Source organism: Equus quagga, chromosome 20 (genome assembly GCF_021613505.1).
Source record: "Equus quagga isolate Etosha38 chromosome 20, UCLA_HA_Equagga_1.0, whole genome shotgun sequence".
Taxonomy (NCBI): Eukaryota; Metazoa; Chordata; class Mammalia; order Perissodactyla; family Equidae; genus Equus; species Equus quagga.
The window spans coordinates 2265865-2410043 of NC_060286.1; the positions used below are offsets into that span (position 1 = coordinate 2265865).

Here is a 144179-nt window from a genome sequence, read left to right on the forward strand (position 1 = left end):
CTCAGTGGCAATCAGGCAGGCTGAGTGTAAAGACTTTTCTCTGTTCCATACCCCCCAAAGCAGCCCCCAGCTCCCTGTTCTGGTGGTGCTCTCCAAGAAAAGAGTGCCCCACGTTGAGAAATAGGGGTTAAAGTCAGTTTAACTTTGATTTAGAAAAAGAATGTGGCCTTTGCCTCCAGGATTGTGGGATAAAATTCAGAGCCCTGCTACAAGGTGTGATGATCCCCATATATAAATGAAGCTCACATGGCCTAAGGGACTCCCCCACAAGGTCACACGGGTGGCAAGTGACACCCAGCTGGCTCTAACACTGGAAGCCTCGTTGCTCCCATTTGCTCCCAGTTTGCAATATCATGGACATAACAGAGATGTGGTCCTGCCCTCTACACACTTGAAATCTAATTGAGACCCAAAATGTTTTCCCCTAGCATATATGAGGAAAATATGAGAAAAAAATGTTCACTGGCAAACATATATCCAGTCTTCACAAACAGAATCTAATGCCATGTCCAACATCCTTCTAGGTCCACAAAGAAATTTCCTGTTGTTTATTTCATTTTAATATTTTCCTCTGACCACAAAGAAATCATCATTTGGTAGCTATGGCGAAGAGTGCAGGCTGAAGTCTGACAGACCTGGATTCCAAATCCTAACTCTGCCCTTTACTGTGTGACCAAGGGGGAAATACTTGACCTTTCTGGGCTGCAATTTCCTTACTTGAAGAATAGAAAGGTTGTTTTGAAAATGAGAAATAATGTATGCAAAGGACCTTGTAAATGTATCATAAGTAATGATTATTGATGATTATAGCAAATAATTGCTCTTTATTCTTTTTCCTCAAAATCTTCCACCAGTTTTAAAACAAAATAAGACCATGTTCTTCATCTTTCTAAGAAAAAAAAAAGCCTAAATGGTGTCTGTGTGGCTGCACCCGTCTGTTCACTTACTTAGTGTCCCCATTTCCCGGGAATCAATATGATTATTTGCCCCTGGACATAGTTTCCTGGCAACACACATCTTGAACCAATTCAGGTGAATTTCCTCTGTCATTTATGGTCACCTGGCTCCTGCATCAAGTGGCTCTTTGCAACCTTCCATAAATATTAGGATCATGCCTGCTCAAGGGAAATGAGAAAATGTTATGTTTATACACTGTCTTTCTCTTGGATTTTACAATACTGAGCAAAGAGCCATCAGCTGAGGCCACCTCAATCTCTTTGAAGGCAGTTGGGTGGGTATTTCTGTGCCGTGCAAACAGAGCAGAACAGATCTATTCTCAGGGTTTTCTGGCCTGGAGGAAAGGCAGCGATCCCCTAGAGAATCCTCAACGACTATTGTTGATGATCAGGAGAGACCCAGGAAATAACCTGATTTTCCTGCACAAGGGTGTACCCTGATATTTTCTCTTTCTTTCCACCGAGAGCAGGCTAGTAAGTACCTTTAAGGCAAAACAACCGTCAAGTTACTGCCAAACCATTTAGCAAATAGCAAATGAATGTTCCATGTTTTAAGTGTAAATATTCTTCACTTTAAATTCCTTTTATCCTTCCAAGTGTGATTTTTAAAAAAAATTTATCTTGTTTGAATCCCTGCAGGCAGACATTGACTCTGATATCCATTAAGCAGGTTTCCGTGATTGCTAAACAAATATATATTTTTAAGTGATATACAGTTTTTTTATTTGAAAAACAATTATTTTTGATAAAATTATAATCTCCCATTATCTCACCACAATGTTATCAATTTGCTGTATTTCTTTTGAACAGTTTTCCTATGTACAAATTGTTTTTATTTTACATTGTTCTATTTCACTGGCAACCTGCTTTTTCCTTTGACCACTATATTATATGAATTTTTCCATGTCACTACTTCATTTTCATAGGTAGTTTTTTTTTTACTGAGTTAATGATAGGTTACAATCTTGTGAAATTTCAATTGTACATTAATGTTTGTCAGTCATGTTGTAGGTGCACCACTTCACCCTTTGTGCCCACCCCCCACCCCACCTTTCCCCTGGTAGCCACTAAACTGTTCTTGGTCCATAATTTTAAATTGCTCATATGAGTGGAGTCATACACAGATTATCCTTCTCTCGCTGGCTTATTTCACTTAACATAATTCCTCATAGGTAGTTTTTAAAAAATGCCTTACTATACCGTTAATTTGATCTCATTAACAACAGAGTACTTCATCCTTGACTGTCACTCAAGGACAGTCCCTTTAAGATGACCTTCTTCAGGGTCTTCAGTTTGTACCAGGTATAGATAAGTAAATTACTCTGTGCTTTTCAGGTACTTTTCCTAATTCTGTACTTGGATAAAAATCTAAAGCACAGGGGTATTATAAGTGATGTACCTTGCATATGTTATTTAGCCTCTAAACTCAGCCTCTTTATCTGAAAAATGGGGACAATAGAACCTAGTACAAGATGTGAGATCCGTGCCTCTCACGTGCTATGCAGTCAATAAATGCTGTCGATAAATGAAGCGTATGTTTGAAACCAGATTCACTTCCAGTCTGAGTAAATGGAAAAGGAAGCATTGGACTTCTGCTGACAGGTGTCACATCAGGTTACGATCTTGTCCGACGTGCAGGGGCAGCCTCAAGAAATAAGCCGTGTATGGTCAATGGAAAATGGTATCTCCCGAGGTGGTAGCGCCGGAGCCTGCCTTTGTCAGGCATTGCCAGCCTTTCTCTCGGGCAGAGTCGGACCACGACACAGCGACCCAGCGGCTCTCCACACTGGCCAGCTCAGTGCCTCCAGGCAAGCCTCGCTGGCCTGCTCTCTCGGTTGTCAAGCGAGTCTTGAACTTCCACCCAGACAGCACAAGACGCTTTCCTGCGAAGAGCGGGACACGTTATTTTTCTTTAGCTTTCAAATGTCTAGATGTTGTTCCAAACAAATTTATGTAATGGTGCTCACGTTTGGAATTTACTGTAAGCCATTTTTGAAGATTCTGAAATACTTTTATGGAAAAGAGGAAGAAAAATATTAGATTTTTCAGTGGTTCTTTTTTTAACTTTTTAAAAAAATAATTTTAGATTTAAAGAAAATTTACAAAAAAGTACAAAGAATTCCCATATACCCTTCAATGAGATCCCCTAAATGTTAACGTTTTACCACGCTGTCTTCATCATTCTCTCTCTCACTGTTTCGAGGCCCTCAGTACCGTGTATGAGTCAACATGTTTGCTCTGCAGCCACTTCTGTCATGTGAACGGGGATGCCCTCTATGGTTCGTACTTGTTTCCTGTAATTTACTATTTAGCCTGTGCTTTAAAACGTATACATATTTTGTTACATATATTAGTATATGTATATACACATACATACACATTTATAATTAATCAAAGTGACAACACATATGGTCAAAAAGTCAAAAAGAAAAGACCAGCTGATAACGGAGAGCCGCAGCCGCAGCCCCCGCTCTGCTCCTCAGAGGCAGCAGCTTCTAACCAACCCCTTTTGCTTTGGGTTCTTCCAGTGGCAACCTGCACATCTCTAACAACGTGCTTCTACTGCTATTTCTTACTAATCGTCTTGGGACATTTAGTTTTAACGTCTTGCTATGAAAGACAAGAATTTAGCTCATTTACCTGCTCTGTCCCACAGTGATGTCACTATTCTTAGTTTGGCCACAGGTCATCTCTCTACCTTCAGTCAACACACCTGTTTCAACTTCTGTTCCAGCCACCACAGAAAGCGACCTGACCTCCCGCCGTGTGAGCAGAGGATGCTAGCCTTCTAATTCCTTACCCTCTTCTCCTAAAGGCCATCAATGTATAACATTTTCATTCTGTTCTATAACCACCATTCAAATGTCTGTAACTTGTTTATGAGTTCATCTTAAAAAAATGCAAAACTGGGGGGCCAGCCTAGTGGCGCAGTGGTTAAGTGCGCACGTTCTGCTTCAGTGGCCCGGAGTTCGCCGGTTCGGATCCCGGGTGCGGACATGGCACCGCTTGGCAAGCCATGCAGTGGTAGGTATGAAGTAGAGGAAGATGGGCATGGATGTTAGCTCAGGGCCAGTCTTCCTCAGCAAAAAGAGGAGGATTGGCAGCAGTTAGCTCAGGGCTAATCTTCCTAAAAAAAATAAATAAAAGGAAAACCAGTAAGAGTTTACATTTCCATGCAGCTGTGACCCTGGGTCACTGCAGAGCAAGCAGCCAGCTAGGAGTCCTTCTGCACAGGGCCAGGGTCATGCCCCCATCACTCAGTGCAGAACGTTTCCCATGTCAGATTGAAACGGGATTCCACCACTCACCTCCACCAAGTCCCTTAACCCCATCCTCGGGTTTCTCCAAGTTCTCGCTACTACCTGATCGTTGTCCTGCCCGCCGTGTTTTGTCTCTCTGGTTTACTCCTTCCTTCTCAGACTTTGTGAGCAGGCAGGAACCCCTGAAATGCCAGAATGTGCTGCTCTGGCTCTCCCTAGAAAATGTGCTCACTTTCTTTAGAGCAGCATTCCATTTTAATTAGTTACCAAGAATGAAACAAATTCACATTTCAGAGAAATTCTAGATTTCTGTCTTCTGTTGAAAAATTACAAGATTGGGTAACTCTGGATGGGAATTTTATGGCAGCGGGCTCTGGCACTAGCTCTCTTCCTGTGACTGTCTGGACCCTGTGGTAATGGGTTTTCAACACTTGAAGTACAGGCTTGTGCTTAGTATCCTTGGCTTCTGCCAGGTCTGAAGCCTCTCTCAGGTCCCACGGGGCACAGGCACCTTCCCGGGGCAGTGGCACCTCCTCATGTATTCTCTCTTGCTGCTCACTCCACATGTGGCCCACAGACCAGAACAGCCTCAGTGGCAGCACCTGGGAGCTTGTTAGAGCGGTAGAACCTCCTGACCCACCCTGGACCTACTGAATCATAATCTGCAGTTTAACCAGATTCCTTGGTGATTCGTAGGCCAAGGAAGACAAGAACTGGTCTATAGTTTCCTGCCTTGTTTCATTGGGCAGTCCCCCTTTTTTCGGTCTTCCTAAATTCATTGAATGCTCTCATGCACGGGTGTCCCTTACCCCTTTCACTTCATCATCAATTTTGTGAATTTACTTACTTCTTATTTTCATTTCATTTCCATTATTTAAAGGGATCTCTAGAGGCAAAAGAAAAAACGTTTCTGTGGTCCGTCATCCAGCAAGCAATCTAATTTCAGACTGTGTCTGAAAGCACTAGAGTGATAGGAAATTTCACCAGGCCTGGTTTTTGTTTTCTTGTTTGTGTTTCACGGCTCTCCTCCCAGGAGCACAGATGTGAGAGGGAACGGCGTGTCTATGGTTTTGATGGAACGTTCCTCCCGGGGGAGTCTCCTGATGCCCCTGGGTTGCTTACACCTGGAGAACTCAGAGCTGCTGCTGCCTGGAAGGCTGGAGAAGCAACAAGCATTAAAAAAGCAAACTGGAAATTACAGTAAAGACAAAGGGAATGGGAGAGTTTCGCAGAGACGTGCGAAGCCATGTTTCTTTGTTGTTCTGGGTGTATTTTTATTTTTAGCATCACAACTGCTACTGTACATTTGTCCCAGCCAGTCATCCAAGTATTTGTGGAAATTAACTGCAATGTTATGAATGTTTCACAGATGGATGAACCAAAGCTGAGGAGAAAACAAACTGGTTCTGGTCTTTTCACCATTTTGGAAATCTGAGTTTTATTTGGCTAAAAATAAACATGTTTTTAGTCAAAAACTGTACCATGTAGAATTTTTTCCTGCCAGAAACTGAATACCCAACTAAAAGTGGCTTAAACTGGTGGTTCTCAAAATCGGCTGCACGTTGGAATCCCCGGGAAGCCTGGCTCCCCCTGGTGAGACTGGGTTTCACTGGTCTGAAGCGTGGCCTAGGCATTGAGAGTGACTCTCATGTGTGGCCAGGGTTGAGCACAACTGGCTTAACGAATGCAGGCATTTGTTGTTTCACACAAGCAGAAGTCTGGAATGGCATTGCAGGCACGGCTCGGGGGCTCGGCGACGTCAGCAAGGACCCAGGCTCTTCCTAACTTTCTGCTTAGTCATTCTCAGCATGTTGTCAGTGTCTCCACTCTCAGACACACATGGCTGCTGCCGCTTTGAGCATAAAGGATCCAAACAGTCAGGAAGATGAGGTCAAAACCACTTCCTCTTCTCACTTGTCTTTGTCAGCAAGGAAAACTTTCTTGGAATCCCTCCAGGAAACTTCTTCTTATTTTATTGGCTAGAACACGGCCACCCATAGACCAATTGCTGGCAAAGAGGTATGGCTTAAATCAGTTATCTTGTTGCTGTTAACGAACAAAATGAGGGCTTCATTAAATTAAATAAAAAGAGGGGAATGGGTGTTAGGTGGGCAACCAACAGGTGTCTGTCTCTGTAACCGTGTTATCCAAAACAAATTAGCAATAACTCATCATTAACCTGCAATGTGCCATTAGGCTCCATTGAACCAGATATTAGTTTTTTATTTTCTTTTTGGAGCAGTTCTAACTATTGGTAAAGAGTATTATTCTGTGGCTTTGATTCTTTCTTAGAAATCTTCCAAAGAACAAAGAGAAAATTTACTTTAAAATAATTGAATAAAATTCATTCTATCTTGGAGATTACCATATGGGTTCACTGACACTTTTATAAATCTAAAACACATTATGAGATCTTACTCATTTTATTTTTCTGTCTTCAGGTTGTGCTATTTCATCATTTAAGGAATTCTTTTATCATACTCTTCGATTTTTCCCAGATATATTTAAAAAAAGAGTTAAATTACAGGAAACTGGAAAAATAATGGAATCTCCTAAAAGGATGATGCAATGGTAAAGAAAAAATGGCTACCCTTTGTTTTCTTATTGCATTGCCCAAAGTATTGCATTGTTTTTCAAGAAGGTATAAAAGTATCAGACTGGAGGAAGTATCATTACAGTTGGCTTTAAGATTTCACAGAACAAACGGAGAATTCAGAAGTTTTCATTCTCCATCCGCAGTGGCAAAGAGAATTGACTGAGGAAGTTGTTTCAAAATTATTAGATGAATCAGAAGATAAATGCAAAGAGACACATAGCACTCTAGATTCTAAGAATGACGGCAGAATTGATCATACAAATGAAATCTCAAATTATGAGTTTTCACATGGTGATATTGTAGACGAATGTTCTCAAACTCAAGAATCAATAAGCGACCTATGTATTTCTAAGGACAAAAAGGAAATGTGGTGTTTTCATCCAGTTAGTCGCTCATTGCATGTCATCACGCAATTTTTTGTGACAAGAACCTGGACTGTTGTTTTGCTAAAAGGATATATGATGGTATCCTTGAATCTTTTTTTGTTGTTTCTGCACCAATATTTATTTAAAACAAAGATGTTTGCTATATTTGAATTCTTGTTAACATTTCCAATAAACTCTTACTATCCCTTTATTCTTCTGTGAATTAATCACAAAATGACTTCAAAATGGTGATGAATATTTTTCTTAGTATATTGACAAAGATCACTCAGATTACCCAGTTGTGGGTTCAGAATCCTTTATCAGTGTCAACAAGAGAAACGTATGATTCCCTTGCTTAGGAGAGGCACTGTGCCAGTCTCTGAAGATATAAAAAATACATCTGCTCTTGAAGAGTTTCTAATCCTCTTGGGAGTCAGGAATATAAATTCTCTCCCATTAGCTACAAATACCTCATTAGGGGTTTTCATTGCCAGTTGTGAGATATCCTCAGCTATTTTTCCCCCCAGCTTCCCCCAATGTTAACTTCTTACATAACTATAGTAGACTATCAAAACCAAGAAATGGACATTGGAACAATCCATACAATTTCTTCAGATTTTACCAGTAAGACTTATTTGTGTGTATGTGTATAACTCTGTGCAATTTTATCACATGTACAGCCTTGTGAAACCATCACGCTGATCAAGACACTCACCCGTACCGTCACCACAAGGCTTGCTCGTCACCCCCGTACAGCCATATCCCTCCCCTCCCCATCTTTAACCCTGGCAACCGCTAATCTCTTCTCCATCACCATAATTATCTTATTTCATGAATGTTATATAAATGGAATCATGCAGTGGAATGGAATCAATTGGTGCATGTATCAATAGCTTGTTCTTTTTATTGCTGAGTAGTTTTCCGTGGTTCGAATGTATCATAGTTTGTTTAACCTTTTAGCCATTGCAGACACTGGGTAGTTTCCAGTTTGGGACTATTAAGAATAAAGCTGCTATGAACAATCATGTACAAGTTCCTGTGTGAAAATAAGTTTTCATTTCTTTGGGATAAGTGCCTAAGAGGCCAACTGCTGGTCGTATAGTAAGTCCATTTTAGTTTTGAAAGAAAAATGCCCAACTATTTTCTAGAGTGGCTATACCATTTTGTATTCCCACGAGCAATATATGAGTGATCCAGTTTCTCTGCATCCTCCCTTGCATTTGGTGCTGTCACTATTTTTCATTTTAGCTGTTCTGATAGGTATGTAGTGATAGCTCCTTGTAGTTTTAATTTGCATTTCTCTAATGGCTACTCATATTGAACATCTTTTCACGTGTCTATTTGCCATCTGTACGTCTGCTTAGTGAAATGTCTATCTTCTGTTCATTTTCTATTGGATTATATTCTTTGGTTTGTTTTTAATGCTAGGTTTAAGAGTTCTTTATATCTTCTAGATATGCCCAGCTACTATTTTTAATCAGTTGCTATAACATTTAATTTGAGAGACAAGTGATGTCATGAAGAGTCTCTATCTCATTGAACCACATTCATACTCCTCCCTCTTTAGAAGAACCATCTGTATCAATTCCAATCCAGCTGTCCTGGAAAGGAACACTTTGAGGAGGCCAGGATTCAACCCTGGGCAAAACATTTTATTCGTCATTCATCTCCCCCACACTAGTCTTTAACAATTTGAGTGCCAGCTCTTCATAATTCTTTCTCTAGAGTTTTTATCAGAGCCACAAAAGCAGCTGAGATAATGGTGACGTGACAATTTTGGTTTGTTTTTAATTTTCCCCTACGTTTCCACTTTCACTAGATGGGTTTCCTCTGCTCCTTCATTTCTCCACTTCCCCCCAGCTTGAGCCTCCCCCGCTATGGCTACGGCGCTCGCTGCCACATGCCTGTGCAGCTCAGTTCCTCAGACTAACTCATTCTGCTTCTGTGTCCAAACTCCAAATTTTGGGGAGAGAGATTGGACCGCCGAGTAGTGGGGTCAGTTACACACTTCTAGTGCAGCTATGGCCTGGGGAAGTGATGGCAAGTGACATGTGGCTGTCCTTCTGGGGATGTGGCCTATAAGGTTCTCCGAGGAGGTCTGAGCAGAAAATTACCGTCATCTTTATTACAAGGACCATAGGGAACAGAAGGTCAGAGAGGTTGAGTGGTTACCAGAGCCACATAGCTCCAGTAGCAGAGGCAGGATAAAAACCCTAAGTCTGTCAGGCTCCAAACTTCGTACTGTATTGACGATGCCAATCACCCCACCAGCATGGTTTCTGCCCTGGGAAACCTGGGTCTCTGAGGAGATCAATAAGTATCCACAATGACAGCAGAGACACAAACATTCCAACAGAGAAATATACCAGGAGAATACAGAAGACAGAGATCTACTAAATGAAATAGACTTCACAATTAAAAGAACAATAGCATTTTTCTCTTTTTAAACAAGTGGTTTAAATTTATTCTTCCATTATCGTTCTCCTCCTGAAAGTACTTCAGTATGTTTACGAGCACTTGGGTGCACAGGTCAGTGAAACACAAAGTAAATTCCACAAAGTGACAGAAAAAAAATGGAACGGCCCAAATCCCTTTGAACGAGATACACGCTTTTATGCAAGAACACTTTAATTTTGTCCTTTAACCAGCATTAACTGACTTTCTAATGTTAAACCAACCCTGTACTCTTAAGGGTAAGTCAGTGGGGTAACTGATGGTGCCTTTTTTGTACATTGTTAGATCTGAACTACTAAAATGCTTACTTAAGAGTTTTCATCCCAGTCCATGAACGAGACTGGTTTATAATTTTCCTTCTTGAATTAACCATGTCAAGTTTCGATATCAAGATAACGACAGCTGCTGTACTCAATAATTTGCACAAGATTGGACATTTGACTTAACTGTTGATAGAACCTCTCTCTAAATTCATCTAGCCTGGTGCTTTCTTTTCGAGAATTTTAAATATAGACTAATTTTAATAAATTGGTTATAGACTATTCAGATTTTCTAATTTTTCAAGTCAGTTTCTTCCATACCAACTTCATAGAGAAATAATCCACATACGTTCACCCACTTAACCTGTACAATTCAGGGGTTTTTAATAAATTCACAGAGCTGTGCAACCACTGCCGCTATCTAATCCAGAACATTTTCATCACTCCAGAAAGAAACCCTGTACTCATTAGCAGTCACTGACCCCTTCCTCTTAACCCCTGAGTCCTAGGCAACCACCAATCTACTTTCTGTCTCTATGGATCTGCCTATTCTGGACATTTCACATAAATGGAATCATATAATATATGGTCTTTGTGACTGGCTTCTTTCACTTGCCATAAAGTTTTCTTGGTTCAGCCACGTTGTAACATGTATCAGTACTTCATTTATTTTTATTACCAACCAAATAATATTTCATTGTATGGATATACTGCCTTTTGTTTATCCATTCATCACTTGATGGACATTTGGGTTGTTTCTACTTTTTGGCTATTATAAATAATGGTGCTCTGAACACTCATGAACAATTTTTTGTGTGGACATACTTTTTTTACTCTTGGGTTTGTATCTAGTTGTGGAAATGCTGGGTCATATAATAACTCTATGTTTACATTTTTTCCTTAAAGATTGGCACTTGAGCTAACATCAGCTGCCAATGTTTTTTTCTTCTTCTTCTTCTCCCCAAAGCCCCCCAGTACACAGTTGTGTATTCCAGTTGTAGGTCCTTCTGGTTGTGCTATGTGGGACGCCGCCTCAGCATGGCCTGATGGGCGGTGCCGGGCCTGAGCCCAGAATCCGAACTTGTGAAACTCTGGGCCACCTAAGCAGAGCGCGTGAACTTAACCACTTGGCCACAGGGTTAACCTACCAGCAATATCTGAGGGTTCCAATTTCTCTACATCCTCACCAACACTTTGTTATTGTCCATCTTTTTTTTTCATTATAGCAATCCTACTGAGTCTGAGTGCTATCTCTTTGTGGTTTTCATTGCATTTTCCTAATGGCTAAAGATATTGAGCACCTTTTCATGTACTTATTGGCCATCTGGACATCATTTTTGGAAAAATGTCTATTTAAGTTCTTTGCCCATTTTCATATTTATTTTTTTAAAGATTTTATTTTTCCTTTTTTTCCCCAAAGCTCCCCAGTACATAGTTGTATATTTTAGTTGTGGGTCCTTCCAGTTGTGGCATGTGGGATGCCACTTCAGCATGGCCTGATGAGCGGTGCCATGTCCGCGCCCAGGATTCGAACCAGTGAAACCCTGGGCGGCTGAAGCAGAGCGAGTGAACTTCACCACTCGGCCACGGGGCTGGCCCCTGCCCATTTTTAAATTGGGTTATTTGTCCTTTTATTTATTTATTTTTTTGAGGAATATTAGCCCTGAGCTAACTACTGCCAATCCTCCTCTTTTTGCTGAGAAAGACTGGCCCTGAGCTAACATCCATGCCCATCTTCCTCTACTTTATACGTGGGATGCCTACCACAGCATGGCTTTTGCCAAGCCTGCCATGTCCTCACCTGGGATCCGAACCATCAAACCCCAGGCTGCTGAGAAGCGGAACATGCGAACTTAACCGTTGTGCCACCGGGGTGGCCCGTCCTTTTATTTTTGAGTTGTAAGAGTTGTTTATATATTCTAGACACAAGCCGCTTATCAGACATACGATTTGGAGAACATTTTTCCCATTGTGTGGCTTATCTTTTATCACTTTCTGAATGGTATTCTTTGAAGCACACACAAAAATTAATTTTGATGATATTGACTTCATCTATTTTTTCTTTCGTTGCTTGTGCTTCTGGTATTGTATCTAAAAACCATTGCTTAATCCAAGGTCACCAAGAGTTACACCTATGTTTTCTTCTATGAATCTTACAGTTTTAGCTCTTATCTTTAGGTCTTGAGCCATCTGGGATTAATTTTTTTATATGGTGTGAGATAGGGTCCAAGTTCATTCTTGTGCATGTATCCAACTGTCTCAGCACCAGTTGTGAAAAGACTGTCTTTTCCCCATTGAATTGTCCTGGCAACCCTGTCAAAAATCAACTGACTATAAATGTGAGAGTTTATTTCTGAACTCTCAGTTCCATTCCATTTATCTGTAGGTCTATTCTCACGCCAGTACCACTATCTTAATTATTATAGCTCCGTAGTAAGTTTTGAAATTGGAGTGTGGATCCTCCAACTTGTTCTTTTTTTTTCAAGATTGTTTTGGCTATTCTGGGACCTTTGAATTTCCCTATGAATTTTAGGATCAGCTTGTCATTCTCTGCAGAGAAGCCAGCTGGGGTTTCGGTAGGGACTGTATTGAATGCGCAGATCAGTTTGGGTAGTGTCGCCATCTCAACAATAGTAAGTCTTCTGGTTCATAAACATGGGATGGCTTTCCATTTATTTAGGTCTTCTTTTATGTCTTTCAACAATATTTTGTAGTTCGAAGTCTAAGTTTTGCACCTATTTTGTTAAATTTATTCCTCAGCATTTTAGTCTTTTTGATGTCGTCGGTTTTTATAAGCTCTGCTTTTATAGGTACTTGTTCATCAAAATTTTCCAATTTATTTTCATAAAGTTATTTATAATAGTCTTAAGTTAGTCAGTGTTCAACCAGAGAAAGAGAACCAGTAGGAGATATATATCAAGAGATTTGTTGCAAGGAATTGATTCATATGATTGTGGAAGCTGGAAATCTCAGGCACGAGCAAAAGCTGCTTTCCACAGGTGTCATTTCTTCTTCTCCCTCAGGGAAGCCTCAGTTCTGCTCTTAGAGCCTTTCAACTAATTGAATCAGGCCCACACAGATTATCTAGGATAATCTCACTTATTTAAAGTCAACTGATTATAGACTTTAACACAATCTATAATATACCTTCATAGCAACACAGACGTTAGTGATTGAGTGAACAACTGGCGACTGTAGCCTAGCCGGCGGACACATAAAACTGATCACCATAAGCCTCTTATCTTTTTAAAATCTGTACCACTTGTAGTTAATAAATTCCTTTTCATTCCTAATATCATTTATTTGTGCTTTTTTCTTTTTATCCTGATTAATCTTGCCAGATATTTTTCTAATTTATTAGTCTTTCAAAGAACCAACTTTTGGCTTTCTGATTCCATCACGTTTATTTTCTATTCCATCAATTTCAGAGTAGGTATCAACCACAGGACCACTACCAGCAAAAGGCCACACTGTAAGTTTTAGGTTTGAGTTGATTTTTCCTTCTTTCTTATACCTCTGTGGAGCACAAATTTGGACTGCACACCTTTGTGGTAAAAAAAAAAAACATGCACAGAAAAAAGCCTAATGACATACACAAAATGTTAACAGCAGTTACCTCTGGGTGTTAGGATTGGGGTGATGTTCTTTTTCATTCTTCCCTGTACTAAAAAGCATGTACTTCTAATAAATGCAATGCAAGACTTTTTTTTTTTAAAGATTGGCACCTGAGCTAACAACTGTTGCCAACCTTTTTTTTTTTCCTGCTTTTTCTCCCCAAATCCCCCCAGTACATAGTTGTGTATTTTAGTTGTGGGTCCTTCTAGTTGTGGCATGTGGGACACCGTCTGAATGTGGCCTGATGAGCAGTGCCATGTTCGCGCCCAGGATCCAAACCCTGGACCGCCAAGGTAGAGTGTGCGAACTTAACCACTAGGACACGGGGCCGGCCCCAATGCTGGATTCTTAATTGATCCTAGATTGCGGGGTGGCGGGGGGGGGGGGGGGGGGGCTAAAGGGCACCTGTGGGAAATTTTTAACATGAATATATGTTAGGCAATAACATTCTTCTGTTAAATTTCTTTGGTATAATAACATCGTGGTTATGTAGAAGAATGCCTTTATTCTTAGGGGACACGTTGAAGTATTGATGGTTGAAGTGTCATGATGCATATTTCAAATGGTCCAGGAAGTACCCTGTTTATAAAGCATATATGGCAAAATGTCAACACTAAGTCCATCTAGATAAAGGATATTAAGTGTGTTCACTGTCCTATTTGAAATTTTCTGTAGGTTTGAAAATTTTCAAAATAAAAACTTGGGGAAAAATCATATAATTCTATAATAAAACAATTAGAAAACAAAAAGGCCTATAAAACAACCAGTCACTGATTAAGCTGCTTTCTGTATGGATGGGCACCATCCTTTTGTCTAAAGGGATCTGTTCCACGTTAGTGACAGCGGCTCACCAAAGGCTGCTGCACCGACAGGAGAGGCTGTGACCACAGTCTCCAGATTGGCAGGCATAGGCCCGCACTCACTCACTTGCTCTCTGGAATAATCAGATGACACCCTTTCGATGAGAGCAAAGCTATAAAATAAGCTCCGCTTTGAGAAGTTTTTGCCATTGGAGAACAAAATTAAGCATAAGACAATTTTCTGCAGTACATAAGAAACTCAGAATAGGCAATACTATTGGTCTCATGATGGTGTTAATATATTAATTTCTTTCCATTTCCATTTTCCTACCATTAAGTCCCAATTCTTTGAAAAAAATTTTTAAAAAAGAGGTTTAATCTTAGACAGCAAACGAATAAGGCTAATGTTTCTTGGTTTCAAAGTTCTCATTTGTAAGTTAACCCAGGTCAATAAAAACCCCTCCTTAAACCAAATAAAAGTAGGGGAGTAAAAAAACCCTTTGTAAACTTTTTTATTATCAGATTCCTATGGATCTGAAATATAACACTCAAAAATTACATCCCTAAGTATTATATACTAAAGTATTGATACATGTAAGTACGATATCCTTAAGTATTATACACTAAACAATAAGCAAGTTGAGGAAATAAATAAACTTACATCAGGATCTTAAAATCAAAATTAATTCATACAGTATTCAGAATCAAACCTAATGACAAAGCAAGATGAAATAGCCAATAGCATAAGAATAATATATAAAACATTGAAATAAAATATTACTATGTGGGCCGGCCGGTGGCGCAGCGGTTAAGTGCGCACGTTCTGCTTTGGTGGCCTGGGCTTCACCGGTTTGGATCCCGAGTGCAGACACGGCACCGCTTGGCACACCATGCTATGGTAGGCATCCCACATATAAAGTAGAGGAAGATGGGCACGATGTTAGCTCAGGGCCAGTCTTCCTCAGCAAAAAGAAGAGGATTGGCAGCAGTTAGCTCAGGGCTAATCTTTCTCAAAAAAAAAAAAAATTACTATGTGCTAGGAACTAAGTGCTTTTATCTCATTTAATTCTCATAACAACCCTATGTTATATGCTTTTTATAGAGTGGACAAAGGCTAGAACCAAAGGCTAGAAGTTGCTCAAGGTTATTCAGCTGGCAGGTACTGCAGTGGGTCTTCAAACTGGGTAGTCTGGCTTTGAAATCCGTATTCCCAACCACTGTGCTACGTCTCTCACACCAGCTACTCATTAAAAAATCAGACGTGTCCCTGCCTAACCTTAGTCATCTGAGATAAGGAGTATCCTTTGGCTCCTATACTTTGAAATTTTCTACATATTTTGTTTCTTCCAACCTGTAAAATTATCCTCAATTTTGAGCCATGTGATTTTATTTTACTACTAGCCCCAACCCCTGTACTTTGCCTTCATTAAAGTGGCTGCATTTGTATTAAGCTCTGCTTAACCAAAAATAATTAAGCATGAAATACTTAATTAAATCTTGTTTGTTCAAAATAGAAAGGAGTTAAACATTTTCCCTAACTCTTAACTTCTCTCTTATCAAGGCTTCAAAGACTTGCTCAGAAAAGTACTGCTGATGCTGATACCAGATTATCTTACCAGGACCACACTGTGCCCTCGGCTGCAATACTATGGAAACAATATCTCCGATTCTTCTCTTCTGTGTGTACAATGTGTAGCAGGATGGGGGCAGTAGTGGAAATTATGGTAATAAATACTATAAAATAATACAATGTTAAGACCATATCAAGCCAAATATGGAAATGTGAAAATTTTATTTATTTAAATAAAACCAGGCTATATAGACAATCGAAAGTCACATATGAAGAAATTACTAAAACACACAGAAGAAAAAGTCTCATCTACAAAATTATTTACATGTTTAGGGCCCATAGAAGACAACGTGGTCCCCTAGGTCAGGCTAGACGCAGAGAACAGTCTACCGCAGCCACTCGGGAAGAGGCCGACTACGGCGCCTCCCAGCACGGCACAAACCAAACAAGGAGACTCCTACAAGGTACTCCAAAGCTCAGAGGTTTTAAGATCTTGGCTTTGATGATTCTGATGGCAAGAAATGGAATCAAACTGACTTCCATTGGGACATGCCAGTGGCCTCCAGTCAGTGACCACAATCACAGTGCTGAATGTCCCTCCATTTGGGGGCAGAGCAATCTGCAGAGATGACAGTTTTTACACCTGCCCTACACCAATACACTATCTTATAAAGACAAACAGTTGTCTTTAAATTCTTTTAAAAATATATAATGAGTTTCCTAAAGATTAAAAAAACTTAAAGTCCAGATTCCTCAAAGATGAGCAAAAAATCCATTACTTTCCTAAGGTTACTTCTTTATTCCTGCTTAAATGCAAAAGTCGACAGTCTCTGATTCGTAGAAAGATCTAAAGGTTTTTGCTTTTTGGGTGAATTCAGGTTCTCCTTTGCTTTTTCTTTCTGGTTTTCAGTTTCATGACTTTCATCAACGACACGTTTTCGTTTCTTTGCTCCCACTCCATCACTTGCAGCCTCTCCTTTGCCCTTGGTAGCCCATGCCTTTGCAAAAATATTGGAGGAGAAAAGATTTTTAGACAATAACAAAGAAATAGGAAAGAAATGCTTTCTGTACTTTTCCAGGTAACATTCCAGCACAGATGGCAGCATAATTAGCCCTTCAATTGTTAAGCTAATCATTAAGGGTTCTCATTGTTAGCAAATCTCTTATCACCTAATTGCAGAGCACTAAGAAAATTTACATTCTACCTCTATATTTTAATCTAAACTCTGCTTGTATTTAACCATATAAAGTGCAAAATACTGTAACTGCAGGTACTTTTTAAAAATAAAACTTTTTGCTTTGGGATCATTGTAGATTCACATGCAGCTGTAGGAAATAACACAGAAAGATCCTGTGCACCCTTTTCCCAGTGTCTCCCAATGGCAGCATCTTGCAAAACTGAAGTGCAATATCTTAACCAGGATATTGACATCAATACAATCTCCCTTTTTAGTTCTACTCATTTGTGTGTGTCTGTGTATTTAATTCTATTGTAGGTTTTTGTATTTACCACCACATTCAAGATACAGAAGAGCTCCATCACTACAAGGGTCCCTCATGTTGCCCTCCCCCCATACATACACTTTTCATCCAGGCCCCAACTCCTGGCAATCAGTACTCTGCTCTTCATCCCTATCACTTTGTCATTTCAGGATGTTACATACAGCACACACTGTGTTGGGGCCCAGGGCAGGCCACCCCAAAATATCCCACAATAGCTTATTGATTATTTTGAATTAAAATTACTTGAGAAGCAAAAAGGGCATTCTGACCCTCTTGTCTCTCGTCCCCTGAAAAGCAGGGAAGGAATTTCCCATGTAGAAGGCGCTCTCCCTGCATCCTTATCACAGAACTCGGGGTTTGGCACGGAGAAGCCCCCAGAAACGACCCTTGCTAATTTCCTACCTCAAGACTAAACTCCATGTAAATTCCTCACTGATTACGTACCTCAAACCTGTTTCTTTGTCCTGTCAATTCTTTACAAATTTCTGTTTCTTTGTGTAAAAGACATATATCCTGCCTGCTTGTTCACTTTCTGAGCATTTTTCTTTATGATCACTAATATGTACATACTAAACTGGGTTTTTCTCCTGTTAATCTGGTCTTGCATCAATTTTACTACTGGCCCAACCAGAAGAACACAAGAAGGGAAGAAAGGGGATTTTCCTCCCCGACAATATCCTTTTGGAATTGGCTTCTACTCACTCAGCAGGACCCTAACAAGATTCACTGTCTCCATCTCTTAAACCTCAGTAGTTCCTCCTCCTGCTTTATTTCCTTTCCCATGTATTTACTGTAGAAAAAGGATGCTTTGAGCTGTAGAATTTCTCACGTTAACAGACTGAATTTAAGTAAGTGTTTAGGGTCTGCCTTGCAAATATTGGTTACCTTTTGAAGTATTCAAACACAGTTAGGACTTTTGTTAAGTCTCTTCCTCTTTTGCTGCATCAGGCTTAGCCATTCAGATGCCATTTTATCTAATTCTTTAGAATTTGTGTCTTTTTATAAATACTTACAAAAAATGAGCAACACAAAGTTGCTGATGAGATTCTAAATGAGGCTAGAGGTGGTCAGACCAGTTTCTAGCTTCCTCATTTTGCAATACCTTTATAAAACCCAGCTGATCGAGGTAAGTATGTGTGTCACTAGGTGCCCAGGCTGCACCCTGCCACCCCTGGGGAAGTGAAGTGTAAGAACTTAATGCATACACCATACACATTCCTTCCCCTTGCAACAGAAAGCTGCTCCTAGCCTTCCTTCACGCGGCAGGAATTTACATGGGGAACAACAGGTACACGCCCCCTGTCCTAACTTCCCTGTGAAAGGCTGGAACAGAACACCAGCATTTTCCCCCAAAAGTAGTATTCTCATTTAGCATTCAATGTGTAAGTAAACAGCACTTTTAAAAATTTTGCTTACAAGGACCCTAAAGTAGTAATCCAAAAACATGAATTAATTTCATTTTTACTTATTAATTTTATTTGCTTTTGATTTATAAGTAATGTACTTTTTCTTGAAGTAGTCCCCTAACTTACAATATGCAGGAGCTTACACAGATGTAAACAGTATATCTGACACAAAATTAATCATCAGCACTAATAATAATAATTACATATCCAAATGTTCAACGCTGACACTTCAATTATTTAATGTCCTCTTCACCAAGAGTTTACTGAAATGTATTCAATTTTCAAAACCAGAAAAAGGCATTTTCTATAAGAATTTTTAGAACCTGGGAATTCACTGAGATCTCAGTCTTAGAACAATCACCCTTACCTTCCTTTCGTCAGTTGACAACGCTCGAAATCGAATCATTCCTTCTTTTATTATGTCTGCTTCATCAACAAAGTCAGGATTGTCAGACAAAATATTACTTCTGTTTTCTTCCAGCCACATCTGGAACCCAGTCTTTGGCCTAAAATAGCAATTATGTGAAAAAATTTCATGCTTAACACACAGTGTAAAGTGCTTTATGATTTTTCAGGTGAGTAACTAACCATAAGTTTTTGCATACGGATATAAAGTAAGAGAGACACAATTAATTACACTTGTTAACATTCATATTACATATTACTTAAAACTGCCTGGAGACTGCAGGAATAATGAACTGATAAATCCTTTGTAAGGTCAATTCAAAGGGTTTACTCACATTTGTATTTTCCAAGTGTAGCAACTTTGAACTCTGTACTTTCAACTCTCTTATGAATGTTGGCAGGCTCAAGGTCTCCAATCTCACCCAGCCCCTCTGGCCCAGGAAAATTCTTCCACAGATACTTGGTAGGCTCTTTCTCCATTTCCCAAACCAGCTATTTGAAATCCTCACAACATCTCTCAAGCTCCTTATCCGTCCCCTCACCCCTGCTCTCACAGCTGACCTGGGAGTGTGGGTCCCTTCTGATATCATCATTATGTAAAGCATAGACACAGCACACTTGTCAATTTTATGAGATTTCACTTCTGACACAAATTGTCTTCAGGTCACAAGTAAAGGTTTAATGCAAACATTTAATATTTACTGAACACTATTTTTTCCATAGAGCCAGGTGACACTATAAAAAATTGAATCTTCTTAAATAAAATTTTTAATATCGAAATTAAATTCAGAACAAAATAGAAAACATAAAAACCATAGCTACCCCTTCAAATTAAACTGGTTAACATAGATACTGGTAAAATGAAATACACAATGCTAAAAATGAAATGGTGACTTTTTCAATTTAACATTAAAATTTAATGCATTTTAAATAAATCTAGCATAATAGAGATCAAGAAATTTGGTGACATATTACATTCGTGGACAAATAGGATATGGACAAACAGGAACTCTCTTATTGCTAGGGGTGTATGAAATGATATAATATCAATGCAGAAAAATTTGGCAATATCTTTTGGAATTACAAGAATACATTAATTTGAACCATACAGGAATCACCTTATAGCTACATGTATATGTGAGAAACGACATTCATATAAAGTTACTCATTGTAGTACTGTTCGTACTATCAAAAGACCAGCAATCACTTTTTGTCTACCAGTAGAGAACTAAATAAATGGTATATCCATTCAATGGATGTAAAAAGATTAAAGAAACTTTATGTGGTAATATGAAATGATCTGCAAAAGCTCCTAAGTTAAAAAAAGCAAGGTATAGAACAATGTGTATATCACTACTTCTGTAAAACTAAAAAAAGAGGCCAGCGGTTAAGTTCGTGTGCTGTGCTTCGGCGGCCTGGGGTTCGCTGGTTTGAAGCCCAGGTGTGGACCTACGCACCACTTATCAAGCCACACTGTGGCAGGCGTCCCACAAATAAAACAGGAAGGTGGGCACAGAGGTTAGCTCAGGGCCAGTCTTCCTCAGCAAAAAGAGGAAGATTGGCAGCAGATGTTAGCTAAGGGCTAATCTTCCTCAAAAAAAAAAAGAAAACACTAAAAAAATATACAAATATAAGTGCTTGTACTTGAATAGAACAATTGTAGAGGCTATATAAGAATCTTACTGCAGAGGGGTGTCAAGACAGCAGCGTAGGGAGACTCTGAATTCACCTCCTCCCACCAACATAACCAATTCACAACTACTCTTGGAACAGTTACCCCTGAGAGAAAACTTGAAACTGGATAAAAAGAACCCCCGAAACAAGGGACAGTCCTGACTGAGGTGGAAGAGGCAGAAATTCCTTTCTGGAGATTAAAAAAAGCCACCTTTGCAAGCCACGGGGCTTCACGGCTGGCCAGGAGCATTCCTAAGGTACACAGCATTCACTGGAGGAGCAGGGGACCTGAGCAGGGGAGTGTTACCACTGTAAGCATCCTTTGGACTCAGCACAACTGAGACGAGTGTCATACTATGGCTTTGCTGGCTATTAACAACAATGGGCAATATCCATAGAAAAGCTATAGGACATAAGAGAAAATAAAGCTGGTTCTTAAAGGGCCCACACACAGATTCACCCATTTCAGAAAGCAACCTAACATCACCAGAAAGAAAGGTGCACAGTCCTTTGGTGAAAAGATACTCAATTGATAGGCTCTGGGTGCATCTTGGTGAGAGGTGAAACCTCTCCAGGGACAGAGACATTGGTGGCAGCCATTATTGATATGCCATTGGAGTTCTTCCCCTGGTCTGTTAGCCCAGGGGTCTGCCCACCCACTAAGGTACTGATTTAATCCAGCTCAGCAAGGGCAGGCAGCCAGCCCTAGGCTCGGTCCCTGGATCCCTGCAGCCAAGTGGGTCTGCTTCTGAGGGGTAGGGCATGTGTAAGGAGTGGGTGGAGTGTGTGGGGCCTCCGCAGGGGATGATTGGGTCTGCTTCAGGGGGTGAGGACACGCACACAGGGCGGGTCTGTGTTGATGGTGTGTGTGGCTCTGTGGGTTCCAGGAATTCTCAGCTGCAGAAGACTCAAGCTTCTCAAACAGCCCATAGAAGATCAACCCCACCTTCTAAAGCCTGAAACAACTGAGTGCTCCCATGCCTGGGGCCAGCCCCACTCAGCTGCAATCCTGAGAGCTGACAACAGCCTTGAAGGCTGGAGGCCTACAGCAATTGTAAGCCCTTGAGTCTAGCAACCAGTCATGCTGGGGCCTACTCACATAACAGAACAGGAAACTGCAACAGCAATGTGCAATTAGACCTTGCAGCTAACTGTGCTGGGGCTCCCCACACCTGATAAAGTGACTGAAGGGTCCAGAGGAGCCACATGCAGCTGAGAACTACAACCAGCCAGCCAGGGGGACAGTCTAGCCTCCCTGGACACCTGGAGGAAGAGCAACCTTGGTACAACAGAAGGACACACATAGCCCATATAGAGGTCACTCCTGGAACATTTGGAACTGGTGATGAGAGGGAGGCACACTGTTGAGCCTCATAAGGCATCTCTTACATAAGGCCACCTCTCCAAAATCAGAAGATGAAGTTGACCTACTGAATATGTAGATATAAGTACAGAGAAAGAGGCAAAGGAATATGTTCCAAATAAGGGAACGGGACAAAACCCCAGAAAAACAAATAAATGAAAAAGAAAGAAACAACCTACCTGACAAAGAGTTCAAACAAAAAGTCATAGGGATGCTCACTGATCTTGGGAGAAGAATGGATGAACTCAGTGAGAATGTCAACAAAGAATTGGAAAATATAAAAAAGAACCAATCAAAACAGAAGAATACAATACTGGAAATGCAAAATTCACTAGAGGGATTCAATAGCAGAGTAGATGACACAGAAGAATGGATCAGCGAGCTGGATGAAAGACTAGAGGAAATCACCCAAGCTGAACAGATAAAAGAAAAAAAGAATTAAAAACAACGAGAACAGACTAATGGACCTCTGGAACAACATCAAGCACACTAACATGCATATTATAGGTGTCCCAGAAGTAGAAGAGAGAAAGGGGCAGAGAATCTATTTGAAGAAATAATAGCTGAACTCTCCTAACCTAAGGAAGGAAATAGACATCCAAGTACAGGAAGAAGAAAGAGCACCAAATAAGATAAGTTCAAAGAGGCCGACAACAAGACACATTATAATTAAAATGTCCAAAATTAAAGATAAAGAGAGAACCCTAAAACCTGCAAGAGAAAGGCAACAAGTTACACATAGAGGAAACCTATAAAGCTATCAGCTGACTTCTCAGCTGAAATCCTACAGGCTAGAAGAGAGGGGCACGATATATTTAAAGTGCTGAAAGGAAAAAACTTACAGCAAAGAATACTCTACCTGGCAAAGTTGTCAGTGAGAATGGAAGGAGAAATAAAGAGTTTCGCAGATAAGCAATAATTAAAGGAGTTTATCACCAAGAAATCAGTTCTATGAGAAACTGAAGGGACTTATTTAAATGGGAAAGAGAAGACCACAAATAGGAATAAGAAAATTACCAAAAAAAACACCCCAAAACCCAAAAACCAGCAATAAAATCACTGGTAAATGCAAAAATACAGTAAAGGTAGCAGATCAACCACCTAGCAAGATAATAAGACAAAAGTACTAAAATTACCTATTTTGATGATAAGAGGGTAATGGATAGACACACAAAATAAGAGTTTAGATATGATTTCAAAAACAGAAATGTGGGATGGGAGGAAGGGAGTAAAAGAACAGAGCTTTTAGAAAGATATCAAACTGAAGAGACTATCAACTCAATATAGATTGTTATATATGTAGAATATTATACAGGAACCTCATGGTAATCACAAACTGGAAATCTATAATAAATAAATCAGTGAGAGAAAGGAAATCAAACATATTACTAAAGAAAGGCATCAAACCACAAGGGAAGAGAGCAAGACAAGAAGAAATGAACAGAGAAGAGCTACTAAAATACTCAGAAAAAAAGTGACAAAATGGCAATACATATACATTTATCATAACCACAGCTAATATCATTCCCAGCGGAGAAAAACTGAACTCTATTCTTCTAAGAACAGGAACGAGACAAGGATGCCCACTTTCACCACTTTTATTTAACACAGTATTGGAAGTACTAGCGAGAGCAATCAGGCAAGAAAAAGAAGTAAAAGGGATTCAAATTGGAAAAGAAGAAGTGAAACTGTCACTATTTACAGATCACATGATTTTACACAGAGAAAACCCTAAAGAATCCACTAAAAAACTTTTAGAAATAATAAATGAATATGGTAAAGTTGCAGGATACAATATGAACACACAAAAATAAGTTGCATTTTTATACACTAACAACAAAGTAGCAGAAAGAGAAATTAAGAATACGATCCCATTTACAAAGAAATTGAAGACAACACAGAGAAATGGAAAGATAAACCATGCTCTTGGATTGGAAGAATTAATATAGTTAAAATGTTCATACTTCCTAAAGCAATCTGCAGATTCAATGCAATCTCGATCAAAGTTCCAACAACATTTTTCACAGAAATAGAATAAAGAATCCTAAAATTTGGGGCCGGCCTGGTGGCACAGCAGTTAAGTTCGCACGTTCCACTTCGGCAGCCCAGGGCTTGCCGGTTTGGATCCCAGGTGCAGACATGGCACTGCTTGGCAAGCCATGCTGTGGCGGGCATCCCACATATAAAGTAGAGGAAGATAGGCACGGATGTTAGCTCAGGGCTAGTCCTCCTCAGCAAAAAGAGGAGGATTGGCAGCAGATGTTAGCTCATGGTTAATCTTCCTCAAAAAAAAAGAATCCTAAATTTTATACAGAACAAGAAAAGCCCCTGAATAGCCAAAGGAATCCTGAGAAAAAAGAACAAAGCTGGAGGTATCACACTCTCTGATCTCAAACTATACTACAAAGCTATAGTAACCAAAATAGCATGGTACTGGCACAAGAACAGACACACAGATCAATGGAGCAAAATAGAGAGCCCAGAAATAAACCCACACATCTATGGACAACTAATTTTTGACAAGGGAGCCAAGAGCATAGAATGGAGAAAGGAGAGTCTCTTCAATAAATAGTGATGGAAAAACTGGACAGCCACATGCAAAAGAATGAAAGTAGATCATTATCTTACACCATACACAAAAATTAACTCAAAATGGATTAAAGACTTGAATGTAAGGTTGGAAACTATGAAACTTCTGGAAGAAAACACAGGCAGCATGCTCTTCAACACTGGTATTAGCAGCATTTTTTCAAGTACCACGTCTGACCGGGCAAAGGGAAACAACAGAAAAAATAAACAAATGGGACTACATCAAACTAAAAAGCTTCTGCACAGCAAAGGAAACCATCAACAAAACGAAAAGACAACCTAATAATTTGGAGAAGATACTTGCAAACCATATACCTGATAAGAGGTTAATATCCAAAATATATAAAGAACTCATACATGTCAACAACAAAAAGCTAACAACCCAATTGCACAAACATTTCTCCAAAGAAGATGTACAGATGGCCAACAGGAACATGAAAGGACGTTCAACATCATTAACTCTCAGGGAAATGAAAATCAAAACGACAATGAGATATCACCTCACTCCGGTCAGAATGGGTATAATTAACATGACAGGAAACAACAAATGCTGCAGAGTATGTGGCGAGAAGGGAACCCTTGTACACTGCTGGTGGGAGTGCAAACTGGTGCAGCCACTATGGAAAACAGTATGGAGATTCCCCCAAAATTTAAGAATAGAACTACCATACAATGCAGCTATTTCACTGCTGGGTATTTATCCAAAGAACATGAAAACACAAATGTGTAGAGATACACTCCTATGTTCGTTTCAGCATTGTTCACAGTAGCCAAGACTTGGAAGCAACCTAGATGCCCACTAAGGGACAAATAGATAAAGAAGATGTGGTATATATACACAATGGAATACTACTCAGCCATAAGAAATGATGAAATCCGGCCATTTGTGACAACATGGATGGACCTTGAGGGTATTATGCTAAGTGAAGTAAGTCAGAGGGACAAAGCCAAATACTGTATGATCTCACTCATAAGTAGAAGATAAAAACAATGACAAACAAACACAGAGAGAGAGAGATTGGATTGGTAGTTACCAGAGGGGAAGCGGGGAGGGAGGAGGGCAAAAGGGATGATTAGGCATGTGTGTGGTGATGGACTGTAATCAGTCTTTGGGTGGTGAATGTGATGTCATCTACACAGGACTTGAAACATAATGATGTACACCTGAAATTTATTTAATGTTATAATCCAATGTTACTGAGAAAAAATAAAACAAAAAAAGCAACTTATTGCAGTGACTATTTGTGGAGAGTGGAACTGGGTGGATAGGAAAGAGATTTACTCTTCATCACATCTTTTTCTATCTTTGCACTGTGTTTCACCCATGTAGCTCTACTATCTAAAGGCAAACAAAAAAAGTGAACTAATTATGAAATATAATGTCCCAATAAAACGTATCTATAATTTAAAACACATGTACAATTTTCAAAGCCTACTTTAATACGTAATATAAATAGACCTTAGTCAATATTTGTGGGCTCCTTAGAGTTACAGGTGTTCAGAATACCACTACCAGTGCCAACATATTATTTGTAATAATAAATAACATAGTTGCATATTGTATTGCTGCTTCTGTGTGCCTTTTACTGGGATACTGAATCTTGAGAATACTAAACTTCTCTATGTCCTGACCTCTGGTTTTCGGTGTTTTGAGGACACACAGCTGGCGTTTCAGATGATGAACTTTTAGGATTTTGTTCTTTCACTTCCTCAGTCTTATCATCTTGGGAAGTTCTTTTCTGGAAATAGGATGCTGCAGATGCCTATAAAAACACATAATGAATACTGCAACAAAATCTAATGATTTTATATGTTACAAGCAAGTTTTGACAAATGTGGGACAGTATTTATAATTATTTAGAATTCTTATACCCACATGTGAAGTCCTAAGGTTCTCAGTTGAAAATAGACATGCATATACACACTAAACAAAAAAACGATACTTCAAATTCCATGTTTTCTAAATGAATAAAATTATATGAAATGGAAAAGATAAACAATAGATTTACTGATGACAAATTTGTAAAGACAGCTGGGAGGCAAAATCAGAATATAGAAGAAGGCAAGATTAAAACCAGGTACTATACTACTCACCAGCAAAGAGGGATATGCATCAGAACCATCTGGGAAATTAAAAAAAATGCAGATAGATGCCAGAGTCCCTTGGGTCTGGCTACATACATTTTTAAAAAGTGATTCTGAAGCAAAACCAGAATTAAAAACCAACGCCCTCGCAGACAATCACTTACAAACAACTGGAGTCTCCCCCTATACCTGAAAAGTGAACAAAATGAAAGGAAGACTGATCCCGTGCTGCTGAGTGCAGGCGTGGACAGTGGAAACGGTACCTGCTTCGACTTTGGCTTTGGGACCAGAGGCTTTATAACTGGAGACTTTTCATTGTTGGTACCTCGATTAAGCACAAGAGATTTCCTGGATGACTTGTTCATATTGTCTAAAATATTAGCTGAACGTGAATTCACTGAAATGGCTGGCTCTTTGGAATTGGCTGATATCTAAAGAGGAAACGAGTATTAGCACTTTATGTTTAAAGAAGAAAAGAAAAATCCCAAGAGATTTATTTTTCCTTTAAATTTCTGTTAAGTGCGTACAGTAGTCTCACCTTTGGAATTGAATACATTTGGTACCCAAATTAAGACTGATGCACATATTCTCAAATACACATCCCCAAGAAAAAAAGGGAGTGTCTTTCAAAACCATAGGTACTTAGGCGGCCAGCCCGGTGGCACAGCGGTTAAGTCCGCACGTTCCGCTTCTCGGCGGCCCTGGGTTTGCCGGTTTGGATCCCGGGTGCGGACATGGCACTGCTTGGCAAAAGCCATGCTGTGGTAGACGTCCCACATATAAAGCAGAGGAAGATGGGCATGGATGTTAGCTCAGGGCAAGTCTTCCTCAGCAAAAAAGAGGAGGATTGGCAGTAGTTAGCTCAGGGCAAATCTTCCTCAAAAAAAAAAAAAAAACAACCCATAGGTACTTAGAAGATAAGCAGAAAATATAACCCTTATCCCAAGTGTGAAGTAGGGCTGCTTTCGTCTTTGCTTTCACAAAGACCTGCTTCAGTCTTTAATGCCTCCAAGTCTGGGGAGGGTTATCTGATGGTTTGGAAATATTTCTCTATATGGAAATGTGTTTAAATAATAGGAAATATTACTGGAAAGAGTTTACCTTAAAGGGGTTTACTCGTCCTTGGCTGCCAGAGGTAACCGCACCTTTCATAAGAAAGAAACCCTCATTTAATAGTGGTAAAACATAAAAGACTTCTGACTTCTATAACAATAAATGAAATATTTTATCTGTATTACATGAAAATAAATGTACTCTGCAACTTTAAAACTATTAACAACTATATATGACCACACCTTGAACTTCCACACTCTCTACGTCATCTCTTCTGAAACATCTCTTCGATTCTTTCCATTCTTTCTACCATCACTACCACCAACCTAGTCCAGGCCACTAATCAACCTCACTTGGACTGCCTAAGTAGTCTCCTTATATGCATTCCTCCTTTGCACAATGTGCCATGCTATGCTCCTTCCTGAAAACCTACAACAGCTTCCCAGAGACCTTAGAAGAAACATCAAAATCCTTACTATGGCCTACATGCATCTGCCCATTGCTCCAAAACCACTCAGCACCACTTTTTCTTAGCTCTCCGTGCTCTCCATACCACACTTACACTCTTCATACATGTTGTTCTTTAAGCCTACATACTTTTCCTCTGGTTCTGCCCCCACCCACCTCTGCCTACCTAACTCTTATTCCTCCTTCAGCTCTTTGCTTTAAACACTTCATGAGGTCTTCCTTGGGGTCCCAGCCCATTCCCCTCACTGACTAGATTACAGACACCTGTTATATGCTCTTTTAATACACTGTACATGTTTTAAAAGGTAATTTTTTTAATCAAAGTAATATATGTACATAGTTTAAAAAGTCAACTGATGTCATAAGGTTTATGCAGGGATTAATCATGCATGCCTGCTTGACTTCTGTTTCCCCCATCTAGTCAAATACCTGACACCCAATAGGCATTTAATAAATATTTGTTAAATGCTACAGTTCACAAATAATATCTCTGATAAAAACAAAAAACAAAAGGCCGTAAAGGGTAAGGTGTATTGAGTAGATGTATCATTTGAAAGACTACTTGTGAAATTTCCCGGATATTACAGAACCACAAATATTTCCTACCTGACTTAATAGCTGGCACATCAGCGGAATTTGCACTTTTGGAAAATGGGTTCTGTCCTATAGAATAATTAAGATAAAACAATATAATGTAAGGGGGAAGATAAAGTCATCCTCTATAATCAACAATCACACAGGAAAGATGTCTTGAAAAAGTATGGGTATTCAATTTTCCTCAGCTTAGTAAAATGGGGAGAAACAAACCAATGACATTTCTCAACTTTGCATTAAAAATGCATCTTACCATGCTTACGTATTTCCGGTTTTTCTTCTACATCATTGACTTCTCCAGTGTCCTCTTCATCTTCTTCAACTTGATTTCCGAGGCTTGGCTGGCTCCACTCTGTAGCAGTATTACTATAACTAAAAGACAGTAATGTTATTCAATAAAGAGCTATGCAAAGATCAATTTAATATCCAGGATGATGAAGAAAACTTCAAACAACAGAATGTTTCTTACCCAGTGTTCAGCTTTTTTCTGAAATCCTCTTCTTCCTCTTTGTCCTGTTCCACCTGGGTTGCTGCCAATTCTGCTGCCTTCTCTGCAGCCAGTTCACTAAGTCTTTGGGCTAATATTAATCTCCGAGAACGAGAGGCATATTTAATGGCTAAATTCACAGCATTTTGAGTCATTAGATCAGCAAGTTCCACACAACGAAATTCCCGCTCCAGTTTACAAGAAAGCTAACTCAAAAGAAAAGAAAAAAGAGCCATGTTAAGTAAACTTTTTAAAAATAAAAGAATGATACTACTAGTAAAACTGAGACAACAGTCTTCTAGATACTGTGTCTCATTGATTCTAAGATGCACATTTTTACACATTTTAACATCTCTGAAATTGGAAAGAGTCTTACAATTAATGGTGGGTCAGAATTTAATTGGCAGCATTTTTTTCTGTCTCAGTGGCTTAAAGAAATAAAATAATGGTACAATTTACAATCAATAGTAGCATAGATTCAATGAAATATGGCATATCATTTCAAGCTATTAATTGCAAGGAAAGTAAGAGATTCATTTAAAATTCAAATGTGGTTCTCTTAAATTTGTTTTCCTGCCCTCACCAAGTAGGGTAGCAAATTGAAAGAAGGAATACATTGTAAATGATTTATTTGTTATTACTTTGCCCAGAATTGGCATATAAATGCTACTAAGTGAATTTGGGTGGGGGCAAGTAGACTTATCCATTAATTTTTAAGTGTGATTATCTATGATCCCCAACTATCAGAAACAGTTACACAACTTCCACATTAACAAAGAACTTCCTTTTTCTTGCTCTACCTTTTATACTTAATATAAAACAAAATGCATTCGGTTAACATCTCAGAAAAAACTGACTATTTTTCTTTTGGTATGAATTTTGACAACTCAAAGTGAGGCACCTCAAGTATAATGTGAGGAAAATTAATACTTCTAAGACCACTAAGGGTGTCCTAACTCATAGGGTAGAAGGTTTATTTTGTTACTTAGACATCCCATGTCTGATCCATCAGCACAGAGCTTTAGCCATTCACCTGCGTGTCCTCAAGTTTTGAAGTATCACTTATCTATAAGCAGCACTTCTCAAAGTGGTACTCTGCCTCAGGGGGCATTTGAAAATGCAAGGGAATATAGTCACACACCACATAACAATGTTTTGGTCAACGAGGGACCACATGTACAATGGTGGTCCCATAGATTAGAACCATATAGCCTAGGTGTGCAGTAGGCTACACCATATAGGTTTGTGTAAATTGTGCGCACTCTCAAGTTTGCACGACGACAAAATTGCCTAATGATTCATTTCTCAGAACATATCCTTAACATCAAGCGACGTATGACTGTAATTTGGTTCTCACCGTAACCAGTCTGAACTACAGGCATTTGCCAGTGGGCCAGAAATGCTAAAGAAGAACTGACCAGGCCCAAAGCTATGAGTATCCTGCTGAGAAACACCGCTCCAGAGGAAAAGCTCCTCAAAGGCTAAGTGGCAAGTAATCAGACATGTTTTTCCTTACATGTGTTGTAGGAAGTAGAAAAGTTACTAGTTCCCAGACCACAAATGACACTTTATAAAAGGAACAAAACTTACTCTACACAAACTAATCAAATTTCTTCAATACTAAACTCAAGGCAGTGTTGCATAGAGATGAGAGCAGTGAATATCACTTTTTGGAGACTGGAGTTACCACTAGCCCTGGGGTCTGAGATATCACTTTTCCCTCAGAACCTTCTTCCTCAACTTTAAAATGAAAAGTCTGGACCATTTACTCCCTCAAGAAATACTGAGGTCTACTATGTATTAGACACTGCGCCAGGGCCTGGAATGGTCACTGCCCTGAAGGAGCTTACAGTCTACTGCAAGATGAGCAGACGGGAAATTATAGGCTACTCCTCTCCAGAAACCAACCTGGAGTGAGGACACAAACATCTGAACCTTATGTTTCAAAAGGTTCATTTTTCTCCAAAGATAAAAGTACTTAAAAATCCAAGGCACCAAACCTGTCACTGTTTGTCACTGGCCACAGACAAACTTCCACCACACGCAGTTGTCTAAGAGGATGACAAAAGTTAAACCTAAAAGCCTCATCGAAGTTCTTAAGCCCGCCCAGCATGGGAGGTTTGAAAGCCCACCAAGTTTATTTGTTGCACACGATCGGAGCAGGAGCTACAGCCCCAGTTCCAAACCGTATTAAGCATCAGAATCCCCTGAAGGGTCTGCTCACACTGTGCGGTGGGCAAAGGTAAAATGAGAGGCAGCACCAGGACAGTGTATTTCTGCCTATGATCTTAAATACAAGGTCATGTTTTAAATATTTTAACTGCAACATCAACTGGGAAACAGAACTTTAAGGGAGAAAAACACCACCAAATAAAACTTAGGAGTTCTAGGTTGTGGAACTCAGTGCTAATTCACATACCTTTAAGAAATTCAACCTATAGAAAAGCATTTGACTTTAATCTTTTCAGTATATTTATTTTACTTACCGCAAGCATTTTCATTAAAAGTTCCTGCTGTTCTTTTATTGCTTGATTTTTAGTACTCTCTTCATATTCATAACCATTTTTAGCTAAATAGTCAAGGTGGTTGTGAAACATAACTGAACGCCAAAACTGTTCCTACAAAAGTGGAAAAAATTGTTTAGAGTCAACTATCAGCTTAATATCAGGCAAGTGTTAAATATTTATCTTAAGATACGAGTTTCTGAATAAAATATTTTCTGAAAAACTCCTTTCTATAGCTTATTTTACAATTCGAATTCTAATGTGATACTATGGCTTGACTTTATCTTCTATCCTTAAAAAAAAGGGGAGGAAATTCAGCATTTTAAAGAGTTTCCTAGCTATTGTAGTTAAGGCTCAGAGAACTCAGTAAACTAGTTGTTTTTTTTTAAAGATTTTTATTTTTTTCCTTTTTCTCCCCAAAGCCCCCCAGTACATAGTTGTATATTCTTCGTTGTGGGTCCTTCCAGTTGCGGCATGTGGGACGCCACCTCAGCAGGGCCTGATGAGCAGTGCCATGTCCACGCCCAGGATTCGAACCAATGAAACACTGGGCCGCCTGCAGTGCAGCGTGCAAACTTAACCACTCGGCCACCGGGCCAGCCCCTCGGTAAACTAGTTCTTTAGAAGCCAATCTGCTGCTTGTTTAGAATAACTAACTGCAAGATTTCAAATGACTTTTGATGATGCAGGGCTCCTGCAAGATGAGCACACAAAAAATTATAGGCTACTCCTCTCCAGAAACCAATCTGGAGTGAGGACACAAACATCTGAACCTTATGTTTCAAAAGGTTCATTTTTCTCCAAAGATAAAAGTACTTAAATATCCAAGGCACCAAACCTAAGTGCCTAGGCACCGACTAGGGTGAGGCAAGCCAGGTGCCTATGGCACACAGCTGATGGAGGCAACCGCCTCAGGCACTTGCTCCACCCTGAAAGCGAGTGCCTTACCCTAGCGAGAGCTTGGCACAGACAAAGCCCCTGGAAGCAGCTATGGCCCTCAGGTGCCCTGGAGGTCATAAGCAGTCCTCCTCCCTCCCTGCTACTGCTATTTATTTAATTATAAAGTAACAAATACTCAACACTGGTCATCAGGATAATTTTTAAATGTCACAGGCAGTGTATCGTGAAATTCAGAGTGTCAAGGTAAGGTTTCCACATACCTCCATTTGTCCTTTCTCTGTTGCAATCTGACAGTAAGGAAGCTTGAAGGACAATATAGCTACAGCAGGGCGAGGAAGGGTGGGAGGAAACCGAGAACCTTTACAAGGAATGCACCTGTCAGTAAAGAAAAAGTCGCACCATGAAAACTTCCTAAAAGGTCTTAAAAGCTGCTAAAATATAAACATTTTCCAAAAGTTAGTAACTTGGAATAATAATATTATTCCAATAGTTGGCTTAATAAAATACAACAAATTCCTCTTTTAAAAAAAGCACGTTAGGCTTGATCAGGTATAAAAACTATCCCTCTGTGCATTTTAAGAATTTTTAAAAATCCTTCCTCACATCAGCTTTATGAAATAGCAAACCCTAAAAGTGAAATCAGCTCTCTTCAGAGTTTCTTTAGCAAACTGGCTACTTTTAAAAACATAAAAATTCTGCTATAAACACTTCTCACGGGATCCATGTTCTAAAATGGGTCACCCTAAGATAAAGTGCTAATGAAGCATGTTTACTTTCATTCATCAACTTGGGAATACTCAGTACTGTTAGTAGAAAGTGTCAAATAAAAGGAAAAGATGGCAAAATGTCCAATACAGAACAGTGTTTATTATTAGATATTGATGAGAGTGGAGCAGAAAATCCAGGATCATCAAAAAGATTATAATGTATACCAGCTGTGCTAAAGCAAAGGTTGCCTTACATGGTTAATAGCTCAGTGGGCAAGGACTTTGCCTAAACTTTTCTGACTAGGATATGCAAGGCACTCAAAGATGCCCATCAGGATGAGCACAACTGCAATTTATTAACCAAAAAGCATTCACTGACCACAGAATGACTTATATTCACAGAATACTCTTACTCCAAATTATTTCTAAGAAAAGCACTGGGAAACTATGATTGCACACTGTAAGTATCACAGGCATTTAATTTATAGTATAGTCTTTTAGTCACGGCTTGAAGTTCTTGAATGAAACGCTAAGTAGAAATAAGGCCCTGGGTTTAACTTTTTTTTTCATAAGTATCTTCTGGTATTATCAAATGAACACTCGAGTAACCAAAAAATAAGTGGGAATACTTAGGAATCTTTTTCAAACTACACAGACTCCCTTCCTAGTAAGATCTCAATATACCTTTCCTTCTTTTTGTGACTAGACAATAAAAAACCATGTTTTTAGAGTTCCAATCTTTCTGAACACACAATCTCATTTTTTCTTCCTTATCTCTTTGTATGACTTCATAGAAATCAGTGGTTTTCACCACACAGTATGAGGTGGCAGTGCGAATTCTTCGAGTTTGAAAAATCTCTTGTGGCGATTCTGCCATGTACCTATTCATAAAAACCACTGTTACTAATCATGGAAAAGGAAACAGAACATGTGCATTCAGAAAGGATGAGTCCAACTACACACACATATGCACATTAACAAAATTAGGAGGAACGTTAGGAATAACCTTAACTGCCTTGACGTTCTTTTTTCTATAAAGTGACATCTTGTTTAAAAACATTTTAAAGTTCAAATACTTTTTTCAAATACTTTAAAGATTTGAATAAAAAGATCTTTTCTCTGTAAATATGCAAAAAGAAGAGGAAAAAACAAACTCATTTAACTGTTAATTTGGTGTGTTTTGCCTACAATGAATGAGTTTCCTGGAAACTATGTGGCTAAATCATTTGGAGGAGAAAATGTCAAAAATAATAAACCACAGTTTACTAATGAGACAAATTACTTCAATTCCTTTTCAAATCACAAAATTTGTTCTTTTATTATATTAAAGGAAGAGATGAAAAATATCAAACTGGAGAAAACTGGGGCTGATGTCCAGACTGAGCTTCCCCCAAGTGAGTTTTGCTGTCTTCTGGTTGCACAGGGCTCTCCTGCGTTCAAGGCGACTTTGTTCACAACTCCTTTAGAGCATTTACTCAGGAGTAGATAAGGATTTTACAAGCCAACTCATCCAGGCTGCTGGCCCTATTTCTCTCTGTCTAGCGCAGCACACATAGTCAGTACTGTAACAAATATTTGTTAAATGAACACCACTTAAAAAAAGTCTGTTTCCAAGCACTTTAAATAACTCAAGACAGAGCTTTTAAAAACCAAAGAGAAAAGGAAGGGTGATGTTTGTAGAAAGCAAGTTAAATTAACACACAAACTTAGTAAACTCTCAGCTATGGATTAACCAGTAGTGATCATGTGAAAGGTCCTTAGAGAAACAGACAGCTTTGCTAAACTGAAGTTCATTTCAAACGGAGGGAGGAGTGGCACCTCTACAGATCAGTAATTACTCATTCATAATTAAAGGCAAGTGTTTTGTACTGACTCAAATAAGTATTTTAGAAATTATTTTTACCAAAATGTACTCCCTGACCAAAAAGAAAGCATAAATATTGCTGAATCTGAGTTAAAAAAAGCACTTAAAATGAAAAGATTAAAGAAACAGGTACTACTAACCATGAAATACAAGGCTAAATGCCTTTAAGTAAACTCCTGTTTTTCTCTTTCCCTTAAGAAAACTGCTGCTGTTATTATTAAGAGCTGGCATTCAAAGAATGCTCACTAATGGCCAGGCACTTTTCTAAGTACAAGCTACATATTAACTCACTTCATCTTCTCAGCAATTCTGTGAGAGGGGTACTAGTTTCCTCCTAGTTTTACAAATGAGGGAAGGGGCAGAGACAGTCTAAGAGTCAGGGCCAGGGCTACCCAGTGTGCACTTCCCTCAGGACACCACCACAGGCAGCGTGATTCCAGAGCCTGCGCTGTGGGCCACTTGGCAACACTGCCTTCTCCAAGGAGCAAGTGGCTCTTCATCTTTACCACAGACACTGAGAGCAAACAGAAGTATCGGAGGTTTCAGGTCACCTATCAAGGGTGAAGTTCCTGACAGCAAAGATAGGGAATCTCATTAAACACAGCAGTAGGCTACTAAAGGTGGCTGTAGACTTTTCTGCCCTGAACTTTCATGTATCTCTACCTATGAGAAGAATATTAATCATCTCTAAATGTGTCAAAACATAAAGAAAGCTGGCATGAAAAGTGCAGTAAGCCATACTGAAAAATGTAGCTCCCAATCTTTGAAAAATACTCTGATTCAAGTTTATTCTTCCAAAATAAAGCCAGGAAAAAATAAAAAACATTCTGATCAATATATCATAGTATAGACATTTTTATGAACAGATTTTCCAGCACTTCTCCTCAGTGTTTCAAATGTCTTCTGGATGAGACTCCCTCAGTAATTCAGTTATTCTCCTAGAATAAGTTGGTTCTTAAGTGAGAAGTGTTTATTCTTTCGATCTCCTTATCCACTCAACTTCCATTGTTCCTATACTTCAATACGCGCAGAGAATATAGTAACTTTTTTGCCACTAACTAGCTGTGTGATCTCAAATAAGTGACAACCTTTCTGGATCTCAGTTTTCTCGCCTGTAAAAATTGGGGAGGAGGGCTGGGAGTGAAGGCAGAGAGCACAGGACCTGGACCAGAAGAAACTGGTGGCTCCCCTTCTTTTATTCCCGTGGTCTACTGTTGCACGGTGTCCATGCATTCATACAGGCACCATGAACTGTCAGTAGAATAAATTTAAGGTGCCACTTTATGTACTAGAATTACCACGTGCATGTAGATGCTGTAATTTATAAATACAAATTGATGTTAAAATATAATTTTTAGGTCTATAGAAGCTTTCTGTTATTTTAGATTCTCTCTCAACTGACAGTAAATGTAGAGCCACTATCATTTAGAGGTCATGGAATGTTTTGACATTTGAAAGAGCTCTTATACTTTAAAATGTCAGGAGCCAGTGGCCTAGACAATTTCTAAAATCCTTCCAAGTCTAAGAGCTGTAATTTAGAGTCCATTATTTCTTTATCCTGTGTTGAATCTAACAGTTAAATGTTACCAGCTGTAATTACCATGTCCTTTAATGAGAGTTAAAACTCTTTGCAGACCTTAACTGAAAAGCAGGTAAGAATGGAAGGCCGGTTGTGTAAATGGCTAGGGGGTATAAAAATTAAACTTAATAAAATATTTCTAATATTAAAATTAAATGAAAAAAATTATTCATTGCAAATAAATAATTTCACATACCTCCTTAAGATCACAAATGACATTCACTAACAAAATGAATCATCTTACTTGAATAAACATTAGATGGAATAGTAAAAATCCTTATAGATTCAAAACTTAACCTCTTAGTAAGATAAAATGTGAATTCTTTCATTCAAATTACTAAATAACTTGATTCCTGGAAATGGACATGCAAGAAATTCCAGAGAAAAATTTACACTCTAAGAACTGCTAAAAACAGTTAACTAATATACTCCTGATACCAAACATGTCAATAATGGAATACTTGGAGATTTTGAAAAGACAAGAGAGAATTGATAACCAGCAATTCATCTATGGTTCTCTACTAAGTTCAATTTTGTGTTTTCTAAGAAGGCTATGATTCTCTTCTCAAACATCCCACACTGCCTTAAAAATACCCTCAACCTTGCTTCATTAGACAGGAATTCCTGTCACCTTTAATTACCAAATCTATCCGTATTTGTGTCTATCTTCTTCCTTCTCACTACAACTGATAAAATGTCTTACCTTTCTATTCTGGGTAGGTGGTCTAAAATCTATCACTTTTTTTTGTTTTTTGAGAATTTCATTCCTTTGGTTGTCTTCTTTTCTTACATTGTCAATCTCACCCTCTTTACTGAATTTATTGCCAAAAAGACCATAAAAATGCTCTACAATCACCCAAGCTAAATAATACCTTCCTTGACTTCTCATCCTCCTTTAGATACCTCCCCAGATCACTGCTCCTCTTCACAGCAAAACTTCTTGAAGACTTATCTATATATTATGCTTTCATTTCTTTACCTCCCATGCTCTCAGCCCACCCCAATCTGGAATTTATCATGATACTAAAACCACTTTTATAAGGGTTACCAGTAAATTCCATGCAGCCAAATTAAGAAGTCTTCTTGAATTTGACTTCTAGACTTATCTTATTCAGGTTATTGAATTGCCTCCTTCATTTAAAAAAAAAATCAACTTAATTTTTGAACAAGTAATATATTTACATGCACAAAAAGTATAAAAAATACAGAGAAATTTCCCATACTATCCTCTGAGTTTTCCTCTACCAGGTAACTATTGTTGTTAGTTTCCTTTTTACTCTTCCTTTTTACTCTTTGGCATAAATAAGCAAATACAATTGTGTAGTGTTCTTATTCTCTTTCCCGTTTTATACAAATGGGATTCATTTCACTTAACACATCTTTCAGATCTTTCCACATCATTACACAGAGCGTCCTTACTCTCTTTTTATATATTTTTTGATTGAGGTCATATAGTTTATAACACTATGAAATTTCAGTTGTACATTCTTATTTGTCAGTCACCATATAAACGTGCCCCTCCATCCCTTTTGCCAACTCCCCAACCCCCTTCACCACTGGTAACCACTAGACTGTTCTCTTTGTCTGTGTTAGTTTATCCTCCATCTATGAGTGAAATCATATGGTGTTTGTCTTTGTTTTTGTCTGGCTTATTTCGCTTAACATAATACTCTCAAAGTCCATCACGTTGTTGCAAATGGTACAATTTTGTCTTCTTTTATGGCTGAGTAGTGCTCCCTTGTATATGTACCACATCTTCTTTATCCAATCATCGGTGGATGGGCACTTGGGTTGCTTCCACTCCTTGGCTATAGTAAATAATGCTGCAATGAATAAAGAGGTGCACAAGTCTCTTTGAACAGTTGATTTCTAGTTCTCTGGATAGATACCCAGTAGTGGGATAGCTGGGTCATATGGTATTTCTATTTTTAATTTTTTGAGAAATCTGCATACTGTTTTCCATAGTGGCCGCACCAGTTTACATTCCCACCAGCAGTGTATGAGGGTTCCCTTTTCTCCACACCCTCTCCAACATGTGTTCTTTTTTCTCATGGTGATTATAGCCATTCTAATGGGTGTAAGGTGATATCTTAGTGTAGTTCTGATTTCCATTTTCCTGATGATTAGTGATGTTGAACATCTTTTCATGCGCCTATTTGCCATCTGTATACCTTCTCTGGAAAAACGTCTGCTCATATCTTTTGCCCATTGTTTGATCGGGTTTGCTTTTTTGTTTTTTAGTTGTGTGAGTTCTTTACATATTTTGGAGATTACCCCCCTGTCAGATATATGATTTGCAAATATTTTCTCCCAGTTTGTGGGTTGTCTTTTCATTTTGTTCCTAGTTTTCTTTGTCTTGCAGAATCTCTTTAGTCTGATGAAGTCCCACTAGCTTATTTTTTTTGTTTCCCCTGTCTGAGTAGGCATGGCATTTGAAAAGATCCTTCTAAAACTGACGTCAAAGAGTGTATTGCCTATATTTTCTTCTAGGAGCTTTATGGTTTCAGTTCTTACCTTAAAGTCTTTGATCCATTTTGAGTTAATTTTTTTGTATGGCACAAGATAGTGATCTACTTTCGTTCTTTTGCATGTGGCTGTCCAGTTTTCCCAACACCATTTATTGAAGAGACTTCCCTTTCTCTATTGTATGTTCTTGGCTCCTTTGTCAAAGATCAGCTGTCCACAGATGTGTGGTTTTATTTCTGGGCTTTCAATCCTGTTCCATTGATCTATGTCTTTGCTTTTGTACCAGTACGATGCTGTTTTGATTACCTTGGCTTTGTAATATATTTGGAAGTCTGGGAGTGTGATGCCTCCAGCTTTGTTCTTTCTTCTCAGCATTTCTTTAGCTCTTGGGGGTCTCTTGTTGCCCCACAGGAATTTTAGGATTCTTTCCTCTAATTCCGTGAAGAATGTCACTGGGATTCTGATTGGGATTACACTGAATCTGTAAATTGCTTTAAGTAGTATGGACATTGCAACTATATTTATTCTTCCAAGCAACATGCATGGAATAGCTTTCCAGCTCTATGTCATCATCGATTTCTTTTGGTAACGTCTTATGGTTTTCATTGTATAGATCTTTCACCTCCTTGGTTAATTTATTCCTAGATATTTTATTCTTTTTGTTGTGATTGTATTCTTGAGTTCTCTTTCTGCTAGTTTGTTACTAGAGTCTAGAAACACAACTGATTTTTTTAAGTTGATTTCGTACCCTGCAACTTTGCTGTAATTGTTGATTATCTCTAATAGTTTTCCAATGGATTCTTTAGGGTTTTCTATATATAAAATCATATTGGCTGGAAACAGTGGGAGTTTCACTTCTTCACTGCCTATATGGACTCCTTTTATTTCTTTTTCTTGCCTAACTGCTCTGGCCAAAACCTCCAGTACTATGTTGAATAAGAGTGGTGAGAGTGGGCACCCTTGTCTTGTTCCTGTTCTCAGAGGGATGGCTTTCAGCTTTTCCCCATTGAGTATGATGTTGGCTGTGCATTTGTCACATATAGCCTTTATCATGTTGAGGTGCTTTCCTTCTATACCCATTTTATTGAGAATTTTTATCGTAAATGGATGCTGCATCTCGTCAAATGCTTTCTCTGTATCTACTGAGATGATCATGTGGTTTTTATTCCTCATTTTGTGAACGTAGTGTATCACATTGATTGATTTGCAGATGTTTAACCATCCCTGTGTCCCTGGTATAAATCCCACTTGATCATGGTGTACGATCTTTTTAATGTATTGCTGTATTTGGTTTGCCAATATTTTGTTAAGGATTTCTGCATTTATGTTCATCAGCAATATTGGCCTGCAATTTTTCTTCTTTGTGTTATCCTTGTCTGGCTTTGGTATCAGGATGATGTTAAGCTTGTAGAATGTGTTAGGATGTGTTCTGACTTGCTCAATTTTTTTGTAGTAGTCTGAGAAAGATAGGTATTTAAATCTTCTTTGAATGTTTGGCAGAATTCTTCAGAAAAGTCACCTGGTCCTGGACTTTTGTTTTTTGGGAGGTTTTTGATTATTGTTTCAATCTCTTTACTTGTGACTGGTCGATTCAGATTATCTATTTCTTGTTGGTTCAGTATTGGGAGGCTGTATGAGTGTAAGAATTTATGCATTTCTGCTAGATCGTCCAATTTGTTAGCATATAGTTTTTCATACTATTCTCTTATAATCCTTTATATCTCTGTGGTATCTGTTGCAATTTCTCCTGTTTGATTTCTAATTTTATTTATTTGGGGCTTCTCTTTTTTCTTTAGTGAGTCTGGCTAAGGGTTTGTCAATTTTGTTTATCTTCTCGAAGAATCAGCTCATTGCTTCACTGATCCTTTAAAGCATTTTTTTTTGTTTCAATTTCATTTATTTCTGCTCTAATTTTTATTATTGCCCTCCTGCTGACTTTGGGCTTTGTTCTTCTTTTTCTAATTCTGTTAGATGTACTTTAAGATTGCTTATTTGAGATTTTTCTTGTTTGTTAAGGTGGACCTGTAGTGCTTGAATTTCCCTCTTCCCTTTTCCTGCATCCCATGTGAGCTGGTATGGTGTATTTTCACTCTAATTTGTCTCCAGATATCTTTTGATTTCTCCTTTAATTTCTTCAATGATCCACTGGTCATTTAGTAGCATACTGTTTAGTTTCCACATGTCTGTCACTTTCCCAGCTTTTTTCTTGTAGTTGATTTCTAGTTTCATAGCATTATGGTTGGAAAAAGTACTTGATATGATTTCAATCTTCTTAAATTTACTGATGCTTGCCTTGTTTCCCAACATATGGTCTATCCTTGAGAATGTTCCATGTGCACTTGAGAAGAATGTGTATTCTGTTGTTTTTGGATGGAGTGTTCTATATATGCCTATTAAGTCCATCTGGTCTAGTTTTCGTTTAAAGCTACTATTTCTTTGTTGGCTTTCTGTCTGGATGATCTACCCATTGACTAAAGTAAAGTATTAAGGTCCCCTACTACTGTTATGTTGTTGTTAATATCTCCTTTCAGGTTCCTTAATAGTTGCTTTATGTACTTTGGTGCTCCTGCGTTGGGTGCACACATATTTATAAGAGTTATGTCTTCTTGGTAGAGTGTCCCTTTGATCATTATATACTGCCCCTCTTTGTCTCTCATTGCTTGTTCTATCTTGAAGTCTACTTTGTCTGATATAAGGATGGCCCACACCTGCTTTCTTTCGTTTTCCATCAGCTTGGAGTATTGTCTTCCATCCCTTCTCTCTGAGCCTGTGTTAGTCTTTAGAGCTGAGATGTGTTCCGGGAGGCAGCATATTGTTGGGTCTAGGTTTTTAATCCATCCCACCACTCTGTGTCTTTCTATTAGAGAATTCAAGCCATTTACTTTTAGAGTGATTGATATATGAGGGCTTAATGCTATCATTTTATTGCTCATTTTCGAGTTCTTCTGCATTTCCCTTGTTTCTCGTCCCATGTATTTTGGACTAACAATTCAGTTTGGTAGCTCTCTATGATGGTTTTCTTAGTTTTTTCTTTATTCATCATTTGTGTCTCTGTTCCTATTACTTTTCTAGTGGTTACCATAAGGTTTGTATAGAAAATCTCATAGATGAGATAGTCCATTTTCTGATAGCCTCTTATTTCCTTAGACTAAGCCAATTCCATGCCTTTCCTCTTCCCCTTCTAAATTACTATTGTCAGAACTTATTCCATCTTGTATTGTGGGTTTCTGATTAAAATGACAAGATTACATTCATTTTTGATGTTTTTCTTCCCTTTATCTTTAATGTTATAATTGTTTGCTAAACCATTCTGATAGAGAGTTGCAATTTTCTGATTTTATCTACCTATGTATCTCCTTGCTCAAGGCTTGGTAAACCCTTTCTTTTGTTTTCAGGTATGAGGACCTTCTTGAGCATTTCTTGCAGGGGGGTCTTGTGGGATGAACTCCCTTAGCTTTTGTTTATCTGGGTAAGTTTTTATTTCTCCATCATATCTAAAGGATATGGGTGCTTGTCATTTTCTCTGGATAGAGTACTCTTTGCTGAAAGTTTTTGTCTTTCAGAATTTTGAACATATGATTCCACTCTTTCCTAGGCTGTACTGTTTTCACCGAGAAATCCACTGAAAGCCTGATAGGAGTTCTTTGGTAAGTTATTTTCTTCTGCCTTGCTGCCTTTATTATTTTTTCTTTGTCATTGACTTTTGCCAGCTTCACTACTATATGTCTTGCAGTAGGTCTTTTTACATTGACATAGTTAGGAGATCTGGTGGCCTCCTCCAGGTGGATTTCCATCTCCTTCCCCAGGTTTGGGAAATTCTCCGCTACTATTTCTTTGAACAAGCTTTATGCTCTATTCTCCTCTTCTCCCTCTGGAATACCTATAATCCTTATGTTGCATTTCCTAATTGAGTCTGATATTTCTCGGAGAATTTCTTCATTTCTTTTTACCCTTAGTTCTCTCTCCTCCTCCATCTGAAGCATTTCTATATTTCTGTCCTCCAGACTGCTAATTCTATCCTCCATAATATCAGCTCTGTCATCCAGGGAATCTAGATTTTTCTTTATCTCATCCATTATGTTTTTCATCTCTAACATTTCATCGGTTTTTCTTTACAGTTTCAATCTCTTTTGTGAAGAATTCCCTCTGTTCATTAATTCTGTTCCTGATTTAATTGAACTATGTGTATTTTCTTGAAACTCATTGAGTTTTTTATGGTAGCTATTTTGAATTCTCTGTCATTTAGATTATAAATTTCTGTGCCTTCAGGCTTGATTTCTGGGTGCTTGTCAGTTTCCTTCTGGTCTGCAGTATTAATATATTTCTTGATACTATTTGATGGCATGGATTTGTGACTTTGCATAGTGATAGTATCTGGTCGCAGTTTCCACCTGCCACCAATGGGTAGTGGGGTCAAAAACTGTATTCTGAGCTGGTCATGATCCCTGGTGTCTGTGCCCATCTGTGACTGCCAGTTTGCTTGCTCACAGCTGCTTCTTTTCTATCATTTGGGCAGGCGCTCTGGCCAACTGGCTGAGCTGGAGCACTGGGCAGGGGGAGTGGCACTTTCTTTCACCTGCACAGTCTCAGGGGCATTCTCCCTCTGCCCTCACTATCTGCTCTCCTGCAGTGCTGGCTTGATGGAGACACTGACTATAGCTTACCTACTTCTGTGTGGAGCTTTCCCACAGGCTGTGAGGGAACTTGGACAGCAAAGGTGTTCCCGTGGAGGGTCGCCCCTCCCCGCCTCTTCTCAGAGCTGTGCACGGTCCTGCGCCCTGGGTTGCTGTTGTTGGAGAGGAAGAAGAGGACCCCTTACCTCCTTTCCACTTCCTCCAGGGTGTCCAGCACCTCCACCTTCAGACGTGTGGCTGCGTGGGTCTCTCAGATGTCTTGTGTTGTGTGAATGTCCTCTGTTGGCATATGAATGTCATTTTCATTGTATCTTAGGGGGGAGCATCTAAGGCGAGAGCTCACTCTGCCATGGTGCTGATGTCACTCCTATCCTTACTCTTTTTAATAATAGTTTTATTAACATATAGTTCATATACCAGAGTTTACACAGAATGTACCATAGCCCTGTCACACCAGAGTGTACAATTCAGTTTTTAGTATATTCACAGAGTTGTGCTTGTATTACCACTATCTAATTCCAAAACATTTTCATTACCCCAAAGAGAAACCTCACACAAACTACCAGTCACTCCCTATTCTCCAGAGACCTCTCCTGTGCAAACCCCTGGCAATCACTAACCTAGCTTGCGTCTCTATAGATTTGCCTATTCTGGACATTTCATATAAATGAAATCATATAATCTACAGCCGTTTGTGTCTGGCTTCCTTTATTTAGCATGTTTTCAAGGTTCATCCATGTTGTAGCATGTATCAGTATTTCATTTCTTTTACAGCCCAATAATCCACTGTATGGATATACCATGATTTACTTTTATCCATTCATCAGTTGATAGACATTTGCATTGTTTCCACTTTTTAGCTATTATGAATAAATCTACTGTGAACGTTCAAGTACAAGTTTTTGTATGGATGTTTTCAGTTCTCTTGGTTATATACCTAGGAGTGGAACAGCTGGGTCATGTGGTAACCCTATGTTTAACTTTTTGAGGAACTGCTAAACTGTAACATTTTACATCTTCACACGTGATGTTTGAGGGTTCTAATTTCTCTGCATCCTCATCAACACGTGTTATTGTCTGTCTTTTTGGATTATAGCCATCCCAGTGTGTGTGAAGCAGTATCTCTGGTTTCTATTTGAATTTCCCTAATGACTAATGACATTGAATATCTTTTCATATGCTTATTGGCCATGCATATATCTTCTTTGGAGAAATGTCTATTCAAATCCTTTGCCTATTTTTTAACTGCATTGTCCTCTTTTGAGTTTTAAGAGTTCTTTATATATTCTGGATACATGTCTCTTATCATATATATGATTTGTTTCACCCTTTAAAAAAAAATTACATAGTATTCTAGTGAATAGATATACAGAATATACTTCTCTATTCTACTAACGGATATTTAGGTTTCCAATCTCTTGCTAATATTAACAATCCTACAATGTAGGATATCTTTTACATGTATCATTTCCCACATTTGCTAGCAGCAGACTTCCTAAACTTTAACATGCATACAAATCACCTGAAGATCTTGTTAAAATGCAGGTTCTGATTTAGTAGGTCTGATCTGAGATTCAGCATTTCTAATAAGCTATCTGGTGATGCTGATGCTGCTGGTCCATGGATCATACTTTAAATAGCAAGCGTCCCTGTATCTGTAGGACTAATCCTAAAAGTAGAATTATTGGATCAAAGGGCATATGTATTAACACTGGCAGTTCTTGACAAACTGCCTTCCATAGGGATTGTAACCGATTTATGCTCTTACCAGCAATGTATAAATGTGATTATTTCCTCACAGCCTCACCAACCAAGAGTTTATTAAATTTTCAGATTTTTCCAATTTTATATGTAAAAAGAGAATTTTCTTTTTAGTTTGGAGTTGTATTTACCTTATTTTGAGTGGTATCAATCATCTTTTTATATATATATTTTTTAAAGATTTTATTGTTTTTTTTCCCTTTTTCTCCCCAAAGCCCCCCAGTACACAGTTGTATATTCTTCCTTGTGGGTCCTTCTAGTTGTGGCATGTGGGACGCTGCCTCAGTGTCGTTTGATGAGCAGTGCCATGTCCACACCCAGGATTTGAACCAACGAAACACTGGGCCGCCTGCAGCAGAGCGCGCAAACTTTACCACTCAGCCACAGGGCCAGCCCCCATCTTTTTATATTTTTGAGAGCAATTTTTATTTCCCTTTCTGACTACTGCCTGTTTCTTGAAATAGTCTTCACTTCTAGCTTCTGTGATATGACCCTCTTCAGGTGATTTTCTCTTACTTGCTTAGTTAACCCTCTTTTTTTTCTCATTCAAAAGCTCCTACTCCAATATCTGACCTCTAAATGTTGGAATTTCTTAGGTTTGGGTTCTGAGGCCTTTTTTCTAAGTCATCTCACTCATTACTATGACTTGAAATACTTTCTATACTCTGGTGATTCTAAAATTTATATCTCTAGCCAAAATTCTTCCTCTAAATTTAAATTGTATATTCCAATACCTTCTTAATAGCTCTATTTGAAAATTTTGCAGGCCATTTCAAACTTAGCACACACAAGAGAGAATTCATTTTCATCTCCCTTATTTCTTTAAATGGTACGACTACCCATCTAGTTGCTTTACTAGAAACATGGGTGTCATTATTGATTCTTCTCTCTCACGCTCAATCCCCACTGTAACAGAAAATACTACTGTTTCTATCTTGAATCTGCTTCTCTTCATTTCCACCACCTGCACAATAGTTCCAGCCATAGTTACAGCTCAGCTAGATGACAGCAAAATCTTCCTCGGTGTTTCTCAATGGAGGCACTGAATGTGTCCTTCCATGATTCTCCATCACAAGTCTGCTCAGATTAATTAGTGGCGTTTACCCCAAGGAGTAATTACTATTTACTTGTTTCTATCTCTCTCCTCAGATTGTAAGCTCTATGAAAGCAGAGACCTCTTTGTTCACCAAGTACCTACACAACATCACTGACAATCTTTTAGATCAATAAGATATCAGGTGTCAAAAAGAGGAAAATCTTCAACCCAATACTGAATAGAGACTAAATGGATTGAGAATTCTACATTTGCAGTCAACTACTAAATTTCTACTAGCCTTCTCCCCAACTACAATAATTAAGCTAAAAAATCTCAAAAAGCACCCAAATTATATACATTCAATTCTAACTCACAGTTAAAAATAAAAAGCTGCAATAAAACATGAAACACTGTGTTTAACCAGAACTTTCCTCCCTGTCTGGCTGAAATGATGCTACAGTCACACTAACTTAATTTCTGTTTTGTTCAATAAGTTCCAAGTTAAGCAACTGGTTGAAAACTCCAGAGTGAATATACACAAATTCCTAATTTAGTGACTATGGAAAGCAAGCAAATGAACTAAGGTGAAAGCCAAATAAAAAACACACTTTAAGCATTTTCTAATAGCCCACCTCAGTTGCTGGGGATTTTCATGGATACCAACCACCCAGTAGTGATCAGATTTTCCTTTGCAGTGTTCTCTTGTGTTACATACTGGAGTCCATGTATTACCAAACCCTCTGTTAAGCATTCGAACAATGCCTTCTGAATCCACATAACATGGGGTGCCTATACAGCAAGAGAAAAACAAGTCATTTGGAGACACAGTTACATATTTGTTAAATAAATCATATTTTAAGACTACATACCAATGATTCAACTTCCAATTCAAAATAAAAAAACAAAACAAAAAGGCAAATAATTCAAGATTATTTCCCACAAAAACTCATTAACGACATAAAGTAAGATCTAACTGAAGGGAAAAAAATTGCATATATGACTGAAATTTACCCAAATAAGAGAAAAAAACTGATAGTTTCAGTAAAAACTATGCCACCTGCTGGAATAGAGTAATAGTTTTAGAAGCCAATTTCAGTAAAAAATTAAAATTTGAATCTGAAGCCTCCCTGGCTAAGAGATACTTGGAAAAATGACCAGCACCCAGAGCAAGGCGATGATGCAGGGAAGTCCACCTTCAGTCCTCCTCCTCCCCCCCTCGCTCTCAGCCTTGCCGCTGTTCTGCCCGCCAACTCCTAGGTAAGCAACTCTTACCTAGGAGACAAGTAAGATCCCTACTCCCACCTACGCTGGTCCCATCGCAGGACACGTGCGGCAACTTCCCTAATTACGCCTTCTCTTATCTATGACTCCACAGCCTCTCACTCTGCAAACAGCAGTTTCCTCAGTCTAGATTTGATTGGGAATTGGAAAAAATAAAGCTATACAAATGGAAGTTAGCAATGGTCACATTATTAAAGCATAAACAACTAATAATATCCCAATAGAAAACACATCCAAAAATGGTTGATGTTTTAAAGACACATTGGAGTTTCCAATGATGTAACTGAAGGGCACAAATCTCCAATAACAGAAATATTTAAGCCAGGAGACAGGGTTAACAGGTGCCTTAAAATAAGATACTCCTCAGTGTCCTTCAAATCATCTGTCATAAGCCACCATGAAATGAGTCTACAACAGCACTGTCCAACAGAAATATCATGTGAGCCACAAACGTAATTTTTAATTTCCTAGTGCTACATGAGAAAAGAGAAAAAAAAAATGAAGCTAATTCCAATAATATGTTTTATTAAGTCTAATACATCCAAAAAATAATCATTTTAACAGGTAATCAATGAAAAGAATTATTAATGAGATTTTTTTACATTCTTTTTTTCATACTAAGTCTTCAAAATTTGGAGAGTATTTTATACTTACAGCACATCTCAATTCAGATTAGCCACATTTCAAGTGCTCAGTAGCCACATGCGGCTAATGGTTACTGTAGTAGACAGTGTAACAATAGAAAATTCCTGATTTTTGTGTAGAATCTACTGGAAAGCCACAACTTTACCATGTGTATTTCCTCCTTGCTATCTAAAAAACTTTCAGAAAAATATATTTCCGTCTTTGTAAGTTTTCTAGTGAGAAGGCTTGCAAAAAAAAAAAAGACCTTGTACATAAAAAAATGGCTACCTTGCCTAATAATTCCAGTTCCAGTTTTGCCAACATATTAAAATAAAAAAATTAAACATATTATATAGAAAATTCATCTTTAAATAAATTAGGAAAAAACAGTGAAATCAATTTCTTCTTAAAAAATGTCTTTAATAAATTAATTTGTCTTGCCTTCAGCTGAAAATCCAACCCATACAAGGTAGGATTTCCTTGTAAGAGGAAGAGGATCACCATACAAAATTTGCTTTTTCTCTTTCCCCAGCTCTAGCAGTTGAACTCCAAGGCACTGATCCCCATCAAATCCTGTACCTAGTGAGAAAATGTAAACATAAATCAGGTATCAAAGGTTATTTAGCTATAATGCAGTCTAAATTATTTCCCGTGAATTGAACCGATTTTGTGATGAATTCTTAGATTAAGTAGCACTACTTTTTATGGCTAACTCTAACTGAGGCACCATTCAGGTATTAGAAGTAGAATACTATGCTACATGGACTATTTATAGAAAGCAGTTATAAGTGGTAATTCGTTCACTCAAGAAACATTTACAGAGAGCTAACTGTGCCAGACACTGGGACTATAATGGTAAACAAGGCAAAGTCATTGTTCTCATGAAATTAATATTTAGGTAGAAGACAAATTAATAAAACAAAAAGAACAAAAATGCTAAGTGAGCAGCTGCATTGACAATATGCCATCTTCTGAGATGGGGAAACTAAGTAAGAACCAAGTTTGGAGGGGAAAAAAAAATCAAAGGTTTTATTGTGACCAAGTTAAATTTGAGATGCGTATCGAAACTCTACGTAGAGATTCCAAGTGGGCAAATGGCTATGTAAGTCTAGAGACACAAGAAGAGTGTAGGGCTGGCAATATTAATTTACAAGTCATGGACACATAGACGCATGTAAAGCCATGGGCCTTGATAAGATTCCCCAGGGAAGTTTCTCAAACTGCATTTTTTGTCCTACGAGTCATGAAATCAGTTTAGAGTTGCAACCAGCATTTAAAGAAAAATGAAACCAAGGAGTAAATATTGTCCATTAGACTTTCATTTCAGTTACATTTGCAGAGATGTACAGGATAGCAATGTAGAATCTACTTCTTACCATGGCTAAGCAGTCAAAAGACTGAAAGTTCCTGACCTAGAGAGAGCAGGGAAGAGGGGCTGTGACTAAGTCCTGGAACTTCAGAGGAGGAGGAGCCAGCAAGAGAGCTGAGGGAGGTATCAGAGAGAAAAAAATAAGCATAAAGAGATCATTGGCAACCTTGATAAAACCAGTCTGAGCACAGCAGTAGGGACTGCAGAGAGAATGTGAGGTGGGGAAAAGAAGGCAGCAACTTTTTAAAAAGTCACAAGAGTGAGTTTACTTTCTGAGGTATTTAAACTTTGCAAATTCTTATAAGATACAGACATGGAAGTATTTAACCAAACTCTACCTGGAAATTCTTTCTCTAATACAGTTCTTCTATAAATAAAATGTTTTAATTTTCATTGTTATTAGTAAATACAACAAAATTCTGCATGCTCAAAGATTACCCTAATTCAAATGCTAAAATAACTGCAAAAAAGAGGGATATAATCCAAGACAAAAAAAGAGGAAGGAAAAAAGCTCATGCAATTTCCGTTTTACTTCAGGTCATGGTAAAATTATAAGACGAGGAAAAAACCTACCTCTATGATAAACAATGAGAAGCTGTTCTCCATGTCCTGCCATTGACACCACAGGCCCAAGAAGACTGAAGACCTCTTTCTGAACACCTCCAATAGTGAACAATCGAAGGAGCAAGGCACTAGAGGCAGCAGCAGCCCACCCCTGACCAAGACAAATGGCTTCAACATCCTCATTCTGGGGCATGTCTACTATCCACTCTTTGCTTGAATCCCAAGAACTAAAGTGCAGGCAGTGAAGCTTGCTAAAAATTAAAACAAGACAGATATATATTTTATATATATATATAACTAATCATGATACCTAGTAACAAAACCAAATAGTTTATTTTCCTGTTACACACAAAAAGTACAAGAAATGGCTTTAAGAAAGCAATTTTAAAATATACTTAAAGTGAACTATATTAAAACCACTAAGAGTCATGTTATTGAAGAATATTTAAAGATACAGGAAAATGCTCACAACATAACATTAAACGAAAAAAAGTAGGCCAAATCTAGAGTATGTTCCTAGGTTGTACACACGCACAAAATTCACAACCAAACTATAAAAAAGGAAAGCAGCAACAAAATGTTAGGAAACAGTTCACTCGCTGCCAAAAAAAATTTAGTATGGAAGAATAAAAAAAGAGAAAAATCACACAAAATCTCACCAGCAAGATTACCAACTATTGCTTACAATTTATGTTTCCAGTCTTTTTTCTTTGCAGACATATACCTTATTAAGCTTAAGCTTCGAAATGCAGATACCATAGTATCTAGAATCAGAGACAGTACTGACTTTCTGAACAGTAATAATGAAAAGGTAACACTGTATATAGCTGTGAAATAATATGTCTAGGAAAATAAAGAAAAAGACAAATTTTGAAATTAAAATTACACATAGAGGGGCTGGCCCTGTGGCTGAGTGGTTAAATTTGCACACTCTGCTTTGGTGGCCTGGGTTCACAGGTTCGGATCCTGGGCACAGTCCTATACCACTTATCAGCCGTGCTGTGGTGAACCCACAAGCAAAATAGAGGAAGACTGGCACAGATGTTAGCTCAGGGCTAATCTTCCTCAAGCAAAAAAAGAGGAAGATTGGCAATAGATATTAGCTCAGGATAAATCTTCCTCAGCAAAAAACAAAAACAAAAACACCCCCAAAAAAACCCACGGAAATGTTCTAATTATGTAAGATATTCTGAGTTAGAGACACTGAGTCAACAGTGATTTATTTTAGTAAATTGATTTATTCAATTATGAAGTATTGAGTTGATTTTACAATGCGTAAATTAGGAAACCGATGAAAATGGTAAAATGATCTACTATAGTGTTTCTTAGACTTTAACAGATACTCAGTCACCTGAGGATATGGTTAAAACGCAGATTCTGATTCAGAAGGTCTGAGGTGGGGTCTGAGATTCTGTGTTTTCAACAAGCTCCCAGTGATGAAGGCCCCTAGTTTGTGGACCACATTTGGAGCAGCAAGGAACGAATATATCCAATCAGAAGGATTTGAATTTCAAATCACGTGGGAGTTAGTAAACTGTATAATCAAGTATATAAGCAATAAGATCACCTGAAGAAAAGAGATCAGAAGAGGGCAATCTGGCTGGAATGACAAAATACTGAGTAAAATATTTTTTCTTCATTAAAAAAAATATGGATTCTGCATCCATTGCTTTTCCATCATGACTTTTTGTCTACCTACCCACCTATCAAAATATCTAAGAGGTACAAAATATATTAAGTAAAAAAATCAAACTGATAATTGAATAGCACTCATAACATTTTTTGGTGTGTTTTTCCTTTTCCCTTTTTTTTTTTAGAAGAGAAGTTTCAAATCTAATGTATAGTGACAAACAAACTCAGATCAGTAATTGTCCAAGGCTGGGACTGCGTTAACTGCAAAGGGATATGAGGGAACGTTTTTGGGTGATAAAAAATAGTTTGCTTGTAACAGCGGTTACCTAAGTATATATATATTTGTGAAACTCATCAAACTACACACTTACGTATTTTATTGTACATAAGTTATACCTCAATAAGTAAATTTTAAAAAGGAGGGGTTCATACAAAAAGAAACCTAAAAGAATACAGATCAAATTGTTAACGGTAGTTGTATTTGAGAGTAGAAGTCTGGGGGAACTTTCATCTTCTAGAAATTCTGTACTTGTTTGTTTGTTTACAATTAGTATATATTACTCTTATAATGCTAATAAAAACAATAACAACATAAAAAACAGCCCCACTTCTCTTGCATTATAAATCATGTCACATCATTTTGACATGTATTAGAGAATGTAATGACAGGACATATGTTCTGAGGTATTATAGGTGGGCTGGTATTTGTACCAAAATCTTCTTTCTGAAATTCCATGCTACAAGAGATACAACAATTTTATTAACTTTTTTTTTTTTAAAGATTTTATTTTTCCTTTTTCTCCCCAAAGCCCCCTGGTACATAGTTGTATATTTTAGTTGTTGGTCCTTCTACTTGTGGCATGTGGGATGCCTCCTCAGTGTAGCCTGACGAGCAGTGCCATGTCCGCGCCCAGGACCCGAACTGGCAAAACCCTGGGCTGCCGAAGCAGAGCGTGCAAACTTAACCACTCGGCCACGGAGCTGGTCCCTAATTTTATTAACTTTTTGTATTAAATTTCAACAATTATTTCTAACAGTTCAACAGTGACAAATTCTTCCTAATAATCTTGAATTTACCTTGCTAGTTCATCAGTGCTTTCGCACGCCAACAAAATAGCTTCATGAGAAAGATCTGCCACTGTATAATTCAAAGTGTTTGATAAGTGTGTTGCATGGTGTATGGAGGTATCATGGAACTCCACATCTATGGCATTGTCTTGCTCATCATTATAGCAGCGAATAATTCCAACAGAGTTCCACACCTACAAACATGTAAGGTTAAATACAAGTCTGAGAACAACTGAGGCGCTGACAATCAGCAGGCTAAAGCAGTACAAATTAACAAATGTTACAATTCAGTCTGTATCGAGCTCTAAGTTACAGGAGCAACCACAGCTCTTCCACCTCTAGATAGTTCCAGGTACCACTAGTAACATCAGAGCCACAATTATTCTTTTCTTCATGAGAAGATGGTATGTATATACTTAGTTATTAGGAAATGGAATATTTAATATTTTTTTAATTAAAAATTCCATGACTGGCATTTAAAAAATACTTTACAACTGGCCTTTGAACAACCAAACCAGCTGCCTTCTAAAAACACGTTCTAACTAGTGTTCTGGAATCAGCATAATCTCCTATATAAAACTAAAATAATATGAGAAATAAGGCTTGGAAGTATACCCAAGAAAACTGCAAGATATAGTCACATTTACTAATGCTCATTATATATCATCTTGCAAAGTAGAATTTTATTTAACACAATTTTCAACAAGGTTGAAATAAGACTAAAACTGTGAGTTAACTGTAAAATAAATCAACCACAAAATTATAATTAGCCAAGTGTTGCAAGCCAGTTAATCAAGGTTTTTTAAAATATTCTTTACCAAACAAAATTAACTATAGTGAGATAAAACTATGTAAAAGTTAAGTGTAGCCCTAAGGCTCACCATGAATCTGTGAGTGAGGTGCAAGGGTGTGGAACCCGACTGGAATGGCTTTTGCCGGGGAGTTGGCATAGGTCCATCATAAAATGACCTGTGAGATGTTACAAGTGGTAGATTGTGAATGCCGCCTGCCTGATCATCTTCTTCCTCCTCTTTGAGAAGACCAGAACCAGTTTTTAGCATTGTAACATCTGGAATACAAAAGATTATAATTCGAGAATCATAAATACCAATGACCTGGAAAAAGAAAAGCATTATGAAATCTAATAACCTTTTCTACTCATATTTAACAACACTAACATGCGATTTGCCTCTTTCACTGTGTTAACATTTGCAGTGACGATGCGAAAACAATGGAGAGTAAAACTGTTGGTGCATTAGCATGAATCAAGGCAGTGGTACCAATTTGTTTTAATAACCAATGCATTGTCAGCCAGCACTGAATTGTAGTAAAAATATTAATTTTATTAAATTTTGATCCTTGCATAAATGTTTAAAAAAATGTTATCTGTGCTAAAATGGGAAGCATGCATAAAGAAGCGGGATGGTTGTCTCAAAAAAAAGCATTTAGGCAATTGAGCTGTAAGCTGAACTAACTGACTTTTTCATGGAACACCACTTTTACTTGAAAGAATGCCAGACAAACTATGGTTATACAGACTTGGGTATCTGGCAAACATTTTCTGGAAAATGAATGAAGTGAGCCTGTCATTTAAGAAAAATAACTGACAGAATTTGTTGCCAATGATTAAAAAACTTGGGCTTTCAAGTGAAAATCAGAATATTGGAAAACTTATATCTGCCGCCATGAGCCTGACTGCTTCTTAATATTTAAAAACTTCCGATGAAATTGGTGATGATACTAACAAATACAATTTTGGATAATACATCAATGTTAAGAAGCTCTGCAAACCTTAGGGAGCCAGTATTTTCCAAATTACCAATGCATATGTTACAAAATCAAACACAATAAAAAAGCCATTCAAAGTTCAAGTTAGACCAATGGATTTCAATGTAATAGAGTTGAAAAGTTTTCAGATTCCACATTACAAACAATCTTCAAGAAGCTATCATTTGTTGAGTTTTGGTGCAGCATCAAAGAATATCCACAATTATTTGAATAGGCTATTAAAATACTTCTCCCTTTTCAAACTACTTATTTGTGTGAGGCTGAATTTTCTTCATATACTTCCCACAAAAATAACACACAGCAGTAGACTGAATCCAGGAGGAGATGAGAGAATCCAGCTGTCTCCGATGCCAGACATGGAAGAGACTTGTAGAAAAGGTAAAATAATGCCACTTTTCTTACTAAAGTATTCTTGTTTTTCATAAAAAAATGTTATGTTTATATATAATGAATTTATTAATGTTATTTTAACGTGAATAAATATTTTTGAAACCTTTTTTAACCTATTTAATGCTATAAACTCCCCTCTATTCACTGCTTTAGATACATTCTACAAATTTAATAATGACTTTAAATAAGTTTTAATAAAAAATTGAAAATATTAATCAAAAGGATGGATCATCAGATCCACAAAGTCAATTCATACCAACTGAGTTTTCATCATCTTCTAAGATGTGACTTCGTTGTCTAGGACGACCTGAAGCCAGCATGAGGTTATCATCATCCTCATCATCATTTATAATCCCTTTTGAAAAAGAAGGCGTCTCAACTGCATTGTCATTTAGAAAATCACCAGCATTACTCGTATCATCTCCATCAAAAAGATCATTGTAATCCTTTTCCACTCTGCTAGATACCTTGAACAAATTAATACAAATTAGAAAGTATTAGTGAACTATTTGGATGAACTCAATTATTCAAAAGGCAATCTGTTAATATGCATCTAAAAACTCTACTAAGTAAGCAAATGCCCTAAGAATATGTAGTAAATATATTTATGAGGACTGTATTTATATTTATATTAAGACCTAGTCCTTACTTTAAATGCCTTATAGTCTTCAGATGCAGGATTGTAGGACAGTAAAGAAATACTGTAACATACCCAAATATAAGGCAAGATTTTATTCCTCAAGTCATTCCCCAGAAAAGAAGTCACCAAGAAGTCCCTATAAAGTCCCTCGTTTACTTTTATTTTGAACAAGATACACTAAGGTAAGACATATTTCCTTTAAATGATCTCAGTTAAAGCTAGTATTTTTTTTTTTTTTAATTTTTTTATTATTTCCTTTTTCTCCCCAAAGCCCCCCGGTACATAGTTGTATATTCTTCGTTGTGGGTTCTTCTAGTTGTGGCATGTGGGACGCTGCCTCAGCGTGGTCTGATGAGCAGTGCCATGTCCGCGCCCAGGATTCGAACCAACGAAACACTGGGCCGCCTGCAGCGGAGCGCGCGAACTTAACCACTCGGCCACGGGGCCAGCCCCTTAAAGCTAGTATTTTTGATGCTTATAGAAGTAAATGGATAGAACCAATAGAAAAACAAAGAAGGCAAAGAAATTCAACACAGAGTTAATCACTGATTCGTAGGAATATGAACATACCCATTGCCTGTATTGGATCTCACTGTAAAGTTTTTGAAATCACTTTAAAAAATGAAATAGTAAGCAGATACATTGTAGAGATCACAAGTTATTCCTATAAGATGAATGAAAACTGTACAAATGTTAAGTCAATAGAAAAATAATATAAATACATATATAATCATATAAAGTAAATAAATATGTAAGTATATATAATATATAAATATATATAATTATATTAAATTATATTTTTAAATTATATAAATATACATAGTTATAGAAAGTAAAATTTACAGTGTAAAATTTTGTTTTTTAAAGATCGGCACCTGAGCTAACAACTGTTGCCAATCTTTTTTTTTTCCCTGCTTTTTTCTCCCCAAATCCCCTCAGTATATAGTTGTATATTTTAGTTGTGGGTCCTTCTAGCTGTGGCATGTGGGACGCCACCTCAGCATGGCCTGATGAGTGGTCCCATGTCCGTGCCCAGGATGCAAGGCAGCGAAACCCTGGGCCACTGAAGCAGAGCGTGTGAACTTAACCATTCGGCCACGGGGCCAGCCCCTTACAATGTAAAATTCTAATGAGAACAACATTAAGGGATTCAAAAGGGACTATACCACAAAGCTTTTAGATGGAAGTACATGTGATTGTGTTCTGGAAAACTGATATTTAATAAAATGAGGGAACAGAAAAAAATACCCTCATATATTCATATGATTGAAACAAATGATTTCATATATTCATATATTGAAACAAATGATTTGATATGAGTAATTAATAACTAAATGCTATAAGATATTTAACTATTTCATCTATAGTCCTAAATGTACTCAAGTTGATCAAGAAAATTTTTTTGGATTTTCTTATTGGAAAAATGAAGGTTTTGCCTTCTATTTACAGTGAGCGCAATAAAGTGTTAGAGATGTGACAGAAATATGTACTGTGAGGAGTAAAAGCAAAAAGGAGAAAGTAGGCAACTCTGGAGAGAATGGTTAAAGGTTTTACAAGAGGTAACCTTTGAACTAAACATTATTTCTCAATTTACTTTTTGTTTTTAGCACTGTTACACATGAATATAAATTAGTCTAACGGTGTTACAAGGCTTATTGTAAAAATGAAAATAGTCCTCTGCAGAGCATCTGCTCTTTCAGTTGTTTCTTTTGATACCTCCTCCATACTTGTAAATATATTCTAGTGCTATTTTTTCATTTTTCAGTTTGAATCATTATCTATTTAATAGGTCCCATTAACTTCCTTTTATTAGGGAAAATGAGGATTTGGTGCCATTTTTCAACCACCCCATCCCCATGTATACATGCACACTATTCTCCTACCCTGATCTTCCCAATATAGATATATTCTCACATTGGTTGGATCAATATACAGTATTTAGATTATTATGACCATGTAAATGCTATTTATGGTTGAATAAAAATAATACTAGCAACACTTATAAAGTGTGCTAGGAACTATTCTAATTCTTCATACATAATTCATCTAATTCTCACAACCCTTGGTGATAGGCATTATTTCTATCCTCATTTTACAAATGTAATGCAAAATGATCATTTTTTCTTCCTTTTACAACTTTTTGTTTCTCCTGGAGTTAAGAATCTTCTCGCTCTTTAGGTCTTTTTTCTTAGACAGATTTCCCAAAGATGACTCTTCCAATTTTCTGCCTGAAAAGCATAAGACTGGTGACAACGCTCTGGGAGCCAAGGACGAAAAGTGAGCCGGGAATTTCAACACTGAAATATCATACTTTCATTTAACCCTTTTCAGTACAGTATTTCCCCTTCACCCAAAGCCACTCAACTGTTCTCAGCATCCCTGGAGCAAAGATGCCTATTCCACCTCTTCTAGAGAATAAATCTCCAGCGTTCTGCCAGAATGTACACGGGGGTGAGGGCGGGGAGACATGGCTGTGCTCACTGACGTTGGGACTGGAGGGATGGACTTATTTATTAATCCAACCCTCCTGTTTTCAGCCCCACTTTTAGAAAAATACCTAGTACTACCAAATTCTGAATCTTTGGGGACTCAGTTAGACAAACTGAATTGCACCTCCGCCTTCCCCTACCGAGGTCTTAGGATTCAACTTTTTGACAAGCTAAAGTTAGTTTCCAATCATCTTTCTATTTTCCAGCCTCCAGAATTTTGTTACCATTATCACTTCAACTGTCTTCTTTAACTTTATGGAATTATGCATTTTTAAAAATTGCTTTAGGAGCCAGCCCAGTGGCATAGTTGTTAAGTGTGTGCTCCACTTTGGCAGCAAGGGGGTTAACAGGTTCAGATCCCGGGTGCAGACCTAGCACTGCTTATCAAGAAACGCTGTGGCAGCATCCCACATAATATAGAGAAAGATGGGCACAGATGTTAGCTCAGTGACAGGGTTTCAGGTATCAGGTAACTGAGCAGAAATCAATGAGTGTAAAGAGTACATTCTTTAACTGGAAGTCTAAACCAAGACTTGAAATAGGAATGGGGATATGTGTTTGGCAGGGAAATCATGAACCAAAAGGAGGGATAAGACACGGTGGCCTGTGTAAAGCAGTTCAGTAAGGCTGGATGGCTCAGCATGAGAGGTACGTGGGTAGCCGTAAGAGTTAAGGCTAATTCAGAGCAGAAAAAGTTTATAGGGTAAACTAAATTATAGTTATTAACTCTAATTTTTATCTATAAAATATTTATTTAACAAACAATCCCCAGAACATCAGTTTAGTAAAAGAGCATTTCACAAAGGTAATCCTTGGAAAGCCAAGGAATATTAACAGGCATTATACGGAGGTAAGAAAGTTTCCTAGTAAAATATACTCGGGAAATATGAGGTTGAACCAGTTTAAACAGTTTTCGTTACTCTGGATCATCACTGAGCATCTCATATAGTAACACGAATTCCCAAGAAAGTAATGTAGTTTGTGGTGTTTTCAAAACTCGTGTGACTACAGAAAGACCTTGAAGACAGTGTCCTATCATAGTACTTATTACCTTACTACTTGATGCCTTTCCATTGTGGTCACAGACATTCTCCAGGAGCCCGAGGTTTCCTTCTGCATCAGTATAAGCTATCTGACCACAAGTAGGATGCCATGCCAGGCCGCAAACTGCATAACCTTTCTCATGTTTCACCCTAAATATTAAAAAGTAAGTTCTTAAAACATTGTAAAGAAAAATAAAAACTATACATTTCTTTATGTAAATTTAGTTGGAAAAGGTTAAATGATTTTTGATAAACTAAAAGCTATGTGTTTACATTTCGACAATCTAATGATTACAAATTTGAAATGTTTCATACTGAGACAAACAAAAATATGGTAGAAATAAGCAAAAGAGACAAAAGATATATTGAATCATACCTTTCCAAGCAATCTTTGGTTTCCACATTCCAAACTATAATTAAACCATTAATACTCCCTGCAGCTAAATATTGCCCACAAGGAGACCAGGTTACTATATTGAGGGTCTATAAAGAAAAACAATTAATAAATAACAATTTTGTATAATTTGGAACTAAACAGTCATACTACTAAATTCAAATTTTTATAACCCCTATTCTATGTAACTTCTCATTAGATCTGATATACGAATGGCAAGATGAAGTTTGCTTATTTTTTAACTTTCTTTTTCAATAATATTCAGCTATTACTGTATCATGAGGAAATTATACTGGCACAATTTTTTTTTTTAATTGGCCCTGAGCTAACATCTGCGCACCAATCTTTTTTTTCCCTTCTTCTCCCCAAAGCCCCCCTGGACAGTTGTATATCCTAGTTACAGGTCCTTCTAGTTGTGCTATGTGGGACGCTGCCTCAGCATGGCTTGATGAGTGCTGCTAGGTCTGCACCCAGGATCTGAACCAGGAAACCCTGGGCCGCTGAAGCAGAGCACAGGAACTTAACCACTTGGCCACAGGGCTGGCCCCTACTGGCACAATCTTTTAAAGCAAAATCTGAAAAACGTTATTATCGAGGAAGGAGAAACAACACAAGGCATCCATTTAGCAGTCACCATCAAGATGAAGAGAACTAGTAAGTGAAGTGAACTTTAATAAGCCATTGCTGATACTGGGTTTCCTTACCTGCAAAACAGGTGTGTGTGAGAGAAAGCACAAGAATGAATACAGACCAACAATCTTTCCTGCTCTACAATTCTAGTCTGTGATCACAAGTTTCAGTGAAACTCCTTTAAGAATAAAGGCTATCGTGCGCTCTGCTTTGGCAGCCTGGGGTTTCGTCGGTTCAGATCCCGGGCGCGGACATGGCACCACTCATCAGGCCATGCTGAGGCGGTGAACCACACAGCACAACCAGAGGCTCTCAAGTAGAATATACAACTAGGTACTGGGGGGCTTTGGGGAGAAGAAGAAAGAAAAAAAACAATAAAGCCTAATTACTGATAAGGTGAGAATAACTTATTCTAATACCACGCTAGGATTAAATTTGACTTCTCATAAATTAAAAGATTTCCTTATCAAATTTCACAATGGAGAAAGGTCAGATAGGACCTAGCAAAGACCTATCTACTGCACAATTATTGGCTAAACAAAGGAAGGTTGAGGGGCAAAAGGTGGATACATGCACAACAGTCTGGAGTTGTTTTCCACTTCCAACAATATTTAACTGCAAGTGTATTTAGGCAAAGTCTGCGTTAAATATCCCCTTTGGCACACTGAAAGAGCCACTTACAAAACCTACCTGAGAGATGAAATTGTCTGAAAGATCAAACTGATTACTCCAAGTTTCTCTTCTATATAGCTTAACAGATTTATCCACAGGAACTGCCAGTAACTATTCGGAAAGATAAATGATTTAAACAAATTTATGTTAAATTAAATCTGAGGAGAAAAAAAAGCAGAAAATTCATTCAAATAAGCCTACAAAACATAAGGGCAAATTTGTATTTTAACTGACAACTAACAAAGCTCAGAAATTTACTTAAAATTTTGATAAGCAAAGAATGGGTAATGATCGCCCTACTGCTTGTACTGAAAAGCAGAGCACTTGTACTTACTAGCATTTTTAACACCACTTCTTGAGGAATTTAAGCCCTTTCAATCTAAATACACATCTCATTTGCTGGAAGAAAAGAAACAGAGCCAGAATGCTTTGAATATCTTAAGAAAAGGAAATTTATCTTCCTATGTATTCTTCCTAATAGATTAGTGGAAAAAATAAAAATAGTATATTCTTTCCATGTTTATCAAAAAAAAACAAAAAAAGAAAATGTATTATTTATGAACAGTAAAACTATACTAATTTTATATTAATTACATTAATTAATGTTTAGTAAGCAACGAAAAAATACATGCTACATTCCCCAACTATCACTTTAATGCCGAATATACACCTTAAAAGTTCATGACACAAAAGGACATATACTGAGAAAAAAGTCTCCCTCCCATCCCTAAATTCTATTTCTATTTCCCGACAGCAAATATAAGCATAGACTATACAAGAATGCATAGGTACATATATACTAGTACACACACACACACAATTTAATAAACAGTAACCTTCTATCTATGTTCTACCGCTTGATGTTTTTTACTTAACAATATATCTGAAGATTACTCCATGTGAGGGCATACAGATATACCTGATTCTAACAGTTGCAGAATATTCTACTTTCAGAAATACCACAATTTATTTAACCAGTTCCCTATTAATAAGCATTTAGGATGTTTCCAATCTTTTGCTACTATAATCAATGGGGCAACATTTTCATTGCACATATCCTGTAGGGAATATGTATGAATACGTTTATAGGATATATGCCTAGTAGTAGTAGTGTCGATCATTTATTCTGATAAAATGGCCACACCCTCTTCCACATATGACCATCTCATAAATGAAAAACAGACTATCACTATAGCCTCAATTTGTATTTTTTAGTATGAAAGGTTGAATATACTTTCCTATGTTAAAAGCCATCTGTACATTTTTTTCTGTACCTTGTCTGCTCATGTCCTTGTTCATCTTTCTATTGGGATCTTACTCGTTTTTAAGAACTCTTTGTATATAGAAAATTAGCTCTTTGTCATACTATTTCAAACTTTTTTCCCAGTTTGTCAGTTGTCCTTTGACCCTGAAATATTTTTATCATACAAAAATACTTTTTACATTGTCAAGTTTATTAATCTTTTCTGAAAAATTTCACACATACAGAAAAGTTTAAATAATAATATAGCGAATATCTATATAAAGATTCTCCACGTGGTAGGAAGCCTCCAAGATGGTTCTCAACGATTCTCATCTGGTATCCACGCCCTTTGCCAACAGATTTACTAAATCTTTTCTCCATCTTTACCATACACGAATCCCATATATATTGTATCTATTTCTCTGTTTAATAGATATCTGTCTATTCATGAGTCAGTAGCAAGCTTTCAATTCTTACAGCATCATAGTATGTTATATTTGGCTGGATTAGACTCCATCACTTTTCTTTTTCAAGACTTTTAGTTTTCCATATGGAAATTAGCTCTATTTGGTCTCCCCAAAAATCTTATTGATACATTTGAATGTTGTCAAAACTATAGATTAATTTAGGGAAGAACTGACATCTTTATTTATATCAAAAATTCTTTTCTAAGAATGGGATATATTTTTCTATTTAACATCTTCCTTTCCTCCTCTTGACAGCATGGTAAAATTTTCTTTATATAGATCTTTCACATTTCTTAGTAAGTTTATCCCTAGTTATCTATTTTGATTTCACAGTAAACGCATTATTTTCTCCCACCATATTTTCTAAATGGCTATTGTTTGTATACAGAATTGTTATTGGTTTTGAATATTAATTTTGCTTACAACTACCTTACTAAATTTTCTTATTATTAATAATATTTTCTCCCAGTTGATTTTCTTAGAATTTCCTTGTATACAAGCATTTTATTTGCAAATAACAAGCATTTTCCTTTCTCATTTCACACCTCTCACACCTTTATACTATCAGCTAGTACCTCCAAAATGTTTAAATACCAGCAGTAAGAGTGGACATAATGAGACTGTTTCCAGAGTTGTTCCATTAAACATAAATATAAAGAAGAATATAAAATTAAGTCATTCATGCAAAATGTCATCTTTAAAAAGTTGAAATATTTCCTTTTTTTTTAAAAGATTTTACTTTTCCTCTTTCTCCCCAAAGCCCCCCGGTACATAGTTGGGTATTTTTTTTCAGTTGTGGGTCCTTCTAGTTGCGGCACGTGGGATGCCGCCTCAGCGTGGCTGGACAAGTGGTGCCATGTCCGCACCCAGGATCCAAACCAGCAAAACCCTGGGCCACCAAAGCGGAGCACACAAACCCAACAACTCGGCCATGGGGCCGGCCCCTGAAATATTTCTTAAAGCATTTCAATATTAATTTATTGGCTTAGGGTTCTAAAATTTATAATCCAAATGAAACAGTTACAACTTAAAAAACTATTCTTACATTCAAAGTTAACAAGGACTGGAATAAATAATTAAAAGAAAGGTTGAAAAACAACAGTCATTTACCTTCCCACTTTTTGGCTGCCAAGCAAGTCTGCAGATTGATTTTGCATTTATCACATCATTGCATTTTTGTAGCAGTGGCCAACTAACAGCACATGTCTGATTTCAAAAAATAAGAAAATTTATTTCCCTTTATGAAAATTCTCCCCCAAAATACGCAGAACTGAATACACTTAATAGGTGGTTTCTTCAAATTGATATATAGTGCAGAAAAAAACAACTTAATTCACTTTAATCTAATTATTATCATGTTTGATTTACCTAAATTAAGTCCTTCAGAGGTAAAAAGAGCAGAAGTCTTAAAATAATTAAATAAGAGTATTGCCTACGTAGAATAAGCAAACAATATACTCACTGAATAAATGTACATACATTAAAAAAACCCCAATATATTAAAAACTCAAAGTGTCTATGAAAGTAAACTTCAGAGATCTACTAAAAACGGTTAGGGTGTCAAAGTCAGTCCTTCTAAATAGTTCAAGAACGAGGGGAAGGAACCGTGGCTACTGAGGCACATGTGTGGGGGATATTTCTCATCAGCCACATCACTTCTAGAAATGCCAAGGCATCTCTGACTGCCTCAGGAAGAATTAATTGTTCCCTCTGCTAATCTAGAGAGCACTTTCTTCATACCTCCTCATAAACAAATGGCCAGCAATAGGGTATATTGGAGTATATAAGGAAGCCATTTGGTGTAAACCTAATTTGGCCTGACCTTGTTTTTCCAAAAGGGCCTGACATGGACATTGAGCATGCACTGTATATCTGCTTTAAGCATTTGCTATGTCCCAAAAGGCAAGAACAAATGCCCTGAAGATAAACGTGCACCTTCCCCCACATTGGCATTTCCTTAAGGATAAGCATCTCTCCCTGGGCTAGGAATTGCTTCACTCACCAGACAACAGATGGGCTACCTGCTGTGTCCATCGAGAAGGCAGACCTGCTACCTGCTGTGTGAACAGCTGTGCTGTGCCTGCAAGGCAATCTAGTGACTGCTGTAAAAGGGACATTCCTATCACACATGATGTACGCTCTTTGTTCCAAGACAGTAGATAACCAGTCTGCAAACCCCACTTCTTTGGTGCCCCTTACCTCCTTGGGGAAGGAAGGCCCCAGGCTAGGATAGTCCTCAGATCTAGCTCATAATAAACTCATCCCAATTTTGATTTATAGATTGGTTATGGATTATTTGCATTGACCCTCCTTCAAAACTTTTATCAGGATAGGTTAGAATAAGTTGTTTATGTGACTTTCCAAACCAAGTGTGGCCCATGCCTTATTTTATTTTTGTACCCCTAACATCTAGGGCCCAACACATGGTAGTCAGTTTGTAAATATATAATGATTGAATTTCAGCCGTTGACTTATAAAACCTAAAAGTGAAATATAAATCTATAATTTCCCATGATTAGTACAAAAGCAATTAGTCTTCAACATATTTACTTTTGCATTAGATTATTATGGAATTTGATCACAAAAACAGTATTTAATGCTACTCAAAAGAAGCAAACTATAAAAAACAAGAATTATTAATTTGGCCAAATACAATTTGTAACACCCAATATATAATGGAAATGGGCAAAAAAGTTTTAAATTCAAATTGATGAGCTTACCTGATCTGAAATTTGCCACACTCTGACAGATCCATCACAACTAGCTGATGCCTGCAGGAATAAAACAACAGATTTCTCTACAGTTACAACCATAATACCATACGGAAACTGGTTCAATTGATAAGTCAAAGAGCCTTTCACCAAGTGTGTGAAATTTTCTGCTAATTCTCTGACAATTTTGAACGTATTCAAGAAAAATGCAAAGAAAGAGGGAAAAAATGATTACCAGATAGATGTCCTTAGGATCAAAGGAAAGACTTAAAACAGGGGCGTCATGTCCTCGAAATGTTTTCTGTTGGCTGCAGTCCTTCACATCCACCACTTTGACCAGAAAATCACTATAACAACAAGAGCAATGCACACGAACAAAGGTCAACACAGAAGCCTCTCCTAAAAGCTGGGGCCCAAATAGTCAAAAATCACTAGAATAAATGCCATAATTTCTTTATAGCAATTAGTGAAATTTGGCACCCAAATTAACAACCTTTTAATTTTGTTCTATAAGAATGCTAAAAACACAAGTCAAGATTTCCCATTATGGTAAAATACAAATACCTCCTAAGTGGCTTACTCAGTTACATCTTAAGCTTCTATTATTTGCTAATCTAATTACAGTCACAACCATTTTTAAAAGTACTATGCCTTTTATTCCACCACAGCAACTCACCAATTACCTCTTTTTCCTATGACAAATAAGCATCAAGGGAAACAGCAAAAATTCTGATTGTACAGACCAGATTCTACCAAATGTAATTTTTAAAATTTTCTCTCAAACTGTCATTTTTCTCCAATCTTTTTCAGCACTTACTGAATAGGCTGTTTGCAAAGCAATATATCTCAATTCACAAAGAAGAACAAGATTGTCCTCAAAAACCTTTAGATAAGAGACTTGAATATAAAAATTAAGTGACCAGGAAAAAAAAGAGGCAGAGTCCTAAAAATGTTACCTTGAACCAATGAATGAGGCCATTCTGTTCTAACACTATTTTCTTTTCTGATATCTGAGCCTTACCTAGATCCAGCAGCAATTTTTGCACCATCCCCATTAAAGACCACATGGTTTGCATTCGTGGTAAAGCGTGTCAGTATACCATCTGGAACTCCTTCAGGAAATGTGTGGACTTGAACAGTATTGTTAGATACTGCAGTGACCAATTTTCCATTCTAAAAGAAAAATAAATGTAAGAAACGTGGCAAAACAAATGTAAATCGATTGGGAGTCTCTCTACAGTTAAAAATCCTTTAAAAAACAAAAAATCTTATATATAGTTCATGCCAAGAGAGAAATTATCAATGTACAACTTTCCTGAAATGTCTATCTATTAACAACAAAAATTTACTTGCTATCTTTAGGAAACTTACTTCCCCCTTCATCAGCCAAACTTTTAACCTCTGGTTTTTCTTTTACTTCTGGTGAGAAAAATATTTAAATAGTATTTTTATGGATTCCCAATGTCATAAAAAGGGAGGCTCGAGAGCTTTTCAGAGAAATTACCTAGTCTCTGTGAGGGAAGAGCACACCAGCAGGCATGGCCATGATGGCCACACGAGAGTTTCTACAATGGAATCATTCTACGTCTTTTGGAGTAGGTAAAGCGTAAACGCAGAATCCACGGATCCTTTTTAAAAACACTAAATAAATAAAGTTTTAGGCCCTGAAAATGATCAGCAGACACCATTGCTTTACAGAGCGTTTAGCTAAGAATTATCAAAGGTCAGGGATTTGCCCCAGCACCTTAGTTTTATTCCTTTTCCAGGAGGGATTAAGTCCTAACAGACTAAATCATAGTCTACCAACCTCATAGAGGCTTCGATAAATCATATGGTCAACTCACTACTTTAGATCAAATGACAACTGCCAAGAGAAACAAACTACTCAAGTTTGTTAATGAATATACTCTATCCTATAGCAATAGGTCTCAGCCACAGGTCTCTCGCACACTTAGGACCCTCAGCCTATCTAAAGCACCTGCTCTCACTCCAGCAGAACACGCACTAGTGATAACAATAACATGTTTCCATATAGCAAAATTTGAGAGGATATATACATCTATTCAAATAACAGTACAGATGATTCAAATGTGAACTATAACATACACTTCTCTTCAAGTTTGATCGCTGGAAAACTGGTGAAAAATACTGTTTATGCCTACATTGTAACTACTGTAATTAACTAAACAATACACAATAAACTAAATTCATAACGTTGAAGCTAAGCTAACAATAATTTAAATGTGAAAACAAGAAGAGAATCAATAAAAAACTATAACCAGCTCAAAACAACACTGACGATGCTAAGTGTTCTTTGGCAAAACTGCAGAAACACCGACAATTTATGTGCGTACATGTATAGGAATTTTGCAACATGACTGTGCTTTTCTGGCAGACAGATTTCTTAGCAGAACACTGACTAAGCAGCCTCAGTTAGCTCTAGTAAAGAATTTTGGGAATTCTTTAGCAACACATTAACTAGCCCTCTATTCATGTGTAAACATTAAAATATATAACTATACTCACTCACCAGGGACACCTGAATAAAGTACTTGCTTTGAAGTCATTTTCCAACAAATCTATGGAAAACCAAATCACCCTCAATACTTTGTCAACTAGTAAAACGAAAAAACCAAGAAACTGTCTGAAGGGTCAGGGCTCTGGTGAGGCTCTCGTCAGACCACTCTTCTCCCCTGTGGGTTAAGGGAAGAGAACCCAGCACAGCACGACTTGAGCTCCAGCACACTGTACTCTGTACTGACTATGTCATCTGACCCTCCTCTGAGCTTTGGTTTTCCCAAGAATAAAATGGAGGTCATCCCACATATCTCTCCGTATCTTTGTTGAAAGGCCTTGACAACATAAAATACTTTGTAAGTGTTAACTACTACTACCCACAAATATGTTGATTCATCCCAGTTTCACTATTTTGGAAGGTGATATTTTCTCCATTTTGTTCTCAAAGAAAACATCTAACTGTATTTTCCTGTACTACTGAATCCCGAAAACAGAAAGTATTTGTTTATAGGTAATTACCTTTTAAAAGAAATACACTGCAAAACTGTCAATTTTGCATGGCTATTTGGTATTGTCATTTCATTGAAGTACCATACACTCCATTCCTAAAGCCAAAGAAAACATTTTAGCACTGACTGTGGGACTAGCAGTGGGTTGAATAACGGCCCCTAAAAGACATGACTAAGTCGTAAGCCCAGGTACCTGTGAACCTGACCTTATTTGGAAATAGGGTCTTTGCCGATATAATAAGTTAAGGATTAAATCCAATGATTGGTGTCTTGTAAGAAAAAGGAGCAGGGTGCCGGCCCGGTGGTGCAGCGGGTAAGTGCGCACATTCCGCTTTGGCGGCCCAGGGTTCGCTGTTTCGGATCCCGGGTGCGGACATGGCACCGCTTGACACACCATGCTGTGGTAGGTTTCCCACATACAAAGTAGAGGAAGATGGGCACGGATGTTAGCTCAGGGCCAGTCTTCCTCAGCAAAAAGAGGAGGATTGGCAACAGTTAGCTCAGGGCTAATCTTCCTCAAAAAACAAAAAAATTTAAAAAAAAGAAAAAGGAGCAGGAGATTTGAGACATAAAGACAGTGATGTGAAGATGGAGGCAGACTGGGAAGTGATGCTTCTCCAGGCCAAGGAACATCGAGGACCACCAGCAACCACCAGAAGCATGCTCCCCCAGAGCCTCCAAAAGGAGCTACCCCTGTCAACACCTTGATTTCTGACTTCTTGCCTTCTGAACTGCAAGACAGTAACTTCCTGTTGTTCTAAGCCATCAAGTTTGTGACAATTTGTCACAGCAGCCCTAGGAAACTACTACAAGACCACTTTTACTTTTTTCTTCTTTACAGTCTTTTTCACACACAAAAGCAGTACATACTTACTGTAGAAGAAAAAATAACAATATGAAAGTGTCCTGAGCAGAGAGTGAGTTTCCCTACTCTTATGAAGTAATTTCCATTAACATTCCGGAGTTATGTCTTTTTAACTTTCTTTTATACACATGCAAATTGCAAATATACACATATATATATCCTTTAACAAACATAAGACTACACTATACTGACTGCTCTGCAACTCACTCTTTTTCATTTTTCAACTTATTGTAAACATCTTTTCAGCTGAAGACATACAGCACTCCCCCATTTTTTAGTGGCTGCATAACATTACATTACATGGCTCTACTAAAATTTATAAAAATCTATTCTCTATCAAGAGAAACCTCAATTGCTTCTAACTTGTATTATTATAAACAATGTTTTTATTAACATCCTTGTCCTTCCTTAGAGTAAACAGCCAGAAATGACCATGTGCATTGAAGTTCCTCAGTTACACTTCCAGCAACTGTGTGTGATAATACTGCAAAACAACAGAAAACACATATTGGTCTCTGTCCCGAGTTCCAGGTACAGAGCTCCTGAGACCCTTGTAATTTTCTAATTTATAAGAACAATAGGAACATCTTTTGTTCTAATATTTGGTCTTTGACCCTGGTTCCTGACACAGAGCTCCCAAATCCCTTGGAATTTCCTGGGTAGTAGAGGTATCTTTGTTCTAATGAAGCATCCTTCGTAGGCTCCTGGATAGCCTCAGGATGGGGCTAGTCACCAGAAAGATCAAGCCAAGATTAGAAGCTTGGAACATTCAGCCCCACACCTGCACCCTCCAGGAAGGGGAGAGGGGCTGGAAATGGAGTTAGAAATTGATCATGCCCGTGTGATGAAGCCTCCATAGAAATACAATAGCATGGGGTGTGAGGAGCTTCCGGGTTGGTGAACACATTCACATACCAAGAGGGTAGCACATCCCAACTCCACAGGGACAGAAGCTCCTGAACTCAGGACCCTCCCAAACCTCATCCGTTGTATCTCTTCATCTGGCTGTTATCTGTATCCTTTATTGTATAATAAACTGGTAAACATAAGTTAGTGTTTCCTGAGTTCTGTGATCTGTTCTAGCAAATGATAGAATCCAAGGAGGGGGCCATGGGAACCCCCAATCTGTAGCCAAGTTGGGCAGAAGTTGTGGGTAACCTGGGGACCTACTACCTGTGATTGGTATCTGATGTTGGGGATAGCCTAGTGGGACTAAGCTGTCAACTTGTAGGGTCTGCGCTAACTCCAGTTAGTGTCAGAACTGAAGTGCACTGTAGGACACCCAGCTGATGCTGTAGAGAACTTGATGTGGGAAAGAAATCAACACACCTGGTGTCAGAAGCGTTGTCAGCATAGTAGTAGTTAAAGGAAAAACATAGGAGGAGAGTGTTTGTCCTGTACAAATATTTATTTCTCCAAGGTCTCATTATTACTGGGATTAACAATATTTTTCATCCTTGCCAATCTTATAGAAAAAAAAATCCAATTATTTAATTTACACTTCTTTGCTTATTAGTGATATTTAGCTTGTATTTGACGTACGTTGGTCATTTATATTTTTTCTTCTGGGAATGTATTTTCTATTATATATGACCATTTAAAAAAGAATACCTAAAGTATCTAAAGACCATCTTAACTGCCTTAATGAGCCTGTTTGGAACAAATATGAATTCTGTGGAAATTTTTTCTATAAAAATACAATATACTCAACTTAAAATTTATCAAAAATAAAATGCTTAGTGGCTTTTAGAGACTTAATTTGCAAAGTTGTTCTGAAAACGTGTCTGCATTCTCCAAGTAACCTACATCTCATTGCCATATTTACCTTACATAAAACATTAGAAACGTGAAATATATATATATCTTGAAAAACTGAACAGAACATTTCTCTTTTCTACAATAATTCCTCAAGTTATCTGAATTAGTGAGCAAAAAACCTGAAAATGCCGTATGACTCCACTCATATGAAAAATTTAAAAATGCAGACAAAGAGAACAGATTAGTGGCTACTAGGGGAAAGGTGGCGTGGGGGGTGGGCACAAAGGGTGAAGGGGTGCACTTACAACACGACTGACAAACAGTAATATACAACTGAAATTTCACAAGATTGTAACCTATCATTAACTCAATAAAAACTAAATTAAAAAAAAAAACACCTGAAAATGCCAGTTTTCTTCAAAGGAAAAAAAGGAACATTTAAACCTCCCTCTCAAAAGGCAAAGTATAATTTCTTACATATATTTTAATTGATTCATCATTAATATCCATTAATCACCTTTAATAAACCATTCAGATTTTAAATGTAAAAATTTTGGGCAAGTTACAGTATTATTATATTTTTTTCTTCTTCTTCCTCTCCTTAAAGCCCCCCAGTACACAGTTGTATATCCCAGTCGTGAGTGCCTCCGGCTGTGCCATGTTGAACACTGCCTCAGGGTGGCCTGACGAGCAGTGCCACGTCCGTACCCAGGATCCAAACTGGTGAAACCCTGGGCCGCTGAAGCAGAGCCCGCAAAGTCAACCACTCGGCCACGGGGCCAGCCCCACATTTCCTAATATTATTATTTCATAAGAGAAACAAACAAAACGGTACATCTATAATCAAAACTTCTATAAAATATTTTTCATCCAAGCCTAACAATCATATGGCAGTACCATTTCACATCAGTTTCTGTAGTTGTTTTTAATACCTTCAAAGCACATGAATACGCCTTTTCTCCAACATTAATGGACTTAGGATCATCATCATCCAAATCTTCCCAAATCCTCACATCACCATCACTTCCACAAGTCACAATACAACTGTGAAGGAAACACATTCATTAAAAAGACACCCAGTTTCAGCCTATTAATTTTTTTGGAATGCCACTTTATCTTTTTTCAATAAAATCAAGATATTAGCCAATGTTTTCTCATTTCACAGACATAAATCTCAATAATAAGGACAGCTAATCTCCTATTCTATAAAATAAAAGGTGTTCTCTACAGTTCCTCCCTGGCATAAAATTCTTTATTTATTTGTAATAATGTAAGAAAGATGAGTGTGTAAACTCTGTAACAGCAGGGACCAGGCCTACTCTGCTCACCATTGTGTCTCTAGCACAAACAGTTTCCGACATACAGAAGCCTTAATAAATATCTGTCAGATAAATAAATGGCTGGATGCAAGAGCTCAATTATCCAAAGCTGATTATTTAAAGTGCTATCTGTATCTCTCAAATCTTGTTTTAAACCTCTTGTCTTCTGAGTCCTTTTATTCATTTGGTATGTGTTCTATCTAGACATATACAAAAGCAAATAAAATGGTAAGTGGCAAAGAGAAGCCATATAAAGAACTACGGATGTCTAGAAGAAAAAGATTAATTACCACATGGAAAAACAGAAGGGTGATATTTACATTGGGGAGTCAAAGGACAAATAGCTCTGGATATGCTGAGACTGGTGAAAAGGGCAGTTCCAAAGAGATGAAACCACATGAACCAAAAGATGAAGTCAGTAAAGCATAAGGGATTTTACCTGGAGCAGACAGGCCACGAAATTGAGAGAGGAAATGTGGATTGAGGTCATTCTATTTATACCTTAATACCACAGTAAGGAGCTTGCACTGCCTTCTATAGAAAATAAATAGGAGGACAATAAGTCTCAACTTGCCCAGAACATTCCTGATTTATGCATCCAGCTGGTTTGGCATCTGTCCTTGATTTTTCACTTTCAAAGATATTAGTATCAGTTGCATCAAAATTGGTAGGGTGGTTTTGACAGATCTCTTTGCACTGCCAGCTTCTGCCATGATCTTACTTTAGCAGAGTAATACATACAATGAATAGAGTTCTCACTTTAACACATAGGTAAATCTGGAAGACAACCAGTGATAACCCATCTCCCCCTTTCCAATTCTTTCTTGATGCAACATAACTAACACTGCCTTTCAAAGACAACAGGTGTTAACCAACGCAAACCAAAGTGAAGTCAGACATGAGCCCCTAGGGAGAGCGATTTCTTTCAGCCTCCAATGGTGATGGCAGAAGTATTTCATAATTGCCATCCATACTGACTATTTGGTGTATTAGCCAGGTGCACTGAGGGAGATGTAGAAAGCTGCAGGTGCCAGTGGGTGGTGTCAGTGGGAAATTATAGAGAAATACAGTGGAATTAAAGAGAAATACATGCAAGAAATAGAGTTAAGGGGTCGGCCCAGTGGTGCAGCAGTTACGCTTGCAGGCTCCGCTTCAGCGGCCCGGGGTTCACCAGTTTGGATCCTGGGTGTGGACTTACATACTACTTATGAAGCCACGCTATGGCAGGCATACCACATATAAAGTAGAGGAAGATGGACACAGATGTTAGCTCAGGGCTAATCTTCCTCCAAATAAATAAATAAGTAAAAAGAAATAAGAGTTAAGCAGTCCCTTGAAGAACTTTTAGAGTAGTCTGAAAATTCTTCCTAGTGTTTTTGACATTTACTGTAGGAATAAAACTACATATTAATTTTATTATTGGCTATGCTCTTTAAATTTTGAGGGGAAAAAAAACCCCACATCCTTTCAGTAGCAATGAGCTGGGAAAAAATACATCAAGCACATGCTTAATAAAAAATTAAATACTGCGGCCAGCCCCCTGGCTGAGTGGTTAAGTTCATGCACTCCGCTTTGACCGCCTGGGGTTTCTCCAGTTCGGATCCTGGGCACGGACATGGCACTGCTCGTCAGGCCATACTGAGGCAGCATCCCACATGCCACAACTAGAGGGACCTACAACTAGAATATACAACTATGTACTGGGGGGCTTTGGAGAGAAGAAGAAAGGAAAAAAAGCAGAAGACGACTGGCAACAGATGTTAGCTCAGGTGCCAATCTAAAAACAAAACAAAAAATTAAATACTAAATTTCTGTGTCTTCAGAAGTTGATAATGAAAGCATAACTTGAACAAAATGTTAGTTGATATTTACCATGAGGGCTATAGTGAAAACACCAATCACAGGAAAGTCAGAAGACCGAACTCCTGAAGAAGCATCAGCATCTGTGTTGTAAGTTAGCGGTTATCTTAAGACTGCCTGAAAACCACGCTTCTGCAGCTACAGAAAATGAGTCTGCAGCATGTCAAGCATGACTTTCATAAGAACTCAGCACTATCCAAGAGAACTTTCTGAGATGATGGAGATAGTCCACATCTAGATACTAAGCAATTAAAATGTGGCTAGTGCGATTGAGGAACTGAATTTTTAATTTAGTTAATTTTAATAAATTTAAATCTAAATAGCCATGTGTAGCTAGTGGCTACTGTATTGGCCAGTGCTGCATTAAAACAAATGACAGTTGTTCTAAATTAATTTTGTTCATTTTTCATTCTAACTTTTCTACCGTAAGTATGAAAAGTGAAGCAATAGCTGTTAATATGATGTCCATTAGTAAAAGAACTTTTCAAACAGTTAAATGATACTGGTTTCATATCAACGTCATTAGACGTTTTAAATAGAAAATCAGTCAGATTAATTCCAATAATGGTTTAGTTTTCCCTTCAGTTCATGGAAACAAAGCAAAGCTTCTAGAAGATCATTCTGTGGAAAGTGAAACATTTGACATTATTAGGAATTCTATGTAACTTCATTTGAAAAGTTCAATGCTAAAGATAAAATTCTTAATTTTTACAGTAATAATACACATTTTGGCAGAGCACAGCACTGTAGTAAAAACAATGCTCTTACTAAATTAAGAAATCTATGAAACACAAATGTACATGGAATTAGAATTATAATTCATATTGTGCCCAAATGAACTGTGACAATGTACCAATCAAAATAGAAACCATAGTTGTCAAATTTTTAGATAATAATTTTACTTAGAATAATTGAACAACAAAATTTTTGCAACAAACTGATGTTAAATACACAAAATACTTCAAAATCGCAGGAGGGGCTTTCTAACACTGCCTACCATCAAATAGATTTTTAAAATATTTGAGCCTTTGAAGACTGACTTTATAAAATCCAAGCGTCCTATAATGATGGTATTATTGAAAACAAGTTCTCTAAATCTTAGTTGCATTGTTCAAAATCAGTTAGAAATCTATAATCAAAGCAATCAACTTAAGCCTTTGAAGCTTAGTGAAATAAAATTAATGAAAACAAAGCTTATGCACAGGAAGACACTGAAATTTCCCTACAAAAGCAAAGAACTGAACAAATTGTACATTAAAAGTTGAAACAGTGAGGGGCTGGCCCAACCCGGTGGTGCAGCAGTTAAGTTCGCATGTTCCACCTCAGTGGCCCAGGGTTCTTCGATTTGGATCCTGAGTGTGGACCTACACACCACTTGTCAAGCCATGCTGTGGCAGGCATCCCACATATAAAGTAGAGGAAGATGGGCACAGATCTTAGCTCAGGGCCAGTCTTCCTCAGCAAAAAAGAGGATTGGCAGTAGATGTTAGCTCAGGGCTAACCTTCCTCAAAAAAAAAAAAAAAGGAAAAGTTGAAACAGTGAAAGAACATAATTCTGAAATTCTGTAATTGCCCTTTGGAATATCTTGACTTGTAGGAAGAACCTTTTCATGAAATTCATATTTATTTATTTATTTTTTGCGAGGAAGATTGGCCCTGAGCTAACATCTGAGCCAATCTTTCTCTTCTTTATGTGGGATGCTGCCACAGCACGGCTTGACAAGTGGTGATAGGTCCACACCCAGGATTCAAACCTGCGAACCCTGGGCTACCAAAGCAGAGTGTACAAACTTAACCACTACGCCACCAGGCCAGCCCTGGAATTCCTATTTTTAATTGGATAAATTTTTCTGTGCCAGAATGAAATGAAATTGAGTAGGCCTAAAATTTGTGAAACATTCAAAGGAATCATAAATAGAGACAACTTACTTGATGAATTTGTCATTAAAAATAGTGAAGACCTTATTATTGAAAAAGAGTATTCTAGTTCAGGTAAAAAGACAGAACTTGGAGAAATACTATGGATGAAATTATTTACCCATTTCAATTAAAACAAATTTTAAAAAGTTGAGACACTTCCATTTAGTAGAATTTGCTTTGGGCTTACCAGGTACTGAGAACCTAGACAGTATGTTCTTATTGAAAAGCATTATGGTCTAAAGAAAAGAATTAACTGAGATTGGCAGAGAGGTTAGCTCAGCAACAATATTCCTCAAGCAAAAAGAGGAAGACTGACAACATGTTAGCTCAGGGCCAATCTTCCTTACCCCGCCCCCCGCCCCCTAAAAAGCTCAAGTTCATCCATTGCCTCCACATCACTAAATCTAATGATGAATTCTCAGTCCTCAACTTGACCCACCATCAGCATTTGACATAGTTTATTATTTCCTCCTCCTTAAAAGGTTTACTTCATTCGGCTTCTAGACATCATTCTTGTCTCTTGGTTTTCTACTTTTCTAGCCACCCCTTCCTGGTCTTCTTAGCTGGATCTTCCTTCTCTAACTTGATCTCTAAAAATTTTGGAGTGCGCCAGGGCTTAGCCCTTGATTCTTCTTACATACATTCCCCCAGCACGAAGGTGATTTCATCCAAGTTCAGAGCAGTAAATATCACCTACATATTGACAACTCCCACATTTAGATTTCCAGCCAAGATCTCAATCCTAAATTCCAGGAGGCAACAGTTAAAGATGCAGATTTCTATCTCTAGGTCACATTTCTTCTCTGAGCTTTACACCCATTTATCCAACCCAGTCTACATCTCTAGTTGGGTATCTCAAAGAAATTCTACACTAACCATGTCCAAATGCAAACTCGTAATCCCCACCCTCTCTTCTACCTATGAAATATGCTCCTCTCCAAGTGCCCACTGCAAATGGCACCATCATTTCCCCAAATGTAACATCCAGAAAAGCAGAAGTTATCTCAGACACCTCTCTCTTTCATCCTTAATATCTGATCCATCCTGTTGATTTTACCTTTTAAAATATTTCCTGAATGTATCCTCTTTTCTTCATACCCATGTCTACTGTAGTCCAGGTTTCCATCACACTTAACCAGACTAATACAGACACCTCCTAAGAGTCTCTCTTCATCTACTCCTGCTCCTTTTCAATTCATTGTCCACGCATCTTCTCAAAAATGAGTCTGCTTACATCTCTCTGCTTCAAATCTTTAACACCTTCCTACTGCTTTTAGGATAAAAACAAGATTTCTTAATAAAGTCCAGAAAGCCTTGGATAGGATGCCCATTGCCTGCCTTCACAGATTCATCTCTCATCAATCTCTGCATCACTCCACACTTTAGCATCACTAGCTTTTTTTCAGTCCTTTGAGCATACCATGGTCCTTCCCCTCACTGGAACTTTGCACGTAGTGTTCCCTCTGCCTGGAATGCCAATGGGCCACCCTACTGCCACCACCACCCATCCTTTATACTTAACGCCAGCTCCATCTTCAGATCTCATCTCAGGAAACACCTCCTCAGGGAAGCCTTCCCTACCTCCTCAAACTAGATCAACATTCCCTCATATATGCTTATCATTGCTCATAATATTTCTAAGTGTAATTCTAAACGTACATTTATTTTTGAGATTCATTTGTGCTCAATGTCTGTCAATCTAAAAAGACCTTAAGGTAACTGAAGGAAAAGCTGTGCTTTGTTTGCACTGCTGTAGCCCAGCCCCCAGCCAGCAGGGACGCACAGGCCCGTCTCAATGAATGAGAATCAACGCAGGAGGAACCATGGAGGCCACACAACTGGACAGAACTGCAGAGGAATGGGATTTAGAAAGATGAAAGGGACCAGAGTAACCCTGGGGAAATATCACTATTTAGGAATCAAGCAGAGATAAGAAGTTAGGAAAAAAAGCCGCCAGAAAGTTAAAATCAACAATAAAAAAGGAAACAGCATCACAAAAGCCAGAGGAGAATAAAATGCCAAAAAGACAGAACGGCACCGCACTTGACAAGTAGGCAGCCAGCGATCTGACAAAGTAACAAGGTGGGAGACAACGCAGAGAGGCAGTGTGAACAAAGGGAAAATCTGGGGAAAGCTCACGTCTTTCCAACTGCTCTGGAAGGAAGACTTCAACTTTTTTAACGTACTAAAACCACCATGACGGTCTGAACCGCACAACAATCTAAGGAAAACATGCGTGCCGCTTCGTATTTCAGCCTCTTTCTCTCTAGCTGGATGCGTCCTTTTAAGCTGACTGCTTACACGACATTCAAGAATAAACGTCCTCATATTTACACGTGAAACGTTCTTTTTGTTTCCCAAAGTCCCTTACCTCCCAGAATCATCGAAACAGACATCTGTGTGGCCCTCTGTGTGCCCGTATCTCATCGGCTTCTGCGTGGCAGGCATCTTCTCCTTTGCCTGGAAAGGTTTAGGACCGCTGGTGTTGTTCGAGAGGAGAGGACAGCCGGGGCTGAAGGGAAGAAGGCAGGCTGTCTCCTCCCGGGAACGCTCTCGGCAGCCCCGCTCCCGCCCCGAGGCGGCACCAGCAGGACACAGCCGAGGGTCTGTCTGACGAGCAGCCGGGAAGAGGACACGCCGCTCCTTGGCGGGCGGCACGGACACGGGCAGCGGGAGGCAGGGCCCACGGAGGCCACCGACCCTCTGCGACCGAGGAAGGGCGAGACGCCAGCGCCCGCGAGGTACGGCTTCCCGCGCTCGGGCGCGCCGGCCCCGGTGCGCTTGCGCCGGCCCGCCCACGCCGCGCAGGGCCCGACCGAGGTCGCGGGGTGGTGGCGTCAGCGGCGCGCTGGCTGCCAGGAAAAAAGCCAGTGGCTGGGGGAGCGAGGAAGAAAGGGAGGGAGCCAGACGCGGAAGTGGTGGCAGCGCCTGGGGACCAGGTGGAGGCGGTGACCGCGACGTCTGAGACGAGATCCCAGCGCCGAGGGGAGCGGCCTTGCAGAAAGGCATCCGCCTTGTAGGACCTATATGAGGTGCAGAGGCGCCTGGGCCTCCCTTCTCCGCCTCAGCGAGCTCCCAGAGTGATGGCGATGGTGATGGCGGCAGTGCCTCGGACAGCCCCAGTGAAACCGCGCTTCGAGAGGTGAGCGGGGGAAGGGCGGTTGCTCCCTGGTCTTGTTCCTTCCTTCCAGGCTCTCGTCACTTACAGGGTTATGATTATTTCGGGATCCCTGGACCGTCCAGCCCCTCCTTTGGGCATTTTCTTTAGAGGAGAGGAGAGCGAGACCCTTCTCAAGCTTGTAAATCTTGGCATACTTCCCGCCCTAACCTTGTCGTTTCTATGGAGGTAAAGGAGGGAAGAACAGTCTCAGTTCGCGGTCCCTGGAGGTATGGCGTGTACTTTTATGCTTATTCTTTGGGACTCTTTACATAGATCCCTTAAGAAAGGAACCTGGATTTCTCTGCTCAGACCCCACCTAAAGTTCACTGAAGTGCGTACTGAGTTCTAAAAGAAGAGCTAGAACTAAAGTACATTGTTGATGACTTCGGTCCTTGCAGCCTGTTCTGAGGTCTTGACCATTGAGTTTAGGCTTTGCTTGTGTCTTCACGTTCTCCATGTTGGGAGACTGGTCTCTGATGAAAACCTTCGCAATGATATTTTGTGTGTGTGTGTGGTACCCACCTTCTAGTCTCAAGCAGACCTCGTTGTGGCATGACTGAGACATTTTTCTCTTGTACGGATGTCCCCCATTGTTTTGCAAGCTAGTTCCATTGTGAAAAGTTCCAAACGCACAGTTAGACAAACCGTGATCTTGTTCTTACCGTGGTGGCCTTGTGTAAGGGGTTATTTTGAATACTGGGGCTCCAGATAGGCTTGCTAGACGCTGAGGTTTGGTATATGAAGGAAGAGGAAGAGTGACTGGCAGAAAAAGAACTTGGGATTTGTGGAAAAAGAACCCACCCATTGTTGATTCCCCACAAGAGCAAAAGATACCTGAGACGATTCTTTGTGAGTGACTTAGTCTTATTTGGAGATCATTCATTTTTTAGATACACCTATTTATAATTTTTTTATCCAAGTAAATATCATTGGATAGACCATGGGGTTCAAGATGAACTCTGATAACATTTGCCCCTTTGTGAATAAATCACGATGAGATTTCAGTGTGGGACTCTTCGGAGCTCAGCGTAAGAAGAATCTGCAAATTGGAACAAGAGCTATACAATACCCTAACTATACTATCTGTAGTACCACGTGACTTTAAAACTGTGAGTGGTGTCCACTCTTCTGTCCTTTCAGTCGGCCTTAGCAGTCAAGCCGTGTGAGTCATAGGTTAAAGAAAAATTTTATTTACAAATTTCACATAGATGGAAAGAGCTTGGGCCGTAGAGTTGAACAGCCTAGGTTTTAATTTTGACTCTGACAGTTTCTCATTGTGTGACCTTGAATATGCTTCTTTACTTTTTCTGAATCTCAGATTCCTCATCTCTAAAATGCAGGTGATACCTCCCTCTATCGAATTGTTAAAGGATATAGGAGATACTCATGGATGTAGAAAACTAATTATGTCTCATATTATTTATGGAGTACTTTGGGTGAGCATTTACTGGTTTCATTTAAAATGAAGTTGGTTTAAATCATCCAGTAAAATTTTTCAAATACTAAAAGATACATTCTTACTTTTGCTAGTATTATGTTTTGACAATTCCATCCCATTTCAATCAAATGCCTACAAATTTTAATGTCTTCAGTGAGTTCATGGTCTTGTTGAGGGAAAAAGACATTCAAACAATATGTACAAAATGATAGTGTGGTAATGAAATGTGTGCAACTTAAATGTTAGCAAAATTGGTTATTTAAGATCACATAGCTTTTAAAAAAAGACCATTGTAGCTGTCTGTCACTGATATGGCTGTCAGAATTTTCCAGATGGATTTATTTATCAGTAATAGTGCATGTCTGATAGGAGTGGGTAGCTGAATGAACGGACTGAAAATGATGCCAAGGTCACAGGTTCAGTTGCAGTGAAGGTTAGTTAACTGTGCTGTGTTGTGACCACTCGTAGTACCCTTAGGCTCCTGAATATTGTTGGTCTCAAGGGCAATAGGGTGAGAAAACATGAATATATTACCATTCTGCTGATGGTAGTGAGTAATATCTGTATAAATGATAATATCACATAATCTTAGAGAGTCAGCTTATCCAAGAGACATGTCTGTATTGCCTTTTGGAAGGAGTTTTTAAAATGCCTTTTTAGTAAAGTATGTACTTGACATAAAAGTCACTAATCCGTTGAAAGATAAGGCTGGAAGAGAGTGTAACAATAACTGAGGAGAACAGAGTATGGAAAAAATAACATTGAAGGCAGTTTAGAAATCTGAAGATTTTTATATCCCTGAAAGGGTCATGAAACTTACCAGCCTATTTGATTTATTTTTAGGGTAAATAATATTTGCACGTGTATAAACTTTCTAAGGTATAAAAGGGACTACAGTAAAAGTCCTACTCCCAGCTGCTTAGTTCCCCTGCCTTAAAGCCGGTATTTGATTCTTGTGTTGTTACGTTAACGGTGGATCCTTACCACAGCAAGATAGATATAATCATTGTTTTACTGGTGAAAAAACTGAGACTCAGAAAGGTTGTGATTTTTCCGAGGTCACAGTCCTACCAAATATCAGAGCTAGAAATAGAACCCAAGTCTTTTACCTTCTAATCCTAGGTAGTCTTACCACACTGCCTCTCCAAATCATAACTATTGCCATAAAACTTAGAATTTAGTAAAACATATCAGAACATAATAGTGATTTTATTTAAGTCTATCATCGCCTTATACTAGTTTTTAGGCAAAACTTGTTCCCAAGCTTAAGTGTAAGCATACATAATTATTATACAGCAATGAAAAGAATAATCTATAGTTAGTTTAAAAAAAAAACTTTGCCCACTATTTCTCTTGAAATCTATTTATTTACTAAGTTAGCTTGCAAAAACTACAATTTTTTTATAATTAAAAGTTTGGTTATTTAGACCCATAATATTTTTAAAGAGTTCAAAACTTTTTAAAAAGACCATGTTTAATAAAATCAGGAGTGCTTTATAATATTTCAGAAATGGTGAAACCTTCTCAGCATCAGATTTTTGAGTTATGTTTTCATGCAGATTTTCTTGCCTTATGTGTAGGCTTTGTTTCCTTTCTTGTTTTTCTTAATTTTGCCACTTTCCCATCTTTCATTTTTAGAAATTACTTTCTTCTGCATGAAAAGGCTGCTGTTACATATTTTCATTAAGCTCAATGTATGCTGTTTTCGTACATTTTAGTCCTGGCAGTAAAAACATGAGATAGCTGGCATTATCCAGATTTTACAATAGGAAAACAAGCAAAATGAGATTTTTTAAAAATCAGGTGAGTAGTAAGTGACAGTCTGTATTTTGGCTCGTGTTTGACAATTTAGCAACTCATGCTATTTCGTCTACACCATGCTTCATTTTTAAATATGGTACAGTGAAAACTATAGATTGTTAAATTTTTATGGATCTTTAAAACTTAAAAATTTTCTCCTTGGACTAAATTGCTCTTATATGGGCGAAAATGTCTAAATTGATTGCCTCTAGGTAACTGAATTATAGGTTTCTTCTTTTTTAAACTTTTCTAAATGTTCCATATATTTTATAATGAGCATATATTATTTTTATAATTAAAAAGTCATTGAGGGGCCGGCCCGGTGGTGCAGCGGTTAAGTGCACATGTTCCGCGTCGGCGGCCCGGGGTTCACTGGTTCGGATCCTGGGTGTGGACATGGCACCGCTTGGCAAGCCATGCTGTGGTGGGCATCCCACATATAAAGTAGAGGAAGATGGGCACGGATGTTAGCTCAGGGCCAGTCTTCCGCAGCAAAAAGAGGAGGATTGGCAGCAGTTAGCTCAGGGTTAATCTTCCTCAAAAAAAAAAGTTATTGAAAGGAAAAAATACATCTGTACAATCCAATTTATTCCCTAAAGAGTTACAATAGTATATCTTAAATGTTCTCATTTCTAAGATTCTGTTAAGGTCCTTCCACTTCTAGAAGTCCATGTACTGCCAGCTCTTAGTTTTCTGTTCTCTCTCCACTCTAGATTAACCTTCTTCAGTGACAGGTTCCTAGACATTTTATCTTTAGCATGCTCAGGAAATGTACATTCATTTTAATATTAGCCCAAGTTAAAGTTTCTCCAAAATTTGTTGCACAAAAAGGATTTTTGGTAAGTTAAATATAGGAAACTATGGCTTCAGCCCGTCTCTGAACTGAAGGACCTCTTGGAACTTTTGGCTAAATATGCATTGTAGTCTTTCAGAAGGGAAGCATTTCCCAAACTTGTATGACAGGGAAACCCCTATTTCTCTAACATATGTATTAACATCTTTTAGAATTAGTGTCTATAAGAGTACAGATTGGGGAACACTGGCGTAAGCAAACAATAATTAGGAAAGTAAGTGGAGAAAGTGGGGAGAACGGAAGGAGACTATGGTGGTACTAATCACTGGTTCCTTTTTTATCCAGTTAAGTCCCATGAGCCCTGGCTTGGTAGCATGAAAAAAGGTGATACTTTAAAATATTTACTGGAAAATGAACCTGTGTTGCTTTTGTAATGAGAAAAAACATTTTTCGCTTCAGAGATTTTTCTCACACGAAAACCCTGGTCATATTTTTTCCTTAACATTCTGAGGAATCCATCTGTTGTCAACTATCCAATATATTCCATTTGTAGAGCATAAATGTTTCCACAGAATCCAACTCAAATATCACGCTCTGATCAAATATGGAGGATATGACCCACAGAATCCAATTCAAATATCACAGAGTATGGTCAGAATACTCCCAAGGAGTTTCGGGGCACATAATGGCAGGTAAACTTAGGAATCATGGATTTGGTAAGGAAGTTCCCACAGCAGAATTACTACCAGAATAATAATTTATTCTTGAATTCTTTTTGTAGTATAGTAAATTATTCTTTATAGGATCAAACTGATTTTAATTTAGTATTTACACGAATTCTGGTCTTAGGAATACATCAACATTGTAGATATAGTAGTTGTTCAATGAATAAATAATATGTACAGTAATGCTCTGTTATCCAGCATCAGCGAGAATATAAATGAATTTTCCAGATAAATGAAATTTAACCCTTTAATTGTTGGCTTTTTAACAGTTTTCTATAGAAATCTTGAATTAGAATTACCTTCCTAGCCTTATTCAGCAGAACTAACTAAATGTTATTTAAATTTGTTGTTAAAAGTGTAGGATGGCTAGGTTGAGCCTTCTGTTATCACTGTCACTGCAATTGGTGGTAGAACCTAGGCCCAAATGGCAACTAAATCTGGGAACTTGTTTTCTTGAAAAAGGATTTTATGTAAACTTGCTTTTTAGACATTTGCCTCTGGCTCATTAAGAAATAATAATTAAAAAAAAAAGTCACCGTGTACTCCCCAGGGCAATGTAACTTAGCTGCCTTCATAAAAAATTAATTATTGAATCAAGAGCCAAAACAACCTTCTCCCAAGTGATTCTTTCGCCCTCTTTAAAGAAAAAAAAAAGCATCTTTGCAGCTTCCAACAAAGGTCTTTGATTTGTCAGTACCTTTCAAAGTATCATCTTTGATTTCTGTACTACATAAAAGAGTGGTAGTAAAGCCACCTTATTATCATTTTGTATCTCTTCTTCTACCTCATTTATACAAAATTTGTGTGAAGTTCCAAGAATACTTGAAACTAATTACGTTTATGTCAATTTTACCTCAATTAAAAGTAAAAGAATTAATGATGCGCTATTTGAAAGGAGTCGTTCAGATTCAGAGGCCTACACTTTTTTTAATTCAGATTTTACATGTATAAGCAAGACACCAAGGTACTTTTTTAAAACTCATCTTTAGTCTTTAAAAACATAACAATAAAAATAATTTTGTTCTTACTAAAAATTAATAATGTTATTTTTATTGAGAGAAATGTGATTGAAGTTTTTATTTTTAAATTTTGGTTTAATGAAACTTCTGGGAGAGATTAAAAAAATACTTTTCCCATGTTTTAAGTTTAAAGATGTGAGATTTATATATGTGATGTATTTTTATCCTTTTTTATAACAAAATCATGGAATAGTGAAAGAAATTCTGAATATCTTTTTTCTAAAAAAATCTCTCCATAGCATAAGTATTTTAAAGCAGATACTTTCTCAGTAATTATTAAGATGTTACTTAGACCATGAAGTGACCAGGTAAATGTTTTGTTTTGCCTTTCTTTCTTAATATATCTGCTAAGTAGCTTTTGAGAGCCCCTTGTTATCCCAGTAAAGGTCATCAAATTTAGAACACTTGGCATTTTGTAAAAGCAAAATGCTTAACTCATCTGAAAAGTTCAACAACTTAAGTATTTTGGCCTCAGATAACTAGCAAACCTTGTGTGTTATAAATTTTTCACGATCGTGTCTATTTACAAAGTATTGTAAAGATTTTTCATTTAAGATAATATAATCCACAAATCGATTCCAGCAACATGCAAGCAGTTGTGGTAAACTGAAAGTCAACAAAGAAATGGAGAAGGTTGCCATTAAGTCCTCAGCTTTTTGGAACTCCTTTTCTTCCCTCAGAAACAGCACCCCATCAGACAAGTAACCATCTGACAGTGAGTGATTACAATATTGTCAACCATAAATTCAATAATAATAATCTTTAAAAAATTGTTAGACAAATATAAACAGAGGTTAACTTTTCTTTCTACTTTGAAGACCACAACATTAAATGACATTCTGGCCTGGGTCTTGATGTGCTGTGTTTTGCTAAATCAATTTTTTTTTTTTTTAAGATTTTATTTTTTCCTTTTTCTCCCCAAAGCCCCCCGGTACATAGTTGTATATTCTTCGTTGTGGGTCCTTCTAGTTGTGGCATGTGGGATGCTGCCTCAGCGTGGTTTGATGAGCAGTGCCATGTCCGCGCCCAAGATTCGAACCAACGAAACACTGGGCTGCCTGCAGGGGAGGGCGCGAACTTAACCACTCAGCCACGGGGCCAGCCCCGCTAAGTCAGTTTTTTGCCATAACAGTTCTGAAAGTGAGATTTCTGAAGCCTGAACTCAGTTTTCCAGCAAAAGAATAGCTATGTGAAATTTATATAAGGCTATAATTCTGAGATAGATACAAAAAGTTAACTAGTCAGAAGATTTTCTATGCATTAACTCTTTTAAGTACAGGTAAATGTATGGAAAATTCATCTAGGGTGATGATATTTACCCCTTTATCTTATGGACACTTGCAGCATTAGCACATGTAAGAACAGTTAACCTAAAATTCAGAGATACTTAATTGATTGGTACCTATTATATATATGTTGGTAAGCCTTGCCAAAATAAACCTGTTATGTTAGCATATAAACTTGTATACAAGAAGGCTGGAAATTAGTCCTTTGGGGGAAAATGTCAAATTGTTCTATAGCTTCATGGTCTCTTGAGTTTCACCTACATTTGGCATAGTGATCCATTTTCACTTTGAAACATTAGTTATCCTCCTGAAAATTTTATTTGCTCATAAACTTTGTAGGTAGCATTGGGCTAGAGACAGAGGTATTCAGTGATTTCTTCGTTATGAACTATTTGTAAAAAAGTGGCTTAGGCGCTTTAATAAAATATCTAATATGTTTCCTTTTTTTTTTTTCTTTTTAAAGATTTTATTTTTCCTTTTTCTCCCCAAAGCCCCCTGGTACATAGTAGTATATTTTTTTAATTGTGGATCCTTCTAGTTGTGGCATGTGGGGCGCAACTGAAGCATGGCTTGATGAGCTGTGCCATGTCTGTGCCCAGGATCTGAACCAGTGAAACCCCGGGCCGCTGAAGCGGAGCTCGCGAACTTAACTAGTGGGCCTCAGGGCTGGCCTCCTCTGTTTCCTTTTTTAAAAAAATATATGTTAACATTTATTGAGTACTTAACACATTTAGGATCTGAGCTGAGTACTTTACGTGCATTATTTCATTTAATCCCCAACAGCCCATGTAATAGATAGCATCAATACCCACATTTTAGAGATAAGGAAACTGAGGTTTCAAGGTCATATGGCTAGTACAAAATAGACTGGACTCAAACCATATTTCTGATGCCTGCTGTCACTGTGCTGTGGAACTGCATCCTCGTCATATACATGTATAGACATAGTGAAAACGTTAAAATGGTTACTAGATAGTAGGATTATGGCTATTTTTTTCTTCACAACTTTATTCCTACTTTGAATTTTTCACAGTATGAATTAGTTATTTTTATTTATGTTCATCAAAATGATATGTGCACCTAGGTTAAAAATCAAATTATGCTGAAAAGCTTAGGTAAGGTAAGAAACGCTGCAGTCCTCTCCTACCCATCCCAAAGGCACCTACTTTCAAATCTTTTAATTGTTTTTCTGATGTTTTTAAGTAACATGCTGATACTTCTCTTTCTTGATTCACCAATTATTAGACATTTTCAGTTGAGTTCTTATGATATGTGAGGATTTCCCTCTCTTTTAGTCTCCTTCCTGTCTTTCCATTCTGTTATTACAATTAAGTCACAATTTTGGTGAATATGTAACATGCAGAGCCAGGTGTTTTCCAATTCTATTTTCTTTCTTGTGTGTTTGAATTTTCCAATAATCAATAATTACCTAATTCTTTTTCCATTGCTTTCTTCTCACAACTGAATTTTCCCAAAGTCAGTTCTGTTTTTTTTTTGTTTTTTTTTTTTAAAGGTTTTATTTTTTCCTTTTTCTCCCCAAAGCCCCCCGGTACATAGTTGTGTATTCTTCGTTGTGGGTTCTTCTAGTTGTGGCATGTGGGACGCCCTCAGCGTGGTCTGATGAGCAGTGCCATGTCCGCGCCCAGGATTCGAACTAACGAAACACTGGGCCGCCTGCTGTGGAGTGCGCGAACTTAACCACTCGGCCACGGGGCCAGCCCCTCAGTTCTGTTTTTTTCCTCAAGATCTTCCACCTTGGAGCCTTATGCCCTCGTGTGGTTGGTTATATGGACAGGTTGCTCTCTAGCAGCTTTGGATACCATGTTGTCTGGAGACCTCCCTTCATCATCTCAAGAATTCACATCTCCTCTCTCCTATGTTAAGTATCTTGTTTCCTGTGTTGCGTCCTTTGTTTTGGGTTTACATTGTAATTTTAGAAGAGCACAGCATCCAATGTGAGGTAAAATTGTTGATACTTTGCACATCTGAAATTTTATCCGCGTATTTGATTGATAATTTGGCTGTTATCTTTTTAAGGTTGGAAACTACCTTTTAGCTTCAACGTTACTGTTGAGAAACCAAGTCCCAGTTTATTTACAGTCCTTTGATTGTGACTTTTTTCCCTCAGGAAGATGTTTTTTATTATTTTTTTAGCTTGGTTACTTTTATTTATTTATTGACTTACATTTTTGTTTTAGCTTATAGTATTATTTTATTCACTTAGCATGAGATTTACCCTCCTAACAGATTTTTAAGCATACAAGACAATATTGTTGGCTTATAAGGTAGGAAGACTTTAGTATCTCCTCTTTATCTCTAGGGTTCTGAAATTTTAGAATAATATAACTTAGTGTGTGTGTGTTTTTTCCCACATTGTGCTGGGAACTCACTGGCCTCTTTGAGCATGGAGGCTCATGTCTTTCAGTTCTGGGAAATTTTCTTTCTTTTTTTTTTTTAAAGATTTTATTTTTCCTTTTTCTCCCCAAAGTCCCCCAGTACATAGTTGTATATATTTTTTTTTAGTTCTTGGTCCTTCTAGTTGTGGCATGTGGGATGCCACCTTAGCATGGCCCAATGAACAGTGCCAGGTCCGCACCCAGGATCCGAACCCTGGGCCGCCAAAGCAGAGCACGCCAACTTAACCACTTGGGCGCGGGGCTGGCCCCTGGGAAATTTTCTAATATAGTTTCTTTGATAATTTCCCCCCTCCGTTTTGTTATTTTCTGAGAAATATCTGTATTGATCCTCTAATATTCTTATCTTTTCTGTCTAGTTAACTATTGTTTTTCCTATTTCTTGTCATTTCTTCAACTCATCCTCCAACTTTCCTATTGAATATTTTATTTCTGCAGTTATATTTTCAATTTCCAAAACTTTCTTATTCTCTGATTGTCCCCACCTCTTCTTACTCATTCACAGGTCTAATAATATCTTCACCTAACTTGGAAGAAATCAATTTGATTTTCAGCTCCTTTCATGGTTAATGTTTTCTTCAAGTTTTGTTTTAGTCTCTCTCGTTTATGTTAGAGGCTTTTCTCGAAAGTCTGATGACCTCTGAGTATTCATTTATATTCTAGAGCAAATGAAGCACAATGATACTGCCTAAAAACTGTACACGAGTAGGCGGGGCCTGTAGACTAGTGAGCTTCCCTGCATGCTTGACTGGTCTTCCAGCTCTTTATTGGCAGATGCCCACATATCAGCATTTACAGGCCTTTTCTCTTAGGCCATTCTGTTTCTCCAGCAAACTCTCTTCCAGTCTTCTATTAGGAGGTATGAGTCTGGCAGCTGGAGTTCTGGGAGCTGAATGGAGGAAAGAGGGAATTTTCATTCTGATTTTAGTCCCAAGCCTCCCCTCTACCCTTGCTATGTCTGGTATCCAAAATCTTGAACCTCTGTGGTTCAGTTTCTCCAAATAATAAATATCCCATCTCCTCTAAATGTAGGAGTAAGAGCTGGAGAGATCTAACTGCTCTTATGTAAATTTTCAACCTACCTCCCCATTTTCCGCCCAGTCCTCCACCCACACTTTCTGTAGCACCGTGTGCCTCTGAGTCCTGGACTTTGCCTGCTCTGTTGCCTGCCTTCCATCCAGGCACCTCTGTGCCTGATGTCACCAGCCTCTCCACTGCTGAGTCAGTTATTGCTCCTCCATTCATTTTCTGTCTCCATTTTGTGACTCACATTATAGATATCTGCTAGTTTCATTGAAGATGAAGTTTGTGTTTTTACTTCTCATTTTTCCTTGCTTTGGGCTGACTTCTGAGAAGGATGGAGCAAAAAGATTTTCACTCAGCTATGTCAAACCAGATAATTACTTCTTTTATAATCAGAAAAAAACCCTGAAAGCTGTTTTCATTTTGAGGGGAAATCAGGTTACACCAGTCATTAAGGAATTTAGTAATGGAAAGCAGCATTTATAACTAAAGGAAGCATTAGAATCACTAAGAGATTTTATGGAGAAGTTTGTTGTTTTTGAAGGCAGGGAGAAACTGAAGCAGGTGCTGGTAAAAGTGGGAATGTCAAGAACAGAGGTAGAGAGCTTAGCTCTGATATTGAAGGAAGAAATGTCACAAGTTAGAGGCAGCAAGGAGACAAGATGAGGGAACTCGCATCCAGTAAACAAAAGTTGGTCATATGGCAAATAAACTGCTATTTTGATATGTATAATTTTTAAATGGTTGGTTTGTCTTAACTTCTTTTTTTTTTAAAGATTTTATTTTTCCTTTTTCTTCCCAAAGTCCCCTGGTACATAGTTGTGTATTTTTAGTTGTGGGTCCTTCTGGCTGTGCTCTGTGGGACACCGCCTCAGCATGGCTTGATGAGCAGTGCCCTGTCTGCGCCCAATATTTGAACTGGCAAAACCCTGGGCCGCTGAAGCAGAGCACACAAACTTAACCATTTGGCTACGGGGCGGCCCCTGATATTTTTTTAATTAATAAAAGCACCAGGCATTTCAAACCTTAGATGATATATTTTTTCACATTATCATGCTGAATAAAAAAGTTGAAATTATGTAGTATAACAAAAAAATGTCTACTTGGGGCTCTTTTTTTTTTGGAAGAAGATTAGCCCTGAGCTCACATCTGTGCCCATCTTCCTCTACTTTATATGTGAGACACCTGCCACACCATGGCTTGACAAGTGGTGTGTGGGTCCACACCCGGGATCTGAACCAGTGAACCCTGGGCTGCCGAAGCGGAACGTTGCGAACTTAACCACTGCACCACTGGCGTGGCCCCTCATTATTTTTTTTATCTTGAACAATATATTAAAGTGTAAGTTCTTAGTAACAAGTAAGTGTGTCTTCTAATGAACGACTCTTCATTTTCTTCAGCCTACTTTGTTGTTTCTGTTTGTTTATTTTTGTTCAGGGGAATTTAGTCAGTGAACAACCAAATCATACTGTTGAGTATAATTTTGGTGTACTAAGTGATGATATTTCTTTCAAAATTATATTGAAAATATTTTTCCCTATGGATTTTAATGATTATATATACCAGTTAGCTCACTAAATCAAAATCATAAGTATAATCACCAGATGCTATTCAATGTTCAGAAATGGAGTACCTTACATGGCAAGTCTGTATCATTAGTTCACACTTTTAAGCACTTCCCAATCATATTTGCCACTGCAGATGCTTGTTTCAAATCTTACTGCTTGAAAATTGATTCAAGTAGCTCTAAACATTTACTTGACTGGTGGGATTGTTAATGCTTCTCTGACATAATCAGAAACTTAATTATAATCAGAATGTTGAATGCAACTGATTTTCTCAGTCACAAAATTCAGCTTTCATTTGCAAAATATTTGAGATTATAGAACCCTTCCCCCCCAGTTCTGGGCTTAAATCTTATTCTGCCTAAGAATAAAGTAAATTCTGTCTACAACCAATCATTACTATTAGTCGTAATAAAACTCCATATTTTACATTGTAAAATAGTTTAGCCAATTTCATAGGAAAGGCATTGCCCTATAGAAATTTATCTGCTTGTTTTTCAAAATTATCAAGGAGAATACAAGGAAGAGTGTGTGTGTGTGTGTGTGTGTGTATGAAATACCAAATTGTTATGCAATTCCATATTTTCTAAAAATTGCCTAGACTGATAGTGAAGTTGACCAGTTATTGAAATAAGTTGACAAAACTGCATTGGGAATGCTTGCATGGCAGTCCTACTGTTCAGTGGTGATTATTTATTTAATAAATTCTTTAACAACTTTTATAACTTAAAACTGTTCCTATTTTCAAACAATAGGAGAGAAAACTGGGGGAGGGAAGTGAAGAAACTATATAAGGTAGTGGTCCTCAACCACCAGCTCATGGAGTTCTCACTGTCTCTTACAAAGAATTCACTGGCCTGCTGTGAAATAAAAATAAAGGGAGGAGAGATGGGCATAAGATGTACCCCAAGAGTACAAATTATTCAGATTTTGAGCATATATTTTGGCTGAGAGAGGAGACTTGGCTTTTTCTGATCCACAATGAAAAAAAATTAGCTGTGGGAAAGGAACTCAGATTCTTGATTCCATGCCATTATGAAATTATTAGTATATGGTAAAGCAATTTCTTTAAGTGGGAACAGAATATGTTTAACTGCCTCCCAACATATCCAGTACTCTGTCTTTTTCATGTACTAACTATGCTTTTTCATCTTATGTCTAATTGGGGCTTAGTATATAAACTAACAATGTGAAAGACCAATGATTAATGATTTTTTTTTTTCCTTAGATACGTCCAGAAAGTGCCCAGAAGAAACTTCCTGCCAGAAAAACTGAAAAAACAATATTCATAATACTGGAATTTGTGGATAATTTGTTAAAATGGCGGAAAATAGTGAAAATAATAGTAAAAATCTAGATGTAAGGCCCAAAACTAGTCGGAGTCGAAGTGCTGACAGAAAGGACGGTTATGTGTGGAGTGGAAAGAAGTTATCTTGGTCAAAAAAGAGTGAAAGCTGTTCAGATGCTGAAACAGTGAATTCTATAGAGAAAACTGAAGTTCCTTTAAGGAGCCAAGAAAGAAAGCACAGCTGTTCATCTATCGAGTTGGATTTAGATCATTCCTGTGGGCATAGATTTTTAGGTCGATCTCTTAAACAGAAACTGCAAGATGCTATGGGGCAGTGTTTTCCAATAAAGAATTGTAGTAGTCGGCATCCTTCAGGGCTTTCATCTAAAAGAAAAATTCATATCAGTGAACTCATGTTAGATAAGTGTCCTTTCCCACCTCGATCAGATTTAGCCTTTAGGTGGCATTTTATTAAACGACACACTGCTCCTATAAATCCCAAATCAGATGAATGGGTAAGCAGAGACTTGTCTCAGAGTGAATTAAGGGATGGTCAGCTAAAACAAAGAAGAACCGCGGAAGAAGAGGTGAACTGTTTCCCCCATACCATTGTTCAGCCCTGTGTCATAACCACCAACAATGCTTCATGTCGAGGTGGTCCTATGACTGGCTCTGTGATGAACCTGGTTTCAAATAACAGTATAGAAGATAGTGATATGGATTCAGATGATGAAATTATAACACTTTGCACAAGTTCCAGGAAAAGAAACAAACCCAAATGGGAAACAGATGAAGAAATCCTGCAGTTGGAAACACCACCTAAGTATCACACCCAGATTGATTACGTTCACTGTCTTGTACCAGACCTCCTTCAGATCAATAACAATCCGTGTTACTGGGGAGTTATGGATAAATATGCAGCTGAAGCTCTACTAGAAGGAAAACCAGAGGGTACCTTTTTACTTCGAGACTCAGCACAGGAAGACTATTTATTCTCTGTTAGTTTTAGACGTTATAGTCGTTCTCTTCATGCTAGAATTGAACAGTGGAATCACAACTTTAGCTTTGATGCACATGATCCGTGTGTCTTCCATTCTCCTGACATTACTGGGCTCCTAGAACACTATAAGGACCCAAGTGCCTGTATGTTCTTTGAACCACTTTTATCCACTCCTTTAATTCGGACTTTCCCGTTTTCCCTGCAGCACATATGCAGAACAGTCATTTGTAACTGTACAACTTATGACGGCATTGATGCCCTTCCAGTTCCTTCTGCTATGAAATTATATCTGAAGGAATATCACTATAAATCAAAAGTTAGAGTACTCAGGATTGATGCACCAGAACAACAGTGCTAAGAAAAGGGTAGGAACACGGGAATGATTATATACCTATTTTTATTTAATATTTTTCTTATTATGCAGCTTTGAATTTTTCTACAAGGGCAGTTAGAGTCCAAAATAAACCTCTGCCCTAAATTTTACTTCCAAATCAGTTTTATTTTTCTTATGATACACTGATTGTTTAAGGTTACAGACCAGGGGTTAATGGATATTTTTAACCAGGTGTTTGGTTTTTGTTTTTACCATGTAGATTGTATACTTAATTTTTTTCTTTTCTTCATTGTAATTTGCATATGATCCATGGATATTTGACATTTGGTAGGCATTGCAAATAGTTAACTAATCTGTATTTCAGACTTTTCTTCCAAAATAATCTTATGTCCTTTCCTACCATGTAAAATGCTTTAACCTATGCCATTGATATTCCTATACAGAAAATATAATTTTCCCAACCCCTTTTCAGGCTTGTTTTAAAATTTTTTGGTAAAGCTGAGTGTGTTGTAGTTCACAATCCATACTAATGTAATTGACTTTTGTAATTTACTAATAGGGATGTTAAAGGTAACAAAATTGATTAAAATCAAACTAGATGTATTTTCATTTTAAATATTAACTATAAGCAGAATTACAGGATTACTAAATTCGATTAATCTGGTCAGTAAGAATCAAATGAGACCATGACATTTTGGAGGTGAATTTATTCTACAGTGTGGCATGGTCATTTGTTATTCCTGGAATAGATCGTTCTCTCAATGTGGAAGAGTTACCCTCTTCAGAACATAAATATTGTTCTTTTCTCATTGGAAGTTTTAAAAATAATGATAACACTATTAATAACTAATAGTTACTAAAGTACTAAAGCAACTGTGGGGTTTTTCTGTATTTATTTATGAACTGTTGTTTCTACTTAGCTTTTTTATAGAAAATCTGAGCCTGTTACTTTGGGGAGATGCCACAGTTTATACAGCCACAAATTTCCATTGGTAACTAAAGTGTACCTAAGTAGTTTTTAGTTATTTTAAATTGAGCTTGAATAAAGATTCAAGAAGTAAACATGGAACTCAGTATTCAAGAAGCTTAATAGTGTTTTTAATTTTCAGGTTTCAAATGATTATTTCTGTCTTCAGAATTAACATGTCTTCATTGTGGCTTCAAAAAAAGAAGACATTTTGAGAGCTCATGGCTTATGCCATACTGAACAATACTGGGCACCAGGTGTAATCTTTCAAATTTACTATCCCAAGAGCAGGGAAACATTTCTAGAAACATCAATATCCCAATATAATAAAGATAAATGGAGTGATATCCTATCCTACTCCTCTTTTTTTAAAGAATCAATGAATAATAAATTTCCTAGACAGTTGTTTCTTCTGGCAAACTATATACCCCTTGTAGAAACTGGCATTTTAAATATCATAGTAATTGATTTCTTGATGGTAGTTTAGCTCTAGTACGAAGCTGCTTCTACCTGGATTGTAAGAAATTTGACTCAGATTTCCAAGTTAGAACAGATGTTTCTTAAGTATCATTGCTTTTGTGTGGAAGTAGCATTTCCCTTTCTGAAATTCTGCTGTTAACATAAAGATGGCATTTTTTTCTCAGTGATCTCAAGATTGTCTTGGTCCCAGTGAGGGATAGCTAGTAAAGTGGCACCTCTCTTAGCAGTGATGAGGCTCAGGATATCGTAACACCAATGTCAGGATAAATATCTCTTCTAAAGATGATATTTCCCTTTACAAAAGTAGGAAAGTCTCATACTACCTCATCTTTCTTGTGGCGCTTTTGTAGATCACTGAGAAGCTTATCTTATTTACCAATATAACAATTCCTAAATATCCATCTTTGGTGAAAGAAAATTAATAGTATAGTAAGACTCTACCCATGATTATAGTTTTTTATCAGAATTTGATAATAAGACTTTCTGTTTCTGTGAAACAATTATTATTTTAAATATCTTTCCTTTAAAAATAACTTTTTATCTACAGAAAAACCTAAGGGGTGACTAGCTAACAAATATTCTGTTAAAGGGTAATTTTATAAAGAAAAATGAAATATAGTTATGTTGTCTTTTATAATGATAAAAATTAGTGTTTATATGAAAATCAAGATCTGAGTAGCTTTTCATATATTCAAACTGGTTGCTTGTGATATATTTTCTCTGGCTTTCTTATTTTTTCAACTTCAAGGTATTAATAGCTATTACCATTTTCAAAGTACTGCCATAAATATAGCCTTTAAGTGATGATCTGATAAATGAGAGCAGGGAAGAGACTCGTTTACTCTGAAATGGTTTGTATTTTTCCTTTGGTATTTGCTACAGTGAAAAGAAATCTGGAAAGTGGAAATATAAAGACTTGAGATGGGAACTGTTTATGATGAAGGAAAAAGAAAAGTGATAATTTTTTAAAGCACTAAGGGGTTGGAATTTAGGAAAGTTAACCCCTTTCTCAGTGACTTTATGAGGACTCATTTAGAAGAGCATGCAAAGAGCATCCATTTAGAAACTAATTCATTTAAAAAATGTAATTATTGGAATCTATAAGTAAAATGAGTAAGTTTTGAGAGGAACAATGTGGAAAGCTACAAGTATATCTAAATATAAATTTTGTGACTCTAAGACGCTGTGAGCATGTGAAAAGTGTACATTCCAGAGTTGAGAAAGCATTCAGCATGGTGGAAATGTTCAGAGCTTATTGGTAAGAGAGGCTGGGGCTAAAATAAACAAGATAAAATATTAAAATTAAGAATTTAGGCATTACCTCAGGGAAAAGCCTTGACAGTGAAAGGGACCTATTTAATCGCTAAAAGCTAGTCTGGACCACACACTTAACTGCACTTTGGGAATCCTGCACTAATCAGAACTATGCTTGACTTTTCTATTTCTCTCTGAAGCTTTTCAGGACATACCCCTCCCTCCCCACCCCTTTTTTTAAGCTACAGCATCTTGATTTATAATATAATTCCTGAAATATGCTGAATGGATTGTTTTAGGTTCCATGAGCATTTTTGTATGAAGAATTGTATGTGATCTTTCTATAACCATGCCATTCACTTAAATAATTCATAGAGGGAATGGTTTAATTTAAAGGAAGACCTAATAGGAAGAAGATTAAAGGAAGCTTTTAGCCTGTGGCTAGATTTATTGACTTGGTGATCAGACCTGTGTTCTTTCCTGAATTTCAGCTAATGGCAAACTGTGGTCGAAAAATGGCTTTCAGTTAAAAGTTTGACTTATTATAAATAATATAAAGAATCTCTTAGTAATTAGAAATCCTTTAAAAAGTAGAGCAAATGTGGGAAATAGGACTCATATCATTATACAAATTCCATTTCTTGTTATAAGAAAAACACAAACCATTATCATTTATTCATGAGCCAAAGCCATTAAGAACATAAATCAAGTTATCAGCTTCCTGTCTCTCTCAAGTTTGGATCATATTATAGATCCACGTAATAGAGAGCTTCCTTCCTGTGAAACAAAAACCTTGAGACCTGGTTCTTATAAATATACTCTTAGTTTTCATTAAAAAATTTTGTCAGTTTTAGCTATATCAGTCAAATAGGTTATATATTGATTTTGGTAGAGCAAATTTCACAGGAAAGCAGACTTATAAGACATTCCTGGAGACAACACAAGGAAAACAGTGTTTAAATGTATAATAGCCCGTGGGTTAGATAATTTAATACTCAAATGAATAAAAGATTCTAAGTCAAGCAGATTATTCTTCCTACTTTGGGAAAAAAGTCTTTGCAATTTTGGTTTTAACAATCAGTTTCATTATTTCTAAAGATTGAACACAAAGCACAAAGGGTTTTTCTTTTTTAATGGCCTGCCAGAAATGAGCAACACTACAAGAGTCTCTATATATTCTAATACATTAAGATATTGGACACAAGATGGAGGTAACTTTTTGAAACAGATTGGCTTCTAAGTTGAAATGTAAACTAATGGATATAACCCAATGGAAAGGGATTTAGGGCACGAGTCCTATTTCAAATAAAGCCCGAGTCTATTTTTTATTTGCTTTTTAATTTTGAATAATCCTAAATCTTTGCCTTCATATCCTAGCATATAAAATGTAAGTAATAGTACTTGTCACTTGACTTCCTGAAGGATAATTCTTCAGTTAAGAGGTGAACCCTTGAAGCGTACTTGAAAATAATTTCTGTACAGCCATTAAGTACTAATGTGATGATAGGTTTTCAAAGCATCCCCTTCGTGGACCCTGCAGATTCACATTCACTTTGGCTTGACTTGACAATAGAGATAACAGTACAATTTGAATTTATGGTTTAGACTCTGCAATTAAATGAAGAGTTGCAGTGTCCTCCTACCCTTAATAAGGTTTATGTAATAGTGATGTTTGCCTAAGTTATCCTCAAAGTTAATTACACTTGCAGGAAGTAAAGAGAATCGCTTTTGCAGTGGTTATAATCAAATCTAAGCTTTCAGATTTGAGAGAGTGTAAAATTCAAAGAGGTTTACTTTAATTATGGTGACTTTTCTAGAACTGGATAAATTCTGTATAAATCAAGTCTGAACTTGATATATACTTGGATATACAGAGTATAAGTAGTGACTGCACAAAGCTATTAGAACTCTTGACAGTCAGGTTTGTATGATCCACTTCTCACCCAAAAAGAAGGGAGGCTCTTTCCATTTCTAGTTGTAATCCTGAAGTTGAATGTTTCTTCTTGGATGTGAGTTCAAATAAATTGAATAAATTTTCATTTCTTCTTAATTAAAACTTCATATATAAAATCCAAAGGCTTTGTATTTTGTTTTAAAAACGTATACCCTAGGGCCGGCCGGGTGGCCAAGTGGTTAAGTTCATGTGCTCCGCTTGGGTGGCCAAGGGTTCCACCAGTTCCGATCTTGGGCATGGACATGGCACCACCACTCAAGCCACGCTGAGGTGGCATCCCACATGCCACAACTAGAAGGACCCACAACTAAAAGTACACAACTATGTACGCGGGGGGCTTTGGGGATAAAAAGGAAGAATAAAATCTCTAAAAAAAAAAAAAAGTATATCCTTACCTCACACGTTCAATGTAGAATCTAAGAAAAACTTTAAAATCTATATTCTTCCACATTTTCTCATGTATAATACACTCCTTTCAGTTTTTTGTGTGTCAGTTTGGGTCTTCCAGAAACATGCCAAAATGCAATTAAATGTGCAAGGGATTTATTGGTGGGGGGCGGTAGGAGGGGCGCCTATGAAGGATAAAGGGGAAGGGAGCAGGAGAAGGTGGGGAGTCTTCATACCACGTTGCACGTCTGACATCTGTGAAAGAAAGGGAAGGATTGGGTAGGGTGGGCTTTAGACTGCAAGGGAGTTCTGGGAAAGCTAGATGGGGATTTAGTTTCCAAGCAAAGATTGCCTGTGGGAGCCCACGTGGGACAGGAATGGCCCCGCTCTAGAACCCCCACCATGCTCAGTTATTGGCTGGGAGCTTGGGCAAAGCTGGAGGCTGTCAGTCACCTGACCAGGACTAGGGTGAAGTGAGTGAGGCACTCAACCTGGGGACACAGTTTTTTTGACCAAAAAGCTCAGTAATGAAAATATTTTGGTGCAACATTTAAGCATAAGAAAATGCAAATTAAAAACCCCTATAATGAGCAAAATATCAAAATTTTTAATTATGGTTAGCGCTGTTTTACTGATCTTTCCTGTTGCTGCAGGCTTCCTGTGGCTCCCCAAGGCACCGGCTGATTCACTGCCTCATGAGGGCAGAGGCGGTCGTTCACACTTTTGGCATTTTCCATGGACTGTTGTCTCTATGCAAAAATATGTCTTCCCCAGGCTTAGGTATTTGAAGTTCTTCTGTTGCTCATTTTTCGGTATGAGAATTATGTGTGCTGTGCAGCATACCCAAAAGTTAGTTTCCGTTTAGGTTTACAGTAAAATGTGCACCCACTGATCCACTAACGACTTACATACAGAAGCAAAATGTAAGAATATTGCATACTTTTAATAAATTTTTACATATAAAATATATGTAGGTATATGCATATTATCTTGCACACCATAGACATAATTATGACATGTTCCTTACTAGCTAGCAGGTTCCTTGACGGCTCGGCCGTATGACAATCATCTTTTGGGCCTGACAAAGTAAGCACTTAAAGGTTTGTTCAAAAGTGAAACATGGGGAGAAGAGGCCCGGATCAGGACAAGTCTGCAAAGTCCGCTGTTCCTTTAGTTAATATCAGTTTGTCAAGCCATTTGCAACGTCTTCCCTTTCCCGTATTGTTTAGTTCTCCCCAGCTGCGGCCCGAGGGTCCGTGTTCCCGAGTTGGGCCGCATCCACAGCCAGCCAGCTTCGAGGCCTGGCTGTGAAAACCGCTCAACGTAGGGAATCCAGAACCAGCCCGCCAGCCGTTCCCCCAGGCTGCCTAGAGCGCCCCCGCCCACCACTCCGGCGAGCGCGCGAGCTCCGCCCCCCGCGGGCGCACACGCCCCCAGCGCCGAGCGCGCCGAGCAGCCGCAGTGCCGCCGGGGGCCTGCTGGGGCGCGCGCGGGCGCGGGCGGCGCTCGGCGCTTCCTGTTCCGGCGCCAGGAGGGGCCGCGCGCTGCTGGTGCTGCCGCCGCCGCTGCCGCCGCTCGGGCTGCGCTCGGTTCCATCGCCGCCTCGAGGCCTTGCTGCGGGTTCGGATCTCGCCCGGTAAGGCTCCTCGGCGCTGGCAGGGGTCGAGCGGGGGGCGAGGGAGCGCGCCCGAGTGGGACGCGGGCGCGGTAACGGAGGTCCTCGAGCCGCCTTTTCGGGGCCGGGCCGAGCGCTTCGCCCCGGCGTCGTCCTGCCCCCGCGCGCGGGCCCCCGCGGCCCCCAGGGAGGTGGCGGCGGAGGCGGCGACGTCGCGCCTGGCGGCTGTCTGCGCTGGACGGCAGGCCTGGCTGGGGCGCGGCGCGGCGGGAGCGGCCCCCTCCCCTTCTCTCCCGCCCCGCAGGCCGGCGCGCTCCGGCCGAGCCCGGACCCCTTTGTCGGCCCGGCCCGCGAGGGCGCTGGCCTGGCGCGCCGCGGCCCCGGTCCTTCGCCCGTTCCTTAGTGTCTGGCGGAAGGGCAGACGGAGGCCTGAGCAGATCCTTGGGGGGCCTTCGACGCCTGTCCGAGGCCTCCGGCCCGTCCCGCCGCTCGGGGCTTTCTCCCTGGAGGAGCGGCCGGCGCGCGCGGGCGCCCTGGGCGGAGCCGGGCCTGCGGCGCCAGGCCGTGCTCTCGGACCGTGGCGTCTTTACAGCGTGGCTCCTAAAGCAGTCCGCCCGCGCGCTGGAGGTGGCACGGCCTGCCCTGACCGCGCGCCGCCGGGGGGCGGCGGGGCCTTCCGAGCCCCCGCGCGGCTCGGTTCGGCCGTGGGGCGCGCAGGAAGAGACGCTGGCTTCGGGCGGCCCCACGCCTCCTCTGCAAGGCGCTGTGTCGCGGACTGGGCTTAGGTACGCGGGGACGTCCCTGTCCTCGCCGGGGAGGGCCGAGACCCACCCTCACCGAAAGCCTTGAGGCCGGGGTGTGCGGGAATGCGGGACCCTTTGGGTTTGGGAGAGGGGACGCCCCTCGTCCCGGCTGGCGTGCGCGGCGCCACACGCCGCCTCAGGTCGGGTTTGCCCCGAGTAAGTTCTGCCAACCCTGGGAACGTCTCTTTCCTGTTCACAGGTTTCGGAGTTGAGCACTGCACACAAAGGTCTGTGGCCGTGTGCTGGCGGCTGTCCCCGCTCGCACGTGCTGGGCTTGGCCGTGTGCCGGACAGGGGCCGGGAGGCTGGGTGCCGGGGGTGGCGGCGCCCCGTCCGCTCCCCGCCGCGGACTGGCGGGCGCTGTGGTCCCCGCGCGCTGCGCCGGCGGACGCCGGGCCCCGAGTGTGTCCCGCCCACCCGATGTTTTCCGAGCGCTAGTATTCTAGGCGCTTGATTGACGGGCCCCGTTTAGCCTCTCAAGTTACTGGCCCTTTCTTCAGAGTGGGAGAAATTGATGTTCCTTCGGGCGAGCAGCCTCTGAGCCGCGCACACTTGGTCCGGGGGCGCTCTGCTGAGACTGCGTGTGCCCCGGTCCTTGTCCCAGCGGGCCTCGGAACTGCTGCCGCTCCCCGCCGGTCTCTCCCGCCTCCCTCTCGCTTTTGTGCAAACTGCTGTTTCTCTGGGACCTGCCCAACCATCCCCTGCGCTCTCCTCGTTGTTCTTCCACGCTGCAAAGGCACCACGTCTCAGGGTTCTTCCCCTGAGCCCCCTTTGACTCCTGGAGGAGCTGTTGGGGGCTGCTTGCCCCAAGTAATGTAGTTACTGTTTAAATGGTAGTTCTCTACCAGGCTGTGAACTCCTGAAGCGTTTATTCTGTGCAATACCACTCATTTCCCCAAAACCCAACACAGTGCCTGGCACATAGGTTCCAATAAGTATCTGAATAAATGTAGAAAATTGGCTGACAGGAGGTTGTTGAAAAACGATTTTTTTAATTATATGTTTTAAAGAAATTTAAAATGTTCAAAAACTTTCAAATCTCGAATTTCTTGAGTTGCTCAAATTGCAAATATAATGTGACTGATAAAAGAGCCAATACTGAAAACTATCATATATTCTAACTCAAAGTTTGTATTTTCATTACAATATATTATCATCCTCCCTTTGTATGTGCTAAGCAGAACTGTGCAAAACTGATTTCCCTTAGTTTCTCTTAATAAACACTTTACATGCCTATAGCACTCTATAGATTATTAAATGTGTTGCTTTTAATTAATTATCTGTGAAGTAGTCAGGAATTATTATAACTGTTTTGCAGATGAAAGAATAGGCTCTGGTTAAGAAGCTTGCCTTTGTCAAAAGACTCAGCCAAAAGGATTGATGTCTGGGTTTCATAACCAGGTGATCCCATACTGTGCCATCACAATTTGATGGCCGTCTGAAATATTTCTCATCCAATAGTCACTAGTAATGTATGAAGTTTATCTTTCTTAAACCTCCCTGTGATTGAATTACCATTTTTACTCTAAAGGCCATAGGAATTACAAAAATGTCATTTTATTTTTCTAGAATATGTCAAAAGAAATTTTGTACTCTGTTTTAGAATTACTATTCTTGCTGCTCAGGAAATACAGTGATTATATTTCACTTGATGTGTAGATCCTGCAGTAAAGTGATTACAGGAAGTTTTAGAAGCAGTATTTTTGCTGAGGAAGATTGGCCCTGAGCTAACATCTGTGTCATTCTTCCTCTATTTTGTATGTGGGATGCTGCCACAGCGTGGCTTGATGAGTGGTATGTATGTCCAGGCCCGGGATCTGAACTTGTGAACCCCATGCTGCTGAAGTGGAACACACGAACTTAACCGCTATGCCACTGGGCTGGCTCCCCAAAAACCTTTCTTGATTATAAACCTTTGTGTGTGTATGTGTGGCCAGTTCAAGGTTACATTGACCTTATCTTAATAATTAGCATACTTCAGATGTTTCAGAATAGCTTTTTAGAAAATCTAGATATTTTTATATTCTGTAGCTTTTATCATATTGAAACGCTAATGTCCAAATCTATTTTTTACCTTTTTATGATGAAAGTATCCCCCAAAAGTAAATTGGAATGTTTTCAGTGAACATGAACGCTGTTTATTCTGGGCGTCGAGATTAGGTCGCTCTGCTATGTGGTGCTGTAGAACAGGAAGTGACCTATTTCTGTCCCTTTGGTCAGGGCTTCATTATTTTAATCATAGTATTCTAGTACCTTCTCTGTTTTCTAGAGTTTGATTTGGAAAGCCAGAATGGTGGATCAGTTTAATATTGTTAACTTGTGGACTAATTTATATTTTAATGTCATTCTGTGACTAACTAACTGTATATTATGTATATATGTTTTTCAAAAACTAAGAAAATAATTCTGAAACCTGAACAGCAAGACCCTATGAAATTGAATGGGTTGATTTGTTATAGTCTCTGCTCCGTAATTAATGTGAACTTTGGCACAGAACCATTTTTGGTTTCAGAAAGGCTCACCCTCTTTGAAAAGCATGTTAGAGTTATGTAGACTTTAAACTTGTCATGCACTGATAAAGTTTCTTCAGGTGTTAGTCTTAAGAATTTTCTATCGTGTGATGTGACATTTTAGTGTTAAACAAACCTTATCATGGGAATGAATGGGTAGTTGTATTTGCTATATATTCAGGTGTGTTTTTTGGTATTCTGAATAAAAAACAAGGATATAGCAGTTGTGACTTAGTAGGTGTCATATTCTTTTTCTCCCTTATTCTGCATGATAACCAAATCATACTGAAAAATAAAACTCTAAGAATGCAAGGATATCTCATTGTTAAGCAATGTATTCATTTAATGAACTGTGGGGATGGATAAGGGAGAAAAACTAAGATCATTTCGTTAGATGCCAAAGATGTTCTGAAGAAATTCATTGTCTTCTCTGACTTTCTTTTAACTAGCAAAATAAATAAATTTAGCAACATAGACATAAATAGAAACTTCCTTAATGTAATTTTTTAAAATTAAAAATGAGAATCTTAAACATTAGGAGCCTTCCCAGTAGAGCTGGGAAGGAGACTACTGTGCTATCACTATTTAACATTTCATTGTTTTTTAAGTCCTCGTTGATGCAAAAGAGAAAAGAGGTGTAACTATGGGAAAGAGAAGGTAAAATTATTTTTTGCAAATCCCATAGTTCTTTACCTGGAAATCCCAGAGAAGCAATTGAGAAACTTTTAGGAATAAAATAATTCTGGAATGATGCTGCCTACAAAAGCAGTGCACTAAAATTTGAAAAGCTTTTCCCACGTGTGAACAACCAAGTAGGAAATACAGTGACAGAAGAGAGCCAGTGTACAACCACAAGAAAGTCTATCAGTGAGAAAGCTAAGCTTTCAGTTAGAAATCTGTCTCAGGAGAAATGTGTAGGAGACCTGATTTTTAAAAGTTACTGAGTGATACTAAATGACAGTTACGGGACCCAGTAAGACATACCTTGTTCTTGAATGAGATTTGATTTTTTTTTTTTTTTTGAGGAAGATCAGCCCTGAGCTAACTACTGCCAATCCTCCTCTTTTTGCTGAGGAAGCCTGGCCCCGAGCTAATACGCATGCCCATCTTCCTGTACGTTATATGTGGGACACCTACCACAGCATGGCTTTTGCTAGGCAGTGCCATGTCCACACCCGGGATCCAAACCTGCGGGCCCCGGCCGGCGAGAAGCAGAACGTGCAAACTTAACTGCTGCACCACCAGGCCGGCCCCAGTTTGGTATTTTAGATATATCAAATATCTCCTAAATTTATCTGCAAAGTTAATGCATTTCCAACCAGAAGACCAGCAGATTTTTTTAAAAAATTTTTTATGAAATGATCTGGAAAAGTTATACATGAGACTATTCAGGAAAATCTGAAAAAAGAACAGTAATAGGGCGACTGATGTTAAAATTTATTAAAAATAGAAAGCCACCATAATTAAGATGGAATTTTATGGCACAGATAAGTAGAAAAGAATAGAGTCCACAATACCTGTGGGGAATGATGGAGGCTCTCCAGCTTGGGGGTTAGGAGCCTCCGCTCTGGAGTCAGACTGCCTGGGTGTGAACCCCTTTTCTAATTGTCACTAGCTCTATGACCTTAAACAAGTTAACTTGCTGAGCTTCATTTTCTCCAGCTGTAAACTGGAGCTGGTAATAGAAAGTTAAACCATGGGAATACTGTAAGAAAGCATAGGTGAATATTTTTGAAATCTTGCGGTAGGAAAGGCCTTTGTAAAACAGAAGCCACATGCTGTTCAGAAAGATTGATAAATTTGACTACACGAGATTAAAAACTTGTAGTGCCCAAAAAATACCATTTAAAAGATGTACAAATAAAGGGAACTCAGGATAAAATTTTGTCTCATAACGGAAGAGAGCTAGTTTGCTTACTAGCTTCAAAAGCATTTTTAAAAATGTACTACTAAGTAGTAAAATGATCAAAGTCAAAAAGAGTACATATTGTCTTATTCTAGTTGTATCAAGTCAAAGAATAAGCAAAAAGCTAAGAAAGTGATTGCTGGCTGGGAGGGGGAATGAATTAGAAAGGAGCATGAGTAAACCTTCTGGAGCGAGGGAAATATTCTGTATCTTGGGTAGTTACAGGGGCATAGACAGAGCTTGTTGACCTAATACTTAAGATCTGTGCATTTTATTGAGTGTTAATTATACTTCAGTTTAAAAAATTGATAAGAGTGGTCCAAGGACATGAGCAAATTCACAGAAAAAGAAGTATCAATGGGGTATTAAATTAAAAAGATGATCTACTTTCTACTTAAAGTCTAAAGTTATAACAAGTAAAGAAGTAAGATGCCAGGGCCAGCCCGGTGGCACAGCGGTTAAGTTCGCACGTTCTGTTTCGGCGGCCTGGGGTTCACTGGCTCGAATCCCGGGTGTGGACATGACACCGCTGGTGAAGCCATGCTGTGGGAGGCGTCCCACATATAAAGTAGAGGAAGATGGACATGGATGTTAGCTCAGGGCTAATCTTCCTCCAAAAAAAAAAAAAAAGATGCCAGTGTTTAATCTATTGTAATTGAAAACAATTTGTCAATTTGATAATATGCAGTGATAGAAGAGGAACTAGAGGAAAAGAAAAGCAGACGGTGTGAACAGGCGAGGGGCTTTTAAATCGGCATGGACTTTTGAGATGGATTTTAGGTAACCTTACCTGTTCACTGTAAATTTTATTTCTAGTATTTTCTTGGTGATAGATTCACAAGTGAGCAAAGATATGTGTTCGGACATGTTCACTGTATCATTGTTTCAAACAACCCAAAATGCAAACAAAGCTAACCTGCCACCAAAATGAGAGTGTAAACTAAATTATGGACCACTTTTGTATCAGGCGCAGCTGGGGAAAAGGGATGAAGTTGATAGAGCTGTAGGAGCTATTAGGGAAATTTTTCCTACATAAAGAAAAACACTCTGCATAGATGATTGATTCCATTTAAGTAAAAATAATGTATGCATAGGAAGTTCCTTAATGTATAAGAAACGGTAAACAATAGTTTTGTAATACTCCTTTTTTCTTATTTTTTTAGGAAAATGTCTGATGAATTTTCGGTAAGTTGATACATTTATGCTTTATAAGTTTTTTGGCTCTTAAGAGAACAGCATAGTGCTAACTGTGGGCCATAAGTCTTAATTTAAAAGCTTCTTGTGGTTCTAGGATTTGGGGGCATGTGACTTTGATAGGTGATTTGCCTTAACTTACTTAGATGAAACATGATTGAAAATGCTTCTCTAGTGTTTATTTCTTTATGAATTCTTAAGTAAAAAATTTTACAAGCATGACTTCTCTTGTTCTCTTTTAACCTGATATTATTAATGATAGCCAGTGTTTACTGAATATTATATACCAGGCACTGTGTTAAGTGCATTATGTGAATTATCTCATTTAAGCCTCAAGTTAACCCTAAACTGGTTTTTGAAAATGAGGAAACTAAAGCTCAGAGAGTGTGTGTAACTTGTTTGAGGTAAAGAGCCAGTATTCAAATCCACAATACATTGATTAGCTGTATTTAGAAAGCACGAGCTTCTCTGAGGAATTTGCATTGTAAAGTTGATATTTGAAGTAACCCCTCAAATTTTGTATTAAATGAATTGTTTTTAAACTGAACAACTTGGCTTTTGAAGATGTTATAGAGGTTTATAATCCCTGACCCTATGGCTTACTATGGTTTCTGGGTTTATAATCACATTTGGCATGACTCGTCCCTGAATAGAATTGGTAAGACGTGCCTGTTTTGTATTCCAGCTGGCAGATGCGCTACCTGAACATTCCCCTGCCAAAAACTCTGCTGTGAGCAATTCCAAACCCGGCCAACATCCTCAAGGCTGGCCAAGCTCCAGCCCTTGGAATAGCCCGAGTGCTCCTCCCTCCGTGCCGTCTGGACTCCCGCCAAGCGCAGCGCCCTCCACTGTGCCTTTTGGACCAGCGCCCACAGGAATGTATCCCTCTGTGCCTCCCACTGGACCCCCTCCAGGACCCCCAGCACCATTTCCTCCTTCTGGACCATCCTGCCCCCCACCTGGTGGTCCTTATCCAGCCCCAACTGTACCAGGCCCTGGCCCCACAGGGCCATATCCTACACCAAATATGCCCTTTCCCGAGCTTCCAAGACCATATGGTGCACCCACAGATCCAGCTGCAGCTGGTCATTTAGGTCCATGGGGATCCATGTCTTCTGGACCTTGGGCACCAGGAATAGGAGGGCAATATCCCACCCCCAGTATGCCGTATCCATCTCCAGGGCCATATCCCACTCCTCCTCCCCAAGCACCAGGGGCAGCACCACCTGTTCCATGGGGCACTGTTCCGCCAGGAGCCTGGGGACCACCAGCACCATATCCTGCCCCAGCAGGGTCATATCCCACACCAGGACTCTATCCCACTCCCAATAATCCTTTTCAAGTGCCTTCAGGACCTTCTGGTGCTCCACCAATGCCTGGTGGCCCCCATGTGAGTGTTTAATTTGTTACTTAACACGCACTAATAGTCTCATAAACACTTCTGAAAGATTCTGTGTCTCCAGATTTGGATGGATGATTAGAAAACTTTTAAAACAAGGTGTATATGTATATAAAGAGTAAATTTCAAACTTCAGGTAAAGCATTTAAAAGGATGAAAACACAAGTATTCGCAGTACTAAAAATAGAAAAAATTTCCCCCCACTCCCCGAAGACCTTGTAATGTAATAAGCAATGTCCTCAATAGCGTCTTTGAGGTAAACTCAGAGATAGATTTCATTGGACTTTTTTTTTAAAAAAGTATTTCTCAATAATGTGTTTTAGCATCACACCAAAGCACAATTCAATAAAAGCAATCTCTGCCTGTCTGGCTTGATATAGAGGTAGACTTCTAGAGACTACAGGGCAGTGAATATGTAACGTTGCCCATCTTTCATGCACAACTGAGTGTTTCTCAGCCAAGGTTTTGTTAGACTCTGACTCTGCATTGTGGAATACTTTATGCTTTACTGTCCTCCAAGCTGGAGTTGCCATCTTAGTTAAGGAGCCCGTCTTGGGCATGTGATCAAATTGAAAAGCTCCCCACTTCCCCCGTGAAGTACGCCAAGTGAGTATCCAGATGCAGAGTCAGGGTTCTCCTTGAGGGGAAAAACCCTGTTTGCTCTTAGCACAATAACAAATCAGATCTCCAACTAGGTTCATTAAACATCCATCTCAACTGTAAAGGAAGAAAATCTTAATAAAGTGCCCCCACAGCTTCCTCTTATTAGTGTAACTTCTTGCTATATACATTCTCTGAAAAGTTTATTTTTTGTAAATTGTATGCTGAAATAAGTGAGAGGACTGGCTGTTTGGATTTATGAAGCAGTAAGTCAATATTAAGCCACAGAAAGGAGTTAATAAACTCCATTTACAAAATCTAGAAGTTTACTTTTTCTTTTTTCTATTGCAGTCTTACCATTAAGTTAACAATGGACGAAGAGATGACGCTTTGCTTTTTGAAGTACATGTATATGCACACGCATGCATATAGAAAAATTGCTGGTTTCACTGTTCTAGAGGGCATTCATGAATGAACAACTCTTGCACCTCTCAGAGAAGATACCTGCCTCTTGTACTTGGATGTGTAGGACATCAGATGGATACAATCAGATAAAACTGTAAATCATTCAAATGTGATTTTTATTCAGTTTTTATGGAGAGTTAAAGTGATTAAGTATATTGAATAACTCTTTGATACAATTTGTTTAAAACAAATTTTCAGTTTGTTTAAATTATGAAACTACGTGGATTATTGTTAGAATCTGCAAGCTCGTTGGCAAATTATTTCAAGTATTTTTCTATAGTCACTTTTTCCCCTTAATAAACACTTTGAAAACAATCACATTGTCATAACTTAAACAAATGGTGGCCTCTCAACATCCTGAGCTAGTCCATAGGATGGATAAACCTGGTCCTCTTGAGGTTGTTTTTTGGATATACATTTTAAAACTGTTGGTATTTATTGTCAGATGTTGAGTTAGTTAGCAGGCAGTGTTCATTTTTATCCTCGAGCTTTTAGTAAAGACTTTTCCTTCATTTTGAGTTCCACCTGATTTATTTTTCGCCACCTGGGTTATACAGCTCTAAATTCTGCCTTTTATGGAAGCTTTTTTTTTATGCAGGCCAATGTGTATGTAAATTATGTTCTTAGAGAATTGGTGATCTCTTTGTATTGCTTTAGAATAGATTATGAGATGTCCGTATTGCTTTAGGAAGAACTCAAAGAAGGAAGTAATTCTCTCCTTAGTCTGGAACCTCAAACTGGAGGAAACCCTGGGAACTGCTTCATAGTGACAAGTTGCATTCCCACAAAACACTCTTCTTCCCAGTAGCCCCCTCTCCCTCAGTTCTTGAGAAGGAGCATGTCCCTTAATTCCTCCCTGCTGTGGAAAACTGGCGCCCTCTCGGGTTCTGTCATAAACTCGTAGAGCCGCTGTATGTAGAGAACCGTAGTCGCACAGATGTGACTGTTCTCTTTAGAAGTGCGGTCAGAACATGTATTTGTCTTTCAGAGTCTGGCAAGACTATGTCGTTGTCTCTGGCATAGTTTCCTCCATCTGTTTGTAAAGTGCTTATGGCTGACATTTCAGTTATGCATTTGTTGACAGGAAATAGGTAGAATTGAGTGCCATCCTTAAAAATTATCCTCCAGCTCTGACAGTGAAAATAATGATGAATTGTAGATCTCTGCCATCGAGTTTAAAGCAGCGTGACTGTTACTTAATAAGTTTTGCTTGTAACCACCAGAAGAACCCACGTAGCTTTTTGACACCTTATGTTTAAATCAGGTTCTTAGATTTGGAATAGGACTAACCATGTTAGTTGTCAAATAACATTTTGAAACTGAATGTATCTGTTGGGTTACTAAAATGTTTTGTGAATTTCTTGACTGGTATAGGAGAGATTTATGGTAGAGCTGTTGTTTTTGCTTAGAAATAAAATGTTTAGTAGTTTATTTCTGTTATAATTAAAATGTCATGAACGTCAAATGCAACCATTTAATGGTTTGATAGCTACCTCCTTTTAAGAAAGCAGGATGGTCACCTTTGAGAGGAACATTCAGTGTTTAAGCCTCCCTTTTAAGTAGATGATGGATTCAAGCTGAGAATTGAAATTAATTTGTTTAGATATTTTCGGACTGGGAAATGTTGTTAGACAGCTCTTACATAGTGGAGCAAGTGGTCTTTTTTTCTTTCACTACCTTGCAAGGACAAGTGGCAGCTACCTACAACATTGTAGCTGCCAAGTAGCCTCCAAGTTACAAGGCAGGTAGCCTTTGAAGGTGTCATAGCTTAAATGGTCAGTCAGCATCACCATGTCCCTTAGCTCTGAAGGCATAAGATGATCGGGAAAGTGAGATGGCAGCGAAGATCTCTCCTAATGGTTGTCCTACATTGGGATAAGTTGACACCTCTGGCTTTAGATGCAATATTTAATTTAACACTAGAGAGGATGATGTTTGACTAAAAGAAAAGGAAGTAGCAAGTTTGGGAATCTGTAATTGTGAAGTCCATTTATTATCGGAGAAAATCTTTTGCTAAAGGATTTGAAGGACCATGAATGCAGGATTTGGAATTATACTCCCAATAGGTGTATTAACTTTGCTAGTGACCCATACTGCCCAGTGTGCCTCAGTGGTACTGCCTTTTTAATCTTTGCTTTTCAAGGACTTTCCAACTGGTATTTGGGTTTTTTGTTTTTGTTTTTTTTTTTACTTAAGAATGGAAATAAAAGGGAATAGAATTTGCTTCTATGTTATTTTAAATTCTTTAGACTATCATTTTTTAAATTGGGACAGGGGCCCTCAGTTCTCGTGGGCACTAGGGCACACTTTTAGGTTCAGGGTGGAGTTAAGGATGTCAGAGTTGTTTCAGTGGGGGAAAGCATCTAGGAAGGTTCTTTCTCTTTACAAGGGAATAATGTTGCTTTCAAAACCGTCTTCGTAGTCTGAGATCGGTTTATGGAAGAGATTGCTTGTTAATATCTTTGATTTTTAGGAATACTCTGGCATTGGGACTTGGCAGAGCAAGAATATTAAGGTAAATTTGATGGAGATGGTTGAGATGTGTTGAGGAATACTATTTCTGGAGTTAGAATCTTGGATTTTGAAATGTTGAACCTAAAAATGACAGGGAAAAATTAAAATATAGGCCTTAAGTCCTCATTCGCATGCTCGGTTCCCAAGAATCAAGGCTCCTTAAAGGAGTGCTTCGCATGCCTTGGCATGTCTGTGCTGGGCTTGGCCTGACACCTTCTCATGCTTTTGAAGATGACTGTTTACAGCTCTGACTCCACAGCCCTGTTTTGTGTAAAGTAATAATTGGTTATCCAGGAATAGACAATACATGTTTTAATTACCCAACGGCCTCCTTCCTTCTTTGTCAGTTTTACTGTTTGTTTTCAGTAGAGAATAATAAAAAGTCAGAGAAGAAAAGGGAGGCATTTTGGGCCTTGAGTGGTCACACCACTGCAATGGAATATTGGAATATTTTCTAGGAAAGAAGTCTTGCCCTTGATATTTTACCTCACAAATAATTAGTGCTACCTAGTGTACTCAAATGTGCAGCTTTTGAAATTTGGGTAGATGAACATAGCTCTACTCAAAGCTGCAGTGAAAATGCTGTGCCTGGTTTGCGTGTCAGTCAGTTGTGTGCTCTTCTAAATGATGAGTGCCAGTGTCTTCCTTCCTCGCCCTGAGTGATCTAGTGCCAGTTTTATAAAATGCCAAGGTTATAAACCTAAGCACAGACCTTCAAGTGTTAAATTTTTCAAAAGCATAAGGTTAAATTCAGTTGGATCACACTGCTGTACTGTGCATAGAAAGTGGTGGCTGGCTTTTGGGGAAGACTATAATCTTAATAAAGCAATATTTAGTATTGAAGACAGACACTATTTTATTTTCAGAATGCTGCCAAGTGAAATAAAACTTGCCAATAGAATAATCAATATTAAATACCATGCAAGCTTCTGGCTATAGAAAATGTCTGAGAACTGCATTCATTCAACAGACACTTAAATGTCCGTGGTCCAGGTGCTTTGCCAGGCGCCAGAGATAACAGAGATGAAAGAGAATGCCTGTCCTTGAGAGGGCCGCCGTCCAGAGCGGGCATGACGGAACTCCTCAGCACACCCATGATTGGTGTACCAAGATAAACATATTTTAGTCTTGCTGCACTGGTGGAAATTATAGACCAGCCTTTGGGCATTTTAAAGAGCAAAGTATGGTATATCTTTTCTTGTAAGTAAGAAATTACTGTTTTTCAAGGTTGAAGTTTTGTTGCAACTCTTCAAGCGTGTGGAGTAATGGAACGTGGTTCCTCTTCCCTTTCCCCTGGAGAAGGCACTTTCACTGCCTGTCACTCATTAGCAGATACTGATTTGTGGCCATTAAGTAAGCTTCTTATACGTGCTCTATAAAGGTTTTTGTATTTTTTCCTTGATATTGTGACTTTTTCATTTGCTTAATAATGACAAATTTAATGTATGTAATTGTCTGCATTTTAAGTTAAACTGCCTAAAATGTGATTTGAGACATATACATCTGTTTGTATTATGAACTGTAAGCAATCTGTTCGAGTTGTTAGGTTTTCTATCACCTGCTGCTGTATTTGTAAACAAAGACATATTGCTTTAAGAAGTAATTATAATTAGAAATAGTCTTTGAATGTGATACTTGATATTTTTTAAGCTAAACTTGTTTGCTTTTGTGTATTATACCTGAAAACGTTTTTTAAAAATGTATTTTCATGTTTTCACAGTTTTTCCATGTATTTTTTTCTTTAGGCCCAATTCTGGGCTTCCTTGAGCAAATCCAGAGCCTAACTAACTGCAAATTTGTTGTCAAAGAAAGAAAAAAAGGGCCTGAGCTACCCCTCTGTGTGCCTGAGCTCACTAAGGCCCTTAAATAGGTTGCCTGGGAACAAGCCTTTCTGGAAACACAGACCTCCTTCAGCAAGGTGGTGCGCATCGTGGGGCTTTCCTCTGCTCCCCTCAGGGCTGGGCTCTTCTTTGTAAGCACGTCACCTGTTTGTACTAAGTTAGGGCTTTCCTGCTCTGCCCTGCAGCCTCCACCCCTCCTTCCTTTGTGAAAGGCGGTTCTGCTCTTGCCGGGCCTGCTCTGCCCTCAGTGTAGTTTGCCATTTCCTTCCACGGGGGCTTCGCTAGCCTTTCTTCAACCCCAGTTAGAGGGGGCTGTGAATGAGTGAACAATTTGTAGTACATTCTGCTTTTGAAAGGAATTTCTTTTGTAGTTGGACAAAATGCAACTGTAAATTTTTAAATGACCTTTGACGTCTTATTTCACATCCCCTGAAAGTACCCACCTAAAAGGGAGCTGTGAAATAGGTAGTGAAATATGAGACCATTCTGGAGCAGGGCCGGGTTTTTTTCCCTCGTGAAATGACGTTGCTTTAACCAACACATTCTTCCCTCAGTGCCTGGTCCAAGCAGGTTCCTTGTTTATAACCACCATATTAAAACTTAGTGCCAGTCCTTATGCAGCAGGTCTCTAAAGCAAAATAGAATCCTAACTGTTAGCTCACTTGATTTAAATAAGACAGTGCAATAGAATTCTAATACCAGAAGAGAACTTTGGCCATCCCTCAGTGTGTAGCATTTGACATTATTCTTCTTTGGGCAGCTTTGTATGTTGGTGCATAAATAACATTTATTTTCATACTGTATTTTGTAGAGCTCTGAGATTCCAGGGCTGAGGAGGGGACCAAACAGGTAGAATTTAGTCCCTCTCTGCTCCCTGCTTTCAATGGAGCAATCCTACCCTTCGACTTTACATATTTTACTTACTGTATATTAACGTGGGCTGCTGTGACTATGTATCAGACTCTGGGTGGCTGAAACAAGAGGAATGTATTTCTCACAGTTGTGGAGGCAGGAAGTCCAAGATCAGGGTGCGGGCCAACTGAATTCACAGTGAGGGCTCTCCCTGACTTGCAGATGGCCACCTGTTGCTGTGTCCTCACACAGTGGATAAGAAGCAAGCTCTCTCATCTCTTGCAAGGCTCTAATCCCATCGTGACGCCCCACTTTCAGGAGCTTATCTAATTGACTTCTCAAAGGCCCCAAATACCATCACATTGCAGAAGAGAGCTTCAACATGAATTTGAGAGGGACACAGTTTGCTTCAGAGCACTTACAGATAAGTTGTTTGGGGGGACAAAAAGATTTGCTGCTTTTAAATTTTAAAAACTATTGTAGATGACCATGTCTCCTAGTTGAGATTTGCTAAAATCATAATCACAGATTCACAAGTACAATAGAATCCCAGGCCATCTAGAATTCTAAGCCATGCTTAAAGTGTTAGTGTTACGTAAGAAAAGAGGAAAGTTAACATTTTCAGTTTTTGCTGTGGTCATGTTTTATGTTAGGCCTCATTTTTTAAAAGGTCACTTAGACTAGTATCCCTTACAGGTAGGTAGATTAAAAAGATAATCTCTTTTACAGATAAGGAAACCTTTAAAAGAGGTTAAGTAAATTCCTAAGGTCCTACTATATCGAGAATGGCGCCAGCTCTTCCACCCTCTAGGCGGAGGGTCTGTCCGCCGAGTGGTTTTGCTCAGGTGTCTGGCACCCTTTTCATGGAGTTCCTTAGTCAGCCGTCCAGGCCCCTGCCTTTTCTCTTCCACAAGATATGCTGATTTGTTCTTGCTTGTCCTCTTAAGATGCCACTGAGTAGGTTCCAAAACTGCGAAAACTCTGCTAAGATAATGCTCAACTATTAACTTTTTAGATGAAGAGGCCAAGTTAAATCGAGCTTCATAGTATTGTCCGGCTTCATTTCCTGGGAGCTAACACGGTAGCTCTTAGGCGCACTTCATATACTTTAGCTCTTTCATTGGTTAGCAGCATTGCCTTTGAGATGGCTACAGTCTAGATGGAGACAGAAGTAGTTGACCCCACTAAAGACTTTACGTGCACTCTCTCAGTCCAGCCTCTGAGACGGGACAGTTTTACCCCCATTTTATAGATAGGAAACTAAAGCTGAGGTTAGATCTCAAAGCTCCTGTGTTGGGGAACTGAGAGTCCTGGGTGTGACTGGTAGCAAAGTTTCTGCCTTAAACCACTATACTACAGAAGGCTGCTTTCTGAGTTCTGCATGTGACATGTGCCTGTCATGGTTGCTCCGTGCTGGAGTTCTGCTTTCAAAACTGTACACAGATCTATCTAACATTTATTGAATGTTATGTAGCAGACCTTTGTCACACGTCATTGAATGAGTTTCATTGGATATTTACTGTAAAAAGCTAGTGTCTGTGTTTGAAAGGCATATCCTTAAACCGCTGAGGACTTAGTTATATTTTCATAAACAAGGGCAAATAATGTTCAAAGGTGTAGCAGTTAAGAGTAGGTTTAAGATACGAGTGTGAGAATTGTTACAAAAGGTTCTGGATGCTCAAGCCGTTAGTTACAGTCCTGCTGACTATTTGGAAATACTCTGGGTGTCCAGCTGCCCTGCAGTGGGAAGGCTCACACGGGGCTGTCAGAGTGGCTGAGACAGACGCGGTCTCTGTTAGTGGAGGAACTGTACGGAGGTGGGAGAGGCCCAAGGAGGTTCTGCCAAGCATGGCTCGACAGTGCTTTTTTAAACTTGGCCTACACAGGACATGCTAATTAAAACATCGTGACTTTGCTTAGTTACTGCAACACACAAAACCCCAAGTACTAAACTTAGTGAATACCTGGATCCCTTCTTGAATGCCCGAGAAATCTTTACAAAAAAGACCAAACAACAGTGACTAATGATCAGGACTTGTACTGAGGGTTTTTATAGAAATGGGGTGAAGAGGATTAATGTGAATTAGGAAAAGCCTCTTTACAAACCTCACAAGATTTCTTATCTGAAAGGTGTTAGTAAGCATACACCTCTGGTGAATCCATAGTAGAAATCTGGTCAGGTTCTGGAAGGCAGCCCTTCATGGTTCAGTGAGTAACACATTTGCCAGGGGTTTAAGGGGCAGAGTTTTTAGCTTTGAGCCCAGCTCTGCAGTATGATTGTGTGCAGTTAGCTAGTTTCCCATGCTCATTTACCTCATCTGTAAAACATAATATTGCTCAAAGTACCATGAGGGAAAAAATGGAACATTCTTCCTTCCCTCTAGACAAAGGGATCTCTTTGGTGTATTAGCATACTTAAAAAAATACACATTATAGTGTCTCTATTAATGTTCCTTTTTATCAGGTTGTGAAGTTTGAGGGCTTTTAAAGTTATCCAATGTGATAATATATTAGTATTTATTGAACGCCAAGGTTGCACCCTAAGTGGTTGTACATCCCGCTCTGCCTGGAACAATGCTGATTTGTTATTGTCTGGGCATAATTATTAGTAGCACCTTCTTGGCGTTCTCAGAAGTGTCCTGGTTTTAAGGATAAATTATATAGTTATCCTAACTGTAACAAGAATATGAGTGAAGACTTTCTGTTTTATTTCCTGAGAGAAAAAATTTGTTCTAAAAAACACGTTTTAGAAGTTAACCTTTGAGGCCGGCCAGGTGGCGCAGCAGTTAAGTGCGCATGTGCCACTTCAGCTGCCCAGGGTTTGCCGGTTTGGATCCGGGTGCAGACAAGCCACCACTTGGCAAGCCACGGTGTGGTGGCGTCCCACATGTAAAGTAGAGGAAGACGGGCACGGATCTTACCTCAGGTCAAGTCTTCCTCAGCAAATAGTGGAGGATTGGCAGTGGATGTTAGTTCAGGGCTAATGTTCCTCAAAGAAAATTTTTTTAAAAAGTTAACCTTTGATTCACATATATTATTTAGGGTGTTACTTACACTGCATCTTTTAAAGGTGAAGAAAAAATATCCAAGTCACTTAATTGCAGCCATATTGTCTTCAGCAAATACCAAAAGCCGGAAGAGAGCACATTGCAGTCATAGAACAGGAAGCCAGGCTTTTCTTTAGGATAGAGAAGCTGGATAGGAGAGATGGGAATAAGGGTTCCTGCTTTTCTGGGCATCGCTCCAGCGGTTTCTGCCTCATGACCTAAATGTGCCTTTCTTTTCCCAATTCTGAAAGGAATTGCCCTTAGAGCTCCAAGTATTTTGCTAACTTAATTCTCTTAGAAACTGAGTAGCACCAAAGGTTATGTCTAGTGTTTTGGGTCTTTGAGCTGCTGCATACAAACATTACCAAATCTGTTGTAGAATTACATTTCATTTCCTCTAACCCTGGGCTGACATGAGTATTTCTAATTCACATGAATTAGAGGGGAGGGGAGGGGACAGTGCCATTATTTCATAGGTACATTAGTGGCAGGGAATAAATGAATACTTGTTAAACCGCTTCAGAAATATCTCATAGTTCACAATTTTTTGGTGTTCGGGGCACATTTTTTTTTTAAGATTGGCCCCTGAGCTACCATCTGTTCCAATCTTTTTTTTCTTCTTATTCTCCCCAAAGGCCCCCTAGTACATAGTTGAATATTCTAGTTGTAGGTCCTTGTGGTTGTGCTACGTGGGACGCCACCTCAGCATGGCTTGACGAGCGGTGCCATGTCCCCACCCAGGATCTGAACCAGTGCAACCCTGGGCCACCGTAGCAGAGCATGTGCACCTAACCACTCAGCCACGGGGCTGGTGGGCACGGTTTTTAATACTAGAACTTGTAGCTCTCTTGTAAAGATCAAATGCTTCAGGAGTTATCACACTGTATTCATCAGGCTGATTGAGTGTCTGCTCCCACATCCAAGTTTGCTCACGGTTACTCAGCACGGTTCTCGAGGGCTGCAGGAAGCAACTTTTCCTTGATGCTGGCTCAGTGGGGTGCTCCTTCACCATCTGCAGCCAGTGCCGTAAAAGTACACGTCCTCATCTGTGGCAAAAATTGATTTTGCACATGGACCACAATTTAGTGACACGTCTGTTCTCAGCACACTGTTATCCTGCAGTGGTTGTGAAGTTAGAATTGGAAACAGCGTGGAGTGGAAAACATCAGTTTGAATAGAAAGTGAAACCTCAAAATATCCCGTTTGAACGTCCATTTGCTGCTAACACCTTTCATAACAAAGCGCTCAGGAGTCACATCTGACTTATCCATCAGGAAATTCTTGCTCTCAAACAGTCATACTCTTTGTGTAATGTAAAGCATATTAGCATTACCAGGGGGAGGGGTACATGGAGGACTTCGTAGAATCTAATAACGGTCTGTTGAGTGAGTGGTGGCTATAGGAGGATTCATTCTATTTAACTCCAAAGATATGTAATACTCTTGTATGTACAACTAATATGTTTTTTAAAAGCATATGGAGCCTGAGCACCTCATATTGAAAGGTAATCTCAGGTTCACCCAGACTCTCTGAGAAAGGTCAACAGGCCTCTCTCCAGTGGTGACTGATTCCTGAGGCCTGTACCAATAGCACGAGGCTGGCCCAGTCAATGTTTTCCTTTCTATTAATAACTGAACATTTCAGTTGCTTTGAGAAACAAATGGTTGTCATTAAGGACACACACAAGAGGCATAAAGGGTCTGCCCAGTGGTTCACTCAGTCTATGCACAGCCTGACAATGGCACCAATAGATCTGTGAAAGAAGATAATTGGGACATAAACCCAGCATGCCAAACCCAGCACTAGACAAATGGAGACGTGGTTGTAAAGCCTTCCATCATATGAGGCATTGTGCTCTGCCAGGAAAAAGAATCAGAATTAACATAGCCCCGCAAACACAGGAAGAGACCATAGGGATGGTACATTCCAGGGTGGTATTAGGAGAAGTGGAGAAAAATGAGGAAAGCATAATTAGAGTAAGGACTGAGGTGGGGTGGTACAGTGGGAAAGAGCACAACTTCTGCAACCTGATCAGCTATATTTAAATACCTACTGGCTCCACCACTCACGAGATATATCACGTTGGTTGAGTTACTTAACCTTTTGGTGCCTCTGTTTCTTCAGCTATAAAATGCAGATAACAGTAATTCCTAACTCCGTAGGGTTTTGGGAATTAAAGGCAGTAGCCCATGTAAAGCACTTAGGGCTTGACGTCATAAGCACCCAACAAATACGAGCTTACCATGAGACCTGGAAAGCGTTTTTCTAGGTGTTGGGCCTGCAAGGGTGTTGCATTTTAACAGGAAAGATGAGTGACCATTTTCATCCAGTGTGATGCTGATGCAGGAGGCACAGATTACTCCAACACCAGCCAAGGAGCACCTACCTAATAGTTAAAATAGCTAAAATGTTCTGAGCACTACGTACTGTCCAGTGTTTGAGGGCTTTAATCACATTATCTCATTGAGTCCTCACAACAACTTCCAGCCAATGGTGAAATTCAGCTGTGGAGTGCAAAGCCATGTTCTTTCTCCTTCGCAATGCAGATCTCCATTTGTGCTCCTTGCACTTCAGAAAATGTCCTGTCTCAGAGAAAGAGTACCAGAGGGAGACTGCCCTCCCCTCCAGCTATTTTGACCCTGGCCATAGTTTCCTGCTCCCATCCGTACCCTGTTTGAAGGTGGTTGACTTTGGGTGGTCTCGGGAAATCAAGGCACCAGGCATGAGTATGTGAGTGAGCTTCAGGGAGAGGAGAGGCAGGCAAGTACTCTGGGGAGGGACTGACTGAAGCAGGTCACGTGTAACTATTCTACCTCTGAGTGGCCATGTTCCCAACATTCCAGAGCACGGCCCCACCCTGGAACAGCTTTCCATGTATCATTCCCCATGATGCCAGCCGCATACTTGTGAACACAACTTGTTTCCTGGCTGCCCAGAGCTGCACCATTCCTTCTTGCTAGATTTTGGGAGTACACATGAACTATTCATTATGGAGTCTCAGTCCCGCTAGGAACTCCGAACACCTTGTGTTTAAAAGGAGAGCACTGCTTTCCCAGGCTCCTTTCCTCCAGATTATGAGAGATTTTAGCCTATCTAAAGTGATGTCAGCTACTGCTCTGATCGGGGAATAGGTAAGAAAAACATTTCTTGGCATGAGTGTGGGCAATCTGAGCCGCAGACAAAGGGAGTTGAGAAGACTGACCTAGAACAAAGGGAGACAGAACAACTCTAAGTTGAATGAGCAAAAATATATCGGCACCTAAATTTTTCAGTTATTCAACTGGTATTTGCTGACCACGTAATCTGTGTCATGTACTGGGAATTCAGGGGTGAAGTGTTCAAACAGTTTCTGCCCTCACACAGCTTACATGTTAGTGGAAGAGATAATCATTAAATAATATTAATTATACTTAAGACAAGTGATGGGGGGAAGTATAAGCTAGTATGTAGGAGTCAAGTCAAGCTCACCAGAGGAAACCACATTTGAGCTGCAGTCTGAAGGATGCAGGATTTAGGCAGGAGACAAATTGGAGGCGGCGGGCGGGGGGTGGGGGGGTGGGGGGCGGGTAGGGATGGCCAGGAAGAGAATACAAGAGGGTCAGAAAAAGGCATTCCTTGTTTGCAGGAAGAAATGGGCCAGGCGTGGGGACACCTGCCTGCATGTTGATGGTGTGGGGCAGAGGATGTGAAAGGGGACACACTGGGGCAGGAGACCTGGGTGGGCTCTATTTCTCCTCTCTTGTCTACTGGATTAAGTTAGCTGTGCTCCCGTCAACAAATGCAGAGGGCTCTATAAACTCAGCTTCAAGTCTTTAGACTCCCTTGACCCTCCAGGGTAACCATACCAGGGAGACCCTTTGCACAGAGATCAGGGCTCCCTGAGGTCCCATTAGGCATATTTTCCCAGCCTGGTGGAAGAGGAAATCTCCTTTTTATAATCTTAATATCTTTCAAAGCACCTGATTACGTGGCAGTGTATAAGGGATTTGTGAAGAATCAGTGTCAACACTGTGCTGATTGGGGGATGGGGCATCATCTGTGGATTTACTCCAAAAGCGAAATTAGAGAAACCCTTGATTGAATAATTTGGTCAGATCACATCCCAAGAAACTTCGATTTCCCTATCTGGCTTCTAGTCATAGTTTTCTTTCTGACCCAGAAAAGTAGAATGTGTTATACCTTATAAGGTGCACAAGAGAATTTCAGATTAACGGCTTAGTCCCTGGCTGCTATAGTAAACATTTACATTTCCCAGCCCTCTTTAAGGCTTTGCACAGAGCAATCCCCAAGGCAGCGTTTCCCGAGATGTGTTCCATAGAACACTGATTGCTAGACATGAACCTTGAATAAAGAGTTCCATGGGTCAGTCAGTGTGAGGACACTGCGTGTGATATCCACTCATAGGTTCCACCACATTACTGCCTTAATCCGCTAACAAGTCCTAGGATAAAGAAACCCAATATTTCTCACGTGTTTTTAACTACAGGAACTATGACTATGTTTCTATGGCAAGAGTACCTGAGGGTTTTGTCATGGAGGATGTGGAGCAACTGGAACTCTCATAGGCTACTGATAAGAATGCAAAATGGTACAACCATTTAGAAAACAATTTGGCAGTTTCTTAAAAACTTAAACATATACCTGACTTATGACCCACCCATTCTACTCCCAGGAGAAATGTAAGCATATTTCCATACAAAGAGTTGTACACAAATGTTAATACAAATTTTATTTCTAATACCTCAAAACTGGAAACAACCCAAATGTCCATCAGTAGGTGAATGAATAAACAAATTGCTGTGTATCTACTCAGCAATTGATACACTCAGCAACATGGATGAATCTCAGAATAATGCTGGGTGAAAGATGCCGAAAAAGAGTGGCTACTATATGATTCCATTTATATAATATTCTGGAAAATGCAAGCTAACATATAGAGACACAGAGTAAACACTGGTTTCCTGTAGACAGGGAAAGGGATTACAAAAGGATATAAACTCTTGAGGGTTATGGATATGTTCATTAACTAGATTGTGGTGATGGTTTCACAGATGTGTACACATCAAAACTTATGACACTGTTTGGGCCAGCCCCATGGCCAAGTGGTTAAGTTTGCAATTCATGTGCTCCTCTTTGGAGGCCCGAGGTTGGCCGGTTCGGATCCTGGGAGCAGATCTATGCACTGCTCATCAAACCATGCTGTGGCGGTGTCCCGCATAGAAGAACTAGAATGACCTACAACTGGGATATACCACTATGTAATGGAGAGAAAAAAAAAAAGGAGGAAGATTGGCAACAGATGTTAGCGCAGGGCCAATCTTCCTCACCAAAAAGCACACTTAAAAGAAAGAGGAGAAAAAAAACCCAAAACTTATGACACTGTATACTTTAAACATGTACAGTGTATATTATATGTCCATTACCTCAATAAAACTGTTAAAAAGAGCAGAGAGTAGAATTTTCCAAAATAAATGGAGTACCTATTTAAAAAATAATAGCTAATATTTACTGAACATTTCTTGTATGCCAAACTCTATGCTACTTAAGTGTTATTACTTCCTTTTGTCCTCCCAGTAACCTTGTGAGGGAGGAACTATTGGTATTTCCACTAAGTAACTCACTCAAATCACACAAGCCAGTGAGATGCTAAACCAGAATTCAGATCCCGGACCATTGACTTCACTACCCAAAACCATAACACTGTATAACCTGCTTCCAGGAAGCCTTCACGGAATTTACAGTCCAGTGGAGAGACAGACACCACCCCCAACAGACAAGAGAGTAAATGAAGGGAAGAGAAGAAAAATTTTAGTGAAGATGAAATCAATCTCTTGCTAGGTTCCAAACTGGACCATTGACCCAATAGCATGGGCAATGCTCTAGACAGAATCCTGGTGCTTCTGTCAGGCCACTGGAGAAGGGACGAGAGAAGGAAGGATGGGAAGCCTAGCCAGACTGAAAGAGATTGGCCCATGCACACTTGGTTCAGGCAGCTCCAACAGTCAGGACTCCTCCAGTTTCTGCCCATGTTAAAGACAATCAGAAGCATCTGAGCAGACATTGCCTTGACCCATTTCAGGAGTTCCAAGAGAGGTTTTTTTTTTTTTTTTAAAGATTTTAGTTTTCTCCTTTTTCTCCCCAAAGTCCCCCAGTACATAGTTGTATATCCTTCGTTGTGGGTCCTTCTAGTTGTGGCATGTGGGACACTGCCTCAGCGTGGTTTGATGAGCAGTGCCATGTCCGCGCCCAGGATTCGAACCAACGAAACACTGGGCCACCTGCAGCGGAGCGCGCCAACTTAACCACTCGGCCACGGGGCCAGCCCCTCCAAGAGAGGTTTTTAATTCAAAGACCTTAGACTTAGAACCTTGGGTGAGTCATTTCACTACTCAGTATTCCCACTTGCTTGTCTCTAAGATGGGGAAGTTGACTGGTGGTGGTGTGGTTCCTCCTAGGTCTCATATGCTCTGTCCTGGCCTATTTTTATGGTTTTCCCAAAGAGTATGAAGGTTCTGATGGGCATCCATGAAGTGTCTAGTAGGGTGACTTGACGTCTCTCGGCAGCTCTGCTGACTACAGGGAAATGTACTGAGATTACGAAGCAGCATCGTTAAATCACTAAAGAAGAAAATAATTAAGTTTAGATGCCTTTATAGTAATAGCTAGTTTTCTGAATATAAAATAATACAGGTTAAATATAGGCATTTTAGAAAATACAGATTGTGAGGAAATTGTTAAGACAGCAGGTCTTGCTGCTTGCTCCTCACATGTCTCCAAGGGACCCATGATTAACCATTGGCCACCCGCTGGGAATGTGGTCCCTAGAGTGTTCTTTATGGTAGTGATTGATTGTTTTGTTATATACACTGGAGCGATGGACCATGCCATACCTGCTTGTCAGGTTGCTTTGTACAAACGTCAAGATCAGTGATGTGCACCTGGTTTCATGGTGAGGGTGGTGAGTTTTGGTTGTCGTGGCTGGTTGCATGGCAGAATATACCCGTGTGGCCAGATCTCCATAAAAGCCTTGGACTCTGAGACTCAAACAGGCTTCCATGGGCAAAGGCATTCCACACATGTCCCCACAGTTAATGGTGACAGGGAGTTCTCCTGTGTGGCCTTGAACCACGAAGGATATTGGAAGTCTGTGTTGAACCTCTCTGGGCTCCATTCATGCACGTCTTTTTCCTGCTGCTGTCACTCTGTATCCTTTGCTTTATACGTCTCAGTGAGTCTGTAACCTGCTGTGGAGTCTTGTGGGCCCTTCTGTTGAATCACTGAATGAAACACACACAAATATAAAAAAAAGAACGGTTTCATCTCTGACTTAGTCCTTAATTTGGAATCCAACTTTTAATCTTGATTGGGTTCCTACAGGAAGAAACAGGACATTTTACGAGAAATGGCTCTATAATGTCCCCCAGGAACAAGTGGTGATAGGCAGAGATCGCCTGCACATGAGAGATTTGGGGAGACAAGGGGCAGGAAGTGGCTGGGGAGAGCTACCTTCCATGTACCCAACACTGTAACTCACTCTTCCTCGACAACTTTCCTCAATACCCTTAGTAATAATCATAATAATAACCATTAGCATTTTATCAAGTACTTGCTCTGAGCCAGACACCATTCTAAGCACGTTTTCTCTTATTTAATCTTCCCAACAGCCTGTTCAGTAAATATTACTATTTTCTCCTTTGTGCAAGTGAAGAAACCAAGGCTAAGTATGACTAAGTAGCTAGTAAGTGAGCCGGGACTGGACTTAATCCTGAACTCAGAAGGTCGGCTGCTATACTTCATGTCCCTCTATGTTCATTCAGGTGATATGTCCCCGATATAGAATGGGGTTTGGAGCTGCGTTTTGTATTAGTCAGGGTTCTCCAGGGAAACGGAGCCAATAGGAGATATATACTCAGACGCGTGCACACAGACTTGTTTTAAGGAATTGCCTCAAACGACTGTGGAGACTGACACGTTTGAATTCGTAAAGCAGGCTGGCCGGATAGAAACTCAGGGAAGAGCAGACGTTGCAGTCTGGAATTTGAAGTCTGCAGGATGGAAACTCAGGCAGAGCTTCTTACTGCAGGCTTGAAGCAGAGTTTTTTCTTCAGGAAACCTCAGTTTTTGCTCCTAAGGATAAGGCCCAACCACGTTATGGAAGGTAAAAACGTCTACTGATTTCATTGTTAATTGCACATAAATTAACCATCCGTTTTGGCTTTTCTCTTTTGAAGAAGAAAGGGACTGTGGATCCCAAACATGATTCACTCAAGACAACCCGACAGGGAGCCTGCTCCCAAGTGGAAAACCAGTGCCCACGAGCTGGCAGTCCCCTAGCCACAGCCATGCAAGTGTGGCTTTGGCCAGAAGAGGGCACTGCCTCCTACTTGTGGTATTACCTGCACGGGAACCAATAGGCTGCAAGAGATTTTGACACCACTTTCAATTATCATTTTTTACAGCCCTTGGTTTAGCTTAGCACAACCTTTCATAAAATAAATGTTTGTGAACTTTTGGTTTCACAGTGAGATCAAATTGGCCTCATTCACAGTACTCAAACTTTGCATTCAGCGATGCAAGAACACATGGAATGACGGTGTCCTTTGGCTTTCCTGGTCCAGTCAGACAGAGCTGAACCAAACAGTCTTTCCAGATCAGGTCAACTCAGGCTGATGCAAGGGAAAGGAGGAAGCTAGGGCATTTGGTGATTGAAAGATAGAATTGGGAGGCCCCCTGGTGCTCCAGGCAGTTAAGGAATCTTCTGCTGAGACTGAAGGACAGGCTGGGGAGGTTACTCACTATGTCTGAGTTTAAGAGAATAATACTACAGGTCCCTTTGGCGATACAATTCTGTCTAGCAGAGCAGTTAATCTGATCTCTAGATTCTTAATTGGAAATGGAAATTCACATAAGTATAGTTATTCTTTAGTTCTCATTAATAATTAAAAAGCTGCCTCCTCTGCTTCCATTTTAATGACAGCTTGCATTTGTGCAGCGTGAGTCTTGGCAGAGGGCTGTCCGTCCCACAGCAAGTAATAGAGCAGGTACTAATTATTTCTAGTTTATAGTTGAGGAGGCACAGAGAGTAAGTGGTTTGCTCTGGTTCCTCCCTAATCCAAGCCTGGGAAGGGACCAGAAGCCTAGGGCCCGATCTTAGCTCTGTGCTCCTCCTCTATCAAAAAATGCATGCCTGGGGCCGGCCCCTTGGCGCAGTGGTTAAGTTCGCACGTTCTGCTTCGGCGGCCCAGGGTTCGCTGGTTCGGATCCCAGGTGTGGACACGGCACCGCTTGTCAAGCCATGCTGTGGCAGGTGTCCCACATATAAAGTAGAGGAAGATGGGCTCGGTTGTTACTCAGGGCCAGGCTTCCTCAAAAAAAAAAAAAGCATTCCTATCATTCACTGCTGTTTCGCAAGTCCATTAAAGCTGAATGTGTGCAAACACTGTGACCCAGCAGCTCCACTTGTAAGAATGTGCACCAGAAATGCGTGCACACGAGTACCGAGAGGCATGTGCAAAACTTCCTAGAAGTAGAATTTGAAATAGCCAAAAATGGCAAACAGCCCCAAATCCCATCAACACAGATGAAGCAAACTGTGGTATATTTCTATCATGGAATACTATATAGTAATGAGAGTAAATGAATAAGATCTGTGCAAACTGTGGATAAATGTCACGAATATATATGAAGTTCAAAAACAGGCAAAATTAGTATAAAGTACTGAAAGTCAAGGTAGTGGTTATACCACAAAGGTCTAGTAACTGGGAGAGGAGATACATCGGGTCTTCTGGGATGCCGCTAATGTTCTACTTCCTGACTCGGTTAGCTGGGGGACACAGGTGTGTTGACTTTGTACAGATTCACCGAGCAGTATGTTCATGATGCATGCACTTTTCTGTATGTATGTTACACTTCAATAAAAAAGTTTAAAAACCCTGCTTTGTTTAAATAAATTGCTTTCAATGAGCAAAGTTTCGTACTGTCCAAATGGAGCTCATCCCCGAGGAAAGCAGATTTGTTTGTTGCTCTGCTCTGACGGTGACCACACCAGCATTCCCCAAAGGGGTTCTGAAGGGTTGAGAGAGCAGGTCAGCATCTGCCTTTGCATTTGTGCGTGCAAGAATACACTTCAGTAGGGCTGCCACACAGGAAGTTCATCCCCTGCCTCCAATACTGCAAACATATGTTCTCTCTGTGTGTCCAGAAAGTAAGGACGAAGGAAACGCCCAAGCAGGATAAGCCAAACCCAGCAAACATGTCATCCAAATGACAAAGCTCCCCCGCCTGTCCCATTTTTAACAGCCAATGACACTAGCACTATTTTGCAGGAAACAACCTCACATCTTAAACGCGCAGATGGCATCTGTAGCCAAGGGAGACCCAAAGCACTGGGCAGCAAACGAGCTGCTCAGAATTCCATGGCTGGCCCTGGTGAAGTCATAATGGAACCAGATTTCCTGTTTCCCAGAGTACAGCCTGCTCCTCATTAGCCCTTGCTGCTTCTTCCAGGACCAGAGTGCTTGAAAATCTTATTTTTTTTTTTCTCCTGCTTTTTTTCTCCCCAAATCCTCCCGGTACATAGTTGCATATTTTTTAGTTGTGGATCCTTCTATTTGTGGCATGTGGGATGCTGCCTCAACATGGCCTAATGAGTGGTGCCATGTCCGCGCCCAGGATCCGAACCCTGGGCCGCTGAAGCGGAGCACACGAACTTAACCACTCGGCCACAGAGCCAGTCCCAGAGTGCTTGAAAACCTTAAAGGACAAAAGTACGACAACATCAAGGGTTAAATCAAGGCTTGGCTATCTCCATCCACGGGCCAAGGACGTTTGCTCCAGGGCTAAGCTAAACACATGCACACACACACCCCACCTCATATTCCCTTTCTTCTATCTGCTGCTTTGGAGAACTTCTGCTAGCACTTCAGCTCCTTGTATCTTCTACGACAGGGATTCACTGGTGTTTCAGTCCCACACCCCATTCCAGGGGCAAAAAAATGAGAATCTTGAAAACCACTTTGATAGGTACCCACTCGCACACTTTCTCCCGCTGGATTGCAGTTGGAGAAGCTGGCCCTCTTTCTTTCCTCCCAAGAGTCAGAGGGTCGCTAGCTGGACTTTTTGTATCTTTCCACGACATGGCAGTGTTGTCAGAACTCTGGTGGCTGGCCGTAAGGTGTATATGCTGTGACCTCCACAGCCCAGCAAGAAGGCAGGAGCAGAGGCCGGGACGGAGCCAGGGTGGCGTTCTTCAAAGGTCCACATGAGTCTTGGAGGTAGCAGAGATTGCCTGGGCTGTGCACAGTTGGAGCCCAACACCAGCAGTTTTCTGGCAGTGGCAATACTGGAAGCCGGGGAGGTGGCACAAAGACACACTAAGGGGTTGACTGCAGCACTGTTATAGAGAAAAACAAGAAGCAACCAAAGCATCCAGCAACAGAAAGTGTTAAATTATATGATATTTTCATGTACCGTGGGTTATTGTGCAGCCATGAGAAAGAGTGAGGCAGCTCTGTATTAATTAACACAGAAAGTGGTCTATGCTGTAAAATAATAAAGGCAAATTGGAGAAAACCATACATAGCCTGATTCCATTTACGTATTTAAAAAATCCTATAGGCATGCACACACAGTCTCAGACACGCTAGCATTGGTAAATGGACAGAAAAAGATCAAGGGAGATACACACAAAACTATTACCAGCTTACCTCTGGGAAAGGGAGTGGAAGTAGGGAAGTGAGGGGAACTTTCCAATTTTGCCATATTTATTTCTGTATTATTTGTTTACGATGTACCCATAGTTCTTTTGTAATTTAAAAAGCAATTTAAAAAACCAAGGCTATGGGGATGGGGTATCGAGGAGGCACATTTCATGGGGAGTGGTCAGCACAGCCAGAGGCTTCTGTGAGTCAGCACGAAGGCTGGGAAGCAGACCCTCCGAGAGTTGAGGGAGAGGCTCCAGGCTCCTGATTATGCATTACAGGCCCTTTTTGTCTTGTTTTCCCTCTTTGGGGGCATGTGCTCTTGGTTCTCTTTGAGTCACTTCCAACATTAGGCACCTGGAGGAGAAAGCCCCTCCCTAGGAAGGCCCAGGAAGGACGGCTCAGGCCACTTTGGCCCTAGGCCTTAGGAATAAACCTCCTCTTTCCCTTGGTGCCCATTTCTTTGGGGTTCTTTTCCTGGGTCTTTGCTATCAGAGCACAAGATCTCCAGAGGCTGAGGAAAAGGGACCACAGCACTCGGCCAATGTTTAGTCTAGCCTACTGCTCTTCTCCAGCCAGACTCTACCTTAGGATTGCTTAGGGAGCTCTTAAAAAATACAGACCTCAAATATAGACTTATACCTTGAAATGCAGAATAAATGTTTTGTTAGGAAATAACTGATGCCAGGTAAAACAGAAATTTTCATCGATTCTGGAATGATTGTAAATTGGTTAACAGCCTTTTGAAAAGCAGTTGGACAATATCAAGAGTCTAATCTATTTTCACAGTATTTTATGTGGGATGCTGCCACAGCATGGCTTGACAAGCGGTGCTAGGTGCGTGCCTGGGATCTGGGCCTGCAAACCCCGGGCTGCTGAAGCAGAGCGCGTTAACTTAACCACTACGCCACAGGGCCAGCCCCTATTTTCATACTATTTTGTCTGGTGATAAAACTCCTGGGAATTTCTCTTAACGAAATACAAAACACTTCACATAAGGAAAATTTATGTGAAGATTGCTCTCATTATGTTTCCTCTTATAATAGCTAAAAATTGGAAACAAACTAAGTGGTAGGTGAATGGTTAAATACATGCAGTTCACGGAACATTTTGCAACAATTAAAATTGTAATGGAAATCTGTAGTAATAAGTAAAAATGTACGAATGATGGACTTGTAACTTTTTTTGGACAAAATACTTTTATACTTAAGTGAAAGCTCATTTCAGAAGAAAGAATAAACGTGTGGGCCTTCTCCCAGTCTAATTAAACCAGAAGCTCAGGGGGTGGACCCAGACATCAGAATTTTAAAAAATTTCCCCAGATGATTCTAATTGAAGCCAAGGCTGAGAGAGTACCCTTAGCCTTGGACCCAGATGGGACTGCCCCAGTCCAGCTCATCTGAATGGAGTTCTACACGGGCTACTAAGTGGTCCGTGTTTCCCTTGCCTTTTCCCTGCAGACGGGGACCAGTGGGTCCAGTGGTAGCCCCACCAGGAGGTAAATCATAAATTTGACATCATGGCCAAATAGCTTTACTTCTTACTACAACTGGAGGCAGGTAGACTCATGAGGAAGCAGATGGTTAAAATAATCTAGGTAACTGAGAGGCGGAGCAAAATGGCGGGGTGAGCTGACCCGGGACTCTCCGCCCTCCAAACTACAACAAAGGACTGGAAAAAACCTGAATTTCAGCTAATAAACCTAATGCCAGGATGTCAGAGACCTACAGTATCAAAAAGACGGAGGATGGAGACCTTGCTGCAGCCTCAGAGGAGCTGGAACGGGGTAGGAGAGAACTTCGCTCCCTCCCCTAGAGACGAGGATCGCAGCTCGGGTTGGGGAAGGAGCGGGGGAGGGGCTGTGCGACTTGGGGATCGTCCAGGACTCCCGCCGCTGGTGCAGTGGAGACCCACTGATGGGGGAAAGCTTCCCTGCGCCGGGACCCTATAAACCCAGGGCCCCGAGAGTCCAGAGAACAGAGCTGATCCCAATCCAGATTGGTGCGTGAGAGAAACCGCCCCTCCCCGCCCTGGCAAACCGCGCTGGGCGCAGCCATCTTGCCCGAAGGCAGAGAGCTCAGAACTTGCTGCTCTCGACCCCCATCTAGTGGCGACAGGCTGTAACGGCAACCGAATTCTACCATCGTGAAAAAACCGCTCGCTCCTCTACCATCCAGCAATTTATAAAAGCCCCAGACCAGAAGGAAAACAATAAAAACACAGAACTGAGTCCTGAGGACTTGGAAATAGGTAAACTAAGTGAAAATGAGTTCAGAGCAGCTATAATCAAAAAACTCAATGAGGTAGAGAGAAAGACAGAGAAACAAGCCGAGTTCTGGAGTTACTTCACAAAAGAGATTGAAATTATAAAGAAGAATCAAACAGAATTACTAGAGATGAAAAACACAATGGACCAGATAAAACAGAATACGGATTCCCTGAATGCCCGTGTAGACACCATAGAGGAGCAAATTAGCATAATCGAAGATAGACAGCTGAATGGCTCCAGACAGAGGAAGAAAGAGAGCTAAGAATTAAAAAAATGAGGAAAACCTCCGAGAGATAGTGGATTCAATGAGGAGAAAGAATTTAAGGATCATAGGAATTCCCGAGAGTGTGGAAAAGGAAAATGGAGCAGAAAGTGTGCTTAATGAAATTATAGAGGAGAACTTCCCAAATCTAGGGATTGAGGGAGAAATGTGTGTGGAGGAAGCTTTCATATCTCCTAGATTTGTCAATGCAAAGAGACCTACTGCAAGGCATATAGTAGTACAAATGGCAAAAATGAAAGACAAAGAAAGAATACTCAGGGAAGCAAGACGGAAGAAAATAACCTACAAAGGAACTCCTATCAGACTTTCAGTGGATTTCTCTACAGAAACCTTACAAGCTAGGAGAGAATGGAGTGACATATTCAAAACTTTAAAAGATAAAAATCTTCAGCCGAGAATACTCTATCCAGCAAGAATTTCCTTCAGATATGAGGGAGAAATTAAATCTTTTCCAGACAAACAAAAGTTAAGGGAATTTGTAACCAAAAGTCCTCCACTACAAGAAATCCTCAAGAAGGCTCTCATACCTGAAAAAGAAAAAAGGGAGAAAGGGGCCACAAACCACAGAGTAGGGAGACAGATAGATAGAACCAGAATAGAATAGCAAATATTCAACTATAGCATTAGGGTAAAGGGAAGGAAACTACCAAAGCAAAGACGATCTTATCACTCTAACTGCAAACTCATAACACGTGTTGGAATAGGAAATGAAAATAACAGCTTAGGAGGGGAAGAGCAAAGGGACTAAATCAGTCTAGGCCAAGTAAGTAAGAGACCACCAGAGAATAGACTATATTATACACGAGATTCTAAATACAAACTTCAGGGTACCCACTAAACTAAAAAACAGAACAGAGCCACAAAACATAAATAAGCAAAAATCTAAGAAACCCAGCATAAGAAATTGCAGTATTAAATGGATAGGCTAAAGCACACAGGAGAAGAAACACAGGAAATCCAGATAATGAGCAACAGATTGACAGCATTAAGTCCACATGCATCAATAATCACTCTCAATGTAAATGGACTGAACTCTCCAATAAAAAGACACAGAGTGGCAAAATGGATTAAAGAACAAGATCCAACAATTTGTTGCCTCCAGGAAACACACCTCAGCCCCAAGGACAAACACAGTCTCAGAGTGAGGGGGTGGAGGACAATACTTCAAGCTAATAGAAAGCAGAAAAAAGCAGGTGTTGCAATTCTTATATCAGACAAAGTGGATTTCAAAATGAGACAGGTAAAGAGAGACACAGAGGGACAATATATAATGATCAAAGGGACACTTCATCAAGAAGAAATAATGCTTATAAATATCTATGCACCCAACATAGGAACACCAAGATTCATAAAGCAACTATTAACAGACCTAAAGGAAGATATTAAAAACAACACAATAATAGTAGGGGAGCTCAACACCCCACTCACATCAATGAACAGATCATCCAGACAGAAAATCAACAAGGAAATAGTGGAGCTAAATGAAAAACTAAAACAATTGGACTTAATAGACATATATAGATCACTTCATCCTGAAACAGCAGAATACACATTCTTCTCAAGTGCACATGGAACATTCTCAAGGATAGACCATATGTTGGGAAACAAGGCAAGCCTCTACAAATTTAAAAAAATTGAAATAATAACAAGCATCTTCTCTGATCATAAGGCTATAAGGCTAGAAATTAATTACAAGAAAAAAGCTGAGAAAGGCACAAAGATGTGGAGACTAAACAATACACTACTGAACAAGCAATGGATCATTGAAGAAATTAAAAAAGAAATCAAAAAATACCTGGAAACAAATGAAAATGATAACATGCCATACCAACTCATATGGGATACAGCAAAAGCTGTATTAAGAGGAAAATTCATCGCAATACAGGCACCTCTTAACAAACAAGAAAAATCCCAATCTTAAACTACACCTAACTGAGCTAGAGAAAGAAGAACAAATAAAAGCCAAAGTCAGCAGAAGGAGAGAAATAATAAAAATCAGAGCAGAAATAAATACTATTGAAACGAAAAAGGCGGTAGAAAGGATCAATGAAACAAAAAGCTGGTTCTTTGAGAAGATAAATAAAATTGACAAACCTCTAGCCAGATTTACAAAGAAAAAATGAGAGAAAGCTCAAATAAACAAAATCAGAAATGAAAGAGGAGAAATAACAACAGACTCTGCAGACATACAACGGATTATAAGAGAATACTATGAAAAGCTATATGCCAACAAAATGGATAACCTAGAGGAAATGGATAAATTCTTGGACTCCTACAATCTCCCAAAGCTCACTCAAGAAGAAGCAGACAATTGGAACAGACCAATCACAAGGAAAGAGATTGAAACAGCAATCGAAAACATCCCAAAGAATAAAACCCCAGGACCAGATGGCTTTCCTGGAGAATTCTACCAAACTTTCAGAGAGGATTTAATACCTATCCTTTTCAAACTGTTCCAAAAAATTAGGGAAGATGGAATACTTCCTAACACATTCTACGAGGCCAACATCACGCTGATACCAAAGCCTCACAAGGACACCACGAAAAAAGAGAACTACAGGCCAATATCACTGATGAACACAGATGCAAAAATTCTCAACAAAATTTTGGCAACCAGAATTCAGCAATTCATCAAAAGGATCATACATCATGATCAAGTGGGATTCATACCAGGGACACAGGGATGGTTCAACATCCGCAAATCAATCAACGTGATACACCACATCAACAAACTGAGCAATAAAAACCACATGATCATCTCAATAGATGCAGAGAAAGCATGTGACAAGATCCAACAGCCATTTATGATAAAAACTCTGAACAAAATGGGCATAGAAGGGAACTACCTCAACATAATAAAGGCCATATATGACAAACCCACAGCCAACATCATACTCAATGGGCAAAAACTGAGTGCCATCCCCCTGAAAACAGGAACGAGACAAGGATGCCCTCTATCACCACTCTTATTTAACATAGTACTGGAGGTCCTGGCCAGAGCAATCAGGCAAGAAAAAGGAATAAAGCGAATCCAAATAGGGAGGGAAGAAGTGAAACTCTCGCTGTTTGCAGACAACATGATCTTATATATAGAAAACCCCAAAGAATCCATTGGAAAACTCTTAGAAGTAATCAACAACTACAGCAAAGTTGCAGGGTATAAAATCAATTTGCATAAATCAGTAGCATTTCTATATTCTAATAACGAACTAACAGAAAAAGAACTCAAGAACACAATACCATTCACAATCGCGACAAAAAGAATAAAATACCTCAGGGTAAATTTAACTAAGGAAGTGAAGGACCTATATAATGAAAATTACAAGGCCTTTCTGAGAGAATTGGACGACAACATAAGGAGATGGAAAGACATTCCATGTACATGGATTGGAAGAATAAACATAGTTAAAATGTCTGTTCTACCTAAAGCAATCTGCAGATTCAACGCTATCCCAATCAGAATCCCAATGACATTCTTTACAGAATTAGAACAAAGAATCCTAAAATTCATATGGGGCAACAAAAGACCCCGAATTGGTAAAGCAATGCTGAGAAAAAAGAACAAAACAGGAGGCATCACAATCCCTGACCTCGAAACATGCTACAAAGCTACAGTAATCAAAACAGCATGGTACTGGTACAAAAACAGGTGCACAGATCAATGGAACAGAATTGAAAGCCCAGAAATAAAACCACACATATATGAACAGCTAATCTTCGAGAAAGGAGCTGAGGGCCTACAATGGAGAAAAGAAAGTCTGTCCAACAAATGGTGCTGGGAAAACTGGACAGCCACATGTAAAAGAATGAAAATTGACCATTCTTTTTCACCATTCACAAAAGTAAACTTAAAATGGATCAAAGACCTAAAGATAAGACCTGAAACCGTAAGGCTTCTAGAAGAAAACGTAGGCAGTACACTCTTTGACATCAGTATTAAAAGGATCTTTTTGGACACCATGTCTTCTCAGAGAAGGGAAACAATAGAAAGAATAAACAAATGGGACTTCATCAGACTAAAGAGCTTCTTCAAGGCAAATGAAAACAGGATTGAAACGAAAAAACAACCCACTAACTGGGAAAAAATATTTGCAAGTCATACATCTGAAAAAGGCTTAATATCTATAATATGTAAAGAACTCGCACAACTCAACAACAAAAAGTCAAACAACCTGATCAAAAAATGGGCTGGAGACATGAACAAACATTTCTCCAAAGAAGATATACAGATGGCCAATAGGCACATGAAAAGATGCTCATCATCGCTGATCATCAGGGAAGTGCAAATCAAAACTACACTAATATATCACCTTACACCCATTAGAATGACAAAAATATCTAAAACTAATAGTAACAAATGTTGGAGAGGTTGTGGAGAAAAAGGAACCCTCATACACTGCTGGTGGGAATGCAAACTGGTGCAGCCACTATGGAAAACAGTATGGAGATTCCTCAAAAAATTAATAATAGAACTACCATACGATCCAGCCATTCCACTACTGGGTGTCTATCCAAAGAGCTTGAAGTCAGCAATCCCGAAAGTCCTATGCACCCCAATGTTTATTGCAGCATTATTTACAATAGCCAAGACATGGAAGCAACCTAAGTGCCCATCAACAGATGAATGGATAAAGAAGATGTGGTATATATATACAATGGAATACTACTCAGCTACAAAACAGAACAAAATCATTCCATTTGCAACAACATGGATGGACCTTGAGGGAATTATGTTAAGTGAAATAAGCCAGTTAGAGAAGGATAATCTCTGTATGACTCCACTCATATGAGGAATTTAAAAATGTGGACAAAGAGAACAGATTAGTGGCTACCAGGGGAAAGGTGGGGTGGGGGGTGGGCACAAAGGGTGAAGTGGTGCACCTACAACACGAATGACAAACATTAATGTACAACCGAAATTTCACAAGATTGTAACCTACCATTAACTCAATAAAAAAAAAAAAGTGGTAAATGTAGATAAAGGTAAAAAAAAAATCTAGGTAAGAGTGAAGGCTTGAGCAGGGTCAGGACAGCTGTGGGAGGCACAACAGAGGCAGATCCTACACAGCTGAGCAAATGAAGGAGGCTGAGGAGTTGGAACCAAATCCTGGACTGTATGTCGCCTGTCACGGAGGGGATCCAGCCCTACAGAGCCCCTGGGGTCTGTCTGCTGGTGCCACCCTCCACAGTCTTGCTAGCAGGGATAAAAGAAGAAAGCTTAGAAGGTTTGCCACCAGGAGATTCTGGCAAGAGATGCTGGTGTCTGCAGGGCTCTTTAGAAGAAGGTGCTACAGCCAATTTGTTCTTGGGCAAAGGAAATAAATGAAAATTGAATAGGAGAGAGAAAGTGCAGGAAAAGTAGACAGCAGAACGTGTCCACCAGCAGAAGATAATGATCCCTTTATGGCCCACCATTCTGAGGGCCTCAGGGGAAGAGGATTGTAGCGATGTGGCACAGCTGGAGGGGCAGCTCATAAATATCCTTCTCACCCGGGCTCCCTGTTGCCCGTAATCCCACTAGTCAGTTAATTCCACTTGGGTTATTAAGCGCTGCCCCTTCCTGGCTGTCCTCTTCTAAAATGCAGACTCCTGAAAGGAATAACACTTTAATTCAAGAACAAGTGGAATGAGTTTATGATTTATTCAGCCAAAGTGAGTGCCTACTCTGTTTGGTACTGCACTAGGAGCTGGAATACAACGGAAAGAAGACCTGTCGAGGTGACTAAGAAGACGCAGTTCAATTCAGAAGTAGCTACTGAACACCTCCTGTCACCTGACATGGAGCCAGTGCTCCAGGAGGAGCCAGGAGGAAAACAGAAAAATGCGTGACAAAGTCACCTCCCTCAAGGAGCCTTTAGCCTACTTGGGGGGAATCCAAGCACACAACAGACAGACAGGACAAGCAACTGCTTATTAAACTGCTGCTATCATCAACACCCGCAAGAAGAGTGGAGCTAAGTACCTTCAGACCAAAGAGCCTTTCTGGTTGCTCTTCTGATTGACCCACACTAGCCCTTTTCATTAGGGAGCCTGGAAAATGAGCTATTATAACCCCACTGTCTTCTAAATATTAACGTGGGTGTGACTTCCTGGTTCTGAGGCCACCCCTTAGTTTCTACCCTTCACCACTGGGCTCTGGCTAGACCGAGCACTACTGAAAGGGAGTTATTCATTAAGCATTTACAGGGTGTGTAGGGGCACACCCATTTTCTCTACATGTGCCCCGACTTCTGGCTACTTGCCCCGTCTTGGCGGTGGGTTGAGTGGCTTCACATTTACTAAATGCAGACAAGATACATGGTCTCTGTCTTTCATAGTAGTGCTCGTGAGGTACCCCCTGAGCGACTGGCTCTGCTGTCACTGGGAAGGCAGGATTCTGACATTCACCCTACCGGAGAACGGCAGCAAGATTTAGGAACGGAGGAGCCAGCACGGCTGAGAGTCCAGGCATCAAGCAGGGCCAGACAGGGCAATATAGCTCACTCTTGAGGAGCTGTGCCTTTTTTACGAAACGGTCATTGGTAAATTGTGTTATCCTGGCATCACATTCCAGGCCAGGTATCCCTGGGGCTGGATCAAAAGCCCAGGAAGAAAGAGGGATGCAGACTACTGCAGGAACGAAATCAACATCCACCCCAGGGGAGGAGAAGACTGCGTTGGCACCAGGGATCAGCAAAGACTGGAGGCAGCACTGGCAATCAAATCTAGGATTGCCATGGAAGAGCAGACATAACACAATCCTAGGGTAGGCACTGAGGTGGCACCAGGTTCAGAGCCGGAGGGGCCAGGCCGCTGGCACAGTGGTTAAGTTGCACATTCTGCTTCGGCGGCCCAGGCTTCGCTGGTTTGGATCCCTGTTGCAGACCTATGCACACCTTGTCAAGCCATGCTGTGGCGGGCGTCCCACATGAAAAATAGAGGTAGACGGGCACGGATGTTAGCTCAGGGCCAGTCTTCCTGAGCAAAAAGAGGAGGATTAGTGGCAGATGTTAGCTCAGGGCTAATCTTCCTCAAAAATAAACAGAGCTGGAGAGCTCAGGGTAGGGCACCGGATGAAGATGGAGATTCAAACCAGGGGAGCTACTTGTTGTCTACAGACTAAGTAAGATATTGGGAATAGTGGTTGCCTCTGCTGGTAGGGGCACTGATGGGAAGAAACACAGGGCACTTCCTGAGAACATACAAAGATGTCTTGTATGGAGAAAGAAGTGTGAGTTACACAGATGTATCCATTTGCCAAAAGTCATTGAATTGCATACTTAGGATTTGTGCATTTCAATGGATGTAAATTTTTCCTAAAAACGTTGTCAACAAATCGCACTCTTATTAGATTTACTTTTAGCAGCGCTATAGATCGATAATTCTACAGCTACAGTCTCGGTATTCGTGAGCGTGAGGCCAATGGGAGCCAACTTCTCAGTTTTGGGGAAAGAAATTATAAATACGGAAAAGGTGTTTGTTGCATTGGAGTTATCAGTATAACTGTATATCTATGTCTAATATACATGTCTCTAATATATTTCCAATGTCTGTCTATGCCTCTGTATCTGTCTATTTCTGTGTGTGTGTAACATCACCTAATTCGGTCTGCTAAGAGGACCTAGAAGCAATGACACACCAGTAGGAATGAGCATATTTAGCACCCAGATCCTGGTTTCTACTAAAGGAACCACGATCCTTGAGAAATGGTTTATTCCAAGCCTGGGCAGGGAAAGCAAAGGATGAGCCTGGAGTATCTTGTGCCAAAATGTAAGGAAGTGCTCAAAGAATCATGGGAAAATGTTGAAAGGACTCAGAAGCCAGCTTGAAGGGGCTCCCACTGGCCAAATCTTGGACAAATTGAGCATCAAAATAAATAATATTTGTAATGGATTATACCACATTGCATAAAATAAGCCTCCATATTGATATAAATGAATGAATGAATGAGTGAATGAATGAGTGAATAAATGGAGGTAAAGGGAAACCTCTTCATTATGGTAGAATATCAGCTAATAAATATAAAAAGAATGTTGGTGGTAAAAAGTCACCAATGGATGCTAAAACTGATGGGTAAAAATTTATAATAGGATTTAAATAGGATAATTAATATTAAATAATATTAATTTATATTAAATAATAAATATAATATTTATTTATATAATAATATTAATATATATCATTAATATTATTAATATTAATAAATATAAATAATATTTAAATAGGATAATTGCAGAGTTGCAAAGTATGCCCCCTCCTAAATTACTTATTGACTATAAAGAAAAATAATAATAACTCCACAATGCAGATACCACTTAAGTCATCAAACCTAATATCACTAATAATACAATATACAATCCAATAAACCAATATACAATATCATGTGCCTCCAATTAGTATGCTTGGAAAAGGACATACCATTAATTCTGTGATATTCCTGCCAAAAATGCATAATCTGAATCTGATTATGAGGAAACATGAGACAAACCCAAAGTGAAAGACATTCTACAAAATAACTGGCCTGTACTCTTTTAAAATGTTAGGATCAAGAAACACAAAGAAAGCTGACCCAATGTTCCAGAATAAAGGAAAATAAATAGACCTGACAAGTAAATGTCCTGCATCGTCTTGGATTTGATCCTGGACTCAGGGGAGAAAAACAGTAAGGATGTGTTGGGGGCGACTGATGGAATAGATATTGTATTAATGCTTAATTTTCTGATTGTGTTAACTGTACTGTCGTTCTATAAGAGAATGTCTTCTTGGAAAACACGCCCTGGAGTATGTAGGGGTAAAAGGGCACCACATCTCCAATTTATTCTTAAATGGGAGAGAGAGAGAGAGAGAATGATAAAGCAAGTGAGGCAGACATGCAAACAAACGGATCAAAGGTTGTAGGAGTTCCTGTACTCTTCTTGTAATTTTTCTGTAAAATTGAAATTATACCATAATAAAAAGATCTTCCCCAAAACAAAACAAAGCAAACAACTCTATGAGTGTGGTCAGGAGCCAGCAACACTGGGTCATGGCAGCCAGGAGGCCTGCGCTTCCTGCTGGGCCTGAGCCAGCCCACAGCCGCAGTTCCAGGGCCCGCAGCACAGAGCCACCCTGCGGGGCAGGCTGAGTTGCCTGGAACGTGTATCACATAAATTCTGTCAGACATGAGAGCACCAACTGGGGTGCAGCTCCAGGCAGAGCCTGTCACACCCTCACAGCTGGTGTGTGTCAGATGATTCATAAACAACACGCAGCAAACAGAGGAGAACCGTGGGTAAATGCACGCACTGTGCTCACATCTCAGCCCTTCATAACTAATTATTTTTTGTCTTCTGTTTTTGTTACAGCCCATCAAAAAACAGAAATGTGTTTGTATTTTGCAAAAAGGGCTGGATTTTTAAAATCTGGTAAAACAATCTAAGGTCAAAAGAGTTTAAGGTAAAAGTACTTTGAGTTTTCCTATTTAGTAAGAGTATAATTAAGGCATACAGCTTCCCTAAGCAGTTCCTTTCCAGAAAGAAGTATACGTTTAAACATAATTCATTAATATCTCTTCTGCGGTCCTTACCCCGTGCCCGGCCTTCCGCCACAGCCCTGGAGCACACTGATCTTCTTCTCTGCCGTCTCTTTATTTGGCCAGAGATTCGGAGAATCTCTGAATTGCTAATTACATGATTTCCTCTGTTTTGCTCCAAGAAACTTAGCCAGATTTTTTTCCCCAGCAAATTGAATGCCCCACAAATCAAAGACCAATTTGGCTTCCTCACACAAGCTCTAGGGGTCTATCAACTGTCTCTTTCTCAAAGCAAAAGGCAGCCACTCTGCCAGTTCCCGTCTCGGTTGACTGCACTATGTAAGTTCTTCCCAACCTCTAGCTTACACCTCTAGGCTGTGCCTGGGAAGGGCCAAGAGTGAGTGCAGTTTGGGGAGGGGAACAAACCAGACTTCTTCCCTTACCTCTGCCACCTGTGGAGAGCGTTTTTTATCTCCCATCCCCCTCGCACAGGGCAGTGTGGCGGCCTGGACAGCACTGGGTCGGGAAGGCCTGGAAAACACAGCTCCTTAGATCTGGGCTGAGTCATCAGGGTGTGGAGGCTGTTGGGTCACATTCTTGCAACATGACAAGCAAGCGGAGCACAGGCAGGACAGAGCCAGACTGTGGATTTTGTAAAACCTTTTCAAGGCCCGTGCACAAAGGCCTTCACCAGCTCTGTGAGGGTGAAAGAAAAGCGAGCAGAGCCACAGCCCCAGACTCCGGTCAGTCAGAACCACACAAAGTCAGGGTAGCCCGGGGTTGACCCCAGACAGCAACGGAAGGGGCCTCTTGAAAAGCAAATACCATCTGAGGTCTGAAACCTGATTTATGAAGAGGGTTTTGAGAAGCAGCCTCTCATGGGGAGTCTCAGCACGTCCCTTACGAGCCTCTGGGCCCCAGCTCTAACTGCTCTCGGTCCGCATCTCCAAGCTGGACAGAACTGACCGCAGCGGAATGCAGCCCTTCGTACCCCTGGGGACCAGACAGAAGTGCTTTGAAACAGATCTGTTTCCATAATTGGCTCAGACCTCTGAAACTGGAAGACGAAAATCCAGTTTGTTAGGGATCAATAGCTTGTGAGAGGCAGTTTACTGGAACCTGGAGGTTCACACAGACGAGTCGAGGCAGCCCAATTTGTTCTCCTCGGAGCTCAAAACCACTTCTTTCAGGCAATGATCTGAAGAGGGACACCTGGCCCTGAGACCAAACTGAATGTTCATCCCTCTAAGTAAATGCTTCCAATAGATCAAATGGTGGGAGCCCACAGAGAGCAAAGAATGCCGAGACTAACACACTGGTGTGATGGCCACGCCCACCTCCAGTGTGGACCCCACCTCCCCAGCAGGACAGCATTTAACAAGCCATGAGACGCTTGTTTTCACTGGTGATTAAAGTATGAGAGACGCCTTCTGCCTTCTTGCCATTGGTTATTTTTCTCCCACTTCCTGAGCTGGGCTGAGGAGAGACAGAAAAGAAGAGGAAGGGAAAACCCAGAAAGACATGAGAAGTTCCTCCCATCCTTGAACAGATTTCTGTTCTGCTCTTGCAGCTGTGAAGCCAGGGCCCAGCATGGCTGCCCTGCTCCACTCCCGTTCTGGTCATGTTCTCTCTAAGGTATGGATGACCAGCACCTCCACTTGTGTTGAATGTTTCCGTCCAAGGCCTGGGTGCAGTCTTGCAAATGCATCATTGACAGCAAGGAGAGCCAGGCATGGTTATGGATGGTGAGACGCAAGGTCATCTTTGCCTCTGGAAAAACAAGTCAAAAGGCATGCCTTTCTGAAAGTAGTCAGGATCCCTCTAAATCCAGAATGTTTTACAGCATTACGGGATACAAAGGAGACGAGAAGTAACATTTGTTGGGGACACTTTAGTTGTGTTCTCAATCCACCAACAACTCTGAGGCAGATGGCATTATACCCATTTTACAGACGAGGAAACTGGGGCTATGTACTTGATAAGGGTTACCTCAGGTCTTGGCTGCCAGACCTGAAGTAACCCACAGAGTTGGGAATGGAACCCAGGTTGACGCTTTCCACAGCACCACGCATACTGTGCTTTGGTTGTTTCCTGTCACC

The 144179-nt window shown here is 39.5% G+C and overlaps 3 protein-coding genes across 3 annotated transcripts; 2 read left to right on the top strand and 1 right to left on the bottom strand.

Moving 5' to 3' along the window:
* Positions 1-15344: 15344 nt before the first annotated feature.
* WDHD1 (WD repeat and HMG-box DNA binding protein 1) lies at positions 15345-79716 on the bottom strand. Its single transcript, XM_046647292.1, has 25 exons — positions 79079-79716; positions 72541-72652; positions 66981-67132; positions 66195-66306; positions 65969-66019; positions 64359-64454; positions 61557-61649; positions 60219-60325; positions 59851-59992; positions 55927-56137; positions 54374-54561; positions 53502-53686; positions 50802-51043; positions 49301-49438; positions 47587-47743; positions 33168-33282; positions 31990-32121; positions 29486-29709; positions 29270-29388; positions 29029-29085; positions 28003-28046; positions 27165-27332; positions 26449-26579; positions 19153-19291; positions 15345-16874 (listed from the first exon to the last, which is right to left on the bottom strand). Exons 1-25 carry the CDS (start codon positions 79714-79716, stop codon positions 16674-16676), a joined length of 3954 nt encoding a protein of 1317 aa, XP_046503248.1. The 3' UTR covers positions 15345-16673.
* Positions 79711-99329, top strand: SOCS4 (suppressor of cytokine signaling 4). Its single transcript, XM_046647294.1, has 2 exons — positions 79711-79849; positions 93159-99329. The coding sequence occupies exon 2, from the start codon at positions 93251-93253 to the stop codon at positions 94574-94576; it is 1326 nt and encodes a 441-aa protein (XP_046503250.1). The 5' UTR covers positions 79711-79849; positions 93159-93250; the 3' UTR covers positions 94577-99329.
* Positions 99330-101098: 1769 nt separating this feature from the next.
* Positions 101099-114314, top strand: MAPK1IP1L (mitogen-activated protein kinase 1 interacting protein 1 like). Its single transcript, XM_046647451.1, has 4 exons — positions 101099-101230; positions 107591-107612; positions 108307-109011; positions 109972-114314. Exons 2-4 carry the CDS (start codon positions 107595-107597, stop codon positions 109981-109983), a joined length of 735 nt encoding a protein of 244 aa, XP_046503407.1. The 5' UTR covers positions 101099-101230; positions 107591-107594; the 3' UTR covers positions 109984-114314.
* Positions 114315-144179: the final 29865 nt, after the last annotated feature.

Bases quoted from the DNA above. Each gene is read 5' to 3' on its own strand.
- SOCS4 (XM_046647294.1), top strand. From the start codon at position 93,251: ATGGCGGAAAATAGTGAAAATAATAGTAAAAATCTAGATGTAAGGCCC.
- WDHD1 (XM_046647292.1), bottom strand. From the start codon at position 79,716: ATGCCTTTCTGCAAGGCCGCTCCCCTCGGCGCTGGGATCTCGTCTCAG. The intron at 66,020-66,194 runs GTAATCATTTTT...TTATTCCTGCAG, and splicing joins ATCCTAAGGACATCTATCTG to GCATCAGCTAGTTGTGATGG. The intron at 49,439-50,801 runs GTAGGTTTTTTC...TTTTCTCACTAG, and splicing joins TCTCATTGTTTATCATAGAG to GTACAGGATTTGATGGGGAT.